The sequence below is a fragment of the Amia ocellicauda genome, chromosome 16 (assembly GCF_036373705.1).
Source record: "Amia ocellicauda isolate fAmiCal2 chromosome 16, fAmiCal2.hap1, whole genome shotgun sequence".
In the NCBI taxonomy this organism is placed as follows: domain Eukaryota; kingdom Metazoa; phylum Chordata; class Actinopteri; order Amiiformes; family Amiidae; genus Amia; species Amia ocellicauda.
In genome coordinates, this window is record NC_089865.1 from 17,467,831 (window position 1) to 17,583,159 (window position 115,329).

Sequence of the window (115,329 nt, forward strand, 5' to 3'; positions counted from 1 at the left end):
GCTGATTGTGAAACTTTTTTCCCTTTCTTCCCAGAAACAGCAGACAAATTCTACAAATTAAATAATCTACTGTGCATTCTCAACAGCTGAGTTAGGTACGCCTTTTCATTTGTGCTATGCATGGTAAGCTACGTAAACACATTTCTGCATTACTGCTTGGATGGATTTCAAAGCGGCTGTATAACTACATGCAGTCAGATACTTAGAGGATGGAGAAAGGGCTGCATTCTCTGCAGTAAATTGACATGTCCCATTCCTGGATAAAACAGTGAAATTAAACATTGGGCAGCCCATGAAATGGGCATAGCTTGAATCCCCTGAGCATGTTAAATCACAGATTGCAAGATTTTCAACTGAGGGCCTGGTTAACATTTATAAAACCTCTGTATATCATAAGGTATATTGAACACAAATAATAATAATAATACATATACATACTATTAGTATAATATCAACAATATGATTAATCTATTATCATCTGTTGTAGTAGTAGTAACATGTTGAGTGTTTAGTTTATTGAAATGTTCAGTTTTCATTTTCTCAGCATCGCTGATCATTTATCAAATCCAAATCAATATAGTATTATTGATCTCACCTATTAGATCATAGGATGTTTAAATAAGAAAGCTACGTACACATAATAGACTTCTAAATACTATCATCCTGTATTAATAACCAATAATCCCTGAATTCTGTCTTTCAAGGAGCAATCTTTTGGTATAAATATGACACAATTGCAGCTCAGTTACTAATGCCTATTACGTCTAGTCAAGTGACAGTTTATTTCTGTATAAACAGAGCATGCTATTTGCACAGAAGCCTGCTAAACTGCTTTGTACTGCTCTAAAAAAAATTCCAAGCAGGATTTCAGCAGTTCTGCAGCAAGGCATGCAGAGCGCTATTATCCCCAGTTATTGTGCTGGGTTAAGTGCTTCTGAATCTAATTACGCTAATGTCGGTTGCAGTCTTAAATCACACTTATTGGCTAAGTGCACCAGTTTGTCTGTCCTTCAGGATGAAGATCCGTGCTGCTCCTTGACTAATTATTCCGATTGGATCTGAGCAATTGCACTTATTGGCTGGGCCATGGCACTGACAACCTCTCCCCTGATTTGTTGCCGGAGGCCCTGTTTGGTTGCTTCCCATTGGCTCCTGGGTGAGAGTGGGAGGGGAGCTGTTCTCTTTCCTCCCAGTGCTGGACTGCATGTGTGTGCTCGTTCTCTCCCATTATTTGAGTGACTGCAGGTATTGGTGTCTGCCTCTGAGAGTGAGAGAGAGAAAGAGGAGAGCAGCATCTCATCTCCCCCCTCAGGCTTTCCCCATTTCCCTGCTCCTTGTCAATCCTACCTCCCTCCCGGACCAACCCATCTCAAACTGGACCAACCCGAACCTCCCCGGACCCTCCACCCACAATCCTTAGGACTCTCCTTAATTGTCCATCCTGCCTTATCTACTGACCAGGTAAGAGTTTTAAATGTGCCTGCACCACTCTTAAGAAAATACAAACTGCACTAAAGACACTATCAGTTTTCCTTGCTTTTTTATCAGTAGCAGATGTCCTGTCCAGGCAAAAGCAAGAGCTCCTTCCAGGTGGTCCCCTCATAAGGGAGTTAGGAAAACTATCTTTCATATCTACAGATGCAGGATTGTCTTTGTCAAGCATAGTTTTTTAAAGAATATTATGTTTTTGCCATTTGTTTGAATTTTATGAGAAATATGTTTTAATTTCAGCTGCTTGTTATTTGTTATTTGTTGGTCATTGTTTCAGTGAATAAAAGTAATATTGAGGTTTATTTTGTTAATCAAGTATTAAAAATGGAGATCTACTCAGTCTATCTTATTGAAACGTACTGGATTACTGGACTAATACTAGTTTGAACAAATACATTTGCTGTTTTTATTATAGTAATTACAGTTTTAACATTTGTCAACATAGCCTTCTTCTCTGAAAAGAATACTCTGAGAAAATAAGCCATCTACTGAATGTATAGAGCCTTAAACTTCATTAGTGTGCTTTATAACTGAAGTAATTATAATTTGTGAAACCAGTTGCTCATATTTGTACATCAAGGCTCACTCCAAACTCCAGCCCAGTCATTTGAAGGCTTGCATTTCTGGATCAGGCTGTATCCAGGAGAGTTTGAGAGCTTTTTAGCTGTGGAGCAAAAACCCAACCGTGGTCTCTGTGCATCAACATCTTGTTAGTTAAATCCAGCTATCTGTGATTTTGTTTCTACATATTACTGGGCCAGCTTGTACAGAAACACCTGCTGGCTCTGCTATTGTTCCTGTTGAACTCCGTGGGTAGTGATAACGTACTAGGAAGTCTGTGTTTTCAAGGTACAAGGAGTGTTTATATGGTACTAGTGACAGCTTTCTGTGGGTTTAAAATCTATTCGGCTGCTCCGTGACATGATTGTTTTTTCATTCCTTGGGCGCAGAACTGCATAAAATGATTAGATGATTAGAAGAGGCTTTTCTGGATGGGTTGCCCGACTTCAGTAAAAGTCCAGATGCTTTGAAATCAATATTGGGAGGCTATTCCAAGAGTGTGATGAAATGACATTTAAACAGTTTTGCTTTGCAGTGCTACTAATCTTGAGAACACTGGGCTTGTGTAACAGCAAACTCCTCAGGTTGACAGGTGAATGGGTTTCTTTTATTTTCTTTCAAAAAGGTGCCAGTATGTACACATTATTGCAGCTGCTGCTACTATAAGAGTAAAAACAAGCACCTGTAGTCTGGAAAAGACAACATTATCTAAAACCATCTTTTGTAACAGTGGTTTCAGAGACAAACCTGTAATTCATAAGTCTTGTACTAATCATCCTGGAAATGTTATTGTTTTTAGGTTTTTCTCCATGAAAGAATGTGCTTGTTTCAGTCTGGTTTTTATGGTCCCCACTGATACGCTGTGCTTTTAGTACAGTGGCATGGCATGTGCTTCTGGTGTGTCACATGACTCCTTCCAGAGCAAAACAAAAACTAAATCAAACTACAGCAAGAGCATGCTGGTTATTATTGCGCACAGCCCTCAATGGGTAATACAGGGTAAACAGCCACCATGATGTCATAGGGAAGTGAAAAGTAATTTCTCAGAAAATTGACCCCTTCTATTGCACCACCCTCACTTATTACTAGATTTCCCTCCTGAATAGTTTAGCAATAATGTATACCTGTCTGTCTTTTTATCACTCCACACTGCTGACATACAATTTCAATAGCTGTCCCAGACATAGCAGTATAATAAGAGAGGAGTACTTTTTTATTTTTAATCATTCATCCTAAAGGTGTTATAAAGAGACAGTGGGGGGTACGCTGACTGTACAAGAATAAAAAACAAAACAGACACTGCCGCACAGCCGAACAGACAAGTGAGAAACATTATGCTTTTTGTAATTTGTCACTTACTCTTCAAACAATTTTAGATATGATCTTATCTCCCCTCTATGGAGCTATAAGTGTCATCTTGTTAGACATTCATGTCATTGTAGTAGAAGACGTTCCCTTGTATGTGTCGTACCTCATTCAATTTGCAAGTAACAATTCAATCTTTCAGACGAAGAAGTGTTTGTGTGCATTCCTAAAATGTTTTGGCATATTGCATCTTTTCATTCATTCTTTTCAGACAATGTTCCTGAATCTCCATTAAAGCGCCCAGTCTTCTTGTTCAATCCATATTTAATATTTCATAATATCCGAATAGTGGAAATTAGGAAGACATCTAATAGAATTTAAATTTGAAGTGATGGCATATGTCAAAAGTAGAATCTACATTTTTAGTTTTTAAGGAGGCCTTGCTATATTCTTAAGTATTAACTATTAATGAATACTATGTACATTACAGCTCAGATAAAGAACTGTCCTTTTTTTTGTTTCAAAACTGATAATTTCCAGTTAGATGCTCTACCACCTAACATTTGATCGCAGTATTTGCAGGCTGTTTAACATTTCAGTGTTGCTACAGTAGTGAAATTCCACAACTGACTGTAATTTGCTTGGAGAGCACTTTTCAGACCTCATAGATTTTTTTGTATTTCTTTGTTTACATCCGTTTGAATCGTTAATTTTTTTGGCCGAATGGTTAGGTGAACAATCGAAAGCAAAGAGGGGCCCTTTGCTTAAAACAATTTCAAGTTATAGGTGCACAGACCATGCAAAAACTAAACTTTCAAAAACATGACATAAATGAATATACATAGAACAGGAACATTTATTGAAATTAGTTTAAGTGAACCAATCGAATTACATGTATTCAACTGGTAAATCTCGAATAAATGCTAAGATCCATGATAAAGCCTAATCCACATTGAATCTTGATATACAACACACCCTAAGTCTTTGTTGCTGGCCTCTATGCCCAGAAAACAGGTGATGTCTTGTTGCATTAACAGTTAGTTGCTTTTCCCCCTTTGATCCTGATTTAGAAATCGTCAATTCCACCCTGTCTTACTTCCAGGCTGTGTAATCAGTTTTGTTGTAATGGGAAAGAGACAAAGAGAATATTTACTTCTCCAGCACGTTCCATATCAGAAAAGCTATTAGTCACAAGCAAGTCTCCCAAGTGCTCTGTTTAAATTTTTTTATTCCTATCTCCTGCCCTGGCCTGATTGGAAAACAAATCTTCTCCATGCTGCCTGCACTTAAAAACCTCCACCCAGTCATAACTCATAACCGAATGAAAAGGGTTCCCGGGCTGAAACAGAATGCAGTACCTTCTGAAAACTGATGCCGAAGAGAGTTATTGGCACCACGATATGAAAAACTTTGGTTGCTGTGCAAGCCTCTGAATGGTGCCTCTGCAAGGTTAATTAAATCTGCCCAGTTACTGTAATAAGACTCGAGATCTTGATTACTGCAGGGATGGATCTCCGCTGGGATTTTTGGGACAGGTTATAAATGGTGAATGTCTGCTTCTGTAATGTTGTTAAGAATCATCAGTCTGAGCAACCTCAGAACAATCAGTTCAGAACAATCCTTTTCAATTTTTAAATAGTTATCGTAATAATAATAATAATCAATATAGATGCAAGCTGAATAGACTGGTGGCAAAGCATATATAGCGCATTTTAATCATTTGCCTAAATTAGAACAATTACTATAATTCATGATGCTAGACTGTAACCCTTAAGGTGAAGACTTCTGCTTTACGCATGTAAAAAACAACAACACACTTCACACACCTCGATTGGGCTCCTTCGAGCTGCTGCATTTATAGTTGATTAAATGCACACAAGTGTTCATTGCATACAGAAGGTGGTTACAGAGACCTGACAGCTTAACAACTGATTATCCAAGCCTCTTAAAATAAGCCTTAGCAGCTGGGTGATACACACTTTCTCTTCCTTACTCAGATAGGCAAAATAAGTGAAGATGGTAAAGGTAGAAACTCAACACAATGCTTCCGAATTCTGAGGATCCAATTCCGAGAATGCTGGAAGCAAGAATCATTTCAGCTCTGTTCAAACAATGTCATTTTCAATCTCTGATCTGTGAACGTGACATGTAATTAACCTGCTCTTTCATAGGAGTGCATCCTTCTTCATTTCCCATGTGTATTATTTTCACTCTTTCTCTGAGTAGGAATGCATCACACCATGTCTAAACAAATGGACAATTCCACAGTGTTTTTGAGACTTAGCTCAATTGTTGACAGGTAAAACACCACTGTCTGTAATAATATTTTTATTTATTTTTAATTTTAAATATGGTAGGATGTATACATGGTATACATTTCTTCATCTGAGAAGTAAACCAATACAACAATTTCTGCAAAGCATAGGCATGTTTATGTTTATGTAAAGTTACAGTACAAACTATAAAGAAAAAGCCAAAACTGGGCTGACATGTTGTGTCTTAGCAAATCTCTGAACCTCCTTGTGAAACTGCAGACTTGTTTTATGTGACTGCAGTGAACCCTGTAAGACTGTTTCAATGACAGTTCTGCTAAATGATTACTGTCACTACTGTGGATTATCTCGATGTGTTTAATATGCAATTTTCTACACATCCTCTTACTACATCAACCTGCAAACAGACAGAAACACGGTGAGCACACTGCTACCAGTAGATTCAGAAGTAATGTTGCCTATATCCAGCCATGTGCTTTAGATCCTTCCAGCCTTCCAGCTTTCTGTACTGTCTACCTTTGTTTGTGCAGAGACAATACAACATTCAAGTTTAATCTTGTGGGGGGGAATCTTCAATATCAATTTGCTACTTAACAATCCAGAATATTGACTTTCACCATCAAGGGTTTGTGACTTGGAGGGGATATTTTTCAGAAACTGATTCTGAACATTGAATGTTTGTGCATTTCAAGTATGCATTACAGGTTTACCTTGATAGCTTCAAAACCTTTAAATAGGCTTTTGGATGTACCCTTTCCTTTACAAATGTGCTTGCTTGACATTTCCCATACTGTGTGTGTAACCCAGTACTAATTACCTGGATGCTAGAATTGGACTATTCAGGGTCTGAGATCACTAATATATTCAAATACATATATTACAATGTATTGGGTTTCAAAGAAAGGGGGGGGAAGAAACATCTGCACTCCAGTTACTAAAGCTTTTGCAAAGCAAAGTCAGCAAGTTATGTGCGATATTCTTAAGCGGATATAGAAACGGTAGGAAAGAAGTCCAAACCTAAAATCCAAATATATCTTTTTAGCTTGTAAAGTGAGCTATTTTTGTTCCCCTCTTCTCTGCTGCATTTTAAGATTGGAGATATAGACCGATGTGATTCATGTCTCACTGTAAACTGTACAATAGAATACATTTGCCCAAACATTCAAAACTCCAGACTCCAGATGTATGCCGAGTGCCCTTTTTGAGGTGTAACTGAAAGCTGATCTTATAAGAAAATTCAGTTGTACACTTGGTATTGTTATATACAAATCAATCAGAAAGTAAAGAGTTCTATAACAATTAATAGTTTATGCATCAGCAATATATCAGTCAAAAATATGCAAAGTTTAAATTCAGTTAGACCCTGACAATCAGTACAAAAGTGATTAGCATTGAAAACATGGAAAAGGTGCTTCCTGCAGCCTTCCAGCACCTTCTCGTGGGGGATATTTGACCCCCTTGCACTCTGAACCTCTCCAACGTCTCTTTGTTGCATGACTTGGGTTGCATTTGTTTAGTCCAGACCATAGATTTGGATCTCAAGATTGTGTTTAAGATGTGCGACTCAGATATTATTGTGCTGGAAAGTTCCTTTGTGACCAAACTTGACCTTCTAGACAGAGGCCTCCAAGCCTGTCCCTCAAGTGCACCAGAACTGGAGAAAACTAAGTGTGACATTCTTCTCAACATAAGCTTCACTTCAATTTATTCTTGAATTCTCCAGAATGCCTCTGGTTTACTAAAATGTTGATTAGAAGTGTTTGGATGAAAGAAAAATGTATCAGACCAGCAGTTTGGATAGAGGAGGTGCCTTTTCAAATAAGTCATTCTAGCAGTACAGTACTTGTAATGTAACTTCACTGAGATACCTAGCTTGTGCTGAATTCCATCAATTGTCTACCACTTGTACAACAATAAGAAATCTACATTTTAAATGCATGGCCCACTTTTAAGTATTTTATATATACAGTGAGGGGAAAAAGTATTTGATCCCCTGCTGATTTTGTACGTTTCCCCACTGACAAATAAAAGATCAGTCTATAATTTTAATGGTAGGTGTATTTTAACAGTGAGAGACAGAATAACAACCAAAAAATCCAGAAAAACGCATTTCAAAAAAGTTATAAATTGATTTGCAAGTTAATGAGGGAAATAAGTATTTGACCCCTTCGACTTAGTACTTGGTGGCAAAACCCTTGTTGGCAATCACAGAGGTCAGACGTTTCTTGTAGTTGGCCACCAGGTTTGCACACATCTCAGGAGGGATTTTGTCCCACTCCTCTTTGCAGATCCTCTCCAAGTCATTAAGGTTGCGAGGCTGATGTTTGGCAACTTGAACCTTCAACTCCCTCCACAGATTTTCTATGGGATTAAGGTCTGGAGACTGGCTAGACCACTCCAGGACCTTAATGTGCTTCTTCTTGAGCCACTCCTTTGTTGCCTTGGCTGTGTGATTTGGGTCATTGTCATGCTGGAATACCCATCCACGACCCATTTTCAATGCCCTGGCTGAGGGAAGGAGGTTCTCACCCAGGATTTGATGGTACATGGCCCCGTCCATCGTCCCTTTGATGCGGTCCAGTTGTCCTGTCCCCTTAGCAGAAAAACACCCCCAAAGCATAATGTTTCCACCTCCATGTTTGACAGTGGGGATGGTGTTCTTGGGGTCATAGGCAGCATTCCTCCTCCTCCAAACACGGCGAGTTGAGTTGATGCCAAAGAGCTCAATTTTGGTCACATCTGACCACAACACTTTCACCCAGTTCTCCTCTGAATCATTCAGATGTTCATTGGCAAACTTCAGATGGGCCTGTACATGTGCTTTCTTGAGCAGGGGGACCTTGCGGGCGCTGCAGGATTTCAGTCCTTAACGGCGTAGTGTGTTACCATTTGTTTTCTTGGTGATTATGGTCCCAGCTGCCTTGAGATCATTAACAAGATCCTCCCGTGTAGTTCTGGGCTGATTCCTCACCGTTCTCATGATCATTGAAACTCCACGAGGTGAGATCTTGCATGGAGCCCCAGACCGAGGGAGACTGACAGTTATTTTGTGTTTCTTCCATTTGCGAATAATCGCACCAACTGTTGTCACCTTCTCACCAAGCTGCTTGGCGATGGTCTTGTAGCCCATTCCAGCCTTGTGTAGGTCTACAATCTTGTCCCTGACATCCTTGGACAGCTCTTTGGTCTTGGCCATGGTGGAGAGTTTGGAATCTGATTGATTGATTGCTTCTGTGGACAGGTGTCTTTTAAGAGAGTGCTCCTAATCTCAGCTCGTTACCTGTATAAAAGACACCTGGGAGCCAGAAATCTTGCTGATTGATACTTATTTCCCTCATTAACATGCAAATCAATTTATAACTTTTTTGAAATCCGTTTTTCTGCATTTTTTGGTTGTTATTCTGTCTCTCACTGTTAAAATACACCTACCATTAAAATTATAGACTGATCATTTCTTTGTCAGTGGGCAAACGTACAAAATCAGCAGGGGATCTAATACTTTTTTCCCTCACTGTATGTATCCTCAAAAAATATTACACTGAACTTTTTGACAAAGAAAGCTCCAGATTTCTTGCTTCTTAATAATGTGAAAAGGTCAGTGCAAATCGGAAAACCCTTCCTCTTGCAATCCACATTTCAAACCACACGTTCAGAATGAGTCTAATACTAGCAAATACGAGGAGCATACTATTTACCGTACAAATATTTATCCCACACAGCTTTACGTTTGCTACCCTGAGCTTTGTTGTTGTTATTGTTGTCACTTGTCACTCTTCACGGGAGCAAAACATATAAAAGCGTGTCACCGATTTAATTATTCCCGAAGCCTCAGAAGTAGTCGAAGAAAAGCTATTTATCCTTCTTAAAGAGAAACAGGAGTGATATTTAAATCTAGGGCATGCCTTTGAATTTTCAAAAGACCTTTTTGTGGGATTAAAGACTTTAAATCATCAAAGTGTTTTAATGTCACAGTATCACAAGGAGGCAGACCGTTTAAACTTTCAAGTTATAGGCACCGTAGACAGAGGTGTTTAAATGATGCAGTTTATTTTCCATTTTATCACATTTAGTTTGTAGGGTTTTGTTCTTTTAATGCTTCAACCCCGGTGTGGTAATGAAACTGTTCTCTCAAGACCGATTTATGGATGCTTTTCTCCATTGGTCACTGGTATGAGGGGATGCTGTAACCCAACCTCCTATACTTGCTGTTGTTTTTTCTGTGCAGTATGCAAGTCTCTCATGGGAAGGTCAAGATGTTTAAAAATAAAATTACACACAGCATTCATTATTAAAACTACAAATGATTGCTGGTTTGTGATATTACCTGGAAGTATACTGTATTGATTTGCAAAAGGCTTTAGCTGTATTACATGCAGGTCACTGCAGGATTGCTGTGTATTGCGATTATTTACCCAAACTGGGTAATTTCAGACTCAAGATTTGGATCTACGGTTGGGATCTCTGAAGCTTGTTATCAGGATCAGTTATCAGTTACCATCTGTTTCTGTAAAAGTAAATAGATGCTCACCTTGGAAATATTTATATGTATTAGTACATTTATGATTTTTACTTAAACATAATTTAACTTTTTAGTTTAGCTTTATTTGGATATTTAAAAAATGGCTTTGAAAGTTGTTCTTTCTGGTTAAAGGGTTGAATTAATGTTCTTGGTTACTTTTAGGACCTGCAGTTTACCAACATCCATCAGTATACCTCTTATAATAAAACATGATGGTAACTAGACTTGATGGATTTTGAGCCCTGTTTGGGAGTAGAGCTAAAAAATACTAAATCAGTGTATTTATAGGCCGTGGAAATTCCAAATCATTGTGTTATCTGTTCTAAAAAGTTATCATTCAATCAAATAAAACACTAAATGTGTCAATGTTTGAGTCACTGTAGACCAAGAGACATATTTATGTATCAAATGCTATGCTTTACTGCTCCCTTTATGCAGGCTGTGCAGCTCTGAAATTAGTTTTCATGCAGTTACGGGAAGCCTGCTGTTTGTCAAGTTTTTTCGGGCAGCCTCTGATGCTGAGACATAAAGAAATTCCAAATACATTCTGGAAAGAAAGTTTCAAAAGCTTACAAAATGATATCAGCACCAGGGAAATAAAGAACAAGACATAATATATACCCCCTTCCTTTGATAAACGGACGCATTTCTCTCTCCCCTACCATTTCCAATACGTGCTATCAAGATCGTATAACTGATCAATTTAAAGAAAGGTTTGAGGTCTCGGAGGGTTTCGGGTTTCTGGGTCAATAACCAGCAGGGCAAGAAATGCAAGACTCAACGTGTGTCTGCGTGCCAGCGCTTCATTGTTAATGTGGCTGCTTCAGCAAATACATTCATGAGATCAGATTGCCTTATGCAGACTTCTTTTTCTCCAGCTTAAACTAACACAAAGGCCTCCCGTTCCCTGACTTGAAAGGCAGCTTCCTTTGAGTCAGGAGGCAATGGTGGGAAGTTGTCACTGTAAAAAGAAAATGAACTGCCTGATGTTTGTGTGCAGGAGCTGTACGCTTACTATATATCAATGTAAAATTGTAATAATGTTGCAAAACGTGGTAATGAGCAAAAGGCATCTGTTTCCCTCAGCAGGACTACTCTCTGCACATTCTTTACCCACATGTTTGAGATTTGTATGAACAGAATACCAATTAAACTTTCTGTAGCTTTGAAATGAAAAAAATAGTAAATTTGTATTTAGATCAGGTTAGGGTCAGATTAACCAAGGTCTTTTAAAAAGCATTGTCCATCACAAACTCAATTTTTACCCAGAGAAGTGTCTTAAATAGTAGCTGTATCTCAGCTAAATAAAGCTACACTTTATAATCCAGCAGGCTTTGGTAATGCACTTTTTTCGTCAGTTTCTGCTGACTTGATTAGTCTACTACATTAACTGCAGATTTTTTGTGTATTCAGTGCTAATACTCCCTTTGTATAAGTACAGAAGCTGTGGCTCGTGATTAAATGTTTCCAACTTTGCTGCCAAACTTACTGTGATGCTCATGTGCTTTGTAAACTGGAGCTGCAGGCCCTATTTCTTTGAGCTAGAGCTTTTGCAGTTTTTTCTTTTAGTTTTACAGCTTAATACAGCCCAAACACACCCAATATAAAGCACATTTTGATTAGCTGGCAAAAAGAATGACTCTCCAAGCATAAATATGTCCTGGTTCAATGTCACATGCAAGAGTAATAGGGTAGACGGATGTTGGATGTTCATTGCAGCAAATCCACAGTGAGTCCCAGATTGTAACAAAGGTGTATTTGAAAACAGCATAGTAGTGTATAATACAGGTGGATTTCAATGGCACATTTACGAGGTGTCTCCTTTGTGATGGCAATTTAAAACAAATTTTATTTATATTTGGCTTTTAAACAAACAGCTTATTTAAAAGAGTTTAGCCATAAATGTGCAGCAGCATAAGCATTAGGGCTTTTTTTTTATTCATATGTTAATGCTACAGGCAGGCAAAATCATTGTTGTTGTCATAAAAAGTGGATTCTGTGAATTTGTATTATTCTGCTAAAACGATTACACATGTAAAGTCTAAATAAATATCTTTAGTTGCTTTTGGTCCTTTAATATCTCTCCCATACTCAGCTGACTTTTCCCATCAATAAAGTTAAAATGCATTAATCTACCGTACATTTAGACATTTTACGTTTATGCCAAGTTCTGCTGCGTTTCTCTTACTTTTGAAATAGTGTAATTTTGAGGGATTAATCCATGGCAACGCTCACTAGTAGAAGTATTGAATAAAGAAGAAGAATAAAAAATGATCTTTTTATGTTTTCTATGATGCCCTCTCAGATCTTTTTTTTTTTTTTTTTTAAACTAAAGTGCTGCTCAGTTATTTTTGGTTTAATCCGTCTTCACAGACTTGTGACCGGTCTTCTTGCTGTCTAATGCTGAAACTGCAATTACAGTTTAAAAGCCTTCAAAGCACACTGTGAAATTAATGACTACATCCACCAGCTTCCTTTTCACTTAAGCCTGTGATGTAGAAGAGCTGAGATGAGATTTCTATAATCTGTGAGGACTACAGTGTTTCATCCAAGTGTCTCTGAACATTGAATCAATGACTTCCTGGTCAGATGCTGCAGGGTTAGTTTTGGTAACAAATTGTAAGCATTTACAGGACAGGTAACACAGATAATCTCTTCAATGCAGGCATGAATTGTGATGTGTACCTTGTATTGCTGGTGTTTTTCTTAAATTGTATTTCAGTAGTCAACAATTTGTGTTTCAATTGTACTTCATATGATACCTATTCGGGCAATTTTATAATTATCACCTTTCAGGAGGCAATGTTGTTTTTAATGTATTGATCTATGTACACAAGATCAGATTGGGATTTCAAATGAGCAAATTAAAGGGCTTGGTTAATTTTCAGCCATGAATTTATTGAATGGTGGAATGAACAGTGATAACTGATCAGAGGATGCTTGACAATTTCCACTCAGTTATTGAATATTCCCCAAAGTGAGATACATTCAGCGAATACCAGTCCAGTGGTAAAGTCCCAAGATGAGTGGCGATGCAGAGCAATCAAAACCTCTCTGGAAGATTGCCATATTCATCTTCAGTCACATTGCTGGTCTTTTGAAATTGCTGTGTGACTGAGCCATGACCTCCAGTATGTAACAGGGGTTAGAATTTCTACTCTGATTGTTCACAGATGAGTATATGACACCTCCATCACATACAGATACTTTACAGGGCTAGGAATCATTATGGGGGTAAACAAATGACAGAACACCAGTTCCCTCGCTGACAAATCCACATCCCGTTTTCATTACACCGAAAGTCAGGGGACAATGTAATCAATGTTCCTTGCTGCATTGCACTACAGGTAATGATGATCATACCCCTTATATTCCTCACCAGAGTTTTGAAACCAACATCTGAACATGTTAGAGGGGTGGGGGGGAGATGGTGCAGGATGAGCTTCAGTTCCGTGCAGGATGGCTCTAGATACTGAGATGAAATGGCTTCTCCAGTAGTGTGATCTTAAGTTGGTTTCAGTGGGTGCAATATTTTGTTTTGGTTAATGACAGCCCTCATTGAGCAAGGATCACCACCATTAGACTTGGATAGTAAGCAATTCCTTGCCAGTGTGATCGGCAGACATGCAGCCTACAGAATACGCTTGGAACATGATAAAATGCCACAGATGTTTTGAGGGAGCGTGCGATTGCCATGCTGATTGCTGGAATGTCCTCCAGAGCTGTTGCCAGAGAATTGAATGTTCATTTCTCTACCATAAGACACCTACTTCGTTTCAGAGAATTTGGCAGTACGTCCAACCGGCCTCACAACCTGTAACCACGGCAGCCCAGGACTCCACATCCGGCTTCTTCACCTGCCCCCGGACAGCTGATGAAACTGTGGGTTTTCACAACCAAAGAAAGCTCATCTGCGTGCTTGTCATCCTCACCAAAGGTCTTGCTACAGTCAACATCTCAAGTGGACGCTCCCTGAAAACTTGAGACTTGAAATTCATAGATTAGGGCCTAACTACATTTTTTCAATTGACTGATTTCCTTATATGAACTGTAAGTCAGTCAAATCTTGGAAATTGTTGCATGTTGGGTTTATATTTTTATTCAGTATAGAAGTGAAACTGTAGAAGTGAAATTGCAGATGTCATTTGACAACAAAGTGCTGCAGAGGTTGAGCATTAACTGAGTGAAAGTTGTGAATATTCTTTTCCTTGGCTTTGAGTGACATGCTTTTTGTAAAACCTCAATAATGCCTAATTGGAATTGAATGAAAAAACATTTGATTAAAAAAAGGCTTTGTAAGATGGTGGAGGTCCAAATGAATCTTACGTTCTTTGGTAATCGTACTTATAATATTCCACAGTGTGAAGAATGACTTAATATTTTCAGTAATTGTTGCATTACTCTATAGCTATTAAAACCTGCTTGGGCTCAGTCTCTGCATGTACACATTTAAACAAATAGGTATAATTTACAAATCAATAAAGGCATCTCTTATAAATTGAATACACATGTAGCTATTCAGAAAAGTAAATAAAGAAATATATTGAAGAGCAATAAGGCACAGTGCAGTGCAGTATCAGATGTCATGTACAGTTGAGGTTTGTAGTAAACAAGTGGTGTCTCACGCAGCATAGTGAGTCAGAAATATTAAACCCTTCCCCCTAAAGTCATCTGCATATATTAAAACATGATGCATAGTACATAATTAGGATTATGGCAATTACATATTGGTTTGTATTGACCTTGGTACTCATATGCTGTGAGGTTATTCTGTAGTGACTGGTTCAGTCGCTCAAGGGCAGGACATTTCAAGTAATTCTCAGATTATTACTTGAAGACTTCCTTTTTTCAATCATGATCAAGCATGAAAAGTAATACAATGCCATGTCTCTGGAAAACTTTAACCTAAAAACAAACAAACAAACAATATTTAAAAAATGTGTTGAGGATTAAAGAGCTTTTATGCTTGTTCCTCTTAGTTTATGCTTTTTATGATACTGATATATATATATATATATATATATATATATATATATATATATATATATATATATATACACTCACCTAAAGGATTATTAGGAACACCTGTTCAATTTCTCATTAATGCAATTATCTAACCAACCAATCACATGGCAGTTGCTTCAATGCATTTAGGGGTGTTGTCCTGGTCAAGACAATCTCCTGAACTCCAAACTGAATGTCTGAATGGGAAAGAAAGGTGATTTAAGCAATTTTGAGCGTGGCATGGTTGTTGGTGCCAGACGGGCTGGTCTGAGTATTTCACAATCTGCTCAGTTACTGGGATTTTCACGCACAACCATTTCTAGGGTTTACAAAGAATGGTGTGAAAAGGGAAAAACATCCAGTATGCGGCAGTCCTGTGGGCGAAAATGCCTTGTTGATGCTAGAGGTCAGAGGAGAATGGGCCGACTGATTCAAGCTGATAGAAGAGCAACTTTGACTGAAATAACCACTCGTTCAAACCGAGGTATGCAGCAAAGCATTTGTGAAGCCACAACACGTACAACCTTGAGGCGGATGGGTTACAACAGCAGAAGACCCCACCGGGTACCACTCATCTCCACTACAAATAGGAAAAAGAGGCTACAATTTGCACAAGCTCACCAAAATTGGACAGTTGAAGACTGGAAAAATGTTGCCTGGTCTGATGAGTCTCGATTTCTGTTGAGACATTCAGATGGTAGAGTCAGAATTTGGCGTAAACAGAATGAGAAATTGGATCCATCATGCCTTGTTACCACTGTGCAGGCTGGTGGTGGTGGTGTAATGGTGTGGGGGATGTTTTCTTGGCACACTTTAGGCCCTTTAGTGCCAATTGGGCATCGTTTAAATGCCACGGCCTACCTGAGCATTGTTTCTGACCATGTCCATCCCTTTATGACCATCCTCTGATGGCTACTTCCAGCAGGATAATGCACCATGTCACAAAGGTCGAATCATTTCAAATTGGTTTCTTGAACATGACAATGAGTTCACTGTACTAAACTGGCCCCCACAGTCACCAGATCTCAACCCAATAGAGCATCTTTGGGATGTGGTGGAACGGGAGCTTCGTGCCCTGGATGTGCATCCCACAAATCTCCATCAACTGCAAGATGCTATCCTATCAATATGGGCCAACATTTCTAAAGAATGCTTTCAGCACCTTGTTGAATCAATGCCACGTAGAATTAAGGCAGTTCTGAAGGCGAAAGGGGGTCAAACACAGTATTAGTATGGTGTTCCTAATAATCCTTTAGGTGAGTGTATATATATATATATATATATATATATATATATATATGTCTGTGTGTGTGTGTGTGTGTGTGTAATGTTGAGAAGCAAGTGGTTTAAATTCTTGTAATATATAATTTATATTAATTATATAAATAATGCAGTGATAATACATAATTCAGAGGTAATATGTTTCTCCAAATACTACTAACTGCAGTTCAATCAAAAGGTGAACTAGTTAATTTAATTCTGTATCATATTATTTAAATTTTGTATTGCTCATGCAACCTGTAAATCACCCTATATAAGGATGTCATATAAGATAAGACATCTTGATTGTAACCAGCACCATTTTTTCTTGACATTTGTTTTGCTAAATGATATCTATCTATCTCTCTTTTTCATATATTTATAATTATTATGTTTTTAAATCTTGGTGTGTTTATTTATTTTAGTTGTGGAACTTCAGACACATTTATACTGATTCAAATCAGAATATGTGAGGTATCTCTTTTTCTGTGTAGGTCTGTCTAATGCTCGTTAAGTATGCAACAGAAGGCTTCCTAATTGTGGGGTAAAATGTGGTATTTAATTCATACTGTCCATGATAAGAAACGGCTGAATATATAATCATTCTCTAAAGTATTGTCTTTCTTGTTTTATTTAGCAGAACTAATGCAGTAGCTGGAAGGAAGGAGCTGCGTGCCTTGTGTACATTTGGTTTATGTAATATTTACAAAAATGTGCAACACAACCATTTCCCTCGTGTGAGTTTACTGGTAGCATGTACAGCTGGTTTTGAGGTATTACTAACTCAAGTTATAAGGGCAGAATCGCCTTCATTGCACCAAACACAGTTGTGCAGGCATCAAGAAGTGATTAACATATTTCATTCATAATAAGGATTTCAGCATTTTCAGCTAGGCCGAGAGACCGTGATGTATGACTGCTTCTCTAGTTCTCAATACGATGGACTTGTAATGGTGTAGATGTCATCTGAAATGGATCCCTCTGCTGCTCCCTCCTGGTCCACCGGCACCTCAACAGCTGTGTTTAATGTAGCAGTTGTATTTTATCAAGTGAGTCCTTGAACAGGGGTCAAGCAGTAATTTGTGAAGGTGAAGATAGAGAGAGAAATAGAGAGAGAGAGAGCACATTAGCTTTTAGAAATCATTAAAAATTCATATAGTCTGATTCATCTGTTGAGTTTTGCTGAATTAATGCAATGTTGTAATAGAATTTCACCTCTGGGAATTTCGATTTGAGCCATGCTGAATGAGAGATCATAGCAGCCGCCATGTTTATTACGAGATTAATTAAATTGTAATGCTCTGTGTGCACAGGGATTCTGCCCCTGGAATACTTGGGGACTGCTCTTAAATCATACTGAAAACATCCAAACAGGTTTGAAAGCTTAAACTGCCTGTTTCTGGTGATTTGAAATTGGATAATGTGTTTAATTGGATGTGTTTAATACACAGTTCCTTAAGTAAGATTATGCTTTCATTATTAATTTATGTATTTGTTTATACACACATTTGTTATGTTCTTAAAACTGGATGAAGTCCATTTCATAGGCAGGTTGACTATTTCTACAAAGCCTAATTATCAGTGAAAAATCCCTTTTCTCTGATATCATGCTATGACACAGACTTACCAACAGAGGGCGATATGATCATGCTGATGTGGGAAAGTTTATATATATGTATTTATACATATATATAGATTTATTACACCAGAAACAGTTATAATAAATGTGTTCTATTGTTTCTCTTGTTTTCTTTTAAACACAACCTCGATGTTAGTTCTCTTTGCCAATTTATAATATATTTCATGTCATGAGAATCAGATTTTGTGTTAATCTAGAAGAACCCTGTATTGATTTAATTTTAACAGTTTTTCAACACGATTTCCATAGTTCGAATGTGAGCCTGTGAGTGATACTGTGGAAAATCCATTAAAGTAACCAAATAGTCGCAGTCCAGGGTGTTAGTTTGTGCAACCAGTCCTGCCCAAAATCATATTCAACCTGTCTAAGCAAAGAAATGTGTGATACCTCTTCTGTTAATGTATCAATTATAAAACTACAAAGCTTTAAAAATGATAGATTTAATAATTAGAACCTAAAATTACACACATATATAAAGCTACAAAAGATAAACAAGTTCAAATATGAACAAATTCTAATAAAATAACTTGCATCATACAACCACCACTCATTCATCCTTACATTTTCTTTGACCCTGGTTTTTATACTTTCTGAAAACACTTCAGTCAGGTTGAACTTTGTAATCTCCTTAAATGCTGCAAGTGGCTAGGTAATATTTTAATGTCTTGACTGTCAATAGTGTATTAGTTGATATATACATATACCATATATATATATATATATATATATATATATATATATATATATATATATATATATATATATATATAATTTAAAACATTAAAATGTAAGTGTTAACAGTGCAATATCTCTATTAAGACTTTTAGAAAATAGTTTCCTCCCTTTGTCATCAGTTCTTTCCTACTATGAAAATAGCTGGTTAAGTACATTTTAAAGGCTGCCATTACTACCATAATTAAGAATATTGTGAAATATTGTTTGCAAAACTTAACTCTAGATGCCAAACAAGATAGTTGTATTAAAAACAGATGAATGTGTCTTGTTGTTTGTCTGCTTATTTATTTTTGTGTCTGTCTTTTCTTGCAAAGAAGTCCCTATTGTGATCAGAACTGGCACTGAGACCAAAAGACTTGCAGATCTCATTTTAAGTAAGTACTAGTGTAAAGCTTATGAAATGTAACTGTAGTTGGTAATATGCAAAAGTATGTCCAAAGTATGAACTTAAAAGCAATAATGTGTATTGATGAATCTTGATAACACTTTTACAGGATTCATAGTAGAACGTATGATTCCAGAAAAAAAAACTAAAACAGAATATCAAACAAATTCTGCAACAAATCACCTTGTAGCATTATAATTATTAGACCTTTTAATAGGCCTACTTATTGACAGGCCTCTAACTTATAAGTACAAATACATATATCCACCATGAAAGAAATCGATGAGGAGAATCTCTCAGTCCTGACACCAGCTTATCTGTTCCATTTGTATTCATATGTTCTTACAGCAAAGCAGGTAGACACACAACTTGGATTGGTTAAAAAATTATATTGTGTAATTTTGCTTCTACAAAATCAAACTAATTTGATAATGTTGCAAGCAACAAATTTGCTTAAAAATGTAGAATTGCCCTTTCTATTTGCTTTTAGCAACATGTAGACTCCATAGACCTCATACTTCCTTCAATAACTTTGCTATATATGAAAATACCTGGTTCTGTAGCGGAGTGTGGTTTGAGAATGCTGAGCAGATACAAGCATCCTAATTATTAATTTGCTGGTGTCTTTGTGAATGTGTGCAATTGTCGAAGGTCCGAATGAACTGATATGTTTCTGGTTAACCACAGCTTTTATTTTATTTCTTCCAGATACCAATTCAGTAAATCAAGTATCCAGCTGATATTTTAATCCATCACTGGTATGTATAACATCTTGCAGTCGACTCCATCACCATGTAAAGATAATGTTTTAAGAATGCTGAATACTTCTTACCAGATTAATAAATAATGTAGAATCTCCAGCTACACTAGAGGAAATTCTTTGCTAATTGTTAACATTTTGATCAGGAGTTTTGTTAATTTCCATCTTGTTTTATTGTAAGTGCTGTAACTTGATAGCTTATTTATATTTCTATCCGTCAAAAAATTGTTTTCTTCATCTTATTTCACAGGGTGTTAAGTACAATATGTTCACAAACTAGTGTCTGGAACTTGGCAGTGAGATACAATTGTTCAGGTAAAACATAAATAATACTCAGAGATTAGGCATGTTATCTATCGCAATCAATACACTCATCTGACTGGGTGCAGGAATAGTATTTGAATTGTAAACAGTTTTAAATGCCTTTCTCTTTCCAGGTATAACTATATAGAATTTCCAAAGTCTTCTAGAAGGGTGACAGCACAAGGTCACATGACCTGGAAGAGAAAACCCAAGAGACCTTTGAGATCCCTCTTCGGTTAGAAACACTCAGTGATATAATTTTCTTGGACTATGCTGGGCATTGTTACCGAATGGGAGCGGTTATGCTTTCAGAGTATAACAGCACCCCCACTAATGGAAAGTTAAAGCTAACTAAAACATAAATGAACATTATTCTTAAGCTACCTGCTATTTATAGTATCCATTTGGTTTTGTTTAGCTTGATAGCTAATATTTTAATTTATGCCAGCATCCTCACAAATAACATACTAAATGTTGGGCAGGTATTGCTTCAGCTTTAATAGTAATGCTAATTATGTTCAACGATGGTAGTTTGACATTGCTGGGTGGATTTAAAGAAAATATTTATTTAAAAAAAGTGAAACATGAACTTGCTTAACAGCTGCCTCAGCACATGGGGAAACTAAGTTAATATGATACAATAATCTGGAAATCACTGTACTAAATCTGTCTTGCAAGTATTTTAGAGCATCCAGACAGTGCTTAGTACTTCCCCTCAGTTACAGGCCTCTACATAGCCAGCATACCTACCAGCACCACGTTTAACATGGCAGTGTTTTCCTATTTAGTCAGTTCATACTCAGTGGATGGTGGTAAAATATCCTGCTTCAACAAAAGGATTTCACCACTGATAAATCTCTTGTGATGTGCGTAAGTTAAAGTGCAACACAGTGAGTGGGTTGGCAAAGCAACATCATCGTAGACGCACTGTGCATATTTGAGTTGAGAGGATGCTGCATTTTGGGAATGAGGTCAATTGACAGGATGTTTTTGACTCATTGCAGAATGGACCGGACATCAACCTGGAAAGAAGTCTAAAGGCTGATGCATTAATCAATAAAGCCAGTCTGTGATTGCCCCCACTTCTTGCCAGACATTCTCATTTATGTTCAGAGCTTAGCAACCTGGTGCAACATTGGTAAGTCAATTAATGATTCATCTTTTAATGGGTTCTTTTATACTACTCTGTGTACTTCAGAGTCACGGATATTCAAAACGTGAATCCTTGTAGATCACACTGGTAAATGTCACCACAGACACATTTTTCACACCACTGATACTTTTCTGCGATGTGACCTGAAATACAGAAATATTTCAGGTTTTTAAATCCATTTTCACAACATTTGGAAGCTGATGGTTGTGGGTTGATTGCAGAAATCTGTCACAGAAAAAATTGAATGCATGTGAAGTACAGTCAAATAATGTAATTCATAATGTTTTGTTTGATGACCAACCAAAATAAGTAAAATTCGCCAATACATTGGTTCAGTCATGTAATAAACGTGACAAAGTGAGACTTTACAATTTACACAGGCTGTTCAAGTTAAGAAAGCAGGCACTGTCTTTCAAACGGACACCTTTGTGACTGTGGTTATAAGTTTGTCCCGTTTCCACTGGCCATGTTTAGGTACACCTCAGCGTTGCTGTTTGAGACCAGGAGTTTCCACTGTGGCTCAGGTGCACCTGCAACATGGCCAGTAGAAATGGGGTAGTTGTCTGTTTCCATCAATATTGCAGAGTGTCACAAAGCAACCATCTCACCTTAGACAATGTATGTATTCTAGAATTCCATTATTTAATTTCCTTTGTCAATACTGGTGGCCTCTGTATGCCATGATTCTCAGCAGGTGCCACAAGGAAACTTCGGAAAGGATACAAAATAAAAATCCTGATAAATATTTGTATTTATTAAAATTTTTGAAGGAAGGTTTAAAATTCATAACCATTTCTTCATGGCCACACAGCACCACGATTACTGCACCGCTTGTTTAAATCCCTTCTACATGTGTTGCCGTTTTAACCATCATTTTCCATATGATATTTCTCCTCTATTGGCCAAGTTTCTGCCACCCGTTTCCATAGCTCTCCAGGGGATTTTTTTGTCCTTTGTCATCAAAACCAGTTCTGCTGCACTGGCAGTTTTTGCTCACAGGCAGCCCCTTGGTTTAATCAGCACAGGAGCTGTGAACTCCAGATTAAAAATAACTTTTCTGGCCCAATCTGTTGTGCAACAAATCAGGTTCTAGAGAAGGCAAAAGGTACAAAATGATGAGTGTAGTTCTGACAGAACAGTCCAATTCATATTAGAACCTGGAAACATATTGGAACTGTTCCGTTTCCCCGTAACACTTGTGCACCATGTATTGATGGTATAATTTGGTATTACCCTATGGTATAACACTTCTTCTTGTGTGTCAGGCCCTGCGTTGTACCTAAGGCCAAGCTAAAATACACTGCTTTGTTCTGTGCTTGGTATGGTTACACAAATTCTTTGTCAGATGCATATGTCTGTGTCAAAGTGGCTCATTTGCATATGTCAGGTTTCTGTATAATAGCTGAGTTTTTAGAGCGGATGAAGCCCGATACATCAGTGAGACTTTTTTTTTGTTTCGTTCGACATTAAATACATGATTTCCATGCTTTGAAATATCCAGGCTCTGAGCAATTAAGCCCGTTTGTCTTTCCAAGCCCCCATCAACTTGGGAAGTGTATTATGTAATGTTATAAGAAGGATTTCCTGTGATTATAATTTGTTTAAATTTAATTACATTAACAGCTTCTGTTAATTACAAGAACACATTACATTCTAGGTCATTCATATTATACAAATACAAATGGTTTAATTAAAATAAATGTGAATCAGTGACTAATTATTTTTAATACTATTAGCCCTTATATATGGATGTATGCATTTATTTATTAATTGATTTATCCAAGTAGGAAACATACATTTTAATCACCACATAATAGCTATAGATATGCCATTTATTGCTGTTTTAGTGTCCTCACTATTTTGTTTCAGCCTTTTTAACTCTCCTTAGATTGAGTCGTCAATTATGAGATACATGGCTGAAACAAAACAAACAAAAACAGATGCTACATTACAATTGAATGTTACACGGCTTTGTCTTCTTCCTTTGTCTAAACTGGTCTCTTGAAGCAATATCTCTCTAAGCTTCCATTCATTTCCACAAACATTAAGAATATTGTGTCAGAAATTATACAAGGGTCCAGATTTTATGTTATCACACCCACATTATAAATTTTTCAGATGAGTTCAACTGAAGCAGAATCACAGCACTCATATTTTCAGCCATGTCTAATTTTTACCTTTTCTGGGACTTCAAATCTGTTGGCTAAATCGAAGCAGAATAGCAGTAAAACAACAAACAAACAAAAAAAAATGTTTCCTATAGCACTTTAGCTTCATTGAATTTGTCATGAATTGAGTGCAAAATAATGTGTTTATTCATACACTTTTGAAAACATGCTTTGCTTTTACTGTGAAAATATGTTGTAACCTATTTTACTGTGTAAATGGATAGTAACCCACTAATTAGATCTCCAAAAGCCATTTGAAGCTGAGAATGTTTGTTCTGGATAAATATGTTTAATTGGAAAAACTTCCATCACTAATAGTCAGATGGCAACCATATATATGTAATCTGGTAATCAGAACAGGTAAAAACTGCTTTGAGTGCTGTTCAAATAAAAAAAAAAAAAAAAAAAAGTATGTCTAATATATATAGATTTATGTCATTTAAGATAAAAAGGGACAGGTTAAGTTAAAGCACATCAATAGAAGAGTAGTAGTTGTTAAATAGCAAATTATATATATATTTATATATATATTTTCTTTTCTTTCTTTTTTTTTTTTTTTTCCCCTCTGCTTTGCCTCTAAGCACTTTCCATGCCACTAATAATCCACTTTGAAGCTGATTCAATCTGACTGACTCTTCGGCAGGACATTAAACATTGCCTCTGTCCATATAAAACACACTCACACACACACACACAGAAACACTATCGCTTTCTGTGTTGCTGTGTGCTGCGTACAGGACACAATAGCTTTCCACCTTCTGCATTAACCCCTGCAGCGCTGCTGTCCCTACAGGGGTGTCATCACTATGTGTTGAATCAAACACTGAAGCTAGTGAAATACACTAACAAACAAAAGTCCCCATAACCCAGCACTGCTTCAGAGCCTTCTGTGGTCTTCCTGTGTTTACTCAACATGAGGAATCAGCCATTTTTCAGCAATCTGAAGCCAGCCCATGGTACAGAAGATTTTTGTGTGGGAGTAATCAGATGAAAAACGCACACAAAAGAAACTGGCAGTAGATGGAAGTTAATGCTCCGAATAGAAATAGTGAAAATTGCATGCGAAAGGAGCTGACCCGAAAATTTCAAAAGCACTGGAGGATTAAAAACCGCACAACGCCCAGTAACTTTCAAAAGATAATCTTTCCTCCTCCTCCTCCTCTTCCTATTCACACTGCAGTTACTTCCTTCAGTGGTGATAATAGCTGTTATTATTTCAAATCGCTGCCATTATTATTATTATTATTATTATTATTATTATTATTTATTGACTCCTGTGATGTCTTTAGGCAAGTTTTGTAACTGCTCCTCAGAAAAACAGTAACATTTCTGTTACAAGTAACTGCTAACATGTACATAGTATAATGTTTGTTTGTTTTTTAAACACAGAAGCAATATAATGCAATAAGATCAACAGTGCTGCAATATGTGCACTGAAATGTTTGATCCGATTATTATGGAAACTTATGTTTTTCAAGGTTTGTATAATTTTAACAGACACAAAAAATATTTATATGTTGCAGTAATCTCTTACTTGTTTAAGTTAAAAATGTTAAACCGAGAAAATGAAAGCTTAAGCCTGAGAAAAAGACACGATTATAGTTGTTGCTGGGTTTTTTTTGGCTCCTGAAGACGTAGCAAATTAAGCAGATTTATAGAAAATCGCATTTGGGTATAATCAATTGTGAGTTTATTTACTATTAGCTTATCTGCACAATAATGTATATGAGCAACTAAAGGAAGACTGGCTGGGTTACAGACTATGAGTAAAAGTATTCAGTTCAATTAGGGAATTATTATTTTCCCATCTATTTCCATGTTAAGTGAAAGAGGTTTGTTTGCAAAGGATTTCAGAGATACAATGATCACTTACTTACTGGGGGAAGGCATAATTGTGGTTTGAACCAACTGCACGTTTCTGCCTCAAGTGTTGTTGTTGTTGTTGTTGTTGTTTTGTTGGTTTTATTTCTGACATATAAAGGCACTTTCAATGTACATGGCTATTTGGAGAGGGGCATTCTTCCCTTGATAGCCAAGTGCACTTTAAAAACAAGATCAGTCTATACAACTCAGCTGGACTCGTTCTGGGCTTTTCTTTATGACAGATAATCTACAGTAAACAACAACAGGGCACATATACATCTCCAAACAGGCTACAAAGATCTTACTGAATTATAAAACTCTGGCCTTGAAGTCTAAACCGGCTTCCCTCTGAGGTAGTATTTGTCATATACATTATGGTGTACTGATTCAAAGAGACTTTTGCACAGCACCAGCATCTTGTGTGTAGCCTGCTTGTAAAATTTATGTAAAACAGTGCAATGATTTAATTAGTTTTCATTTGATGTAATTGGGGCTGCATATGATTGACGTGTCCGTGTTTTAAATTGCGTTTGGGCGATCCCTAACTATACAGTGCAAGGAGAAAACTTCCCTTCTGCTGGTGAAATTCAGATATCAGTCGCTTTGCTTAAAATGGTGAAGCTGATTGTTATGTCAGTTCTGTTTGTATTGATTGGATTTTATTCATATTTCAATAATGACAGCTTTCTCAGCTGTTTAATGGGTAGTTCAAAACTGGAATAAAATGGGTAGGCAGTCCTTTGAATGTGGGTCAGACCATACTAGTCTTTTTAGCGAACTATTTCTATTTTTAAGACCTTTGCCCCCAGATTACATCACTAATCCTTCCTAAGTGTAGATCTGAAGGTTAGAAGTGAGATGCAGTGGGAGTAAGTCAGATTTGCTAATGGATATACAGCCCCGACCCTCTTACAAGGAGGGAATCACACTTATCTCTCTCTCTTTTAATCAGGAAATCACAAGGAATGGAAATATTATTTTCACTGCTGAAAATAAATTTGGTCTAAAAAAAAAAAAAACACTGTCCGGACCCTCAAATTCAAATGTAGCACAAGGGGGAAAGCGGTACTAGTGTGAAGGTTTTAATTTGCTCTCCTTTTCTGATTTTTACTCACCTTAGTGTTACTATAATTCTACAAGGTCAGTTATCTCATTTTTATTCATCTAATGATCATTCAAGTAGTGACCAGAAAGATCTGCTAGGTCAAAGTGGCGCAGAACCTCCAATATAGTAGAAAGGACTGACTTAATCTTAATAATGAGCAGTAGGAAAAGTACCTTTACACAAATTTCCTTTAGCATCAAACACATGTTTTGTCTTGATTCTTTAAATATAAGAAAATAAATAACCAACAATCCTGCCAGATGTGGGGATGTACAATGGGAAGCAATAGTATTGAGTGGTAATGGTCAGGTTAATGTTTCAAAGTAATGTGGTCAATGAAATTAAAAAATATTGGGCTGCTTTGAACATTCACTGCACTATATTTTCTGACATATTTGCATTTATATTTGCTATATTTATATTTCTCTAGAGTGCTATTGAGTTTTGAAGTATTGAAATGCACTATTTGGTCACATTTTACAATCAAGGGAATTACTTCATTTGTTATTTCTATATTGCAAATTAAATTAAATTTAAATGATGGCTTTGCTGCAAAAGAGAGAGAATACACTGTTAATCTGCACAGATGCACCATTTGGAAAAAGCAAAATTGTTTCATGACAAAGAGATGCATTGAATGATTGATTACAGAATTAAAAGCAAGAGTTGAAAGAACAAATTGTTGTATCTGGCAGCACATTTTTGTTTTTTACATTTCAAGGATTCAAGATGGAGAATAAAAGTATATTTTGCACATCAGAAGTGGTTAAAAACTTGTCCGTTAAATTGATTAACCATTCTAGCTGTGATGTGATCAACCTTACACTGTGATAATTTATTCTTTGAAATGGCTACAGGACCTAAGTATGATAGGTCAATTCAAAATGGCATGGTTGACATTTAATATGCATATTACCATCTATTTATACGTTTAAATACCATCTATTTAAACTTTGTTAATTGAGTTCTTTCAAGGAGGAATGTAAGAAAGGTGTGATTCCTCAAGATAACAATAGATCAAGGATCTCCACACTGGTCTTAGTAAAAAAAAAAAAAAAATCTGTTCAACAGTGAGAGCATTAATTTAATAATTAAGACCCCTGGTTTGTACAGAAGACTTGTCTTGGGCAGGATTTGAAAAGACAGACGCATATGAAAAGACCATCCGAGGTGGGCTGTTGCCACATATTAATAATAGGATAAGAGGATGTGAGCTGGTTATTTAACTTTGATCACTGTAACCCTGTGTAATATTATGACTTGCGAACAATTTCTGAGGTAGACAAAATGCATAAAAAGAACAAAAAATAAGTGTAAAATGTTATATGCAGCTTCAGAGTTCAGTTGAAGTTAGCCTCACTTAAAGGAAGCACTTCCAGAATGCTGAGCACACATCATTTTCTCTGCATCATCCGGGATAATTTCAGCCAAAAGAATATAAATAGGTTCACTTAAGACAAGGACATGCAGGAACTCCTTATGACAGCCCCGAACACAGCTCCATTTTTCATGTAACAATGGAAAAATAAATCCATTTTAATATTTTCATGTAGCTCCATACACGTGAGGAACGAGATCTCAAGGAATACACACCGAAAACATTGTCACACATGCACCCTTATTTTGTTTGTTTCTGAGCCTGTGATAGTTGCCGTCCAAGTGGTTATTGTGTTTTGGAATTTTCTTTCTTTTTTTCGTCCCTCAAACTAATGCTCTCTTCCATTAGTCCTGCATCACTATATGCTTTGTGATTTGCAAAGTTTCCCCACACCCTTTTTACATTAGATTAAAAAGACAGCTGTGGCAAATTATATTAGGATTCATTCAAAATCAGTAAGATGAAAGCCATCCATTTTTGTTTGCCTCTGTTTTTCACACAGTATTATTGCTGCAACAGAATGCCACTGCTGCAATTTGTTTGTCTATACTATACAAATCACAATATAATTAAGTTACAGTGAGGGAAAAAAGTATTTGATCCCCTGCTGGTTTTGTACGTTTGCCCACTGACAAAGAAATTATCAGTCTATAATTTTAATGGTAGGTGTATTTTAACAGTGAGAGACAGAATAACAACAAAAAAATCCAGAAAAACGCATTTCAAAAAAGTTATAAATTGATTTGCATGTTAATGAGGGAAATAAGTATTTGATCCCCTATCAATCAGCAAGATTTCTGGCTCCCAGGTGTCTTTTATACAGGTAACGAGCTGAGATTAGGAGCACTCTCTTAAAGGGAGTGCTCCTAATCTCAGCTCGTTACCTGTATAAAAGACACCTGTCCAGAGAAGCAATCAATCAATCAGATTCCAAACTCTCCACCATGGCCAAGACCAAAGAGCTGTCCAAGGATGTCAGGGACAAGATTGTAGACCTACACAAGGCTGGAATGGGCTACAAGACCATCGCCAAGCAGCTTGGTGAGAAGGTGACAACAGTTGGTGCGATTATTCGCAAATGGAAGAAACACAAAATAACTGTCAGTCTCCCTCGGTCTGGGGCTCCATGCAAGATCTCACCTCGTGGAGTTTCAATGATCATGAGAACGGTGAGGAATCAGCCCAGAACTACACAGGAGGATCTTGTTAATGATCTCAAGGCAGCTGTGACCATAGTCACCAAGAAAACAATTGGTAACACACTACGCCGTGAAGGACTGAAATCCTGCAGCGCCCGCAAGGTCCCCCTGCTCAAGAAAGCACATGTACAGGCCCGTCTGAAGTTTGCCAATGAACATCTGAATGATTCAGAGGAGAACTGGGTGAAAGTGTTGTGGTCAGATGAGACCAAAATCGAGCTCTTTGGCATCAACTCAACTCGCCGTGTTTGGAGGAGGAGGAATGACCCCAAGAACACCATCCCCACCATCAAACATGGAGGTGGAAACATTATGCTTTGGGGGTGTTTTTCTGCTAAGGGGACAGGACAACTGCACCATATCAAAGGGACGATGGATGGGGCCATGTACCGTCAAATCTTGGGTGAGAACCTCCTTCCCTCAGCCAGGGCATTGAAAATGCGTCGTGGATGGGTATTCCAGCATGACAATGACCCAAAACACACAGCCAAGGCAACAAAGGAGTGGCTCAAGAAGAAGCACATTAAGGTCCTGGAGTGGCCTAGCCAGTCTCCAGACCTTAATCCCATCGAAAATCTGTGGAGGGAGCTGAAGGTTCGAGTTGCCAAACATCAGCTTCGAAACCTTAATGACTTGGAGAGGATCTGCAAAGAGGAGTGGGACAAAATCCCTCCTGAGATGTGTGCAAACCTGGTGGCCAACTACAAGAAACGTCTGACCTCTGTGATTGCCAACGAGGGTTTTGCCACCAAGTACTAAGTCGAAGGGGTCAAATACTTATTTCCCTCATTAACATGCAAATCAATTTATAACTTTTTTGAAATGCGTTTTTCTGGATTTTTTTGTTGTTATTCTGTCTCTCACTTTTAAAATACACCTACCATTAAAATTATAGACTGATCATTTCTTTGTCACTGGGCAATGTACAAAATCAGCAGGGGATCAAATACTTTTTTCCCTCACTGTATCTTCAAGTTGTATTTCAACATCCAAAGTGAACAATATAGCTGTGGGCTAACTGCAAAGAAAATCCACCTGGCTATGAACATTTGTAGCTATTACTATTTTTAACTAGAAACTAGACTATGTGTGATGTGTTACAACTTTCAATAAACAAAATGGAAAGATCATGCATGTTGTCAGACATACAGGAATGGGTATTATTCTGAAATAAAGAACATAACATGCAATATAGAACATAACCTGAATAAACCACATTAAAGTACAGAGAAAGACCATTTGATTAATTATCAAGCAGGAGGATAGAACAAAAAAATCGGATTATGAAAGGGGAAAACAACATGTAATACTTGACTATATAGATCACCCTTCCTTATAAATCACTAGATAAGGTCCATACAGCATACAATCTCTTCTTAAGAGAAACTACTAACTTGTTGTCCCTAGAGCTTCCCAGTTTTATTTTTAGCATGAAAATTGCCTTCTCTTGATGGAATTCACCAAATCAATCAAACAAGGAACTACTAATAACCGAGCAATATGCTTTCTTTGATTTTTAAAACAGCCATGTATGTCAGTGCATCTGGCCTGGTTAGAAGAATACATTTAGATGTCCTCAGGCCTGACCCTGCAACCGGCATTAGGAGCTGAAACCTGCTCAGAACATGAAATGGACAAAGCCATGTTGGCTGGATTTGGCATACCTTATATAAGAGAATACAAACAGCTTTCATTGGTACATATATAAAGTGTTGTTGCCCCCTCCCTGCAGTGTGTACTACTTGCAATACATGCATGATGCACAACAATTACGCACTTATTTCTGTGTATACATTCTTTTTTTTTTTTTTTTTTTAGCTCGCACAAAAGCAAGGACACAGAGTGTGCTCAGCTGAGATGGCATGGCTGGATTAAAAGCAAAGTTTCGAACTGCTGTTTTTAATTATTGGTTTTAGCTGCAAGGGAGGCCCATTATTGAAAGCTCTGATGGCGACCAAAAAAGAGGGTCAGGCAAAATTTTCCATTAGCAGGGGACCATGAGGGACAAGTGTGGTGCAAAAGCTTTTACAGAGCAGAGAAGCCTGGAAAAGGTATTTTATTTTCTGAAACAATGTTCTCTGCCTCAAAGCTACACTGTGCTTGACAACTCATGGGCTGCTGATGCGCTGCAGACATCAAAGTCAACTGCGTACTGCTTTCTTACCCTAAACACAGGGATAGTGGTCAGCTGAGCTCAGAGATCCACCCTATGACTACATATGGACTACATTTCTTAAGATTCCACATTAAGAGACCACATTTATTATTTGTACATTTCCACTGCAGGACCTGACAAGGCCAATGATATTATACTCGGAAATTATAAAAAAAAAGAAAATATGTTACAACCACAAGAAACACAGATACCACAAAGGTGCTGAATATTACTATCCCCTTTTCTGAGCCATCAAATAAAATCATAACATATTTAAGAGCCATTGAATTTAACACCTTGTTTTTTAGGCAACACTTTGCCCCAAAATATTTCCTGCTGACATACTCAAACTACCTCCTGCAGGAAGTAAGAATCACTAGTTTACTAATAATGACGATGGAGTCTGAATAAGAGAGATGTGTTCAGATGTAACCCTTTTGTGGATATGCTGTTACATCCCTTCTGCCCCAGCAGTGCTTGAGGTCACAATACAATTTAAGAAGCAACTCTAGTAGCTTGCTTTGCTTATTGTGCGAACTGTTGGCAGCTTTATGTTTCCCCATAAAATATTTCATTAACCATGTCCCCCTGGGCCCCTTTCTGCTCAATTTCATTTTGAGGGTGATAGACAAAGTTAAATTAATTGATTCAAGAAGTGCTTCATTTCAGTAAACACAGTCCTGCTCTTACACTATATAACAGTCCTTACCCCCTAAACCCCGCCCTGTAGCATACCAGTGCAGTGTCACCCCCATCCCAAAAACACTTATCTGTCTCATCATCAGAGGCTGGACTCTCCTTCACGCCCTTCTGGACCAATTAGGATGGCAGGCTGATGAAATGAGAGAAAGCCTTGTCTCACCCCACCCCCCCCATCAATTTCTGCAGTGGGGATCCTAGTCACCTTGCTGGGGGCAATGGCTTAGTTTACTTATAGGACCTGCTGGACCAGACTAGCCCTCAGTGTGCCCATGGTGTTCCATCTTTTGTGATCCTACCTCAATCTAAGGAACCTTCCCTCTAGCTGGTAAGGCGACTGACATTCCTAGTTACTTGCTGGCACTGTTGATTTCTAACATTAATGGAGGGGACAAAAGAGGCATATAAAAAAAAAGACTGCCAAAGATACAATCAGTTGTTGTTCAAAAACTCTTGTACACTGGGGCTGTCTGACTGCCTTCTAAGAGCAGGAAGAGACAAGTGAATACAGGCAGCATAATAGTTTTCTGGCCCGTGGTTTTAATTGTCTCTTAATTCTGGGCATTTTGAATTGCATGTTTTCGTTGTGATTCTAAAATGTGGCAACAGCCCACCTCGGATAGTCTTCGAAGCATCCTGTCCTCGCCAGAGCTGGTGCCGTGTGTTTGTCATGTGTGCACAACTGCCTTTGGGAAGAGCGAGGCTCCCAAAGTTCAAGTCTGGGATGTGCAGTTGAAAGTGGTCCAAAACGCTTGTTTGAATTTAAAGCAGATTGCGCCTGACGTTGTTTTCTGTTTTTTTTTTTTGTGGCTTTTCAAATATTACTTTTGTAATTCAATCTAGCATAGATTTAATGCTCTATTTGTGTTTTCTTTCTTTTCCCCAGTGATCTTTCTGTTGTCCAGTTTAGTGGCTTTATGTTTTGTTTTGGGAACTGAAAGACAGTAAAAAGGTATTCTAAAATGAATCCCAGTCAGGCATAAAATATATTTTATTATATTAAGGAAGCAAAATTCTTCTGATGAAGAATGTTTCTATTATAAAATTCTTCACAAAGCTTGCAGATTATTTAAACAGAACACAATATACATAGTAATGATGGCAGTGTACACTTAAAAGTAAAATGAAAAAGGTATTTATTGTTTTTTCTTTTTATATAGTTTTCATCCATTTTCTTACAGTGAAATATTGATGGCCGTGTAAGGAATATTGTGTTGTATTGTTGGTATTGATACATATTATCACAGTATTAAGGATTAAACAAAAAGCATATACAATAATAGATTATTAGAAAATATCAGGAAAACATTGACACAAACATTGGTTGCTTTTGGAACCAGTTTTTCCGATTGAGAAGTGAGGAATCCTTATGACATGTGTATCAATTAACCAAACAAGAAAAGGACTACAGTGTATTTTCTTTGGTCCACATGCTGTAACTGTCCACATATCTAACTGTAATTGAACTGGTGATGCATGCTGAGAGCGATAGCCCTTAAGCCTATGTACAGCTGGGAGTGAGGTAGAATAGGCTACTTTGTATCAAACATTAAAAGCATGTCCACTTAAACACAAGGTAACTTGAACACTTTTGTTGGTTAGGGTGCTGTATTTACAATGCTGAAAACCCCAAATTGAATCCTTAGGCTAAAGCTGGTGAGCTCATGAGCAGCAGGGCACAGTTGGCTGTACCTCCTCCAAAGCTTTATTATGGGCTTTGAGATCACAAATAAGAAATGCCTTTAATTAATCCCCATTTTGACCATTTGTTTCCCAGCACACACTACATGTGTTTCCATGCATTAATAATCATTGCATGACATTGGCTAAGCACGGGTAATCCCAGGATCTCTGAGATTAATGGGGTGGCAGTGCAGCAATGCGGTGACAGTTCACTGCAGATTCAGGAGGCTTTCTTCAAGGGTCATGACTAAAGCTCTGGGTGTCTGAGCATCCTTTCTCTGTTGTCTCGTTGTCTCCCTCCATAGCTGACAGTCAGAAGGGCAGACGGTAGATCAGAGGTGAGTAAAAGAGACCAAATTAGGAACCGTTTGGGCACAGATTTCATCCAGAGGCCAAGGGAGATTGGAAAGCCCACAGTCATCTGCAGAAATGGGCAAATACTCCAGGGGTGTGTGTGGTTATAGTGGAAGCTGTAGGAATTGAAACGTGTAATTGTTTGAGACGCAATTAAGTGATGGCCCTTTGAGTACGTTACCCAATGGGTACTCTGCTGTGCCTGATCTCTGAGCTGTGAACTCCTGGGTGCAGTCTGTCAGGCCCCTAGGGCAACTCGGTGTGTGCAATGGGCTTGTTTTATTTTTTGTTTGTGTTTTAAATAATAAGAGCCGATCTAAAAGATGACAAAAGCCTCAGTGTTAAGGCATCCCACCGCAACAAAATACGGATTTCGTTTTTTTTTTGTTTTTTTTTGCGAGGTCACGTGTTCTGATGTCTTCCTCACATGACTGTGTCCCAAGGCCAATGAGGGTTTGCGGTTCTGTCTGGGCTGAGTGAAAGAAGAGAAAAAAAACATTTTCCTTCAGTATTTTTTTTTTTTAATTCTTTTGCAAACGTCGAAAGTGGTGACCATCTGTCCGAAGCTGCAGCAAGGTAAAAAAAAAAGACCTTTGAAATCAAACATATCTGATTTTCTGGACAGTTTAGCTAGGGCTGATTGTTTATTTATTTATGTATTTAGGTTTGTATTTCAAAAATCTAACAACCAATTTATACGTATATATAAATGTATGATATAATTAATTTGTGGCATTGAGGCATTGTTTTTGTGTGTTAAGAAGGACTTTTAGAAGAGTTTGATCAGTATTTGTAGGTGAAGCACATACAGTACCAGTTCATCATTATGGAAATTGCACTTTAATTTTTTTTCTGTTTCGGAAGCTTGTGCATGAGCAATACTGCATCTGCCTTATACTGCGGTAAACATATCCTCTAATTTCTAGTTGGTTAAAAAATATACACTTTTTTAAAATCAGTTTGATCTTACTCGATGCAAGGTTATCTGAACATTTTGAGAAATGCTTAAATTAACTCATGAAAATTATTGGTAAATGACTGATATTAATGGGGTTGTATTCAAAGTAGTATACCATTTTTAAATGCCTTATTAGATATTGGTCTAATGATTAGGTACTGGTATAAAAATGAAGCAATGCTAGACTTGTAGAAGTATGTTTATTTTTCCCGTTGGGAAAAATCTGAGAGGTTGGGGCTGAAATAGTAAAGGTTTTGTATAAAAATAAAGATTAATAGAAAGTAAATAAGTGCACCAATTGAAAACAAGTACACTTTTATGTCTTCATATATATATATATATATATATATATATATATATTGTGTGCAATATGAGTATAATTCAGTACTTGTCTGTATAATGTTGCGTAGTACTATATTGATAGGAAGTATGGCGTATCACGGTTTTTGTAGATGCGTGGATGCTGTTTCAACTGAAGTGTGGATAATGACCTTGTTAATGCTTAATTAAACGTTTCTGAATTCGATAATTCTGAATACACTGTGATTATAATAATAAGACAATTACTAATTATAATTATTATTACCACCACCATTGCCACCGTTATTCAGACAGCTTTTACAGCTCCCCATAAATCAAGTAAAATGCTAGTAAATGGTAGCTTTGATAATGGATGTTGTGTAAAATGAATGACCATACACCAAATTATTCTATATAACATACGGTTTTATAAATTATAATAATAATTATAATTATGGGAATAATAATCTCAATTATTTTTTTATAATTCACATTTTCTTTGTTATCCTCAATCATTACAAAAATGGTGTCATCTCTTTGTTGATTTTCCATTCATTTTATGATCCGAACTATTAATACATTTTGTTGAATGCTGAATGTACCTTTGCTTTTATTTTATGTTTAAAAATAAAATGTCTTCACTTCTGTACGATTTGAAATGTGGGTGTTTTAAAATCATTATCATAATTTATGTTTAGGAGATTTCAGGGCAGATTATGTATGTGCCACACTTGAGGGAAGCATTGCATCTACAGTGTGTACTTATCCACAGCCATTAGTGGTAGCTTTTAATCCATAAACCCGGCTTTGAAGTTAGTTGTTTTGCCTTCAAAATCTATAAGTCAGACATAAAATACATCTAAATTGCAAAGACAATACAGTCAGTGTAAGGATGATGTTCCCTATGTTGATGTCTTAACAGCGACTAAAATTAACATTGGCATTGTTGTCTCCTACTCTGTTTATGATCCTGCCATTGCCTAGTTTATGTTAATGTTTGAAGTCAACATTGTAATGTAATCAGCCGTTGGAAAAAGACTACGGTGTATTTAGATTTACATTTTATTCTGCTGTGCATCGTAGTTTCTAGTCATCAGGGTAGACGACACGAAAGAGCCATATAATTTCTATGTCATTTTGCAGCGTTGCCTTGTGTCTGCGCATTGTGAGCCTGCTCCCCCTGCTTGATTTTAATTTAGGTTGAGATTTAGGTAAAGACGACTTATTCGGGCTGACAGTTTTAGAGCCTGCTGTCAGGCTTTGTAGGGACGGCGCTCTGCAAATACGCACATTGCAACAAAAGGGTCCTCAGGATCTGTTCACATATGACTGTACACGTCACAGCAGCTCCAGTGAAGATGGCCAGCACAGCCATTGTCCATGGAAGAGGAAATGCTAGGGTGACTGTTCAGTAGTCCAGAGATTAGTCCATGGATTAGGTTTTCATGAAGAGACAGTGGACTGGTTGTATATACAAAAAAAAAAATCCTTTTATTAAGATATTATAAATACAAATTATGCCAACATAGGAGCACGGATGGATAAACTTGGTCCAGACTACTTTATACTGGTCTTGCCGCACTCTGGAGAGCTATCAGGGAACTGTAACGATTTAGTTTCCATTAAACATTCAATTCGGGTGTATTAGAGGCCTCAAAGTGTATCATATCGGCAGCTACACTTCAGATATCATCTAGCGAACACTCAGTATGTAATGAAGAGGTGATTAGGAGAAAGATTGATCAGTTCGGTGATGTAACTATATATGGATTCCCCACAGGGGACTGGCAGTGGTACTGGGAAATTACACTATTGGCCGTAAGCTGTCAAGACAATTACATTTCTACACTCACCTAAAGGATTATTAGGAACACCATACTAATACTGTGTTTGACCCCCTTTCGCCTTCAGAACTGCCTTAATTCTACGTGGCATTGATTCAACAAGGTGCTGAAAGCATTCTTTAGAAATGTTGGCCCATATTGATAGGATAGCATCTTGCAGTTGATGGAGATTTGTGGGATGCACATCCAGGGCACGAAGCTCCCGTTCCACCACATCCCAAAGATGCTCTATTGGGTTGAGATCTGGTGACTGTGGGGGCCAGTTTAGTACAGTGAACTCATTGTCATGTTCAAGAAACCATTTGAAATGATTCGACCTTTGTGACATGGTGCATTATCCTGCTGGAAGTAGCCATCAGAGGATGGGTACATGGTGGTCATAAAGGGATGGACATGGTCAGAAACAATGCTCAGGTAGGCCGTGGCATTTAAACGATGCCCAATTGGCACTAAGGGGCCTAAAGTGTGCCAAGAAAACATCCCCCACACCATTACACCACCACCACCAGCCTGCACAGTGGTAACAAGGCATGATGGATCCATGTTCTCATTCTGTTTTATGCCAAATTCTGACTCTACCATCTGAATGTCTCAACAGAAATCGAGACTCATCAGACCAGGCAACATTTTTCCAGTCTTCAACTGTCCAATTTTGGTGAGCTTGTGCAAATTGTAGCCTCTTTTTCCTATTTGCAGTGGAGATGAGTGGTACCCGGTGGGGTCTTCTGCTGTTGTAGCCCATCCACCTCAAGGTTGTACATGTTGTGGCTTCACAAATGCTTTGCTGCATACCTCGGTTGTAACGAGTGGTTATTTCAGTCAAAGTTGCTCTTCTATCAGCTTGAATCAGTCGGCCCATTCTCCTCTGACCTCTAGCATTAACAAGGCATTTTCGCCCACAGGACTGCTGCATACTGGATGTTTTTCCCTTTTCACACCATTCTTTGTAAACCCTAGAAATGGTTGTGCGTGAAAATCCCAGTAACTGAGCAGATTGTGAAATACTCAGACCGGCCCGTCTGGCACCAACAACCATGCCACGCTCAAAATTGCTTAAATCACCTTTCTTTCCCATTCAGACATTCAGTTTGGAGTTCAGGAGATTGTCATGACCAGGACCACACCCCTAAATGCATTGAAGCAACTGCCATGTGATTGGTTGGTTAGATAATTGCATTAATGAGAAATTGAACAGGTGTTCCTAATAATCCTTTAGGTGAGTGTATAATATTAATATTAATATTAATAATAATAATAATAATAATAATAATAATAATAAAGAGTAGAAGAAGAATGTAAAAACACATCTGTGCTTAGCAAATACATGGTTAGGCAATTCAATTTGAGTACAGAGTTTCTGTGTAAGCATTGGCATATAAGGACAATACAGATAAACAAATGGATGGCTCACAGGCAAAAAGGCATCATGGGACTGTAAATACAGAGATGGGTAGTGAAATGTGAATAGCTCCAGCAATGACCATACATACAGATTGTATCAGAGTAAAATAAGATAGGGCGAACAATGCTCTACTTAGTTATTGACTTAGAGAGATTGAATAAAATCCTGGGTATATAAAAAAGTTATAGTATAGGAGGCACAACACACATACATTACTGCAGTTATATAAGATGTTATTTTTAATTTGTAGGGAATATATTATTGTTCGTGTTTTTTTTTTTCAGTGATTCTGCTTCATTTATTAAGATACAATTAATATAATCACCAGAAAAACACTGTTGTGACAGATTACACTCTTATGCTATTGGAAATTGTGTTTTTATCATAAGAAACAGTTGCTTTGTGGTTGTCCAATTCAAAACATCATAGCTGGATAGAAAAGAGTGAGTTCTCAATATTTGCATTGGCATTTTAAAAGCCAAAGACAGTTATGACGAGGTTGCACTTTTATTCAGGTGTGTCCACTGGAGAAAACTGAGTTTGTCATTCATATTATCAGAGAAAATGAAAACGCACTGCCACCATTTTAATAAAATAATCAAGAAAATGGGAGTTCACATTTACAGCAATGTATCAGATGAAAAGCATCACATTTAGAGGTGATTAGGTATAAATGTACATGACTGTGAAAATACCTGTAGGTAACTATAGGTGAGTTGCTTATGAGTTCAGTATGTTTTGTTATTTATTTATTTATTTTTTTCCCATTTAGTTCAGGTGTAAAAAATGCTGTAAAGAAAGAATGCTTTCAAAAATAGACATGTTAATAGATTATATTTACCATTAACAAAATGAAAAGTGAGTGAACAGAAGAAAAATCTTCTTGGTACACTTGCACACAGTTTTTGAAGGAACTCGGCAGGTAGGTTGGTCCAAACATCTTGGAGAACTAACCACAGTTCTTCTGTGGATTTAGGCAGCCTCAGTTGTGTCTCTCTCTTCATGTAATCCCAGACAGACTCGATGATGTTGAGATGTTGAGATCAGGGCTCTGTGAGGGCCATACCATCACTTCCAGGACTCCTTGTTCTTCTTTACGCTGAAGATAGTTCTTAATGACTGACGCTGTATGTTTGGGTCGTTGTCATGCTGCAGAATAAATTTGGGGCCAATCAGATGCCTCCCTGATGGTATTGCATGATGGATAAGTATCTGCCTGTACTTCCCAGCATTGAGGAGACCATTCATTCTGACCAAATCCCCAACTCCATTTGCAGAAATGCAGCCCCAAACTTGCAAGGAACATCCACCGTGCTTCACTGTTGCCTGCAGACACTCATTCGTGTACTGCTCTCCAGCCCTTCGGTGAACAAACTGCCTTCTGCTATAGCCAAATATTTCACATTTTGACTCCTCAGTCCAGAGCACCTGCTGCCATTTTTCTGCACCCCAGTTCCTGTGTTTTCATGCATAGTTGAGTCACTTGGTCTTGTTGCCATGTTGGAGGTATGGCTTTTTGGACACAAGTCTTCCATGAAGGCCACTTCTGACTAGACTTCTCCGGACAGTAGATGGGTGAACCAGGGTCCCTCTTTTTTCTGCCAATTCTGAGCTGATGGCACTGCTGGACATCTTCTGATTGCAAAGGGAAATAAGCATGATGTGTCTTTCATCTGCTGCAGTAAGTTTCCTTGGCCGACCACTGTGTCTATGGTCCTCAACGTTGCCCGTTTCTTTGTGCTTCTTCAAAAGAGCTTGGACAGCACATCTGGAAACCCCTGTCAGCCTTGAAATGTCTGCCTGGGCGAGACCTTGCTGATGCAGTATAACTACCTTGTGTTGTGTTGCTGTGCTCAGTCTTGCCATGGTGTATGACTTTTGACAGTAAACTGTCTTCACCAACCTCACCTTGTTAGCTGAGTTTAACTGTTCCTCTCCCAATTTTATTCCTCCTACACAGCTGTTTCTGTTTCAGTTAATTATTGTGTTTCAACCTTCATATTGTAGCAGGTTGGGGGGCCTGTCACAAAAAGGGCTTGTATGTAGGCTGGGTCTGGTCTTTAAACACACAGTAGGGAGGCAGGCAGAGAGTACAAAACAGGCTCACTGTTGTTTTATTGCTTCCCTCAATGGCAGGCACAGTGTCAAAACAAACAAAACAAAACCTAGCTCTGTTCGAGCCATAACTAAACTTAAACAGTCCCTAACTAACAAACAATAAGAACAGTAAATGCCCGGGTCGGCGGAGCCCAACACCGGGCAGACAGAAGTATAACAGGGTAAGGCAGGTTCCTAATCAAAGTCCGTAATCAAAGCTTGTTACCAGCGGGAGGTTGTCAGTCTGGGGTTCAAGAGGGAGAATGGTCCAGGTCCAGAAAAAGGGTCTCAAGCCAGTGAATCCATCAACTTTCAACTCTGCCCTTCTTTCTCCTGCCCTTCTTTCTCCTGCCCTTCTTTCTCCTGCCCTTCTTTCTCCTGCCCTTCTTTCTCCTGCCCTTCTTTCTCCTGCCCTTCTTCGCCTTCTTCTCGCCCTCCTGTGCACCTTGCTACCTCCAGCCAAGAATGCACACACTAGTCGGTTTCCTGTTTCCTTTTATAGAGGAAGTGGTGGGCGGGGCTATGGCCATCTGGAGCCCTGCTGGCTTCTGGGGTTTGGAGTCTTGGAGGAGAGGTTTTGTAGTCTCCTCCCCTGAAAGACCCGCCCTGACCCCAGCCTTGCCTCTCATACTGCCACAATATTGAATTGATGATCATTAGCACCTGTTTGGTATAATTGTTTAATCATACTCCTGACTATATGCCTACACAATCCCTTACTTTGTGCAAGTGTACCTAGAAGAATTGATGCTGTTTTGAAGGCAAAGGGTGGTCACACCAAATATGGATTTTATGTAGATTTTTCTTCTGTTCACACCACTTTGCATTTAGTTAATTGATACATATAATTATTAACATGTCTATTTTTGAAAGCATTCTTACTTTATAGCATTTTTTCACACCTGCCTAAAACGTTTGCACAGTACTGTATGTATATATATATATATATATATATACACTCACCTAAAGGATTATTAGGAACACCTGTTCAATTTCTCATTAATGCAATTATCTAACCAACCAATCACATGGCAGTTGCTTCAATGCATTTAGGGGTGTGGTCCTGGTCAAGACAATCTCCTGAACTCCAAACTGAATGTCTGAATGGGAAAGAAAGGTGATTTAAGCAATTTTGAGCGTGGCATGGTTGTTGGTGCCAGACGGGCCGGTCTGAGTATTTCACAATCTGCTCAGTTACTGGGATTTTCACGCACAACCATTTCTAGGGTTTACAAAGAATGGTGTGAAAAGGGAAAAACATCCAGTATGCGGCAGTCCTGTGGGCGAAAATGCCTTGTTGATGCTAGAGGTCAGAGGAGAATGGGCCGACTGATTCAAGCTGATAGAAGAGCTATAATAACCACTCGTTACAACCGAGGTATGCAGCAAAGCATTTGTGAAGCCACAACACGTACAACCTTGAGGTGGATGGGCTACAACAGCAGAAGACCCCACCGGGTACCACTCATCTCCACTACAAATAGGAAAAAGAGGCTACAATTTGCACAAGCTCACCAAAATTGGACAGTTGAAGACTGGAAAAATGTTGCCTGGTCTGATGAGTCTCGATTTCTGTTGAGACATTCAGATGGTAGAGTCAGAATGAGAACATGGATCCATCATGCCTTGTTACCACTGTGCAGGCTGGTGGTGGTGGTGTAATGGTGTGGGGGATGTTTTCTTGGCACACTTTAGGCCCCTTAGTGCCAATTGGGCATCGTTTAAATGCCACGGCCTACCTGAGCATTGTTTCTGACCATGTCCATCCCTTTATGACCACCATGTACCCATCCTCTGATGGCTACTTCCAGCAGGATAATGCACCATGTCACAAAGGTCGAATAATTTCAAATTGGTTTCTTGAACATGACAATGAGTTCACTGTACTAAACTGGCCCCCACAGTCACCAGATCTCAACCCAATAGAGCATCTTTGGGATGTGGTGGAACTTGTTTGTCCAGCACATCCCACAGATGCTCGATTGGATTGAGATCTGGGGAATTTGGAGGCCAAGTCAACACCTTGAACTCATTGTTGTGTTCCTCAAACCATTCCTGAACCATTTTTGCTTTGTGGCAGGGCGCATTATCCTGCTGAAAGAGGCCAATGCCATCAGGGAATACCGTGTCCATGAAAGGGTGTACATGGTCTGCAACAATGCTTACAGTGAGGGAAAAAAGTATTTGATCCCCTGCTGATTTTGTACGTTTGCCCACTGACAAAGAAATTATCAGTCTATAATTTTAATGGTAGGTGTATTTTAACAGTGAGAGACAGAATAACAACAAAAAAATCCAGAAAAAACAAATTTCAAAAAAGTTATAAATTGATTTGCATGTTAATGAGGGAAATAAGTATTTGATCCCCTATCAATCAGCAAGATTTCTGGCTCCCAGGTGTCTTTTATACAGGTAACGAGCTGAGATTAGGAGCACTCTCTTAAAGGGAGTGCTCCAAATCTCAGCTCGTTACCTGTATAAAAGACACCTGTCCACAGAAGCAATCAATCAATCAGATTCCAAACTCTCCACCATGGCCAAGACCAAAGAGCTGTCCGAGGATGTCAGGGACAAGATTGTAGACCTACACAAGGCTGGAATGGGCTACAAGACCATCGCCAAGCAGCTTGGTGAGAAGATGACAACAGTTGGTGCGATTATTCACAAATGGAAGAATCACAAAATAACTGTCAGTCTCCCTCGGTCTGGGGCTCCATGCAAGATTTCACCTCGTGGAGTTTCAATGATCATGAGAACGGTGAGGAATCAGCCCAGAACTACACGGGAGGATCTTGTTAAAGATCTCAAGGCAGCTGGGACCATAGTCACCAAGAAAACAATTGGTAACACACTACGCCGTGAAGGACTGAAATGCTGCAGTGCCCGCAAGGTCCCCCTGCTCAAGAAAGCACATGTACAGGCCCGTCTGAAGTTTGCCAATGAACATCTGAATGATTCAGAGGAGAACTGGGTGAAAGTGTTGTGGTCAGATGAGACCAAAATCGAGCTCTTTGGCATCAACTCAACTCACCGTGTTTGGAGGAGGAGGAATGCTGCCTATGACCCCAAGAAAACCATCCCCACCGTCAAACATGGAGGTGGAAACATTATGCTTTGGGGGTGTTTTTCTGCTAAGGGGACAGGACATCTGCACCGCATCAAAGGGACGATGGACGGGGCCATGTACCATCAAATCTTGGGTGAGAACCTCCTTCCCTCAGCCAGGGCATTGAAAATGGGTCGTGGATGGGTATTCCAGCATGACAATGACCCAAAACAGACAGCCAAGGCAACAAAGGAGTGGCTCAAGAAGAAGCACATTAAGGTCCTGGAGTGGCCTAGCCAGTCTCCAGACCTTAATCCCATAGACAATCTGTGGAGGGAGCTGAAGGTTCGAGTTGCCAAACATCAGCTTCGAAACCTTAATGACTTGGAGAGGATCTGCAAAGAGGAGTGGGACAAAATCCCTCCTGAGATGTGTGCAAACCTGGTGGCCAACTACAAGAAACATCTGACCTCTGTGATTGCCAACAAGGGTTTTGCCACCAAGTACTAAGTCGAAGGGGTCAAATACTTATTTCCCTTATTAACATGCAAATCAATTTATAATTTTTTTGAAATGCGTTTTTCTGGATTTTTTTGTTGTTATTCTGTCTCTCACTGTTAAAATACACCTACCATTAAAATTATAGACTGATCATTTCTTTGTCACTGGGCAATGTACAAAATCAGCAGGGGATCAAATACTTTTTTCCCTCACTGTATATAACTACATTTACTAGGTGACTGATGATTACTGATGCTAAACAGACTCTTCTTGATTACATCTGAACAGAGTCATCAGATCTCAACAACTTAATACTGTTACTACTACTACTACTACTACTACTACTACATAGAAACACTGTTATTACATAGTTATTACATATACTGTCAGGTTATCATGGCCCCTATATTGATCTACAAAACAATGATTCCCAATATGTTATGGATTAAACAGGTTACCCTTATGTATAATAATTATAATCATAATTTTTAAATCATAATGATTAAAATAGTAATTTCAGTCAAGGGTGTTCAGTAACGTTCTGGTATTTAAACACATTACAGTTTTTGTGTATTTTGATTCCTTTATAAAAGCTACATTGGTGGTGTTTAGGATGAAGCATCTGTAGCATTACCTCCTGAAGGCACACACTGGTGCAGATCCCAGCGCTGCCCTATGCATGGCAGCAGGGTTTATTAGTTGGAGGGGATGGTAGCATCAGGGTCTGCTGGCTTGTTATGTGTCTATTGTAGTTTAAATGACCTTCAAAACTCTTATTACATTGCATCATGTATGTGCTCTGGAATGGAAATCAGAATTCATTTTTTATGATAATTTAATTTGATTGCGAAGCAGCTGAGCTAAAGATGAATGAGTACACCATATTTGAGATATTATGAATTTGTACAACACGTAAAATCTACAGAACAGCTCAAGTTACAGAATCGTATCGTAGCAATTCACAGTGAATTGGCTTTTATATATGAAAAATAAAGCTCATAGACTAGCTGTGAGTAAATATAAGGATTAGGTTGACTCATAATTCATAGTCACCTTATTATTGGTTTCTATCGAGGCACAGACAGGAGTGAGATTCCTGCTTTTGCTTTTTTATTGTATCTTAAATTAGTTTACACCAACATTTTCATTTCATACTATGTGTACAAATATAAGGATCTAAGTTCAGTCCTCAAAGTGGGCTCAAATGCATAGACTGCTGGATCACTCTGGGCCCAAAGTTTCAGTATGGTTTCAACATGAACTAGCATTTACCAGATTTTGACCACCATGCCCTGCAACACAATAAGATGTTGAGAGCTTACTGGTTATGTAACATTAATTACCTTTCTAACCGGAATAAACTTGAGTTACCATTGCAAGGGAATGTAACTTAGGGATATAGAAATTAACATTCATATCACTTAATTTGCTTAATTAAACAAACAAACAAATATAAATTATTAAAATAAAAGTTTCAACTGAAAAGTTTCTTAGTATAATGAGATCCATTAAACAATGCTATGCTGCATATTAAAAATCCACATTAAGTTTTCTTTAAAGATGAACACAAATTATAATTGTCAGCCATGTGAATCTCTCCCCTGGGTTTTACATCACATCGTAAGAACTGAGCAAAGCTTATGTTTAAAAAAACAAAATGACAAATTTACAATGACAAATGTTAAAACCTACATTTTTAATTCTAGTTTAAGTTAATTTTAAATATACTTAAAAAAAAAAAAAGTTTCTGTTTCACATAATGAGAATAGACCTTATTATTTTTCTCTGATCTGTACCTTATTAATGTTTCTGTGCATGTTGTATTTCGGGGCATGTTGTGTATTCTTACTGCAGATTTGGCTTACTGCGGATGTTTGTGGATAGGCAATATTAAAATGTAATGATGAGTCTCTGGATGGGAGGATTAGGAAAGAACAGATGATTAAGGATTGACTCAGATTATATTTCTGTTTTTTTCCCCTGTCCTTAGAGCTATTTTTATAGCGGCCTTCTTTTTTTCCTGCCAGTGTAAATGTATTTGTGCATTTACTTATATGACGTAGTAGGAGGCCAACAAACACAAACAAGCTTTGTTGTCAGTGATGTATTTAGTCCTTTTGAGGAGGTCAGTACACATTTCCCCTACATTTGGCCAGTCCCACAGCTGAGCTACGCACTACGTTCACCTCCTGGTCCAGTTGCAGTTCTATTTAAAATCAGAATCCTCAGGTTCCCAAGTGGATCTACTGTAATTGAAATTATCTCCACTCTGAGTTCACAATGGGTAAGAGATCACTGGTTTGAATCTGGTCTACTTCATTTAATATCTGCAGTCAGGATACCACAAGACAATGCACAGAAGTAGGGATTTAGAGTCTGTTTGGTTTCCTCAGTCTTCTTCCACTTTGCTGCATCTTTAAACCTGTAATAACTCTGCTATGTGCTGTAACAGATGTACTGCTGTGTTGTTGATTTGCGCCGTAAAATCAACGCAGCTGGCCTGGTTTAATATTTCCTCTAGATCAGAAACTGACATTGAAAGATGATTATATACCCTAAGGATTCAGTTCCCAAAGGACTGGAGTGCCCACTGTTAGCATATATCAGACTACCACACAAGCAGTCACAGTATGAAGTTTACAATGTAGTAGTATGCAGCACGTCTTGCCTTTTGGCCTTTTGTCCACTCAGGAAATTGTCTGAATTGTGACTTCCTTTAGAAGCATACTGTGTCTCAATGAGCAACATCGTTTGCCAAACAGGGATGCTCTGAAAGTGGCTGAAAGGGTGTGCTGCCCTTGTCAGACACGCGTGGCATGAGAGGGAAGTCCCTGTCGAGATGAGGTTAAGTAATTCTGAAAGGGCACACGCTGCTGGAGGAGACTTCTGTCCCTCTTGCCTTTCTGCTTTTCCTCATACCTGACCTGGCAGGCACCTAGGAGCTCATGGACCACAGTACAGGCTGGCAGAGTGTGGAGTCAAAGGGACTCTAAAAAAGCTTGCCCTCACAAACAAGTGTATCTGTACTGGGTGACTGCAATGTTGTACTGATATTTAACTGGGAAAAAATAACTGACTGATGCACTTTGATGTTTTCTTTATTACTTTCCTAATTTGCTTCATAAGGAAGGTGGTTATTAATTAATGTGTTATTATTATTTAAAAATCAGGCCTACTAGTCAATATTGATGCATATGGATATGTGTTATATCACAGACTGCATAATGACAAGACACCAATACAGTAAGACATTCAAGACATCATTGCTGTGATTATTCATTAAGGTTTACCCATTGTATTTGAAAAAGTCATTTTTTTATATTTCTGTTAGTCTATTTTTCACTGGATCTGAATAGCTGTAGTCCAGAATAATTTAAGAATATAATTAAATAGGTGGCACAGTTGCATGCAAGTTGATATCCAGTGGATATGAAGTGGTAATTTTATAATTCTTTAAAGTAGATGTTTTTTTACCATTAGAAGATTGTCACTTTCAAATACAGGAGCTCACTTTGCAGGAAGCAATTACATTTGTATTCATATATCAGAGTGTGAATATACTTTAACAAAACTGATTATTTTGGTTTCTCTGAAAGTATATTTCTCATTCTTATCAGAACTGGTCACTTTTAATACACATAGACCATGTGCTTTCAGCTTTACCATCTTTTGCCATATAACAAAATAATTACACAGGACATGTTAATAGCCCTCCCCCATCCCCCCCCCATGTACCCTTGATGTAACCTTGGCATGACCTGACCATCAAATTACTCATACAATCATATTGTATGTATATTATGATGTTTATGTATACCCTGCTTATGTCATGTCTGTCTCACTCCAATCTGTATTGAGCCTGAAGCGTCCACTTAACAATATGTTGCTTTTTCAACTGGCAGGCAGTTTAACAGCTTTCTATATATATATATATATATATATATATATATATATAAATATGGTAACTGCCCCTTTCCAATTCAGCTAAACTCAAACAGAGGACCCTAAGGTAAAACCCTTGGGAAAATCAATAGGCAACCAAACCATTGTAGCTTCCAATTTGTCATCATACTGGGATTTCCTTAACTGCAGAAACCCTACAAGAATAACAAAAAGAACATGGAAACTGCCAGCACCATCTTAGGGCTGCGACTGTGTTAGCTTCCAAGCTCTGGTTCATGCCCAGTCTTCTTGTGTGCTAGTCGAGCTCTTCTGATCTCCTGTGCTTTTTGATCCTTTGCTTTATTTATCCTAAAACGATAACTTATCATGCATTCGTTTGTAAAAAGATTGGGGAGAAAAAAAAAAGGCACATGGCCTTAGGATATAATTTGTCCTGAAATCTTGTATGAGCCACTGTGTCTCTAATAAACACTGTCGCATCTTGTTATCCCTGGCATCTTGATTCAGTGACAGGGCTAGTGATCTGTTTAATACGATAAATCAAAGCCCTTCCCTGTCCCTGCCCCACTGCCAAGTCACTTACATTTCAAACTATAAGAAAAAAGAAGAAAGATGGCCAGGTTTGGTCATTTTTACCATTGGTTAGTGAAGAGAAGGCTGATGCACAAACCCATTTGGCAAGAGAACGGTTGGATTACATATATATAAATATATATCAGCGATGCATGGCTTTGTGGGGGTTTTACTGCAGTAAGTTAATGCTGGAACCTTTTGAATGGCAGCACTGAGCCAGAGAGCAGAGAGATATAGTGAGGAATAATCCTCCTCCTTAGCAATAAAGCAGTACTTATGCATTTCCTGTAAAGTAAAATCCTTAAGTTATCAAATGAAAAGAAATATTAATTGGAACAGTTGAGAGCAAGGAAAGCTGAAAAAATATGGACAGCAAGTTAACAGACTTCTTAGCCATCTTAGTTGTCCCATCTAATTAACAGAAGTGCCGAGCGACATATTTGTAGAACATGATTTTCTTTCAAAAACAACATGTACAGTACTGTGCAAAAGTTTTAGGCAGGTGTGAAAAAATGCTGTAAAGTAAGAATAATTTCAAAAATAGACATGCTAATACATTTTATATATATATATATATATATTTATATAATTGATATATATATATATATATATACACTCACCTAAAGAATTATTAGGAACACCTGTTCAATTTCTCATTAATGCAATTATCTGACCAACCAATCACATGGCAGTTGCTTCAATGCATTTAGGGGTGTGGTCCTGGTCAAGACAATCTCCTGAACTCCAAACTGAATGTCTGAATGGGAAAGAAAGGTGATTTAAGCAATTTTGAGCGTGGCATGGTTGTTGGTGCCAGATGGGCCGGTCTGAGTATTTCACAATCTGCTCAATTACTGGGATTTTCACTCACAACCATTTCTAGGGTTTACAAAGAATGGTGTGAAAAGGGAAAAACATCCAGTATGCGGCAGTCCTGTGGGTGAAAATGCCTTGTTGATGCTAGAGGTCAGAGGAGAATGGGCCGACTGATTCAAGCTGATAGAAGAGCAACTTTGACTGAAATAACCACTCGTTACAACCGAGGTATGCAGCAAAGCATTTGTGAAGCCACAACACGTACAACCTTGAGGCGGATGGGCTACAACAGCAGAAGACCCCACCGGGGACCACTCATCTCCACTACAAATAGGAAAAAGAGGCTACAATTTGCACAAGCTCACCAAAATTGGACAGTTGAAGACTGGAAAAATGTTGCCTGGTCTGATGAGTCTCGATTTCTGTTGAGACATTCAGATGGTAGAGTCAGAATTTGGCGTAAACAGAATGAGAACATGGATCCATCATGCCTTGTTACCACTGTGCAGGCTGGTGGTGGTGGTGTAATGGTGTGGGGGATGTTTTCTTGGCACACTTTAGGCCCCTTAGTGCCAATTGGGCATCGTTTAAATGCCACGGCCTACCTGAGCATTGTTTCTGACCATGTCCATCCCTTTATGACCACCATGTACCCATCCTCTGATGGCTACTTCCAGCAGGATAATGCACCATGTCACAAAGGTCGAATCATTTCAAATTGGTTTCTTGAACATGACAATGAGTTCACTGTACTAAACTGGCCCCCACAGTCACCAGATCTCAACCCAATAGAGCATCTTTGGGATGTGGTGGAACGGGAGCTTCGTGCCCTGGATGTGCATCCCACAAATCTCCATCAACTGCAAGATGCTATCCTATCAATATGGGCCAACATTTCTAAAGAATGCTTTCAGCACCTTGTTGAATCAATGCCACGTAGAATTAAGGCAGTTCTGAAGGCGAAAGGGGGTCAAACACAGTATTAGTATGGTGTTCCTAATAATCCTTTAGGTGAGTGTATATATACACTCACCTAAAGGATTATTAGGAACACCTGTTCAATTTCTCATTAATGCAATTATCTAACCAACCAATCACATGGCAGTTGCTTCAATGCATTTAGGGGTGTGGTCCTGGTCAAGACAATCTCCTGAACTCCAAACTGAATGTCTGAATGGGAAAGAAAGGTGATTTAAGCAATTTTGAGTGTGGCATGGTTGTTGGTGCCAGACGGGCCGGTCTGAGTATTTCACAATCTGCTCAGTTACTGGGATTTTCACGCACAACCATTTCTAGGGTTTACAAAGAATGGTGTGAAAAGGGAAAAACATCCAGTATGCGGCAGTCCTGTGGGCAAAAATGCCTTGTTGATGCTAGAGGTCAGAGGAGAATGGGCCGACTGATTCAAGCTGATAGAAGAGCAACTTTGACTGAAAGAACCACTCGTTACAACCGAGGTATGCAGCAAAGCATTTGTGAAGCCACAACACATACAACCTTGAGGCGGATGGGCTACAACAGCAGAAGACCCCACCGGGTACCACTCATCTCCACTACAAATAGGAAAAAGAGGCTACAATTTGCACAAGCTCACCAAAATTGGACAGTTGAAGACTGGAAAAATGTTGCCTGGTCTGATGAGTCTCGATTTCTGTTGAGACATTCAGATGGTAGAGTCAGAATTTGGCGTAAACAGAATGAGAACATGGATCCATCATGCCTTGTTACCACTGTGCAGGCTGGTGGTGGTGGTGTAATGGTGTGGGGGATGTTTTCTTGGCACACTTTAGGCCCCTTAGTGCCAATTGGGCATCGTTTAAATGCCACGGCCTACCTGAGCATTGCTTCTGACCATGTCCATCCCTTTATGACCACCATGTACCCATCCTCTGATGGCTACTTCCAGCAGGATAATGCACCATGTCACAAAGGTCCAATCATTTCAAATTGGTTTCTTGAACATGACAATGCGTTCACTGTACTAAACTGGCCCCCACAGTCACCAGATCTCAACCCAATAGAGCATCTTTGGGATGTGGTGGAACGGGAGCTTCGTGCCCTGGATGTGCATCCCACAAATCTCCATCAACTGCAAGATGCTATCCTATCAATATGGGCCAACATTTCTAAAGAATGCTTTCAGCACCTTGTTGAATCAATGCCACGTAGAATTAAGGCAGTTCTGAAGGCGAAAGGGGGTCAAACACAGTATTAGTATGGTGTTCCTAATAATCCTTTAGGTGAGTGTATATATATATATATATATATATATCAATTAACTAAATGCAAAGTGAGTGAACAGAAGAAAAATCTACATCAAATCAATATTTGGTGTGACCACCCTTTGCCTTCAAAACAGCATAAATTCTTCTAGGTACACTTGCACACAGTTTTTGAAGGAACTCGGCAGGTAGGTTGGCCCAAACATCTTGGTGAACTAATCACAGTTCTTCTGTGGATTTAGGCAGCCTCAGTTGCTTCTCTCTCTTCATATAATCCCAGACAGACTCGATGATGTTGAGATCAGGGCTCTGTGGGGGTCATACCATCACTTCCAAGACTCCTTGTTCTTCTTTACACTGAAATGACTGTTCTTAATGATTGTCGCTATATGTTTGGGGTCGTTGTCATGCTGCAGAATAAATTTGGGGCCAATTAGATGCCTCCCTGATGGTATTGCATGATGGATAAGTATCTGCCTGTACTTCTCAGCATTGAGAAGACCATTAATTCTGACCAAATCCCCAACTCCATGTGCAGAAATGCTGCCCCAAACTTGCAAGGGACCTCCACCGTGCTTCACTGTTGCCTGCAGACACTCATTCAATCAATCAATCAATCAATTTTTATTTGTATAGCGCCCTTCGCAGGGTAGCCACAGAGCGCTTTACAGACTGGTAAACGTACAACAAGCGTACAGCAAAATACAATAATACATAAATACAATAAATTAAAATAAATATAGACCTATAAACATTTTACATGATCTAGAATAAAGTAAGTGAATATTTTAGTAAATAAACCATTTAGGCACAGAGGAGAGAAAAACTAAAATCTCCTATGGATGGCATGTAGGAGAAAGTGAATCTCTGGGTACATATTTGTGTACTGCTCTCCAGTCTTTCGGCGAACAAACTGCCTTCTGCTACAGCCAAATATTTCACATTTTGACTCATCAGTCCAGAGCACCTGCTGCCATTTTTCTGCACCCCAGTTCCTGTGTTTTCGTGCATAGTTGAGTCGCTTGGCCTTGTTGCCACGTCGGAGGTATGGGTTTTTGGCCGCAAGTCTTCCATGAAGGCCACTTCTGATCAGACTTCTCCAGACAGTAGATGGGTGTACCAGGGTCCCACTGTTTTCTGCCAATTCTGAGCTGGCACTGCTGGACATCTTCCAATTGCGAAGGGAAGTAAGCATGATGTGTCTTTCATCTGCTGCAGTACGTTTCCTTGGCCGACCACTGCGTCTACGGTCCTCAACGTTGTCCGTTTCTTTGTGCTTCTTCAAAAGAGCTGGGACAGCACATCTGGAAACCCCCGTCTACCTTGTGTCTTGTTGCTGTGCTCAGTCTTGCCATGGTGTATGACTTTTGACAGTAAACTGTCTTCAGCAACCTCACCTTGTTAGCTGAGTTTAGCTGTTCCTCACCCAATTTTATTCCTCCTACACAGCTGTTTCTGTTTCAGTTTGATGAAACAATGATTGTGTTTCAACCTACATATTGAATTGATGATCATTAGCACCTGTTTGGTATAACTGTTTAATCATACACCTGACTATATGCCTATAAAATCCCTGATTTTGTGCAAGTGTACCTAGAAGAATTGATGCTGTTTTGCAGGCAAAGGGGGGTCACACCAATTTTGATTTGATGTAGATCAAATGTAGATTTTCCTCTGTTTACTCACTTTGAACAGTACTGTATATGAGGTGTAAAAAAAAGTGGGCCACACACTTGATCACAAGCACAATCCAAATGAATAGCTACTTATTAGGCTGAGCAAGGCTCTAGAAATACGAGTATGGTGATGCACCCCATACAGGATCACTGCTGGTGAAGGGATTGAATTGGGATTATCGTACCAGAGCAGCCTGCTTCAATGTAGTATATCTACCACTCAATCTACCATAGTTAGATACACAAGTTTTTGAAGACTCATTGCTTTATGGTCTAGGGATCTTGCCATGAGGTGGATTGAGTTATATAGACTAGGAATGTTTGTTATTTCCAATGGACTTAGATGGCCTGACACCTACTAGTGAAGTCTATATCGAAATTGTCTACCTTTGTTTGGAAGCTCAAAGGTTTTATTTATTTGATTGAAATTAAAGATAGTGGGGTGTTTTTTTTGGTTTGTTTGTTATTAAAATCATCAAAAGGAGCAGGGCCAGAAGGTGATTCCTTCAGTGATGTGGAAGTTTAAGACAACTGGAGCATCTTAATTTTATTCATGAAAGTTGGAGGCAGGTTTGTTGTCCTCATTACTTCAAACCTAACCAGTCTGGAAGGTTAATCAAGTTAAAGCTTTGCTCTCCTGATCCTGTAGGCCCTGTTTTGTAGCAGTAATGTAGGAGGTCTCCTAAATCTGAGATCCAAGCTATTAAAGAGGGGGAAATGAAAAGTGATGATTTTGAGATCACTGTAACTTCAGGCAATAGATCACATGGAATATGTTTTTTTCTTTTTTTCTTTTTGTTAAATATCCTCAGTTTACTCTGACATTCAATCATACGTCAGTGGAACACATTTTTCTGATAAAGACTACTAATGCCTGGTATGTACAATTCTCCTGAACCACCATGCATTGGGGCATGAGATCTTCCAGTCTTAGTTGATACCTGGTGGGAATTGAGGTGTCTACGTTACTTATAATTGGACCAAAGAAAGAGCATACCAATCTCTCCTTTATAGATAAGTCTCTACCATACCAAACAACTCAGGCCAGTGGTTCTTCCTGCTTTCATTAACCACACCCACATAAGTAGTTTCTAGTAATACTGGGAGTGTGTGATATGAACAGTATATCAGTTGAAAAACATTAAAATAAAATGGTGAAAAAGATTTCCTACTTGCAGATCAATAGAAAAAGAAGCTTTTATCTTAAAAACATTCTGAATTATACACTCAATCAATCAGTGGAAGCATTTCTTTTAGAGGGTAATTTCCCAGAAATGCCAAACCAGAGACACAACTATTGTGAATTACAGACTTTTTAATAGATAATAATTATAAACGCAAATTTTGTATTACTGAAGATTATGGTTTTAAGTTTGCCAAAACACTCTTGTGTTTTAATCTTACCAAATGTGGCAAAATACACAAAGAGCCCAATCCAAACAAATATAAAAACTAAGCTCTTCCAATATTAATTAAGTAGCAGATTTAATTAGTGTCTCAGTTACCTTTGCAGGTTAAATACATATTAATTAGTAAGCATTACAGATTCAATATTATGATTAACTTCTATTTGATCTCATTTCAAGGAGTCATATTTAAACACTTTGTATCTTAGAGGATAACTCAAGTATGTTGAATGAATAAAAAATAAAAACTGTGGTGTAACATAACATTTCTTGTAAAATTCTCTCAAACCAGGAAGTATAAGTAGGTTTCTGGTCATATACACACTGAAGTGTTCTAGATTAGGCTTAATTTATCATTGTCTCTCAAAGCATACAATCATTATAAAATGGGCACCATCTTTTTGGTAATTTCTGAAATGTCAATTAAGAAATCTTCAAAAAAATGGTGGAAAGTAAGGTATGGTGTAAGTCAGAGGAACTCTTTGTTAGACTGCAGAATGTTGTGTAGTAGTCTTATTCAACGATATTCGACAGTAATGTGCTACAGATCTCTCTCTCTCTCTCTCTCTCTCTCTCTCTCTCTCTCTCTCTCTCTCTCTCTCTATATATATATATATATATATATATATATATATATATATATATATATATATATATATATATATACTGTACTCAGTTCCCAACAGTTCCCAAATTTTCTTGTTACTTAGTTATAGCTAAATCTGGAATGAAATGCATGATAGAGCTTGATTAGGTAACTGTCTTTCCACCAATAAGTTGTCAAACGATGGTTTTAAAAATTAAATTAAATTAAAACAAACACTTAATATCTGTGAAACGGAAGTGCATTAGAGAGTTATTGGTGTGATGCCTTGGAATAGTAAATTAAAAAACAAAATAATTTCATCACCAGTGACCTTTTGATAAGGCATCATTTTGGATTTGTGAATGATATGATACGAGAGTACATACTAACATAGAAGGGCTCTTCACTTATAACTGAGACTGACAGGGAAAGCATAGGAAATGAGGGAGGAGTTTCTGATTGATCTAAGATGTCACCCACCTTCTTCGACCAAGTGAAATGTGGTTCTGAGGAAAAATAAAAAAAATAAGAAATTGCAGACTGAGAATGGAGATACTGTTCTGCTAGAGATGAAAATCTATGCGTCAGCACCAGATTCCTTCAATAGGTGATTCTGCTGGAGGTTTTGGTCTATATGTTATGAGAGGGGGAGGAAAGACTATGACATGGAGCTCATCAGAACAGAACAGAAGCAGACATTTAAGGATGTTTTTGAATCAAGGAAATATAGCAGCTTACAGAAAATGGAACATGTGCTGGCACACCCAAGTAGACTAGACCTACACACTAATTTAAGTACACGTGGGGGTTATTTGCCTCTTCAAGCAATTCATTTAATGAATCATGAACGTTGAAAGAAAGGAGCTACAATAATTCCATAAAAACATGAACATCAGTTGGGTTGCCCTAGTGCCCTTCCTCCACATTATAAACCCAAGTCTTGGATAACAGGCATGGCAGATTCAATGTCTGTGTTCATTATTTAAATATAGATCACATCAAATGATCCATAACTTAAACAGTCATATTGGCATTTCCCCGTGTCTGGTGTAGATCGTATGTCTGATCGTTTAAAGTATCAACAAAATATATTGTTTTTACGATGTTAGGGGAAAGAAATTGAGAAGAATTGGGTGGTGAAGTGAATAAAAAATTATCAAAGACTCAACATTTGATGGTGGATTGCAGTTACTTTAAAATATGTATTTATTTATTTTAATGTAGGTTGGGTGCAGTTGGATGTGCTTCCAGAAATGAAGCTATTGTATTGTTAAAATTGTTATATTAAGAGCAATAGGCAAAAATTAATGCTGTTTAGCAAAGTTTCTCAGTGCATTCTGTGTAAAATGCAAGCTGTTTCTGTATGAAATGCAAGACGAAGGAGGAAAAAAAAAAGACCATTTTGGGAATGCCGCTCAACCAAGCATAAAGCGTGATTAATTCAATAGCTACCATAGATGAAGCAGCCAGGAGCTGTATAGCGAAAGGCTTGACCCACTTTTGAAATCAGATGGAGGCACTGGCATGAGAAATACTGCTCTTTAAAACTCCTAGGAAGTTTGTAGTTAAATTAAAATTAATGGATATGTAAACATTTAAGTTTCTGGAATTTAAAAGCATTAATCATTTAGATTAATTATGTAGTGGTTAAAAAAAGACTAATGAAAACAAAATATATTTTTTTAAAGAAGCTTTATCAATCAAAGCAACCACTGTCTATTAAGAAACTATCAGACTCACAAAGTTTACACTGTTTATCCTCATCTAGGACACCAGACGAGGATATTTTGATGTGTTTTCAGAAGTAAAATATTGTAGATCAATAGGTTAGTGTAATGAACAACTGGCAGGCTGTCTGTGTAAGAGGCTCCCAATATCTAAACTGTAGAAAACTGGTGTCAATTATTTAGCTTGCAATTATTTGTAAGTGTATTTGTAACAATCAACACACAATAATAAAAAATGAACTGAGCTGGATATTCTGCAGCTAAGAGAAAAGCAGTAGACTGGTTCATTACAATTATGGCTCTTTCAGTGATGGAGTGTAGAAGGAATTTATATTCCGTTAGCAATACTTCAGATGCCCTTGTGTACGGTAGTTTTCAAAGTAGCAAAGCGACTGAAGAAACTCCTTCAGATATAAGACTACTGCAAATTAACATATTGTTTATTTCACTAGTAGCTTTATTTTGGTATCTGGGACTTTTGTATGTTTGTATTTCTTGATTTCGTTGTCTGAGCAGTTTAATGTTGCCTTTATGTATTGCGTTTGCCATCAAGGACATATGTCTTCCTCCTTAAGATGTTGAAAATCATGCACAATTACCGAAGCTTTTCATTCCATTCATTGTTGCATTCTTTCTATTTTATAAATGAATACTGTGTTCCAATTTTATTTGAAGAACCCCCCCTCTCTCCTGTTAGAAGAAAATCAGACCCAATTGACTGTAAAGAGTACTGAGCTGGCACTTTCACATTATTCTAGACTACGTTACATCATTCAGAAGTTCAATGCTCCTCACTGCACCATGAAACAATCAGCAAGAGCATGTGCTGTTCTGGTTTCTCTGCTTATCTGAAAATGATGCCACCTCGATGCGTTGCACTCTGCTTGTGTGTTTATTTCTGACCACTGGTTTGGGCAAGCACGCGCCACTGGATGGTGTTAACCTAGGAGATTAGTGGTTTTATACAATCTGTGCTCCTTAGGGAGATTGGGGGACAGCTGGCTGCAGATTTCATCCCTAGCCCTCTGTCTCTTTTGCCCTGGCAGCTCTAGGTTAGGGCTAAGCCCCATGTTACAATCTCTGACGCTGAGAATCCTGAGCCCCTCACGGATCATTTTATATCACTGCCGCCCTTGCCAGATTCCTTGTCACACGCTGGTCCACAGCTCTGTGTTCAGCTCTGCAACACTGTGTACGATGAAGTTGAATACAAAATCAAAAACAACTGCATACTGAATCTAAAAATGTTGCACGTATCTATATGTGCAAGTTACTTTTGGAGGGATAATGCAGGTTATGAGAAGAGAGCAGAGCTGAAGGTTTACCTCTAGTTTAATCACTTGTGTATTCTCCTTTTATTCCTGGTTCCTTCCAAAGCATTTTTATATACATATATATTGTTGCTGTCATTTGAAATTCACTTCCCTGGTGGCCCTGGGGGCTTGGGGAATTATTTTATTTTATATTTACTTTTGTAAATAAATTAAAATGTGTTTGTAGTGAATGACTCAACGTTCTGAGTCCTTTAACAACATATTATTTGGAAAGTTCCGAATTTTCAGGTGCCTACATTTAATTGAGAAATGGTCATTCAAAAAAATGTTTTTGGGGAAGATGAAATAAGAAAAATCTTACAGAGTCTATTAATAGCATACCCTGGAGAAAATAATTTAATACATTATGTTGTCTCCATAGCATTGGTTCTCAACCCTGGTCCTGGAGGACCCCCTACCTTGCTGGTTTTTGTTCAAACTGAACTCAATTACTTAATTGAACTCTTAATTGAAGAAATTATTTGCTTACGTTTTACTTTTTAAATTGTGTTACTTATAAATAGCTTATACTTAATTGTATACTTAACTTAAAACCCCTACTGTTTAAAATAATGTAAAGGTTCAATTAAGTAACTGAGAGCTCAGTTGGAAAAAAAACAGCAGGGTAGGACCAGGATTGAGAACCACTACTCTATAGCTCTATTTAGATTCATACTGTTTCCAGATTTATCATAGTGAGGCAACTGGGAGAATTTATTAGTGCAAGATGGTTAAGTTAGGAGTGAAAGTCTAATAATCATGTATGCCTGGGTGTTACAGTGCAGCCCCTCTCAGTAATATCTGATTCATGCAGTATGTTGTCATTCCTCACATTTAGTCTGTGGTAAAAAAGGGTGGGGCCATTGCAGGTCAGGGCCTCAGTTGTTTACTTTCTAGTGAAAGCCATCTTTGGGTTTAGCCCAAGAGGTTGCACAGAAGTAACCCATGTGTGTGCATTTGTATTTATTCTTATACAGTACCCTGTCACAAATCAATGAACACTCCAAAGATGACATTTTAGCAGATGCCGTTTCTATGTGTCGGCACACACTCGGGTCTGCTTGAACATGAGTTAATATGCTCCTTTCCAAATGAGAAGCCGCTTTTGATCAGTTTGGAGGGCTGTAATGAGAACAGGAGACCAAGAAGTGGTTGTAGAGATGGTGAGCTGCAGATACCCTGTCTCATCCAATGTCTCAGTATCTAAAAACAGTTGTAAGACTCTCAGACATTGGATGTATTTTCCAGATCTTCAAAGATAGTTCTACTCTGATGACAAGAGTTCGAGCTCCTCACTGCTTCTCTGGCTAGCTTTGTTACTCGACTCCACACAGACAGACAGCACAGTGCTGGAACCAGATATCCCACCATTTATTCACCCACAGTTCAATCAACACGGCAGGGCGGCCAAATTACCTGTTTTATTGCCACAAAGTACAACTGAGACAATCCCCATTAAAGATGAATTACTGTTGACAGATTTAGGTATATGTGGTTAACCTTAGTAAATATACTTAGTATATTTTCATATTTTCACATTCATACACCTGATATACATAATGCAACATTTTCCTGAAATGTTTTGACTAACATACCCTTTTATTGTACTGTCTTTTCTTTTTTGGCATTCTACACCTTTATTCCCTGTGTATTCACAGCTCAGAAATACGAATTACAAATGACATGAGTGATTAACAGTTTTATACAGTCCATGCTTTCACTGAGATGAGATTTAAGGAACTGTATAGTGTTAATCACTCTCTCTTGTTTTTCTGTGTATTGCCATTTTATTTGCATCGCCTGTAGAACTTAGCTGAAATGTGATCCAAGACATATTTTGCTGTGAGACCTTTTGGCTTTTTCAGCTTGCACTTGCGTGGGCTAAGTTGCATATTTAAGGTAACAAAGCAATAATAACTTTGAAGTGGAAGCTGTGATGCTTTTCAAATAGAGGTCTATTCCCTCAGCAGTCTCACAGTAATGGAAGAGTATATTAACTAGGTACATTATTTTGGCTGTATGCCAGAGGGAGAACATTATCCTTAAATACCTAAAAATGTAATTATAGTTCTTAACACACACCCCCCTCCATTCAGTAGGAGTACTGCTTGCTCCTGCTGTCTTTCCAATTAATAAACTGCAGACATTACTTCAACACTAATGTGAAATGACATACTTCTATATTTATAGTATTCAAACTTTCAATTCACTTACACAAAGACTTATTCTTCCAGACAAATTAGCAAGTTATACATTTGATAAACATAATACATATTTTAGGGTTATTTGTCAACAATTGGAATATATTGTGGCATAATGTTATTTTTTTATGACCCTTCAGGAAATTATAAGACTATATAACAGATTTAGTTGTCAGTTATTTTAGGGAAGCTCGTATCATATGAATAGAGCCCCACCTAGTGATTAAAGTAAGCATTAAATGATGCTCATGTTATATTTTTCAATATGCTTATAAAATTGTGTATTTACTTCAGATAGAACTGGTTTTGTTTAAGAAACAAGACTCATCATATGCTAGAGAAGCATTTACATAAGCAGAGACGTTTACAGATTGTAGAGGGAACAGAAACCCCAAAACATTATAAACATGCATTTAAGCCTGTGTTGCTACAACCCCCACCCCCCACCTCACCCTCCTCCTGCATGCTTAAGCTACAACCGTTGCCAACCAGACCCTCCCTCAGTGAATCCTGTGAAGAAAAAAATAAATCAAATAAAATGTAATGGGTTTGTTTCAACTGAGGTGACTGGTTGGGCCTGTGCCGGGCTCAGTGGAACTGGAGTGGACTTTGCTCATTTCCCCTCTAGGTGACTGGTTGGCTGCTGTTCCATCACACTCTTCCTGCCCCCAGGGGACTCCTGTCACGTGACTACACTCCTTTTACCTCACCACCCAACATGGAATCCAAAGTCTCAGAAGGCGGACTGAATGTTACCCTCACCATCCGTTTGTTGATGCACGGCAAAGTAAGGCATTCTGGGGGAAATAATTAGGGGAATGTAAGACAGGGCTGTAATGGAGGTTTGGTTCACTTCTGTCCTATGCTCCTCAACACCCTGTGACTAACCACCATTCATTTTGTGTGAGGGCAGTGTGGTGTGTGTGCTCTGAGCCCTCCAACTATAATATAGCCCTGTTTTTTAAGCTTATATTCGCAAGTACAGACTAGACATCAACAAACTATCTACCTATCCTGTCTGTTTGTCTGTCAAAAGGCCTACTTGCAACTTGTGGCTTAGCTACTTAATTTCTAATGATTTGAATGTATTGTCTTAAAAACAACACACACACAAGAACAACAACATTGTAAATAGAAAATATAGTGATTTAAAAAATATTGAATATCAGACAATGCTGTTTTACAGGCAAAACTTAATTCCTGAAAACTAACAATGATTCCTTCCCATTTTAAAAGAACTGTCACATCACTTTCAATAAATAAATTAACTATGCAGAGTATGCATGGTGAAGGGTAACATATCACTGTGAATGTTATATTGTACCTCTGATTTATCTAAATATGTTTTTAAAATTAAGGAAATTAAATAAATTTAAGGATAGTGTTGACTTGCAATTGTACTCAACGTTTCTTTTGTTTATATTGCAGGAAGTCGGAAGCATTATTGGCAAGGTATGTAGCATGTTTTTAAGCAACTTGACGGGTGACAACTTTAAAACTCATTCAAATTATATTTACCCAAGTTTTTGTTATCATTCTCACTTGAGAAGAGAGCTACAGATAATTGTTTTTTTCGCCATTTTTAACTGCATGCAATTCTTAAAGTCCTTTCTGTTGCTTTCTTTATTTTAGAAAGGTGAAACAGTAAAGAAAATGCGTGAGGAGGTAAGTATTTGGTTGCACTTCAGATTTGATTTAGTGTGTTTGATCAGTCACTTAAATCTTCGTGAATAGCATACAAAAAAAGATCTGCTGCTTCCAACTCCTTTGTTTGATTTTTGATTTTTCTTTAGAGTGGAGCACGCATTAACATTTCTGAGGGAAACTGTCCAGAGAGAATCGTCACTATCACAGGTCCTACAGATGCAATATTCAAGGCTTTTGCAATGATCGCATACAAGTTTGAAGAGGTAATTTTCTTTCTATAAAATATATATTTATAAGACTGCACCCAACTCAAAACTTTGACCAAATTTATATTTCCAGCAATTGATAGCAGCTTTTACTGTGATCCTAAATACATTAATTAATTAAGCCAATGATATGCTTTCTGGCCACAAGTTAAATATTTTCTTTTAAACCCTGCAGAGCAACAGTTCTATAATAATACTGGTTTGCAGACCCTTGAATGAAACCAGTTTGATTTGTTTCAGGATATAATCAACTCTATGAGTAACAGCCCTGCCACCAGTAAGCCTCCAGTGACCCTGCGGTTGGTGGTGCCAGCCAGCCAGTGTGGTTCACTGATCGGAAAAGGAGGATCCAAGATCAAAGAGATCAGAGAGGTAACCATGGCTTTTCCAGACGATAAGAAGGTCAAGTGCTCCTTTAAGTTTTGGTTAATTAAAATTGTATCTGAGAATAATAAAGGTAGGCTGTCGAAATGTTTCCTGAAATACTTGTTTTTGAAAGAAGATATCTTAAATATTTGTTATTCATCCATGTATTCACTAAGCCTTGCATCTGACACTGTGATTTAGATCACATTTCCATAAATAACGTTACCTAGGATTTTTTTTTTTTTTTGCTGCACCTTATCAGAAACATTTGCTGAATGAGAGGTAATCCTGTGACTAAAATGGGGTTTTAAATATACATCTTTATAAATACACAATTACTAGATATTGAACAATTCATCAGCACTGAAGGATCGCTAAATTCAAAGTCTGAGTCTGATCTCATACATATATTTTGTATAACTCCACTCATCTTCAGTAAACAAATTGAGCTCCTGACATTTGTCTGTAAATGGGTGATTGACTCCCCACAGTGTTTGATTACATTAAATTACATTTCATTAGATGACGATTCTGGCATTTGTAATCAGGCAACAAAAATGCCAAAGCCCCTAGTCCTCTCCAGATGGCCAGTTCAATTTGCCAATGTCCAATCAGAATGCAGCTGACATATCTTTTGACTCCCCAGCTTGAGGTCAGGGAGCACTAGAGAAGCAGTTTGGCTGAAAGGCTGAAGGGAAGCAATGGAGCATCTCTTTTTCATGTATCAGATTACAGTTTACAACATACAACTGAAAGGACACTGCTAACATATTTTACATTTTAAAATGCCACCTCCCCTCAACTGCTTTTAATTGTTATGTTTTGTAAAGATCTTCCAAGGTCAGTTAAAAGTGTTCAGCAAAATAAAAGGTCATTCCAACTGAAAATTCAGTGACCATTCACTTCTTACTTAAAGGCACGTGATGCCAAAATTGCTAAATAAATCCAACAACTGGAACAGACACCCCACTGAAGCATTTTACTGATGGTTTGCTGTGTTTCTCTCTTAGTCAACAGGAGCTCAGGTTCAGGTGGCAGGAGACATGTTGCCCAATTCGACGGAGCGTGCAGTCACAATCTCTGGAACCCCCGATGCCATCATTCAATGTGTTAAACAGATATGTGTGGTCATGCTGGAGGTAGAGTATGGTGGAAATCTCACAGTATACAATTGTAATGGTAGAATACACTGAGGAAACACACACACAACTGTAGCACATAAACCTACATTTGTGTACTCATGAAGGTCCGGCGTAAATCCTTTTTTTAAGAATACAGTACTTCTTATGGAAGCTTTCACACTGGCTGTATTGCGTAAAACCAAAAACGTTTTGTTGGGCGTAATTTTTTTTTATCTAACCAATCACATTCCAGCTTGTAGCCACATCAGCATGACAACAAGCATCAACAACCTAGCTGCTGCACCTGATGGATTTCTAACTACAGTGGTGTCAATTTAGACTGAACCTTTACAAGAAAATATAATGAGTTAAATCAGTGCCGACATAAATTTCTCTGTTGGTAAACATTTGTTTTAAATCACAATTACGCTAATTTCACTTGTTCTCTCAATGCATATATGTTCACGCAGAGCAAATAAGAAATAAGAAAAATGGTGTTATTATTATATCATCATCAGTATTAACTAACATCAGTTGATATAGTTAATAATGATGACAATAATAATCATACTGATTTCGAAATGAAGAGGAAGAGAAATGCAAGTCTATTGTTAAGTTATTTAACAACCAGTTTGCCAATGTGAATGAGTGTGGTCTGAAAGCAACTTGGCGGCGTAAAGAAAAAGTCTTGATACGGAGGTTTTGACGTGACCACATCCAATGTGAAACCACCTTAAAAAATTACAGAAAGCACAGTGAACTGAATTATGCATTTGCAATGCAGGGATTAACATAAATCCTCCATTGGTGTTTCCTCATGTGCAGCAGCATTCTGCTCCCTGGCTCGATAACACAATCCATCCCTCAGTATGTGTTCTGTTCAGCTGCTATGGTTGATGTGTTCATTTGGAAAAGGGCTGATTTGATAATTCAGTCTAAGCTTCAGCTTGAATTGTGTTCTGTATTGGAGACCAATCACTCTAACTCGGTTTTTACACAGCACACAAGTTCAGTGTGGATGTCTTTATTGGCACTGCGTATGCTTATAATAGGTTGTACTACCAGAAAAGAAGTGTGCTTTCTCTTTGTATAATTTGACACAAAAAGTGTTACTGTACTGTGTTTTACAGTAATAGTCCTATTGTAGATGAGGACAAATGAAAAATATCTTTAAATGCAATTCCTTGCTCACTTTTTGTTTTTGCTCCAGTCTATTTATGTTCATTTTTATGATACGGGGGAAAAACAACCACAAAAAAAACAACATCAAATGCACATCATGTTTTTAAAAAATACAAGGAGCTTTCACCTAACAAGAAACAAGTCACAGGTAAGGATAAATGATAAACCGTGGAAGAGTTTCAGAATATGAAATGCTGTTGCTTTTTTGCTTTGAAGACACAGGGACAAAGCCACACACTACACTGAATGCAGAACACCTCCTTTGCCCGGGCTATGATTTGTTCCGTCAAGTTTTATTCTTGCTTGCTTCTGTTCTGTCTCTTGTTGAAGGATCCTGTTCTAACGCTGTCTCTGCCTCTCCCTGTTCCCCTCTCCTAGTCCCCACCGAAAGGTGCCACCATTCCCTACCGCCCAAAGCCCGCCTCCACCCCAGTCATTTTTTCAGGTGGCCAGGTAAGAGCCGACCCGCTGGCGGCGTCCGCAGCAAACCTCAGCCTTTTACTGCAGCACCAGCCACTGCCTGTTAGTTCACTCAGGTTTTCTCACCTTCTCACTTGCATGTTCACCGCTCAAGAGACAAGGGAAAAGCTTGAATGGGGCAGGGGCCTGATGTTGGAGGGCAGCTTGCAGAGAAGGCTTCCAGAAAAGCCTGTGGGATACATGGGGGGAAGAATTATATGTTCTTGTTGTCCAAGCATTCTCTAAAACTCATCAAACAGAGTTCCATACAAAGCTCCACAGTAAGTGGGATATATATACAGTACTGTGCAAAAGTTCTAGGCAGGTGTGAAAAAATTCTGTAAAGTAAGAATGATTTCAAAAATAGACATGTTAATACATTACATTTATCAATTAACTAAATGCAAAGTAAGTGAACAGAAGAAAAATCTACATCAAATCAATATTTGGTGTGACCACCCTTTGCCTTCAAAACAGCATCAATTCTTCTAGGTACACTTGCACACAGTTTTTGAAGGAACTCGGCAGGTAGGTTGGCCCAAACATCTTGGAGAACTAACCACAATTCTTCTGTGGATTTAGGCTGCCTCAGTTGCTTCTCTCTCTTCATGTAATTCCAGACAGACTCGATGATGTTGAGATCAGGGCTCTGTGGGGGCTTCCAGGACTGCTTATTTTTCTTTACACTGAAATGACTGTTCTTAATGACTTTCGCTGCATGTTTTGGGTCGTTGTCATGCTGCAGAATAAATTTGGGGCCAATTAGATGCCTCCCTGATGGTATTGCATGATGGATAAGTATCTGTCTGTACTTCTCAGCATTGAGAAGACCATTAATTCTGACCAAATCCCCAACTCCATTTTGCAGAAATGCAGCCCCAAACTTGCAAGGAACCTCCACCATGCTTCACTGTTGCCTGCAGACACTCATTCAATCAATCAATTTTTATTTGTATAGCGCCCTTCGCAGGGTAGCCACAGAGCGCTATCAAGTCTTCCATGAAGGCCACTTCTGACCAGACTTCTCCAGACAGTATATGGGTGTACCAGGGCACTGCTGGACATCTTCCGATTGCGAAGGGAAGTAAGCATGATGTGTCTTTCATCTGCTGCAGTAAGTTTCCTTGGCCGACCACAGCGTCTACGGTCCTCAACGTATATAATCTATCAGCATGTCTATTTTTGAAAGCATTCTCACTTTACAGCATTTTTTCACACCTGCCTAAAACTTTTGCACAGTACTGTATATATATTTAGAGATTGAGTCATAGACTATAATCCCACTAATCATGCAGCTCTCTATTATCTTAAGTGCAATGAAAAGGGCCCACTTTCCATAATTTCCTAGACTGGATATCTGAGGATGCAGCTTATGTCGAAAGTTGCGGTCAGCATCCATAGAAAAAGAACAAGAGTCATTCCTCTGCTGTTGGACAAATTACATCACAAGTAGGGCTGTGCCGGTGACAGATTTTTGGTATCGATATACCGTTGAATTCACCGCAGTGATCAGTATTACCGTGGGTGGACGGGGCGGGGCTTTGTTCCGCTATTCTGAAAAAGTAGGAGGGCTATTCTGTTTTATTGTTTAATCAAACAGTAGAACTAGTTACTACACAAATACAAAATAAAGGTAATATTAATACATATTAATACATACATAACACAAACAGAATAAAATAAAGATTTAAAAGAACGATGTGCCAATTACATTGCAAATTGTTTTCTTAAGTGTTATGACTTAAAATCACGACTTTAAAAGGAGCATTTAAAGTAGACTTTTTAGATTCAAATCATATTTTAAAGAACTATATGTAAATTAATCCATTTAAATGTCATTGTTGTTGTTTTTAAGTGTTAGAAACATGTGCTTTCAGTTGTGTGTGGCGGTTCCTTGCCAAAAATACCAACATGATTGTCTGGCTTTAACGCTGATCGCATCAGAGTTGCAGTGTTTCACTTTTCATTTTAAAAACAATATATAAATGGAGCCTAAGGTACCTCCCTGCTAACACAAAATGTTGCCACAACGTTGTAGCATAGCATAGTTTGTTTGAAATGCTTGATGTGCGCGTGACTTCAGTGCAATGTACGCAGACACACACTTCTAGCATAACAATACTAAATACAATGATAAAATAATAGATTACTATAGTAGGAAAAAATGCCCTCATATATTTTCTGGTGTTATAGGCACTTGCTCATGCAGTGGCCACAGCGAGATTCGAACCCGCATCTCCCACAGTGCATTGACATTACCACATCAACAAACAGAGAGGCTTCAGAATCACTACATTTATCAAAAATTGGTATCGGTATTGACGATACAATATTTTTCATCATGGTGAGGCGGTATACCGTTTACCAGCACAGCCCTAATCACAAGGAAGTTGGAGGGCTGGCAGCTTTAGAAGATGCATGTCTGTTGCTTTGGTCTTTCTCAAACTGATATGATGATTTTAGCTATACAGTGTTTGACAATCGTCAATTGCAAAATCATGCCGTTTAAAAGGAAAGATAATAGTTGGTGTCCAAATTGAATGAGATGGAAAAGAGCTGTGGAAGCCCTTCTGTGCAAGCTTTCTTCATTGTCTCCTCTTCCCTATTGACAAACATACCATATCCCTTTCATGTTACAGATATTTTAATTAAGAACCTCAGCATACGTTTATTTCACTTGCAAAGGATAGCGATTCTAAATCTGTATAGAAAAATAATAAAACTCGGCCTAAATGTCAAGTTTATATACAATTTAATGTTTTTAAATTTTGTTCCTACTTCAACTAAATATTACTTGTTATACTAGCATTCCAGTGCACTATATAGTCTAAAAGTAGCATGGAATGGATTTTTCGCTTTTTCTTAATGAGTGAATGACTTATTACCTCATGTATCTACCCTTAATTGTTCAATCACAGTTATGGGAAATCAATCCCTAATTCATAGCTTTCTTTATAACCTTTCTTCAGCAGGATCATAGTTTAAATTTCCAGCCTTTTCAGCTACTGCAATGCAATTTACTTGAACTTAGTTTATCAAATTTAAGAGCTGCATGTTGCCTATCTCAGCTTTACCACTCTGACTCTTAATTAAATAGTACCTCCACTCAGTCTCTGATGGATGAATGACTTGATAATGACTAAAAAGGAGGTGTTTACTGGTGTTTTGGACTCATTCATATCCCTTACCCAGTAGAGGGCATATTTATTCCTGTCTTTTCTGAACATACAAACTATAATATATTTTAACTGAGGAAAACTGCTGTATCTGAGTTGGCGATATATTTGCTTTCTCAAGCAAATAATACAAAAGTTCAAAATTCAAATGTAATTTGGAGAATTTGCTTATTTGCATATTTACCTCATCTTCAAGTTAACTTTGAAGAAGTCTGAGTACTATTTTACATATAATGCAAATGTGAAAACAAAACTATTTGTTTCTCAGTTCCTCTGAAGAAAACACTAAGCAACTGTTCAGTTCTAGGACTGTGCATCCATGTAATATTATGAGACTAGTCTGTTATCTAAGCTATGTAAAACAGTCTGTAATGTTGCCGACCACAAATGGAGCAATTTAAATAAAATCCGTTCTTCAGTGCACACTTATCCTTAGGCTTCATTCATTCAAAATCTTTAAAAATATATTACATTATTAACCAGAAATAGATAATTTAAATGCAATTCTAGATTGTAAATCACTATATGCCATTTATTAAACATATAAGGAAGAATAGTACTTAAAATGAGTTTTTATATTTACTGAAATTAGTGTAAGATGCCTTGCTCATCATAAAAAAGGGATATTGTATCAGTCAGCAAGTTTTTCAAAGTCATTCCAGTTCATTATTAACAGCAAATGAAACAGTATATTGATCAATTCGCATAGGTGATAAGCATTTCACATACTGGCAATGTATAAAACAGAAAAACATCCATTTTGCCAAACAAGATGTCTGTTACTTATTTTAATTTTTGTGGCTGAACATTCCAGCTCTGACTTTTGATAAGAAACACAAAAAATATGTATGTTATATATTAGATTCTGCGTCAATATTCAATTCTGCATCAATATTCAGGCAGTGTCAGCAGTATTCTCCCTCTGAAGCTTCTTGCAAGATGGACTCGCATATGCGCACACATTTCAGGGGACCATGATACCCTAATACCTACTGCCCCTCTGTGCTAGTTTAGTTCAGTTTAGTCCGAGCAGTGAGTTGAGCTGAAGAATGAAATACCATGGCCAAATCAAACAAACCAACAACCACAAAAAACAAAAGTGAGAACAGATACTTGCCTTGGGACTATAGTGTGCATTTGCATTGCCAATATGTAAGGCTGTTCTTCTAGTTTCAATATTAGTTAAACAGCCTTTTCCATAAATATAGATTTATATTAAAAAGACGATCAAAAATTATACTTAGGACTGTGGATGTGTAACATTTAAGTGTGTTGAGTGACTGTGGTATTAAACAGCCAGTTGTAAACAAAACCTAAAAGACCAGGTTCTCATGTGGTTGTGAGCAGCTATACTCGTATGTGTGAAGTGCTGAATTCAGAACATGTTCGCAACATGCATCCTAATGGCAGTTTTATATTTCTCTTTCATGCAGGCCTACACAATTCAGGGACAGTATGCCATTCCACACCCAGATGTGAGTTCCCAGTCTCTGTTCACCCTCTTTACTGTTCAACAGAGTCTGCATGCTATTAACAGTGACTAATATTAATATTAATTAATAATATTAATAACACATTTCTGATATGTAATTTGTGTCATATTACAATCTGAAATTACTCTTTTAACCTATGCCTTCCGGTATTTCAAACCAACATTTTTAGGACTTGGCCTGTGGGACTGGAAAAGACGACCGTCTGTTGTTATTTTCAGGAGAGCTTTGACTTATTGATTTGATCGAGATTCAGCAGCCGTCAATGTTTTGGTAACAGTTTTGAACTGCTCGTGAGGTCTAAATTCAACACTAGCGTCACTGGATGGTTTTAAGGTCACACCAGAACTTGTCATACTCATTATGAGGCTGTAGCTTCTATTTTGTAATATCTAATTTGAAATGTCAAACCAATTGGCAGTGGTGTATCCATGATAGGTGGGTTTAGCTTCTTACTTTTAAATTGTTGATATCTTTCTCTGTTGTATGGAATTTCCAGAAAGAAATGTCAGTGCCTTTGTTTATGATTAAAGGTTAGGGACTGAGGAAACAAAACAACTACATCAAGTTTGTAAGTAGCCAGTCGCAGCAGCACTCTCCTCCTTTGGCTTGAATGCTAGAACACCAAGGAAGAGATCTAGTTTTCAAGCCTTTATTCTGAAGACTACTTTCCTAGAGGTTTGGCCTCTCCCACGGTAATTAATAAATGGTAGAATGTGTTCCTGTTATTAGTCACTCACTGAAGGTAGTGAGTGAGTCTAACTCATGGGGTCCAGACACTATTTAGTGAACAGAAAGAGCAGCCAGATCTGACCCCACAAAATGCACTTTGTATTACTGTTATTTAACACAGCACAACTCTCCTAGTGCTTTAAGGTAGATATGGATCGGTGGTCTGGATGAAAAGCATTAAGGTGCACCCTGAGGCCAGTGACACATTGTCTTGTTTTCTGGGATCTGTCCAGTAATTTTCAAATGTAATCCTAAATCCTAAAATGTATTCTGTGTAATCCTGAATTACGTAGCCAAGTTAAATTAAATCCTGAGTGAAGCCCATGTATTGCATACTGAAACACATGTGATACAGCAGTCATTACCAGTGTTCCCGTGTCATGAGTGAAGACCATACCGTTCCCAAAGTAAGCATTACTTATTAGTTTACTTGGACTAATTCAGCTGGGGAAAAAATATCTTCACTTTTTATTCAATAACCGTAAATACTGTCTCACAGATCATTTCAACCTCAAAATTAATCCGGCAAAACACTGAAAAACTAAATACTGTCCGCTTTTAAACAAAGTAGTACAGAGAAACTTTTCTATACAAAAGGACAATGCATAGGCCAAGTTCTACTCTTGTGTTTTGTCTTTCTTTTCTCCACCATGATTTGTCATGGCTTCCTTGTTGTTTTCTTATTCAAGTTAAGTTCTTGATTTTGGTGTGACCTGTGCTATATAACAATAACCTCTTAGTTCTAATGTCCCTCCTACCCCCTCAGCAGTTGACCAAGCTCCACCAGTTGGCTATGCAGCAAACCCCCTTTACTCCCCTTGGACAGACCACCCCTGCTTTCCCTGGTACGTACCCAAGAAGCCCTTTATCGAATTTCCTTCTCTTTGCACCTTTGTAGAATTTCTCTCTCTTTCTTAGTCTCTTTATGTTGCTCTTTACCACATACCCTGGTGGTTGCTCTCCACATTCCTGTGTTCCAAGGCGACCCTGGGTTTCTATCCTTTTAGGTACAGGGGAGATCACTTTGTGGCCATCGGTGGGCTTCTTTCCTGTCAGGTTAACAAAGCGCTACCACCAATGGCTTTGCCATTAGAGCATGGCTTCCCGATGTCTTCCTCCTCCGCTCTCAAAATGCTACAATGTAAAACAGGTCAACACTGCAGTGTTTGTCATCAGTGTACTGTACTACTAAATGTCTTCCGTTCACATTCTGTGTTATTTTATTTAAATATAGGCCTCCCTAGGCCTTCTTCTATAAGTTAATCATCAAACAAACCCTTAATCATCAAGAAAAAAATTCATTAAGTTTCTGGCAACCTAGAATGGGGCAGCCTGGATCAATTATCCACTTTATAAGTATCTACAGTAGAGTTCAAGAAGTTACACTGAAGCTACTTTCAATTTATTTAAACTATGTATTACGAAATCCCTACAACTGTATTATAGATCCTCAAAGTAGGCTTTGTTGCCATTTTGAATTGTAATGTTATTTATTTTATAAAAAGTAATTAATTTACTGAATACTATTTACTTACATTTTTTTCCAAATTGAGAAACAATATGTCCTCATGTTCAAAGGTTTTATCTACAATCACCTTATCTTAATAATTACCTCAATTTTGAGGGGGATAAACAAAAACAAATTATTTTATTTTAAAAGTACAGAATCTAAGCCAACTATGCTACAGTGAAGACATACATTATAAATAACTGAATTTAAGCTAAATACATCTATATAGTACGGCACTGCTAAAATCAAAACAGAGAATTCAGTATGTTTTAAAATTACTTTCTGGACATTTCCAAGCACATCAGTTTACATAAGTGCACACTTGGCAGTTATCAGCAAATGTGCCAAGTATTAGTATCTGCATATTCCTAACATCCTGAATTTACCACACTTTGCAACAAGAAAATGCTTAGAGCGAGTTGTTAGATTTACTAAAATGTAGTGTTCTATACATAATGACATGTAATCGTTACATGCTTTAATTCATTCATTTATTTAAATTTTTAAATTTAGAAACCTTACAGTTAAAATTGTTTTTCCAGATCATTATCCAGCCTTCTCAAAGTACTCTCTAGATGTAACAGCAGAACACAATGGCAATCAGAAGTCTGCAAACTGTTTGCAAATAAATCAGGAAAAAAATTAGGTAATAGTCAATTAATATAAAATATGAATGCAAAGAATTGTAAGATAAAACTGATAAAACGTAATACATTTTAAAGTAACAAATTTGCCAATTTCATCGTCTTCTTGAACAAACCATATTTCTTCAAATGTGTACCACCCTAATTCTGTGGATACTTGCGGAAATTTGAAATATGTTGGATATCATACTAGAAAATTAGATAAGATCTATTTAAATGTATTTATGCATCCCTTCAACACACATTGATAATAGTTGGGTGTTCTGTTTTTTTTGTTTTTGTTTTGTTATTTTTGTTCCTGTCAACCCCATTGTAAAGGTCCCCAAGGATACTAATCACCCCGTTCTCCAGTCCAGATGCCTCCTGCACTCAGTGACCAGTCGACTCCAGCTCTGTGACCAGCTCTGTTCCCTCAGGGCTGTGGGCTGCAACCTACGCATTGTGACCGCACGCAGACCATGTCTATTCTAAGTGCTATTTATGCTGTCCTTTTGTGTCCCCTGCCTCAGGTTTGGATGCCAATCCCCCGGCCAGTACTCATGAACTCACCATTCCCAATGATGTGAGTACCAAACTCAACAATGGTGTCTTGCTGGCCACAGCCCCGTTCGCCCTGCATCTTCCGTTCTATGCGAACACCGCGTACTCCTTTCACCTGTGATCTGTGCTGCTGTGTGCATCACCTTTGAAGAAAATGCCGCACCACTCAGTGAAAGATCTAGATCCTCATACTTTTCTCCCATGGTTTTGATTCACGGTGGGCTTTAAGCCTTCTCATTTATGAGTGGGATACTTGTTTTTGATTCTGGATCTACCATTTTTCATCCATACTTGTTTTTATCCCTTTGTATAAAGATGAATTTGGGACTTTTATAGTCTTTGACAAATGTGACTTGAGTTATTGGTGTTCCAATTGGTGTTCTATGAACGTCTGTGCATCAGTTTATTTACCCTGTGGTTCCAGGAATCACATTTGTCACGATCTCTTACCTATGACGTAGTGAGTTTACTGTCGAATTTATATGATTCAAATATAAGGCTTTTCACGTTTATAGGAGAAAGTAAATAACAGTCAGAAGGATTTAGAGTTGCATTTAGTTGAAAATGTTTACACTAAGTTTTAGTACTTGAAATAAACACTCTTACCTTTAATAATTAGATAAAGGGGAGGTTATTTAGTCCATAGGCAGTTCCATACTTCATAGGAAGGTACCCAAACGCACCTGTTCATATGAAATAAAGAGGCGATGCAAGGCCTTGTGGGAAATCCTTGGCCAGGAGGGATTTGGTTTGGTTTTCGGACCATGTATTTCCCTTTAAGAACCTCTGCAATTTCTTCCAGCTAATAGGCTGCATAATCGGGCGCCAGGGAACCAAAATCAACGAGATCCGGCAGATGTCTGGAGCACAGATCAAAATCGCTAATGCCATGGAAGGCTCAACAGAGCGTCAGATCACCATTACAGGAACCCCCGCCAACATTAGCCTTGCCCAGTACCTCATCAACGCAAGGTAATCCCCCCCTGTCTGCTACACCAGCTCTGCTTTCTACTTCATCATCATTGTGCTCTTGCCCCCCTTGTGTCTACACAAACACTCTATTAGTGGTTTTTCAGTTTCTTAAGTGCCCTCCTTCAGTTTCTTAAGTGTCTGTATATCGATGAGAAGAACCTACTGACTGCCATAATTAAAATTCAAGACACCTGAGATCATCAGCTTTGATGCTCACCATTTTAACTGAGAAGTCTACAATATTTGTGCTAAAAGGTACACAATGGACATTGCCCATATCTTGTACTCTCTTAAGATTCTAATGCATCTCCACAGTGTAAAACAGCCATAGATTTGTGGCTTTATCTGGAAACTTTAGTCACACTAGTTCCTTGCAGTTACATACACAAACCAGTCATTGCTGATCCCTGATGGTTTATACGACACCTGTATAATCCAAGATAACATCACCAGCACCAACACCCACTGTATTGCATTACACTTCCATTGACTTCACAATTGCTGTTCCACCAAACCTCTGGAAATTACTACCAGGAATTCCGTTTTTTTTAGTTTCTTTAGTATTTGTTTTCTTCCATTCCCCTTGCAGAGGATCTTATGTTAGTTTCAGAACCTCCGGAGAATAGGAGTCTTTCCTTGTTGGTGATGCATGGTGTACTGTTTGATAATAGCATCTGGACATTTTGTATGCAAGCAGGGAGTTTATTCAGGTGTTAAGGTTACTGGGGAGTGTAATGCATGGAACTATAAAAGTGTTCCATCAGACAATGTGTCCCACAGACAAGGACAAACTGAACTGATGTGGAAAGACAAGTAAGTTAATGTTTAAATATCAGTCTGTGCTTGATATGACATGAAAATAATGGATTAAAATAAGGAGCTTAGTGTAGCAACTTGAGAATAACTAATGGATGTTGCTTTCCACGGTCCCACTGGCAGGTTCAGAGACGTGGCAGCCATGTGGAATGAGCCCTCATCCATGTCTACATCCTGAAGCCCTAACTGGCCCCATTTACTGAAGCTTACAGCAACTGCCACCTTGTTAACCTAATGTGCACCCTTAGACCTGATTAGTTCTTAGTAATTCCTGTAACCAGCAACTCTCAGAAAACGCTCATGTAGCATGGAGAGGAGAGGGTAGTTTGGTTTGTTTGCTTGTAGTTTAGTCATTCAGCATGCAAAAAACGCAGTGAAATCCAGCTGTATTATGTTTTTGTTTTGATTTCTTGTGTAGTAGTTTTGCTGAAAAGGTTGTTAATTCAACTTTGTAGTTCCCATGTCAGGAAACAAAATGTAAAAAAACAACAACTATGAAGCAATGCTGTTGGCTTGGAAACTGGAATAATGTGATGCACCCATATATTAACAGTGACAGTCTCAGCAGTAGCACCACTCTACCAGCTGAAGACAATCAATAGTTATTTTGCAGAGACAAGCAAGGAGACTATTTTAATTATCCTAAGGGGAGTTGACACATGCAACCATGTAGATTTCCAAAATATGCTTTGAAATTACTTCTACCAATGATGTGACGAACCTACTTTGATCCAGGTAAAGACAAAAATTGAAAGCGTAGAATAAGCTGAAAATATTGATCAGATTTCTACTCACCTCTGCTGATCTCTCGCATTATTTTGAATTGCTAAATGGATTTAAAATACATTCACATGGTGACCCATTTCAGACGTATATTGGTAATGCATTTCATGATTCCCAATGGTGGTGTGATTCTAATCCACACTTTAGTGTTTCAGAGAACCAAAATTATAAGTCAGCCCCCTCTGCTTTCTATACCCTTTCTATGCAGTTCTGAATATAATAAATAATACCTAATACAGCAACAACCTTTGTCTGTTGCAGTATCAAATGAAGATATGTATACATCTTTAAAAAAAAAAAATATATATATATATATATATATATATATATATATATATATATATATATATATATACACTCACCTAAAGGATTATTAGGAACACCTATTCAATTTCTCATTAATGCAATTATCTAATCAACCAATCACATGGCAGTTGCTTCAATGCATTTAGGGGTGTGGACCTGGTCAAGACGATCTCCTGAACTCCAAACTGAATGTCTGAATGGGAAAGAAAGGTGATTTAAGCAATTTTGAGCGTGGCATGGTTGTTGGTGCCAGACGGGCCGGTCTGAGTATTTCACAATCTGCTCAGTTACTGGGATTTTCACGCACAACCATTTCTAGGGTTTACAAAGAATGGTGTGAAAAGGGAAAAACATCCAGTATGCGGCAGTCCTGTGGGCGAAAATGCCTTGTTGATGCTAGAGGTCAGAGGAGAATGGGCCGACTCATTCAAGCTGATAGAAGAGCAACTTTGACTGAAATAACCACTCATTACAACCGAGGTATGCAGCAAAGCATTTGTGAAGCCACAACACGTACAACCTTGAGGCGGATGGGCTACAACAGCAGAAGACCCCACCGGGTACCACTCATCTCCACTACAAATAGGAAAAAGAGGCTACAATTTGCACAAGCTCACCAAAATTGGACAGTTGAAGACTGGAAAAATGTTGCCTGGTCTGATGAGTCTCGATTTCTGTTGAGACATTCAGATGGTAGAGTCAGAATTTGGCGTAAACAGAATGAGAACATGGATCCATCATGCCTTGTTACCACTGTGCAGGCTGGTGGTGGTGGTGTAATGGTGTGGGGGATGTTTTCTTGGCACACTTTAGGCCCTTTAGTGCCAATTGGGCATTGTTTAAATGCCACGGCCTACCTGAGCATTGTTTCTGACCATGTCCATCCCTTTATGACCACCATGTACCCATCCTCTGATGGCTACTTCCAACAGGATAATGCACCATGTCACAAAGGTCGAATCATTTCAAATTGGTTTCTTGAACATGACAATGAGTTCACTGTACTAAACTGGCCCCCACAGTCACCAGATCTCAACCCAATAGAGCATCTTTGGGATGTGGTGGAACGGGAGCTTCGTGTCCTGGATGTGCATCCCACAAATCTCCATCAACTGCAAGATGCTATCCTATCAATATGGGCCAACATTTCTAAAGAATGCTTTCAGCACCTTGTTGAATCAATGCCACGTAGAATTAAGGCAGTTCTGAAGGCGAAAGGGGGTCAAACACAGTATTAGTATGGTGTTCCTAATAATCCTTTAGGTGAGTGTATATATACATATATAATTTCACCCTAATGTGTAATAAAAAATAGAGAAATGCATTTCTCTCTCTTCTGGAAATGCACATCTATCTAGTTGCGTATATAAACATAAAGAGATTAGGTGTAGTCATTAAATTTTTTGTCTTTGGACAACAAAATTATATTCTCCGCCTGGTTGTAAACCTATCCTTTGTGTATCCATGCTGCAGTCCTCTTTTCTATCTTTGTTGTAGCTTAGTCCATAAGGGCTTCTCAACACAAAATGTTGAAAAACCAGTACAGTAGGAATCACTGGGGAAACGTAATTAGCTCATTTCCAGGTCCACGGCTTTCTCATACTGACTCAAATCCATATGCATGAGATTTCAGTATCACTGAAGTGGAGAGCTAGTTGGTAAATAACTGCAGAGCTTACAATGTTGTACGAAAGTGTCAAATGCTTTCAGCATTGTTTTATTTTTCTCAATTTTTTTTTCTATCTCCCTACCCCCTGCCCCCACCCCCTGTCCTCCTTTCTACCTCCTACCCTGACTGTTCTAGGCTGACGTCTGAGGTCACTGGAATGGGCACACTCTAATTTCTACCCATCATCCCTCACTGCATCACATGACCCTCTTGAGCCAATGGCATCGCACCTAGTTTTATCTCTATGTATTCGGCTGTCCTGCATTTTAAGTGATTATAACTTATTTATATTCAATAATGTGTACATATTTAAATATTCCAGTTCAATGTTCCTCCTTCCATACCTAAGTTGTTATCTTGATGCTCCAGACCTGCTTTCTCCATTGTTTTAAAGGACACTTTGCTTTTTTGACACTCTAGTACCGTACATGCCAGTAGCTGGCGCTCTGCATAAATTTTTTTATTTGCTGTAATTTGTTTTCTTCTATGTACGTTGTGCTCTTCTAGAACTTGAAAGCCTATTCTTAAACAGTCTTTACAGCAACATGGAAAGAATGTGTGGTTTAAAAATGATAAAATATTACGATGGTTTATCATTTTTGTAAACCACAGGCCATAACTTGAGTCACCCAGGTACCTTATACCTGCGCTTCTCACACACATTCACTTGACAAGATTAATAGACTGCATACATACTTTATGTGTGCGTGAGTGTATGTGTAAGCATGAGGGATGAAATATAGGACACATTATCAGAGCAGTATTTGTATTCATTTTTACGGTCAGTGGCACAGGACCCTGTCATATTGAAATGAGCAGCTTTGACAAAGAGATAATGTGTTAAACAAAATGGCAGCAAAAGACCAAGCATAAAACCCAGGATAATAAACACATAGCATGCCTCTGGGTGTACAGGGGGCAGTGCAGATGGAAATGCAAAAGTTTATGATGAGAGAACTGGAGTACTGTGAGAAAATTCCAGTTCATGCAGGGTGCTCAGTTTCATATGGCCCGGATATGTTTAATAATAATAACTATAATAATAATAATAATAAAACCTGAAGCAGAATAAAATTACAGGTATCTTTGTATAACTGAAACATCGAAAGTACTGTTTTCAGGCCACGGAACAGTAGGCGAGGGGATGCTCTATAGAACGCCCTTAAGAGGCCTGCTTTTGTGTGGCTGAATTGGCTACATACTATTGGCCTTACGACAGACGTCATGTCCGATTGAGTGAATTTGAATTCTCTGACAACAAACCACTCTTCCTTTCTCAACAACATCCCTCGAAAGAGTCCCTGAACTAATAATTGCTGCTTTTGAGAATGAATACCAATATGCCGATAATAAAAACTGCTCATCATCCCTGTATGCTGTATGTATGCAAGTAGGCCTATATTGTGCATATAGAAAAACAAACAAACAAGTAAATAACTATATTAATTTCCCTATTTGAAATATAGGGAGTTCCCCAAATTCTGTTCCATTTCACCTTTAAAACACCATTCTGTGTGGATTAGAGAGTGATTTCTGATTTTGCGCACTCTAGATGTGAAAGCATTAAAGATGGTCCACCGCAGTCTTGTCATTATATATATATATATATATATATATATATATATATATATATATATATATATATAAAGTATACCCGTGTGTATTCACACTAAACACGTGTTTCCTTTAGAACACTCTGGAACACGTAGACATGGTCAGGTATGATCAGAATTAGACATACCATAGAGTTTAGACTTGGAATGAGCCAAATGTGTTAGGGCCATAGAATGTTTAAGGGTTCAGTTGGGAACCCAGGAGGTGGGTTTGAACTTTTTACAAACCGGTCTCCCTGCCTCTTACACATGATTGTTTCTTTCTGCATTTTATTTTTGGTTTCATTTCAAGAATTCTTGATATGCAGATAGTCGCCATGTCTGCTTTAATGACCACAAAGATATTGCTTCCGAAAAAGAGAAATCTCTCCAGTGAGAGTTTTCAAGAAAAAGGATTAAGATGAAAGGTTTCTTTTTTATTTTTTACTTTCCTGGCTGTTACCTAGTGGTTTTATTTAGATCGTTTTGTCACTGGTGGTTATGGTAGCCCTTCGGATTGAGAGCTAGGGTTAGTAACGTGATTCCCAAAGTCATAGTTCCAGGTGTAGGTTCTCTTCTGTGGGCTGGCAGTGTACAGGCCTTGAATTTAAAGACCCTTGCCCGATTTAAAAACTACAAAAAACATCTGTTTAGATTAGAATGAGTTTCCCTATAATGGCCTTAGACAACATAAGTGATTTATCTGGACCTTTACTGCATTGATTTCAGAAATGGGTTTTAAGTACTGGAGAGGAAATTGAATGTAGTACCTTCAACAGAACATGTGACAGTATGTCTTTTTTTTCTCTCTTTTAATCCGATTCCCTGAAACAGCATCTTTTCAGGTTTAAAAAAAAGGTTTAAGCAGCCTAATGCCATGCATATATTCAAATGTATGCTTTGCTGAGGTTGGTCTCTGCATTAGGACCAAGAATAGCAACTTTTTACCTAATTTTAACATGAGAGACCATTTACAAATGATGTGGCATCAAAGACTTTTTAATCCTGTCTTGCATTGCATTTGATCTCAACAGATTAGGATGATAGAAATGTATCTTGAATTACCAGAATCAAACATAAATTTAACTAATAATGTATTACCAAGAAGAATAAAATCAGTTTCCCTGTTACATACCCTTTAACAGATTACAGTTCTGATGGGGATTTATGTAAAGGCTACTGAGTAAGGCATAATTACATGTAAAGGTTCCTGCAGAGTTCAACCAAAAGGCTGGAATTCACCTTGGTAGTTAAAAAAACTAACAAAATGATTGTTAATAAATTTTGTATATAAAGGGACTTTAAAGGGCCTATTATTTTGTATGTTGTTGCTCTTAGATGCTTATTATGATTATTAATATTATTTATCTATAAGTTATGTATTGGTGTTCTTCACAACTTTGAAATGATGAGATTGGTTTGCAAAGTATTTTTCTTTACTTTTGATTGTACTTGTTTTTGAATTTCTGATTGTAATTGAATAAGTTGGATTTCAGGGGCACTAGCAGGGCATGTTGTAGAATTTGGTAAAACAAAATATAAAAAACAGACCACTTAATGGATTGTAAACATTTTTACATGAAGCTTTATGAGTAGAGCTTTATGAAGAGAAGTTTACAAGCTTTATGGTGATTAAAAGTGTGAAAGGGGGGGGGGGGGGGTTCTAATGAGAAATAATTTCTAATCATCCTAATGAGAGAATTTTTTATTTTATTATTTTTTCCCCCCACATTAAATATAATCCGTAACAGCTGTTAACAACAGAAACCAAACCGGTTGTTTTTGCACAATGGTAAGACTCTATAAACTAATAAAAGCAGGCAATAAGAAATGGGATTCATTGTAGAGAAATCTGAAGCTTATAAAGGTTTAACATCTTTCCACTGAGCTGATGCTAGTATTTATGGCAGTTAGGGATTGAAGCAATACAATCCATGTATCTTTAAGGAACAATACATGTAATTGTTTAAATTAACAAATGTTTTCTACAAGTAATGGCTTCGTAACATTGGAACATTGGAAAAACACTAACCCTCTGAAAATCTACCTTAGTAGATTGTTGCACTTGTTTTTACTGTGATTTCCTCATAAGTGTAACATGCCTTCACTGTGGTTTATTATATAGGATTTACAATTATATTACTATGTTATTACTGTAGTATGCCATGGTCTATTGTAGTAATATGCATAGACTGGTGTAGTAAAACAGAGTGAAAATGTATATTCAAACCACAGTAAAACAAGGTTAAAAGTGCATAATTCCTATGGTTACAGTGTGGAAGAGATTGTGAGTTTTAAGATTATTTCCCCTACATAAAGGCCATCATTTAAAACTCCCTATGTTTGTGATCAATGAAACAAACATAAAATGTGCAATTTACAGTTATTACAATAATGTTCTGATGCATGAGATTCAGGATTAGATCATTAATGTACTCTCTCTCTCTCTCGTGCGCGCGGTTCACTATTTTATTTTATTTGTCTCCTGTACTAGAGCAGCAAAAAAAAAAAAGAAAAAGAAAAAAAAAGATCCTTTTTATGTCTGTGCTTATGTATCTTCTGCTGTTTGAAACTGTAACAAAGAGTTTGGTTTTTATTTTTAGGTTAATGATATGCTGCTTGCAGATCTATATTAGATTTAAATTATTGAGATTAGGTAACCTTTCAAATGTTTTGTAAAAAGGAAAAAATAAATAAAGTTTCTTTTTCCCTTGAGGAGCCTCTTGTCTTCTTAATAGTTCTTTCTTGTTCATTTTCTTCCAGCACCCCTGCTCCCCCACTCAATTTGCAAAGTGCCAACACCATACAAAGCTTTCCTCGCACATAAACTAATCGCAAAAATTACACCTGGTTTCACAGTGAGGTAAAAGCATATATAGCAGTTCTCTGGTGAATAAAATAAAGAACACCACACTATATTGAACATAGTTTTACAAGGATGGTTCAGCTTATTAACTACAGCTCAAAACCAGTTCAAAACATTCATCCACCTGCCAATCGCGAAAGAAAGGCAGTCATTGAAAAAGGACTTCAGAAAGTCAACTAACATTTAAATCATAAGGTTTCAATTTCAGAACATCTACATATGCAGCATACTGCTGTATTTAATGGTTTTGGTGAGCAGGTACTGTTCAACATATCATATTGGTGCTTTGAACACATGGACAGATCAATGTGGCATCAAAAGGAGATTGCGTAATGGAAGACACTGCAGGAGCTTAGATGGTGAAGTTGCAACTCCTTTCCTGGAGGTATAATTCAAATCACATGTGCTGTGCAAACCAGTTTATCAGTATCTAGTGCGGTTGGATAATCGTTTTATTACCATACCAAGATTTAGAAAGGCAGCACTCTGCATCACTGGCAGATCTCTCTAAACCACTAGAGGGCTCACAATGCAAATAAATAATCCCAGATTTCATTAGAAGATTTGTCATTCTTCTGTTGAGCACTCTAACACATTGGCACACAATGACCCGTTCACGTCATACAAATATGGAATCAAGTATAAAGACAATAGTATAAAAAAATCTACTGATGTTACCAAAGTTGCTGTCAAAAACCAAAAATGTTTATAGCACACAAACTTAGTTCACGTAATTCACTGTCTGCAGTACATGCCATAGCTCTTCACTCCCATTCTGCTGCACTAAATTAACATTGCCAATATGGATTCTCTGGGTCAAAAGTTCCAGAATATAATTAAATGATTGTTAAGGGATGCATATTGCTTGTATGACCAAATTAAATGTTAAAATAATTGAGGTAGATCGCACTCTTTTATTTTCTCAGTGGTTTCTAAAAATGCACATATGAATTATTAGGTTCTGAAAGGCCTGCTGATTACTTCATACACAACCACTGTGTTATTAAAAGCTCACAAATAAATGGTTTCATTAAGGAGAGAAAGCAGTGGAATAAAAGTTCACACTGAATGTCTCCAAAATAACATGTTTGGTTGGATAGGTCACCAATCCCCATAGCTGTGTTTTTTAAAAGCTCAAAAGTAACATGTAAAACAAACAATTAAATACATACATACATACATACATACATAAAAGAAATGGTCAGTAGTCCACAATAAAACAGCTATGGCTTCATTTTGGAGATGTTCTGCATGTCCATGGTTAATAAGCTCTTAAGCGCTGATTGAACTGAATACAAAACCTTTTGGCTGGCTAGACCAGTGTTTAATTGAGTCTTTCTGAAAAATTAAGATAACCCCAAAAAAGTAGATACTGCTGGTGTTCAATTTGAAGAATAGGTCAATCCTATGTCCATGGTCTAAATTAGTGAAATCCAATGGTCATTCGATTTTAATTGTATTGATTTGACTTGCACAGGAAATATAATTATTAATTGAAAGTAGTATTGGTATCCAATATAAAAAGGTTGACTTGAAAGTTATTGAATATATAATTGATTATATCATTTACTACAAAATGTGTCTGTTGATTCAAAAATTGAGATTTTGGTTTAACTTTATATTCACTTTCTAGTGCACGTAAAAAAAAAAAAAAAACATGCCACTTAATTTATATAAATATCTGAAAAACAAAACAAAATTATGATATTTTAATATAAAATGCACATATAGTAGAATATATTGTAAACCAAGATTAAGATTAAGTTAAAAGTTTTAGATAAAACAGTTATATTTCAGTTTTTCTCATCTAATTTCCTAACCCGAGATTATTACCTTATGAAGAAAATTATATAATCATGAAACTAAATTACGTCCAGTACAGTGTAGCAGATCAGCTTGTACTACTAGCTGAAGGTGATCTTGATAAACAGTTTGATGTCTGAAATGCTTTCTAACAAGAGGGATGAGTTGGCGGCAAACAACTTAATTGATTTTGATTCTAGCCTTCTACACTTACAGACTGTTTGTCCTTCCCTGTGCTCACATCTCACTTTGCTAACTGCTGGTTAAAGCGATTTCCAGTTAATCTGAGCAAAGTGGAGTTTAGTTATCAAATAAATCAAATAACAGGTTTTAGGTGTTCTTGAAGCAGGACATTCATGACTGGATGGCTTTGACATTGTGTGATTTTCCTCTGTGGAGAGAAAAGAAAAACACAAACATCTGTCAGGGGTGTAACGCAATATTCGCAACCGACACACATCGCTAGTAGGCTAGTATGCCACACAAGATATTGTTTCTGCTCTGCTGGTGACTAAGGCCCGGATCAACAACAGCTCTGGTGGTTTCTATTGAAAGGTACCGCTGACAAGGTTGGTGCTTGGCAGTGGCATACATCTGTGAATACCGCTCCTGTATATGCAGTACTCTGACATGAGAATGTGTGTTGGCAGGTAGAGAGGGAGAAACCATCCAGGCACAGGTTTATTCAGTTAATTTACATTTTTTTCCCCCCTTATGTCTGCTTTGGTGGACTTAGGTCAATTCCTAAATTGAATTGCACAAAAACACTGTACTGTATCTTAAGGGGCTGTTATAAGAAAGAAAACATTGTCGGTGTTCCCCACTGACATTTTATACCTTGATTTGCAAACACTATACTAGAATTCTGCAGGCATACTCTGAGATGATGTATGTATGATAATGATTTTTATTTATTTATCTCTATATTTATTTTTTAGACCTCTGCACTAGTTGTTCCTACATCTTGAGAATGGGATGTCAGTATAAAATGGTATTAATGTTTCAGTAAACACAGAATATATGCGAAGCAAGCTTTGTTTAATCATAAATTGTGAACTGTACCAGTTGAATGGAGGGGCGAAATGAAGATAAACCGATTCTTTCTTTAAAAAAACGTTATTAGTCATTTCATGTCAGTAGGTGAGGAAGGGTGTTGTTACTGACTCAATCAGATTCCAAAATGCCATTCTAGCTCATTTGTCAGGACTATACTTAGTGTAGATGACATACTATGGCTGCCTTCTGAGATCTCAATTATCAGGGCTGTAGAATTGCTTCCGTCTTTAATTTAAGGAATTACCTGAGTGGTTCATCAGAGCCATTTCTGTTGTCAAAACCATTCAGACATAGTGACTGAATGTGTGAAAAGCATGAACTATATTAGGCATTGTATAACCCTTTAACTTAAATTACAGTAGTGTAAGACTGACATTAATTTCCTACATTATGTTATTATTTTGGCATACAATGAAATACTCCCTGGACTAAATCCACTTCTAAAACTGACATTTCTGATATTTGGCCTTAAGTGTAGATCTAAGTACGGTGGCCCTGAAGTGCAACTGCTGAAAAAATAAAACAGCTGCTGAAAAAATAAAACAGTGGCTGCGAGATTTGGAAGTGCTGAAAAAATAAAGAAGCTGCTGCAGCATTTTCCGAAGCAATTACGGAAAGGGAGGGACATTGTGAAATATATTTGACTGATGCCATTGGACAGCAAGCCAGTCACGTGGGCCGAGCAGCTTCTCAGAAGAGACAACAGAGTCTGAGAAACGGCGCCAACTGCGCAGAGCGCGAAGTATCATATTAATATCGCTGTGTCTTCTGCTCTCTGTCCACTGTGGTGGCATATAAAATGTATTAGAATTAATGAAAGCTTAGGTAGGAGACAGAATGGGGTTAAAAGTAGCCAGATTTACTAAATTAACAACTGTACTTCATTATTACAAGGCAGTGTGACAGTGATTTATTTTAATTATTATTCTTAAGCGCTAACAGAAAACATCCGTTAACAATTCCATCAGAAGGAGCAGTTTACGGATTTAATAGACAAGAGCAGGAGCTAATTTGGGAAATGCAAAATTAGAGAGACGGCTTTAACAAATGTGAGTATCTCCAAAAAACTAAGAAACAATAATAAACAACACATTCATATAAAATAGTATTTTTATTTTGGGGGCGGCACGGTGGCGCTGGTTCGGGTCTCGGCTCGGTGTCGGTGTCTGTCTGCGCGGTTTCCCGGGTCTCCCGCTTCTTCCCACCGTCCGCCAGGTTGATCGGCAGAGCTGAACTGCCAAGCAATGGGCTGCGCCCGTCCTGGGGTGTTCCTGCCGATCCGCCATGGGCTACCCGCCACCTGACCAGGATGAGCGGCTTCGAAAATGGATGGATTTTTATTTTATTAAGGACTTTTGCATTGTCTCTCTAACTTATCTTAATTCTACATGCGTTTTATACTGAATGTACTTTTCTGCTTTAAAACCATGTCCTGTCTGTAGTGCTCTGTACAAAACCTGTTGGGAACCTTAACCTTTGTTGTATTGTCTACTTCAAATAAACAATTTACAAATGTTCCTGCACAATATATATTATAAAGCAAACAATATATATATATACACTCACCTAAAGGATTATTAGGAACACCTGTTCAATTTCTCATTAATGCAATTATCTAATCAACCAATCACATGGCAGTTGCTTCAATGCATTTAGGGGTGTGGTCCTGGTCAAGACAATCTCCTGAACTCCAAACTGAATGTCTGAATGGGAAAGAAAGGTGATTTAAGCAATTTTGAGCGTGGCATGGTTGTTGGTGCCAGACGGGCCGGTCTGGGTATTTCACAATCTGCTCAGTTACTGGGATTTTCACGCACAACCATTTCTAGGGTTTACAAAGAATGGTGTGAAAAGGGAAAAACATCCAGTATGCGGCAGTCCTGTGGGCGAAAATGCCTAGTTGATGCTAGAGGTCAGAGGAGAATGGGCCGACTGATTCAAGCTGATAGAAGAGCAACTTTGACTGAAATAACCACTCGTTACAACCGAGGTATGCAGCAAAGCATTTGTGAAGCCACAACACGTACAACCTTGAGGCGGATGGGCTACAACAGCAGAAGACCCCACCGGGTACCACTCATCTCCACTACAAATAGGAAAAAGAGGCTACAATTTGCACAAGCTCACCAAAATTGGACAGTTGAAGACTGGAAAAGTGTTGCCTGGTCTGATGAGTCTCGATTTCTGTTGAGACATTCAGATGGTAGAGTCAGAATTTGGCGTAAACAGAATGAGAACATGGATCCATCATGCCTTGTTACCACTGTGCAGGCTGGTGGTGGTGGTGTAATGGTGTGGGGGATGTTTTCTTGGCACACTTTAGGCCCCTTAGTGCCAATTGGGCATCGTTTAAATGCCACGGCCTACCTGAGCATTGTTTCTGACCATGTCCATCCCTTTATGACCACCATGTACCCATCCTCTGATGGCTACTTCCAGCAGGATAATGCACCATGTCACAAAGGTCGAATCATTTCAAATTGGTTTCTTGAACATGACAATGAGTTCACTGTACTAAACTGGCCCCCACAGTCACCAGATCTCAACCCAATAGAGCATGTTTGGGATGTGGTGGAACGGGAGCTTCGTGCCCTGGATGTGCATCCCACAAATCTCCATCAACTGCAAGATGCTATCCTATCAATATGGGCCAACATTTCTAAAGAATGCTTTCAGCACCTTGTTGAATCAATGCCACGTAGAATTAAGGCAGTTCTGAAGGCGAAAGGGGGTCAAACACAGTATTAGTATGGTGTTCCTAATAATCCTTTAGGTGAGTGTATATATATATACATATATACACACATTAACCCATTTACACAGAAAAGTATATTTAATTGATATAAACATCAACATCTTTTATTATTATTATTATTATTATTATTATTATTATTATTATTATTATTAATGAGTGTGATTCTATCTTTTGGAATTGCTATCAAATTAGCCTGCCCCACTTATGCGTGACCAGACATTGTAATTTACATTGGATCAGGACTACTTTACTTTTTAAACGTAATCTTTCAAATACAGTGAACAGAAAATAAAGCTTCTACAATAAATTAAGAACTGTAACAGAAAAAACACCAACCGAGTACATACTCACTCTAAACATGTAAGATTCTTCAGCGGTTCTATCGAACCTTTGGGTTGTTCGTGAGTTAAAGGGTTCGTTTAAGAAGCGTGAGCTCCGTGGAAACACAAGCGATCATTTAAGAGCCCTTTTCATCATGATCGCGATTGATTTAACACACATTCAACGTGCTTTAAGGATCCTGGTTTGCAGGGAACCTTGGTAAAGGTTTCTAATAAGAACCTGAAGGATCCTCCACAGTATCAACCCTGGGATCCAAAAAGGTTCTTATTACAACCTTCACTTCTTAGAGCTTACATATAGGCTGAGTACTGTAATTGTATATGGAAATATACATGTTTAGTTAAATTAGTGATTCCATAAGCTTTCATTAATTCTAATACATTTTAGGACAGCCCTATAACTCTTAATATGCCACCACAGTGGACAGAGAGCAGAAGACACAGCGATATTAATATGATACTTCGCGCTCTGCGCAGTTGGCGCCGTTTCTCAGACTCTGTTGTCTCTTCTGAGAAGCTGCTCGGCCCACGTGACTGGCTTGCTGTCCAATGGCATCAGTCAAATATATTTCACAATGTCCCTCCCTTTCCGTAATTGCTTCGGAAAATGCTGCAGCAGCTTCTTTATTTTTTCAGCACTTCCAAATCTCGCAGCCACTGTTTTATTTTTTCAGCAGTTGCACTTCAGGGCCACCGTATCTAAGTGATACTTGATTGGTTTCTGTAATAAAATAGTGCATACTTCAGCTGATACCTGTCTGTGCAAAATTAATAGGCATCTTAAAAGCTTTTCAAGAGAAAAATACATTTGATAACATTCTGTACAGGAAGTTTAAACATGTGAGAACAAGTGTGGCTATTGCCTGTAGAGGAAGGAATCATACGACCTGTCTGAAAGATATTATGGTAATTTAAATGTCATTTTCCTCTGGTGATTTCTCACTAGATTGTTAACCTTTTCTCTGTTCCTTCTGATTTTACCTTGGCCAGATCTCCTACTGAGGCAAACTTTGCAAACACAGCTCAATCTTAATTGGTCTATGTCAAGGTTCTGCCCACCACGCCAAACATCTTGCAATTAACATTTGTCGGACCTACAAGCAAAAATCGGACATCTCATCTCTCCTTCATGGGTAGTGACAGATAAGTATATGGGTTCCATCTTTATCTAGATTAATATTTTAACCACATCAGAAATCCCAGTTAGGGTAGAATAAGGTCTAATCACCTTAAAAATACACATCAATAAAGATAATTGTACATAATTGCAAGCAAAGGTGACAGCTTTTAAGAAGAAAACACTGGAAAATGTTTGACCATGTAATTGCGTACTGTATTAAAGGCACAGAAAGTTAAGGTGCCATTGAAACTGCCTTCCATACTTCTTTCTTATGTTACCACTCCTTTTCAGGTCAATACTTTGGCCTACAGGTACAATAAGGAATTCAAGTATTAGGAAAACAATAACATTGTAATAAAAAATCCCCCAGTTAAACTTTGTGTTTACGAAAAGTTCAATAAAAAATAAACCACTTCACTCGACTTATAGCTACCTGCCATGCAAAAAGTGTGTATAATTTTGATAAATACACAGGGTTGAAAGTGATTTCTAATCGCGACTTCTCTCATCAAAAGAGATGGATTTGCTTTGTCATAGTACCACCACGCTTGAATTACTAAATTGGTTAAGGAAGCCCAACTCACCATTACTGCTTGACATGTAATTTGTCTATTAAGTACCAGAAAGCGGTACAAATTAATTTGCAGCACAAGAGAATTGGAAAGAAGATGAGCCATGCTAACACATCTATTAGTCACAGTTTGTATATTGCTAATGACCACATCCTCTTTTCCCACCCTCACCCATCTATGGAGTTTACTCAGAGATACTGTGGGAGAAGACCACCCTCTGTAATGGCTGAACGAACAAGCAGTTGCACTGAATTTCTTTAAAATCTGGGGAGGACAGTTCATAGTAAGAAACATGACCAATTTTATTTAAATACAAAGTCAAAGGGATTAAATCAAACAGGAAGAATCAGGAAGACAATGCATAACTGAATATTGCGTGTTTGTGTGTAGAGTTTGTTCTTGCTTCTATAATCTTGCTTCACTTTTTGGAAGTCTGAACTCCAATTTAAGAGAAATAAAGCATGGATTTTGTTATTAATACTTTTTGCACTGTCATGCTCCAAATTGAAATGTGCAGAGCCCGTAACTACACCAGCACCAGCAAGAATAACTGTGAAGTACATGATATGGATTTAGTGGGGACTAGAGGAAAATAGTGTTATTTTAATTGCTTTCACACTCAAATTTCACCTCCAGAGAAATTATGGTGTTGATTAGGACACCCCGTCCTCAAATTAAAGTTTTTTGTGAATCTTTCATTATTCAAGTTTTATTTGTTTCTACTAGTGCAGCTCCGCCAGACCAAGTTTTTATCACCCAATACAATCAAGCTGCAGACTATAGAGTCCAGAGATTGAGAATTAATATAAATCTTAGAAGAAAGTAAAGTCCTAGTCATTGCTTTGAGAAGTCACTGGACTGACAGCTGGCTGGCAAGTATTTCTTTTCTTTTTTTCTTCTCCTGAAGATAACTTTTTATGTCAACGTGTTTGCACAGAAAACAAGCCTTCATATAATTACTGTGATGTTTTTAAGGGGAAGTGGCACTAGCTGTGTTTATATAATAATTACATTTTCCTTTGTGACTTCCACTTCACGGGTCCTGAATGTAGTATGCCACTGATTGTTGAACTGAGTTTAAATTGAGCTTAATTACCGATTGCGTCTTGATTAATTATGTATCGACTGAAACTGATCTGTCTGAACAAAGGTCCAATTAATAAAGTGAGGCGAGAAGAGCTTGTTAATTTTGTTTTCCCTGCCCCATCATTGTTATTCCACTCCTGTACAATATGTTACAGTATTTGCAAAGTCACATGTCACAGAATGCCTCAATGATCCTATACTTAGTGTTCTTTTTTACACTGAGGTATATGTTACTGTTTGGAGATGAAGGAATCGTGATACAAAGTGGAAAACAATACTCTTAATAGACTTTCAGACAAGTTCATCTCTCTTTTGTTTTAGGGAAATTTGTATGGCGTGATTGTGCTTGTTTTAAGATTCTATAAAAAAAACGTATATTATGACCTTTTAACTCAGTAGTTTTCAATCCCAATGTAGCGTATAGTGAGAGCGACTGGTTAGGAGAAGCTTTTGGCTGTACTCACTTGACTGAAGGAAATAACAGAATAGCCCAGACCGTCGGACTTGATCCCCCTAAGTGGAATGAGCCAAGGAGCCCAAGAGGCTATGTCTTGAGAGAAGATGGCATGCAAAATGACGAACCTGATTGAAAGCAGGTATTTATAGATTGTCGAGCATCAATCCCCAAGTGGATCGCCGGCATTGGGGTTGTGAACTCCTGATCACTAATATTTGATTTCTCTCAATGTTGACTTCCCTTGCAAATCAAGAATGCAAATCTAATGGCCACCTGTCTAAAATGGTTGTAACTATTAATGACTCAGATTAATGTCTGTGTAAATAGGAACAAATATATCATAATTCAATATTGCTACATAGGTTGCAATGTTACTCCACAATCCCACAGACCCTTCGAACCTCTTACACTAGAGATCTTTCTACCACTGCATGTTCTAATACTCCTGCCCCTGTGTTTGCATTTGTGTGTACTTAGCCGGAAGTGTGGCATTAATAATGTATAATGTACACCAAAGGGAAATACATAGAGCAAGCAAAGGTCTTCTCTGTAATTGGGTTTCTTTTCGAGTGCGAAGGGCCTGATGGTCTCCGTGTTCATTTGAATCCGTGTCATTAGGAGTGCAATTCATAAGACAATGCTCCCTTTTGTTTGCTTTCTTTTTTAACTCTTTACTGTTTTGTTAACTCTTTACTGGTTTGTAATGGCTCTTCTTGGGTTCGGCTATTACGCATTTAGAAGACCCAGTTCTCAAGACTTGTTGGGTTTGCACCTGAATTTTCAGGTAGATAAAGTGACCGATTACTTGCTTTGTTAAACACATTTTAAATTTGAAGGGGCTGACTATTATAAGCGAAAGCTAAAATACAAGGAGGAAAGAAGCAAAATGTGATTTAGTTTTACCCTTATTAACTTTCCTTTTTTATTGAAAAAACAAGAAAAATGAATGTCTGCATATAGATAATATAACTTATCATCACTAAGGGAACTGTACTACATTGTTGTACTGAGATAAGAGGTATTGACACCAGCTGCCCTGACCCTCACTACAATGTATTCAAGACTTTTCATCTACAGGTCTATCAATATAATAAATGTATATGCTAATTGTTCCACTTGTGTATCTATGCATTTATTTATTTTGGAAAAAGTTAAAAAGTGTGTGATGGGTTGGGGAGGGAATACAGGATGGCATGTGGCTGTTGAGAATGCACTGTTATCAAGATTTATATTGCAAATGCACAGCTGCACACTGTAGATGGTTTGACATGTGCATTAAGATTGCCTTTCATCAAAACAGTGCCATAGAACCTCAATCAACCTGCTCTATATCTCCTTGGAAACAACTGAGATTTGTCTGCACTTCCAAACTGACCTAAGGTTAAAAGTCTTGATTGCACGTAGTTGCATGAGATGTTACAGTATTTTACAAATTGAAACAATTTCATGTAAACTTGATTGCTGGATCTCGAATTGCCTGTTTCTGTCTGATTACACTGCACTGAGGTCAAAGGTGGGTGTGGTGGACTAAATGTTTCCCAGAAGTGCGTTTTGTCCTTTCTCTTTTCAATGTGGAGGATAAAAAAAAAAAAAAACATATTACTTTTGGAAATGAGGCCTTTCTCACCCCAAAGTCAATTCTCCACAGAACTTCGCTGAGGTCAGGGGGTGGAGTTAAAAAAGCTCATTACAAAAGTGCATTACAGTTTATCAAGACAGTGTCATTTAATCAAATTAGGCCTGATTTAAGAGCCAAGCCCAGTGTAGTTTAGCACTGCGAGAACGTCAATAAATCATAAATCTGTCAAATATCCTTAGATAGAGGAAGTAACTATTGTGCTCCTTTATATTAAAATGCATTTCGAAAAAAACAATTGTTTGGATTACTCTTTTTTTAATTTTAACCACTGCATATGATGAACATTCTAGAACAACGGAAAACATACAAACACAGCTACAATTGTCAGCAACTGACGCAACAAGTATAGAAGATACAGTTAGGGAATTAACCAGATAGATGATAAAGGAAATAAAGGTCAGATGTTGAAAAGGTGAGTGATGTAGTCAGTTTAGATGATGCACTGGAATACTTCACCAATAGAAATGATGCTGTTTGGAGTCTATGCAGTATTTACATTATCCGCATTTTAGTTGTTTGGGAAAGAGAGCAAATATTGGAACATTTCCTACAATACTCTGCTTTCCCACAAGTAAATAAGCCTGGTGTTTTAGAAAGGCTTTTAGTGTGACCATTTAAAAACCAAACAGCTGATAAAGGCCTTTGAAAGCTACAGCCTCCCTGGTGGTTTCGCCTAAAATAACACTTTTTGTGTACTTTAGGACTGAACCCTCCTTGCAATGTCTTTTGACACAACACACACTTAAAGGTCAATTCATGGAAAACAGGAGTACATCCAGGGAATTCCTCGAGATTGCTCATCTCTTTTGTTAAATTTGTTATCAGCGAGGCGTCACTGAGAAAAACAGCATGAGGCTATAAGCATTCACAGTGCAATGTTGGTGCTTAACAACTTTTAGCCTCTTGAAGCCTCCAGTGTTTTGTGAGACTGACATCATTTTGCATTCCCAGCGATGACTTAGTCAGTGCAATATGTAGCGCTGTCCACAATACACAATGCGGTATGTCTTCCATTCTGTACATTGCATTCCTCCTACAGTGGCTTGTTTTTGATTGTGTTTAACACCACTCTGACCTCCCATTACTGTACAGCATCCATCTATTCCTTTTATATCTTGCCACGGTAAACTGGGACAAATGCTGTGTTCTTTGCAACAGTTCTTTATTTCTGGTTTTGTAGGTTTTTTTGGCAGACATTTATTATTTCCTATGAAGGCATTCTAGGTCTGGCACAACAAGCATGTTCAGAGGGCAGTCTTTGACATTTCTACTTGTATTCCCTTTTTCCTCCCTTTGGGATTCAAGCTCTCTATAAAATGTTCACATTCTCTGCAACACAATGTTAGTGGAAAGAAAAATCTCTAAATGTTCAGAAAAATAAAAGATTTGCAACAGCTCATTTCAGTTTTTTAGTGCATGGTCCTTAGATTAATTACTGACTACAATTACAAATAAGAGTAGACCAGCTTATCCCTGCTTTTGTGTGAAATACATACTGTAAAAGAAAATACAATATCGACAAGTAGCCAGTACACCCAAAAGCACGCCAATTAAAGCTATTCTCTATGGGACCTTTGGAGATAACACTTTAGGATTTTTTTTGTAATCCTTTTTCTGAAATCTACCAGCTACAATTCTTGGGAGCAAATTATTTTATGTTAGGGGAATCCTAAGGTGTACAGTGGCTTAAAAATAGAATCTAAATGCAAATCTGGCAAACACAATTCACTTGTGAGCATTCCCCGGGCTTTGGGTTTATTGCTGTGGGCCAATATGATTTGTTTTATTATTGAGGGCCTAGCATGGTACCTCTCCTGTTCATGTATAGGAGCTTACAATGCAAACTAAATAGTAGGTAGATTAAAGGAGCCAGAATGTTATTTCTGAATGCAGGGTGCCACATTTATTCCAGCTCTTAGAATTTAAAAATGAGATTGGGAATAGGTAGACAACATTATTTCATGTTCTTGTTAGAAATGCATTCTTGAATCTTGAAGGGTGAAATGCAGAAAGAAAAACACAAGAAATAAAAAAGTCAATTGTCCTTGCCTACCCTTCTCTCCAGCAACAGCCCTCTTTGTCCACAGCTACTTTGCTTCTCCCTTTATCTCCTCTCGCCCGCTCCACTCATCTTCTCCCACCTGCACTGTGGATCTTACTCACTCGCCTCCCTTGCTCCTCTGCCTAGGAAAATCAAAAGTGTAGCCTATCGGATTACTTTCCTCTTCATCATCATGAAAACTCACATATTGAGATGTCCTCTCTAAATCCTATGATCCATCTCTCTGTCCTAGCCATCTATAAACTGGTATCACCAGCACTGCGCTGCACAGCCCATTACAGAAGATCAGATCACAAGGACCTATTCTCAGCTTCACAATATCAACTTTATGACACAGTAACACTCCAAAACAATGGCTACACATTCAGCTAAAGTATGCAAGAGTCCATTCAAATGCTTTAAAAATACTATTCCAAAATGGGTAAAGTTTGTGTTCACCAATGTTACCCTATTCATTCAGAGAAGACCTGCAAAAAAACACCTCAGTTCTCATGCATTCAACTCGATCAATTGCCCTACACAACCCCCTTTTCAATCAAGTGTCAAGGCGGGACAGTGTGAGAGAGGTAGTTAATTTCAAATGAACATAACTTCTCTGTCAAATTAATGATAATACAGTAAACTGTGTTAGTCAACCAATGCCTGTCGTTTGGCAACATCTGGGTTAAGTGAGAAGGTAACACATTTGCACTTGAATAAGTGAAGATGAAAAATGTGTTGTAATTTGCATTTGCTTTTGATCCGAAGTCTGTAACGTTTGTTTGATTTTTTATCATAAATTAACTTCCCCTGTGTGTACCATCAGCTTCATTATGTTTTATAGAACTTACTGTTAAGGTTATACATGTGTGTGTACTTTATGTGTACAGAAGCTATGCTATAATAATGAGAAAAGGGGCATCGTCTTATAAGCACAACACCTCACCGAAAACAGCGGCGCGTCCCCACGGCTGAGGCTCGAGACTGAGCTGGCACTGATTGGTCGCACTCGTGTTGCGCAGATGTCCGCAAGTTCTGCACTCGATCTGCGCGGCTGCGCCAATGGGATCGGTGGGATTCAGCAAATATGCGCAGAGCTGCGCTTCAAGTCCGCGACCATTGAGTTGTACTGCCGAAACTGCCCAATCAGCAGCGAGCACAGCGCCGGTGGGGGTCGAGTTGATTACCGCTGCAGACACAGGGAGGACGTGGGGACCGCAGCCGCAACAAGTGCACGAAAGCATGGATGCGTCTCTCAAAGCAGCCCGGACTTTTAGGTAAGCAAGTTTTGCTTTCCATGTGAACGCGTTGTTTCTTTTTTGTATTAACATAACAGCGTTATTGTTTACTTCAGCAATGCCCACAAAGACACAACGTAAGGCTGCTTATATTGAAGTTTTGTTCTTCATCAGTTAATACATAGTTCGCATTCCTTTTGTGTCAGTTTAAATACTACTAGTATTAATATCAATCCGCGGTGCGCTTTGAAGTATGTAATTTATTATGCATTTGAATATTCAGGATTTAGTGTTGTGCTGTAGCTTTGTGCTGTTCATAGTAAACAAATGTATGAACTTGACTTTATGCGGCAACCTGTTCTGTTCACCGTGTAATAAGAAATCAATTTGAAATTGAAGATTTGGGAGACAGTATACATATACTCAGTATACATTATACTCAAGTCATAATAAGCAGTGGAACACGCAGCTATATGTCGCGTTCTTCGAGAGCAGTTCTGCGCAGATCTGCAGAATCTCGCCGATCCCATTGGTGGAGCCGCGCAGACCTGCGAACATCTGCGCTAACGGTACGCCAGCTCTACGACTCGCCGAACCGCGCCCGCAAAAATAAGGTCCGTGTAAGCAACGCTGGTAACAGTAGCTAAACCAGCAGAAGTTAGAAATGCGTACTCCAGTACATTTGCTAAATGCACGCATCTACACCAGCTAGCACCTGAAAAAGGCTGAACGTGGCAACTGAATAAAGTATTTTTAAACTTTGAACGCAAGTTATCTAATCAAAGTCATTCCCACAGTGGTGCGCAGTTAAGTGTAACCTACAGACCGCCACTTGGGACGTGCATAGTATTTTTAAATACGTGTTGTCGTCAGTGCAAACGCAAAGGCATGTCAATGATTTCAGTAATGCGATCTTGATATGTATATCCGTACAAAAATGAAGTTATGCGGCATAGCAACGAATTCTTAAGTCTTCAAATGGGCAAAATCAATGTTGGCTTCGTAATAACAGCACAATCAAAACCCCCAGTTTTGATACTATGCATTGCACCTAGGTTAGCTCGGAAACTGCTCTGTTTTTATCTCCACAATTCAACAAACACTAACTCCAGCAACCTACTGAAACGTGTAATAAAATGCAAACGATAATATCAAAACCGAAATGAATACTGACGACTTATTATCCTGCCCTGAAGTGCATGTGCTTTGTACCTTCCTCTCTCTTTTTTTATTCATGAAAGTTTATGTAGGATGTTTGATTGCTACACTAAATAGGACTTCTTTAAGTTTAAGAAGACTCATGTATCATGTAGAAGTACACCTTTTAATATTGCTATTTGAGTGATTTTTGTAATACATTTTGTTTTTAACTTTTATGTTTTGTTTTCCTTTATTTTCTGTGTGTTATTATAAACAAACATCCTTTGTGAAGTCCTGTAAATTTGTTATTCTGTGTGTACAGCACATGTATATCTTTTTGGGTTGCAATGCACTACATTATTAATGTTCACTCTTTATAGCCAATCTTCTTCCTATGCTGTAATAACTGATTAGTTCCATACATTTTCATAAATATTTTACATTAGTCTGTATAGGTAAAGAAAAAAAATTGTGTATATATATATATATATATATATATATATATATATACAAATTAATAGTTACCGTTTTACACCACATTCCTACTATGTCTGCATATGATACACTGTTGTTTGTTGATCTAGAACTGGCTTTGGATTTTGTGATTATTATTCTTTAAGTGGAAAGATTCAGCAACTTTTTTTTTTTTGGTTACACTGCAGGAATATGAGACTTATGTCTGTAGTTAATGCACATCTCCCTTCCAGTTCTGTTTGATTGTAATGATTGAAAACAAGTTATATTTTCTCGAATGTCTCTTAACACAATTAAATGATCAAATTTAATTAACCTTCAGATTAAATGGCTGGTTAAACTGAAAACTAAAACATGCTAATGTGACTAAAACAGACGCATATTGTAGCTCACTAAACTATGCATTTTGTTTTCAATTAAGATCTTTTGGCATTCATTCTCCATTAATTTCTTCCTATCTGGAAGCTGCTTAGTGTCCAAAACAAATGTTAACTGAAGCCTGGCACACACAGTATGTCTCTGGCAGATGAGAGAACTCAAAGCTAGACTGTTTCTCTTAATTATAAAGTACTTTCAGAACCTCAGTCTTAATGCAGCTCACATAAACAAATGTTAATTTATGCAGATTTGTTTGGAAATCCAATCTTGTATTGTCGCTTTTTGTAAATGTCAGAAATGGGCAATCAAATATTTGGCTGTGCATTGGTTTAAAATTGTTAAGACTGAATTGGCTCAATTGCGGATTATCTTGCCAGTTAATGTTTTTGAGGAATGCTATGAAACCTCACAACTCTTGCAGGTAATTGTGAGACACATAAGGGACCTAAGAGAGTCCTAACTGAGGTAGAAGTAACTCAAATCCTGTTATAAAGGTAATTCTAATTGTGTAGTGTGGTCTGTGTAGTCCACAAGAGGGAGCTAAAGTCTATAAATATTGAAATGTATGTTTTGTTAATTTTTTTCATTTTGTGTTCAAACATTTGCCGTCCTTAATAATATTACTGACATACATTTATAAGTATAGGCTACATTTCTACATATGTTAAGCCTCATCTCACACTAAGGAACTATTCATTTTAGTCATCTGAATAACTATTAACCATCAATGACAAATTATGTATGATCACTTCGTACTTGCTAAAAAGATTTTATAACTCTTGATTTTTCTTTCTCAATTGAGTTGCTACATATACTTCAAACATATTTCAGCATTCTGGTAATGCTGTTTTGCTTTTATTCTTTCAGTTCATTGTTTTGGAGGGCCGAGGTCTGCGTCACCTCCATTGACTTTGAAACGTCTCCGTTTTTGCCGTGATAATCTAAAAGTTCACTTGGGGGTTTTCATGCATTTGGAGATGTACAAAATACAAATGGGGCAATTGTTTCTTCAGAAGCACTCTCCTGGCCAAATTGATGTCATTTTATATTTGTGCCAATAGGTGTGCACCATTACCATTCTCCCAGGAAATATCAAGTTCAAATGGAAATTGGTTTGAATGGAGCTTATTGTATTAATTTAACTAAAGAGAAACTCTGGCCTGGAATCTTTTTCTACTCTCTTCTCCTCTGTTTTTTGTTGCGCTTTCAAAAACCAACCATTAGTATGTTAATTCAAAATGGCTTCCTCTTGAAATGAGCGGAACATGACTGCTTTACAATTCTAGCAGAATCTGAAGAATCAGGCATGGAAATGGTCAGTGTAAAGCTGATCGCTCTGCAGAGAAAGCCTGTTGGCGTGGCTGCCTCCTTGCTGCTCAGAGGCCTGTGTCTGCTGTTCATATTCACTGACGGGTTTGCCTGTCCTAAAACCTGCCACTGCACCCAGAAGAACGGCATGACGGCCGTGCACTGCACCTCCCGCAACCTGGATAAAATCCCTTCCGACTTACCGGAGGACACAGTGTCCTTACTGCTGGACTCCAACCGCATCACCAAGATCCCCAACCACGCCTTCAAAGGCCTGCACCGGCTGCAGGAGCTGGACCTATCGAGGAATGCCATCGAGGTGATCGACGCCGGGGCCTTCCAGGGCGTGGCCGAGGGCCTACGCCTGCTGGACCTCTCCAGCAACCATATCCACAGCGTGCCCAAGGAGGCCTTCTCCAAGCTCCAGGCCAAGATCCGCCTCTCCAACAACCCCTGGCACTGCGAGTGCACCCTGCAGGAGGTGCTGAGGGAGCTGAAGCTGGACCCCGAGACGGTCAACGAGATCAGCTGCCACACCTCGGTGCAGGAGGAGTACGCTGGCAAGCCCGTGATCCAGGTCCTCGACTCGGGCATCAACTTCTGCAACTTCCACCACAAGACCACCGACGTGGCCATGTTCGTCACCATGTTCGGCTGGTTCACGATGGTCATCACCTACGTGGTCTATTATGTCAGGCACAATCAGGAAGATGCGCGGCGCCACCTGGAGTATTTGAAGTCCCTCCCCAGCACCCAGATAAGCAAAGATTTTGACACGGTCAGCACAGTGCTTTGACCCCTCTTTCTCCAGGACAAGGCTCGGTACAGAAGCACCCATGTTACTGTGCAGGTGTCAAGTCCCCACAGTCACAAGCCTTAATGTTAGTTTCCTAAATTGCTTTTTGCAGACCTTGTTAACAGACTATTTTTGTTCACAAGATTTTATTACATTACAAGAACACATGATGAAATGTCCTGTAGCTAAATCGTTTTTGTAATAACCCATTCCCTTTATTGTTTTTAAGGGCCACATTTTCATTGCCTGTGTCACTGTAATTACAATGCCGACTTGAATGTTTTTCCAGTGTCTTGTATATTTGGAATATCAAAAAAGGGTGAAGGGTTATTATCCTTATTATTATATCCTCCAAGGTTCTTGATGTTCAAATTCTTCTTGTCCTTTCCTTTGATTTCAGAGTGTAATCCGCCCTTTCTCTTCGACCTTCATTCCTCAGAGGTTGTTGCACTTCACTGTACACCTGTTGATTGAGCTGGGGCTTAATTTTTTTAGCCCTTTGCTTTCCCGATTTATAATGAAACCTGCTCTTTAAAATAAGTTGCAGTATATTCAACCTTTTATTTAAATTCATTTTTTTTTAATGTTTTTTTCATTTTCATGTGAAAAAATGCTATACTTTTAGTGCGTTCTGCGATGTCTAAGGCTGGATCTTAAACTCAAGTGCCTAATGTTTGGTACCTTCACATGTCCATGCTGAACACTTGATTATAGTTAATCCGATGTCACCAAAATGTTCCTGTCCCTGTGTGTTAACCAGATCTGTCTTATCAGATCAAAGGTTTAACCTTACCTCAAATCACACACCTTGCAGTTTAATTTATTGTCAGGTGACACTTTCTGCTACTTCTAAATAAAAATGGAACAGGGTGTAGTTTTGTAATGTGTGATTTCCTGGTAGGTCAACATTTTTATTTATTTATCTGTGTAATGTAAAAACTTGTAATGCAAAGTCATATTTGTCCCATTTTCCAGTGTAGTACATGTCTGCTTTTTCTCTAACATGTTCTGTCTTTCAAACAACATCATTCTGTTATGTAGGCTATCTGTCTCTCTCTACTCTACTGGTGTACCCTTTGACCTCTTCAGCAGTTAAAAAAAAAAAAAAAAAAAGTAGGCTATGCTACTTAAATTGTTATATCCACAAAGGGAAGTACATTTAGGCCTATATTTTATTCTTAAAACTTGCCTTTTTTTAAAGTATAACATTTTTCATAAAGTAGTGCTGGGAACAGTTCTTGCAAGCTATTTTGTTGAATTCAGTGTCCTGGTGATTTTCAAGAATCAACTAGCCTACAATAGGATTATTTGGCATAAGGAAATTGAGTGTTCAGAATCTATTTGTAAAAAGAGAAGTCTCTGGTAGGGTTGGGGTTGGTTGTGAATTGTGATGGGGTGTATCCAACATTCATTGATATAATAAACATTAATCTCCCATTTTTATGGTCTTGTAATAATGCAGTCTGACCCAGTGACCTTTTAAGCTGAAATGCTCAAGTGTTTCCAATGCACTGCAATTACAACTATAGACCATGGTGCTACATTCTGTTTACACCAAATATCTTCTACTGGGAAAGTCAGCTGTCACTGAAGTGGAGACTAATGTCATCGTTCTGCTGGCTCATAGGGATTTTTCTGAGTGAGAATTTTCTTGATTTGATCAAATGGAGATTGAGACTGTTGTCTAGACATCAGGTTTAGTTCAGTTCGACTCATGTGTTATTCAGTTAGCTCTTTATGGTCTTCTGATTTACAGTATTATAATGCAAGTTAGCAGGAAATAAGATTTTGATCTCAACATTATGTGATGTATTGTAAGTCACCCTGGATAAGGAATATAGTAAATATTTTATATAATAATGACATTTGCTGTTTTAAGGTTTGATGTGTAATGTATTCTAGAAAATTTAAATGCTTCCGAGACCAACAAAATTAGTGGACAGACGAGGAAAATTAAAGTTTTTCCCTGTTGAAGCAATGTGTTCTATTATGGATATCTCCATTTGTAATATTTGTAATGTGCAGACATTTAGGACGTCTTTGTTTTACAATGCCTGTTTTTTAGAATTAGTTATTTTAGGTCAGCCTGCTCCTCTGATAGGATATAAAAATCTATCCCTTTGAAAACATCGCCCCCACAGGCTGAAAGACAAGTAACGGGTACTGCCAAGGTGATGCATTAGACAACATGTTTGTCTTGACCTAAGGCAATCCTATTGGAAAAACATTTATTTTAAACATAATTCTGCCAAAATGTCTAGGGAATGGTTTGATTGGGGTATTTTATGTTTCGGGAGAACACTTTTTACTGCCCGGCTGTATGCTGTTAATATATTAATGGATGAGTCAGCAGGATTGATTTAAGTTTGGTGTAAAAGACATCAAGATCACTTCAAAGGCAAAAGTAACAACATAAATTGGTCAGTTGCTAATGCAGCCGGGGACAAGGAAACCAACCGCTTCCAGGAACAGTTTGCATATTATCACCACTTGCTGAAGGCAAGGTGCTACAATGGGATATGTAACAAGTGCAGACACGACAAATTAATCATCGTTAGTAGTGACAATCTAGGCTTTTAATCTTATCTGATAATGCCAACAGTTGCAAAAGTTATATTTCCAACTTATAACAATGAGCACAAAATGATTTTTAGAAATATGTATCTGTTTCCAAATTAATGTACTTATGTAATTTAAAAATAATAAATAAATAAATAACATCCATTTCCCAAAGGCCGTTCAGATTGTGTGCATGAATGTCATTCTGGGGATGCTGTTGGTCGCCAGGGGTACAGTTGTAAGAAGCTGAATGCCTGTGTGCTCTGGGTCATGGTGGCTTTTCATTGGTATCCAAGCTATTTCATTAAAGCACATTGCCATTTACGTCTTCCCAAGTCATGTGGCCGAGATATCTTCCAAAGGCAGTGATTTTTATTTTTTTATTTATTTTTTATTCTGTAATTATTTTAAATGTTTTTGTTTTGTGTTAGTTTTGGTGCTGGTTGTATGTTGTTTAAAACTGGTTAATACCAGAAATTAATCACTATCAAGTTTTGAGAATGCTTGATGAATCAATTTAGTTTTTTATTTCTCCCTTTTGTGTTATTTTTTCTCCCTTTGTAAAATACCGTTAAGTTGTTCTGTTCCCTAATTGTGAATTATGTCTGTACATATAATCCCTGCTGCTCTCCCCTTACATGTTTACATGCAAGTTGTCTCCATTCTTCAGGATGCTGTAGAGAATACCGATGTGGGTTAGTAAGATATGCACATTGTACTATATATAGAGGCAAACAGAGAGTTTCAACTCTTTAAGTGTAGAGGAAATCATTCCTCATAGACAGGCTTGCACACATTAGATTTGATGTACTGCTTCAGCACCTTTTCTGAGACAATCATCAGTGCAGGTAAGGTGATCTGGGTTCAGAATGGAGGTTAAATGCTTTAGGTAAAGCTTTGGACTTAAGAATAAAGGACTTTAATGACTCAACACTGTACTCCAGGATCAACAATTATCCCATAAATAAAGGGCAGTGATATATTTCCTGAAAACCCATGGGCTATACAAAAAAAGCCAAATGGAAAAATACCAGAAACCTTTTTGCAATGGGCAAAAAATCCTCTAGCCCTACCCTAGCAGATGCATGCCTACACATTGTTTTATTACTGTCTTTAATAGTGTCCATGTCATTAATTAGTTAATGGGGCAGTAACTGTCTGGTTCCATTAGCTGTGCTTGTTGGGGCCTGTCGCTGATATTAATGCTTAAGTTTGAAGTTTTAAGTCTTTCAGTGGTTCACTTTTGTGCTCAAAGTTTGTCCTTTCATTTCAGAGACCTAACATTCATGAAGGTCAGTAATGGCTGACTGATTGCCAAAAAGTGATCTAGGCCAAGCTGCTATGTGAGGTGCTCAATGAAGATTATTCAGAGTATATTTGAGGTATTTATACTTGTTGTCATTACCTTGAACATTGGGGTTTAGAAAACCCTTTGTCAATGTATTGGAGGAGTTGGTTGTTTAGTTATGTGTTGTGAAGCCTTGTGAATTTTTGTTTACCCCAGGTTAGGCACTTCCTGGTTTAAAGGGCAATGTTTCAAAGGAGTGTTGAGGTAAAGATGGTTAAATCTGCTGATGCTCAAGTGGGTTTTGAAAAAACCTTAAACAAGAAGGGTTTTATGTCCATAAGCACCTCATGAACTCTTTGCTCTTATAATTTGTGTGATGATTTTATACAATGTTTTCTTTATGTACCTGCTTATTTATTTTTTCCCTAACAGCAAGTTTGAAAATACTTTAGGAGATGCATCATCCATTCCATGGTTTGCCTTGAATACGTCCAAGAGATGATGCATATAGATGAATGAGTATGTAAGGAAATAGACCTGCATCTGACCCTCAGTTCAGCAATTCTATATGGAAGGGGCTTTGAGTTCCATGACTTGCACACGATTTGTACACGCTACTCCAGTGCTCCGCTCCCTCCACTGGCTCCCGATACCAGCACGCATTCAGTTCAAGACTTTGACCCTCGCCTACCGCTGTCTCAACCACACTGCACCAAGCAGCTACCTTCAGTCACTCGTCTCCCCATACATCCCCTCCAGACCACTGCGCTCCTCCAGTGTCAGAAGACTAACTCTGGCTCCTCTCAATTCTCCTTCCTCCAGAGCCGCTCCTTCTCATCATCACTGTCATCACATTTAGGGGCCCCTAAATGGTGGAACGACCTGCCCACCGAAGTCAAAACAGCAGAGTCCTTGACCTCATTCCAGCACTTACTCAAGACGCATCTCTTCCGACAGAACTATCCCTGCTAGATAGCACTTCACAGTTTTTATTATGCTTCTCGCGTTCTTGATTGTTTTCCTCCTTGCTCCCTTTCCCGTAGCCCTTAACTGTGACCCTACATCTTGACAGCACTTAGCTTTCACCGTCCAGGATGTAGGACCTCACTTACTGTACTTGTGTAAATTGTAAATTGGAATTTGTAAAATGTATTTTGAATTGCTGTTTTAGCTAAATTGAATTTGTAATGATTGATGCCTTGTACTTCACTGTATTTCTGCACTTTGTTTGCACTTATGTTGTAAGTCGCCCTGGATAAGGGCGTCTGCCAAGAAATAAAAATAATAATAATAATAATGACTCGCCCAGCGATGTTTGATTCAATGACAAGCTGCTTGATTACATAGAATCACGACTGAAAATCTGTGTAGAAATCTATTACTGAATAAGAGAAAAAGGGATCATTTGTTCATTTTTCACATTTCCTGAATATCCGATTTTTTTTTTTTTTACTTTGCAAAATTGAAATCTAAATAAATTGCCACAAGAAAATGGAAAAATGTAATAACTGTAACTATAACTTGTAGACATTGTTTAAGCAGTATACATTTATATTTTATACATAGATTTTAAAGTTATTTCCAATTACAAAAAATAACCTCTCCAACTTAGTGCTGCTTACCTATATCTCTTTCTCAATATGATTATAAAATGTTCCCCAAAAAGTTGTCAAATAATAATGCTTCAATAATATTTTATAAAGCTGAGCTTGTGAAAGATATTTGCCACAGGAAAATAATTGCTTATTTTCTAATGTATATATTTATAATATTATCATAACAATTTAGAATCTGTCCTTGTTATACCTCCAGTACCCCTGATCTGAATATAAAAACACATTTTATATAGTGAAGTAGCAAAAATGCAAATCAGCGTATTCATTAAGCCACAAATTGAATGGCTAAACAGTTCTGCTAGGTATTTTTTTATATTAATATGAATCCCTTTGCACCTATTCATTTTGCAGCTGATACCAGGCATATGCATTATAAATATGATCTCTATTATTAGTTGAATCGTGAATTGCGATATTTGATTTGATGCACGGTCCGCCGCCTGAATTAGTATTCAAGGGAACAAGCTAAATGGAATGGTTATGGTTCTGGGGGTGAGTGTTGACAGTCGATAGGCCCCTGGGGCTACTTATGTAAGTCTGTTCAAAGACATCAAGTCACGGTCTTGACCAAAAACAGCATTATCATGTATATTTATGCAAGCTGCTTAATATGATTACAGTAAATGATAAACACTTCCAAAATTTGAATTTGTTAAAAGTACCTTGGGTCATATGTATATAATATAATTATACTACATAATATATGTATATCTCAGGCTGTTGATTTACCAAATGTCTTTATACTGTGATCTGAGTTGTCCAGAAGGTGGGGATTTCATTAGGAAGGCTGTAACACTTCATTACGCGGCTGCATTATACACACCAAAATACATGCTTATCTACAAGTGAAATTTGTTTGCCTTCAAGTTCGTTTACACAAACATCACATGAATAATACATGATTTCTCTCCATCAGTTGATTACATTAAATGTCTAACTTTCAAGCCGTTTCTCAGAATCTCTTATTCTAATCTTATAATCTTGTGTTATGATTTTGAAAGTACCTGGAATTTTTCAAACTGATCTTTACAATGTATTGGGTGTTTTTATCAGCACTGTGTCATGTGTCTAGATGTTGCAGTATATTTAATTGATTTTGTAATTGTGGAAAGGCTATACTAATATGGAAAGGATCAGGTTGCACTCTGATGCATTTTGTTCCAAACAAATAGTTCCCGGTTTCTGTTACTTCAATGGAGAATATAATGAAGCCATTTTCCATCTTCTTTCTAGTTCTCTCTCCAGTGTCTCTGAAGAGCCCTCTGATTCTGATTGCATCTCCCTGGGTTTGTATGTTTTTCAAAGCTTTTCCTGTGCATCAGGATTCACTTAGGGCTCTCTTCAAGGTAATAAGCCTTAGCTTTTGATCTAATTTGGACAAGAAAATGCAGTTCCTCACATCTCTCAAGTGGGTTTATCTGCAAACATGAATTCGAAAGTCGTCTATAATTTTCCATGCTTTGACTCGTTTTCATGGCTCTGTTTTACCCTGAAGTCTTAAAACATTCACAAACTGGTGCCCTTCTTTACATTTAAAATTATCTTTGTTCAACTGTAATGTTCTAAAATCATGTGGCTTTTCTGCCAGACCTGTATCATATAATCGTCAGTTGTCACTAGGATAGCCACAGGTATCAGAGACTGGTCTAGCCTAAATGAACAAAGCAACTATTGCCATTATAACCATAATGTGCAGTCATTTTTTGTCGGATATCAAAATGTGTGTAGAGCAGCAGGATTTACAAAGGTGATTAATTAGGGGACACTAATTAGCTCAGTATGGATCTTCCAGGGTGTAGATATTGACTCACTGCTGCAGTTTTCTTTACAGAGATGAATAGTGTGCAATTAAAAGAAAATACTGTGCTTAAGTTGAAATATATCTCCAATGGTGTGAGAGGAATCAATATTCCAGCTTCTTTGGTGCAGTCTATGAAAATGGCTCCCATCAAAGCTTGGAAAAATCATGTCCTTTAAGAGAACTCAATTAGGTTTGCCACCTGAAGAGTTCTAAAATCAGGGCAGTGTCCTGGGGGGTTACTGAGTGTAATTTGGCTCTGGGCTGGGCTATTTCCTATCTACATCTCAGAGGCACGTAGTAAAAGTGGAATGGACGCAGTCGGAATATACTCATTCCACAAACTGCCCCACTGATATTGGACCATCGGGAAGGACAGGCACCAAGTAGTGGTGGCAGTGTCAGAATACAGAAAAATCACTGCTTTAATTTCAAATAGAACGGCTGCTATTTCCATATATAAAAGAGCTTTTCTGCAGTTTGTGTTTAGCTGGAGTCATTAATAGGCATGTCTAGGTACAACTGACAGATACAGCTCACTAAAGTTCATTTAAGCTGATGAGTGTAATCTTAACATTGACCTAGCTTCTTACAATGATGAGAGTGAGTCTCCACTTTGTGTGGATGCAAAAGGATCCAGTTAGAACCACACCAGTGAACAGCTGTGGACGCAAGTTGATTCAATTATTTTATTAATCCCCCCCATGTAAATTAAATGGCTTAGAGCTGTAATACAGCTAATGTGTTAATGAAGCAATGACTTTGTAGGGATTTCGAAATCACAATTTAGCCTTTCGCAGCCAGGAACAGAAATGTTTAAGTTAATTGAAATGGTGAAGTTCCCAAAATTACAGGATAGGAGGTCTTACTGTCTTTTAGAAGTGTGAACTGAATATTGTAGTAAGCTCCTTCTCCACTTGTCCTGAAGCAAAAGGCAAAACAGCTGGAGGGAATAGGCTTCAGTTCTTGAAGGACTGCCTATAATGAGGGTAAGAGTTTTAGGGTCATGGCACCCAACTGTGCACTGTGTAGAGATTTCTAACAACACAAACAAACTGGTCTCTCTGAACAGATGCTGTTTCCTGCACTTTTTGTCTGTAGCACAGAACTGTCTCTGTGAGTTGACTGAAATCTAGTTATAATAAGATCTAAGAGCAAGCAGGTTTCACAGACACAAATTACTGGTGCCTGGTCCCCTCTTAATTATCTCTGCTGTGGCAATGCTCTGTCTCGCTCAGATGTCATGGCAACAAGTCATCCCAGCCGAAGTCATTCACTTTCTGCTGCACTTCTCAGATGTTTGACACAAAGCATATAATGAATGGAAACAGAGGCCTAATGACCATGTTTTATTTCAGATGTTTTTTTCTCTCCATTTTGGTGGAATGAAATAACCTAACATTTTAAGTTATGTGTCTATTATCAATGGAAGTGGCAATTCTGAGTTCAGTAGGATGGTTTTATTTATTTATATTGATATGAATGTTGCTATGGTTTTTGTGCTATAATGTGATTTAAAAAAATAATGAATCAATGGTTTAGTTCAGTTTTTCCAGAACACAAAAATCACGTCCGCAACCCACCAGGGTGAGTGGCCCTTAGGCCCCAATTGTTGCTGTTCCTTTTGATGCTGTGGCTGAATGCTAGCTTACATATCTGTTCAATTACCAGTCTATTTTTCCTCCTTTGGAACTGAAAATAGGACTGTTTATACATATCATTGGTTACACCATTAAAGTGGATGCACATGCAAAATATAGTCCCTACAGAAGCTTGTTACTCAAACATTCTCATTCGGGTTTAAGTCACTGCCACTTACATGATTTATTGTGCTTCTTTCACAGTCGTCTCATGACATTGCTGCTGGTAAAGGTTTATTTTAGCTCCATATGGGAGCTGAGACTTCTTTGAACAGCCTCTGTAGATATGCCTTTCAAAAGACACTGGCAAATCTCTCCGACAAAAGTTAACATTAAGAAAAAAAGAAAAGAAAAAACGTTCTTTGGCAGCTCTTAGAAATGTCATTAAATGGCATGTATTAAAGATTGAAGGGTACAAAGTAAGGAAAGGGGGAGAGGTGTGTTCATAGGCAGCTCTGTGCTTCTAACTCACATTTCTGAAATCAAGCATGCAAGAGCTTAAAGAAAGCTAAATTTTCAAGGATATTGGTACAATTGGTACAATTCAATCTTAGTTTTTTTTTCAGTGCATACATGGTCTGTGGTTGTAGTCCATTAGCCCTGACCTTTACCTCTGAACATTTAAGATACCTTTCATTTAATTGACCTTCTCCCAGGAAGAAGAAAAAACAAAAGTAGAATATTTTTTGCCGGTAGACAAAACCACTGCTCCCACACAATGCAGATCAATTTTTAGCAACAAATAAATCAAACTTGTTCTCAGTATGAGGAATATCATTCCACATTCCTTCTGGTGGACTTGTGTGACTTTCATGTTGACCTGCTCTTTGGAGAGAATGGGATTGTGTAAAAGTGTTCTAAAGAGAAATAATTGCAAAGGTCTTCCCCAAGAGAGTCATGAGAATGAGATGAAATGTACATAAACACAGAAAATGTTCCATTTGGGACCATAATCCCCCTCATTTTAATACTCTGAATCAATGCTAATGAAGGTGTCTTTAATTTCACGTCAGTCCCTACTTTTGCCTCAAGTTCCTAAAAGGTGAGAGTAAACCTTAAAGTGGTGGTGCATTTGTTGCTACAGCTGTGAAATCTATTTTGCGATCTATGCCAAGCATTTGGAAAGACATTAGTAGACTTATTACATGTGTTTTGCGATGGTTACCAAAGAGAGAAAAAAATCCAAAATGTTTCTAATTTAGTCGCCGTTTGACTTTTAACTGTTTTTACATTTACAGAATAGGTAACGAAACAACTTCATATCCTAACTTACAACTTGTGTTTAACGTGTTTAAAATGTTAAAAATAATTCACATTTTCCAGTACATTTGTGTTCCATGTGCACGTCATAAGAAAATGCAAAATCTCTGGCATGATTATAACCCATTGTGAGAGACAAATCAGAAAACTGTCAGGAATTCTCCCACTTTGTATCTTAAAGATTAGCTGACAGACACTTATGTCTTCCTTTAATAACCTGTCAGTGTTTTCTGAAAATGTCATGCCTGTGTGACAAACATTTATAGAACCTGTTTTGAACAAAAAATAAAAAATAAAGAAATGCTATTGCATGTATGTTTGTATATTATTATTATAATTTCTTCACTTTTTCCACAGGTGAATAACAAAAGCAGTGAGAGGAAGGGTACTAAAGAGGTTGAATCAAAGCCCCACTATCCCAAACACTGGGGTCTAAACTATGGTCTTCTGCAGACATGGTGGTCTGATCAGTTTTCTCTGTGACCTTCTCTGATAATTAAAACGTGACTGTGCCGAGTTTTCAACATATGCGGTGTTTGTATTAGCATATGTCAGATCAATCTGGTGTTATCCCACAGCAGTGGTTCTCAGTCATTTTCCACCAAGCGTGTTTTGTACCTTCCCCTGCAGAGGCACACTGTGAAGGGGAACTGATTGAGTCTGTCCTGGGGCTCCTTCGAGAGGTAGACTCTCACAAATGGATTTTATTAATGTAAAACAAGCTCCAGAGAAAGGGGGACATTGTGTGAGTTGTTGTCGCCCTGAATCTTGTAAAGCAGGGCACAAAACCTCAATTTTTATCAGTGGATTTCAAAGCCCATGTCAAGGAGCTCCATATGAAAGCAGCTACATGGTGAGCTTTCCACTACTAAGAACAAAAATAAGTAATTGTAGTTTCCAATTCTCCCAAGATTATAGAGCTTACTAAGTATGTCTTACTAAGCCTAAGTATGGCCTTGACATTTCTAAGGATTGACCTGGTATTTATCGTCCGTTCACCTTTGGGAAAGTTCCTGGTGTGTACAGCCTTTCTTGGCTTCAGCAAAGCAAACGGGTCCCCTGAAATAGAGGCTTCTTTGGGATTATTGCCTGAATCAAAGAAACCCACTACTAGATTTAGATTTAAGCTGAATTCACCTCTTGAATGTCTGTTGGTAAATTTTTCAAAGAATCTTTAAATAAGAGCCCTAACTTAAGGCTACACCAGCCAGGAGGATTTAAGATTCTGTGTCTTTATGTACTTCACATTTTTAAGCTCAGTTTTGTCAAATTAATTCCTATACAAATGCACTTCTCTCAACCGGAGTGCTGTAAACTAGCTTCCAGCACAAGATGGATTGAGATTGAGTTTGGGAAGGCAAACAAATAGCTTTTGATTCATACACAGACACTGCTGTTGGAACAACTCTGTCCTTTTTAAAAGCTGCATTTGGCATTTGATTGTTTGTTTCTTCCATTGTTTCTCATATTCAACATTTCTGTAAAATGAATATGAACCAGTGAGATATAATTAATCCACAGAGAGAAATAACTCAGGTTTCCACAAAGAACATCCTGATCAATATTGTCTATAATAGGATAAAAAACAAATATATTTTTGTCTCTCAATATACTCAAAATGGAATGGCTATAAGACCTGTTCAAGGTGTATTTTTCTTTGGACTAAATTAATGTATTCTAAAGTTGAGCTGGAGTTTGCTTTCCTTGTTCATTACTGATTCACTCATGCCTGCCATCCAGATATTGTATTTAAACATGGTTTAATAAAGAGGAGTGATATATGGAATGATAAAAAATAAAGAAAATTCAGCTTTTGATTTTCTAATGAAGTGTGTAAGGCTGCCTATTGATCTTTGTGTTTATGTACATTGGGAGGATAAGAGACATAAGAGTTGTTGTACTTTATTAAACTGAAATTACTATTCCTATGTCAAAACTGCTTCTATTAATCTACACAAAGAGAACTGAATATCTTGGCAAACATTTTATTCATAGTTTGCCAAGTAAAAGCCTTTGTTTATATAAAGACGTATAATTAATTGCAACATGTCTTTAAAATACCGGATTGATCAACAAGACGGCTACTGTAGTGGCATAAAAACTGCATCTATTCACTTTCAAATAAGAAGGATATGCAGCTATTAACTACTCCAATAGATCTTCAAATTTATGACATTCGCTGTGCCCCATGAGAACAAGACAGGAGGGTATAATTTCAAATCTATTTTAAAGATTCAAAAATAAATATATACTGGGTACTATTAATTCAATTAGGAATTATAGAACGTGACCAGGCACTTTAATCAAACGTGGGGAGAGGAGCAGAGCCTAACCACCACCAGATTGCTGTTCAGTAATTATAACGCAGCAGGGAACATCCACTTCTGGAAGACAACCCATTTCCAAATCTGCAGTGTTAAGAATTAGATTGATTTAAGAAACAGACCCTTTTCTGAGAGTGTGTTGTTTATTAATCATTATAGGAAATTGATCAATCTTTATTTGAATAGTGCCCTTGGCAGGGTAGCCACAGATTGCTTTACAGAGTGATAAACATAGTACAACAAAATTTTATAAATAAATAAACCGTTTAAATAAACTAAAATAAATTAAACCAACATTAAAAAAACCATTAGGCACAGAGGAGAGATAAACAAAAACTCCTATGGGTGGCAGATTATTATAGGAGAAAATAAATCTCTGGGGATCCATGCCTTGGCCTAATGGTTGCCTCCCCTCCAGGCAATATAATTGTTACAGTAGCAAAGAGATCAGAAAGTTCTTAAGCATCGCTCTGTGATTTAAAGGCTAAGACAGAGGGGGCATCTCATACATAGGTTGGAAGATTGTTCCCCAGTTTCGGGGCGCTATAAATGAATGCTCTGCCACCTGTGGGGTTTTTTTGTGTGTATTTTAGAGAACACTAAGTAACCGGCTTCCTGGGATATCAAACGGCTGACCTGGAGTGTATTCGATAAGATCTTTTAAGTAGGGAGGTGTCAGTCCCTTTAGTGCTTTAAATGCTAATAAGAGAACTTTTAAATCTATCCTGTAGCGCACTGGGAGCCAGTGAGGAGAAGCTAATACTGTAGTGATGTGTTTTTTGTTTTAGTTAAGATTCTTGCAGCAGCATTTTGAACTACCTTAAGTGCAGAAATAGCTCTATCTGTGCTACCTGACAGAATGGCATTACAGTAATCCAATCTAAATATAACAAATGCGTGTATCATTTTCTCAGTGTCATGTAATGATAGGAGTTGTCTTAATTTAGCAATGTTTCTAAGCTGGAGGAAGGAAGATCTCGACACATTCTGAATGTGTGATTCAAAGGATAGATTATGGTCACAAATGACACCCAGGTTTCACACCATCTCCTTAGAGGTGAAATTAAAGTTATTACTCAGTTTTGTCAGTGTATAATGAACAGTTAGATTTCGGTCCCCTAAAATTGGAACCTCTGTCTTATCCGAATTAAGCATAAGACATGTCAGGTCTCACCAAGCTTCAGATTTGTTTGTTTGCATTCAACATTCACCTTTTGCTGGCCAAGGAGACGCTGGGCTGTTTTTTTTTTTTGTCCCTATGTACAGCTCTATAAAACAATGTGAGCGAGCCTGTGGCAGTTTTACCAAAGATGATGATGAGACACTTGTTAACACATTCTGCATGTTCGTCTCTGCGCAGTGTGCCATTAATGTGTTGATTTTACCTGTCAGCCATCCCTTAATGAAATAACAGGAGTAATTCTGCACCTCATTTTTTTTTTCACCACCTTCTCCAGCTGCTTTGTAGACTTCTTAAGCTGATATGTGTACTTTATTTTTATTTTATTATTATTTTTATTTCTTGGCAGACGCCTTATCCAGGGCGACTTACAACATAAGTGTAAAACAAAGTGCAAAAATACAGTTAAGTAAAAGGCATCAATCATTACAAATTCAATTAAACTAAAACATAGCAATTCAAAATAATACATTTTACAAATTCCAATTTACAATTTAAACAAGCAAGTACAGTAAGTGAGGTCCTACATCCTGGAAGGTAAAAGCTAAGTGCTGTCAAGATGTAGGGTCACAGTCAAGGGCTACGGGAAAGGGAGCAAGGAGGAAAACAATCAAGAACGCGTGAAGCATAATAAAACTGTGAAGTGCTATCTAGCAGCGATAGAGGACTAATATTACAAGTACTGTTGGAAAAGAGGCGTCTTGAGTAAGCGCCGGAATGAGGTCAAGGACTCTGCTGTTTTGACTTCGGTGGGCAGGTC

The 115,329-nt window shown here is 37.9% G+C and overlaps 2 protein-coding genes and 1 long non-coding RNA gene across 14 annotated transcripts; all 3 read left to right on the forward strand.

Annotated features, from left to right (window-relative positions):
* The first annotated feature begins 1,020 nt into the window (after positions 1-1,020).
* Positions 1,021-19,970, forward strand: LOC136711764 (uncharacterized). Its single transcript, XR_010804773.1, has 3 exons — positions 1,021-1,461; positions 19,102-19,161; positions 19,881-19,970. It is a non-coding gene; the product is annotated as an uncharacterized LOC136711764 (long non-coding RNA).
* A 408-nt stretch (positions 19,971-20,378) lies between these two features.
* Positions 20,379-82,547, forward strand: LOC136711465 (poly(rC)-binding protein 3). Of its 11 annotated transcripts, none has more exons than XM_066687757.1 (14): positions 20,379-20,470; positions 21,240-21,373; positions 61,192-61,350; positions 61,992-62,015; positions 62,196-62,228; positions 62,357-62,473; positions 62,717-62,848; positions 63,853-63,981; positions 65,524-65,667; positions 70,214-70,255; positions 71,769-71,847; positions 73,666-73,718; positions 74,499-74,668; positions 78,378-82,547. In XM_066687757.1, exons 3-14 carry the CDS (start codon positions 61,282-61,284, stop codon positions 78,412-78,414), a joined length of 1,029 nt encoding a protein of 342 aa, XP_066543854.1. In that variant the 5' UTR covers positions 20,379-20,470; positions 21,240-21,373; positions 61,192-61,281; the 3' UTR covers positions 78,415-82,547. The 11 variants fall into 11 exon arrangements, with proteins under 11 accessions (XP_066543854.1, XP_066543855.1, XP_066543858.1 ...); XM_066687758.1 differs by having other exon boundaries at positions 71,772-71,847; XM_066687761.1 differs by having other exon boundaries at positions 65,524-65,598.
* A 14,221-nt stretch (positions 82,548-96,768) lies between these two features.
* On the forward strand, positions 96,769-106,042 carry lrrc3 (leucine rich repeat containing 3). 2 transcript variants are annotated; one of them, XR_010804771.1, is made up of 2 exons: positions 96,769-96,847; positions 104,737-106,042. XR_010804771.1 is itself a non-coding variant. In XM_066688193.1 (2 exons), the coding sequence occupies exon 2, from the start codon at positions 100,107-100,109 to the stop codon at positions 100,902-100,904; it is 798 nt and encodes a 265-aa protein (XP_066544290.1). In that variant the 5' UTR covers positions 96,776-96,847; positions 99,668-100,106; the 3' UTR covers positions 100,905-101,778. The 2 variants fall into 2 exon arrangements, 1 of the variants encoding a protein (XP_066544290.1); XM_066688193.1 differs by lacking the exon at positions 104,737-106,042 and adding an exon at positions 99,668-101,778 and having other exon boundaries at positions 96,776-96,847.
* The last annotated feature ends 9,287 nt before the right edge of the window (positions 106,043-115,329 follow it).

Bases quoted from the DNA above. Each gene is read 5' to 3' on its own strand.
- LOC136711465 (XM_066687753.1), top strand. From the start codon at position 61,282: ATGGAATCCAAAGTCTCAGAAGGCGGACTGAATGTTACCCTCACCATC. The intron at 65,668-70,213 runs GTTAGTTCACTC...TCTTTCATGCAG, and splicing joins TGCAGCACCAGCCACTGCCT to GCCTACACAATTCAGGGACA. The intron at 70,256-71,768 runs GTGAGTTCCCAG...CTACCCCCTCAG, and splicing joins ATGCCATTCCACACCCAGAT to CAGTTGACCAAGCTCCACCA.
- lrrc3 (XM_066688193.1), top strand. From the start codon at position 100,107: ATGGAAATGGTCAGTGTAAAGCTGATCGCTCTGCAGAGAAAGCCTGTT.